At 35.6% G+C, this 133,695-nt stretch overlaps 27 protein-coding genes, 2 long non-coding RNA genes and 1 other non-coding gene across 40 annotated transcripts; 14 read left to right on the top strand and 16 right to left on the bottom strand.

The window, feature by feature from the left end:
- Positions 1–13,728: 13,728 nt before the first annotated feature.
- Positions 13,729–17,044, bottom strand: LOC111206216 (E3 ubiquitin-protein ligase IPI1-like). The gene is made up of 6 exons (XM_048780138.1): positions 16,610–17,044; positions 15,262–15,434; positions 15,085–15,140; positions 14,981–15,006; positions 14,506–14,899; positions 13,729–14,433 (listed from the first exon to the last, which is right to left on the bottom strand). The coding sequence occupies exons 1-6, from the start codon at positions 16,809–16,811 to the stop codon at positions 14,046–14,048; spliced, it is 1,239 nt and encodes a 412-aa protein (XP_048636095.1). The 5' UTR covers positions 16,812–17,044; the 3' UTR covers positions 13,729–14,045.
- A 1,681-nt stretch (positions 17,045–18,725) lies between these two features.
- On the bottom strand, positions 18,726–21,234 carry LOC125574885 (26S proteasome regulatory subunit 6A homolog). The gene is made up of 10 exons (XM_048780141.1): positions 20,993–21,234; positions 20,638–20,754; positions 20,450–20,557; positions 20,185–20,376; positions 19,917–20,108; positions 19,700–19,818; positions 19,541–19,628; positions 19,319–19,438; positions 19,105–19,245; positions 18,726–19,010 (listed from the first exon to the last, which is right to left on the bottom strand). Exons 1-10 carry the CDS (start codon positions 21,110–21,112, stop codon positions 18,933–18,935), a joined length of 1,275 nt encoding a protein of 424 aa, XP_048636098.1. The 5' UTR covers positions 21,113–21,234; the 3' UTR covers positions 18,726–18,932.
- A 229-nt stretch (positions 21,235–21,463) lies between these two features.
- LOC125609136 (acidic leucine-rich nuclear phosphoprotein 32 family member B-like) lies at positions 21,464–23,007 on the bottom strand. The gene is made up of 2 exons (XM_048780144.1): positions 22,165–23,007; positions 21,464–22,061 (listed from the first exon to the last, which is right to left on the bottom strand). Exons 1-2 carry the CDS (start codon positions 22,264–22,266, stop codon positions 21,909–21,911), a joined length of 255 nt encoding a protein of 84 aa, XP_048636101.1. The 5' UTR covers positions 22,267–23,007; the 3' UTR covers positions 21,464–21,908.
- Positions 23,008–23,256: 249 nt separating this feature from the next.
- Positions 23,257–24,801, bottom strand: LOC125609134 (REF/SRPP-like protein At3g05500). The gene is made up of 3 exons (XM_048780142.1): positions 24,641–24,801; positions 24,227–24,451; positions 23,257–23,921 (listed from the first exon to the last, which is right to left on the bottom strand). The coding sequence occupies exons 1-3, from the start codon at positions 24,677–24,679 to the stop codon at positions 23,448–23,450; spliced, it is 738 nt and encodes a 245-aa protein (XP_048636099.1). The 5' UTR covers positions 24,680–24,801; the 3' UTR covers positions 23,257–23,447.
- A 1,788-nt stretch (positions 24,802–26,589) lies between these two features.
- On the bottom strand, positions 26,590–27,296 carry LOC125609135 (protein RALF-like 22). Its single transcript, XM_048780143.1, has one exon. It carries the CDS (start codon positions 27,146–27,148, stop codon positions 26,789–26,791), a length of 360 nt encoding a protein of 119 aa, XP_048636100.1. The 5' UTR covers positions 27,149–27,296; the 3' UTR covers positions 26,590–26,788.
- A 249-nt stretch (positions 27,297–27,545) lies between these two features.
- Positions 27,546–31,646, bottom strand: LOC125609133 (cell cycle checkpoint control protein RAD9A-like). 2 transcript variants are annotated; one of them, XM_048780140.1, is made up of 11 exons: positions 31,417–31,646; positions 30,822–30,941; positions 30,631–30,739; positions 30,193–30,444; positions 30,006–30,118; positions 29,855–29,919; positions 29,472–29,719; positions 29,242–29,386; positions 29,003–29,043; positions 28,767–28,918; positions 27,546–27,859 (listed from the first exon to the last, which is right to left on the bottom strand). In XM_048780140.1, the coding sequence occupies exons 1-10, from the start codon at positions 31,519–31,521 to the stop codon at positions 28,791–28,793; spliced, it is 1,326 nt and encodes a 441-aa protein (XP_048636097.1). In that variant the 5' UTR covers positions 31,522–31,646; the 3' UTR covers positions 27,546–27,859; positions 28,767–28,790. The 2 variants fall into 2 exon arrangements, with proteins under 2 accessions (XP_048636097.1, XP_048636096.1); XM_048780139.1 differs by lacking the exon at positions 27,546–27,859 and having other exon boundaries at positions 28,554–28,918.
- Positions 31,647–35,804: 4,158 nt separating this feature from the next.
- Positions 35,805–39,085, top strand: LOC106453050 (formin-like protein 11). Its single transcript, XM_013895272.3, has 4 exons — positions 35,805–37,307; positions 37,389–37,579; positions 37,898–38,133; positions 38,213–39,085. Exons 1-4 carry the CDS (start codon positions 35,989–35,991, stop codon positions 38,930–38,932), a joined length of 2,466 nt encoding a protein of 821 aa, XP_013750726.2. The 5' UTR covers positions 35,805–35,988; the 3' UTR covers positions 38,933–39,085.
- A 1,017-nt stretch (positions 39,086–40,102) lies between these two features.
- LOC125609141 lies at positions 40,103–41,888 on the bottom strand. The gene is made up of 2 exons (XR_007339600.1): positions 40,792–41,888; positions 40,103–40,517 (listed from the first exon to the last, which is right to left on the bottom strand). It is a non-coding gene; the product is annotated as an uncharacterized LOC125609141 (long non-coding RNA).
- A 244-nt stretch (positions 41,889–42,132) lies between these two features.
- On the top strand, positions 42,133–43,406 carry LOC125609140. 3 transcript variants are annotated; one of them, XR_007339599.1, is made up of 3 exons: positions 42,133–42,512; positions 42,610–43,095; positions 43,192–43,406. XR_007339599.1 is itself a non-coding variant. In XM_048780153.1 (3 exons), the coding sequence occupies exons 1-2, from the start codon at positions 42,210–42,212 to the stop codon at positions 42,964–42,966; spliced, it is 660 nt and encodes a 219-aa protein (XP_048636110.1). In that variant the 5' UTR covers positions 42,133–42,209; the 3' UTR covers positions 42,967–42,980; positions 43,192–43,406. The 3 variants fall into 3 exon arrangements, 2 of the variants coding, with proteins under 2 accessions (XP_048636110.1, XP_048636109.1); XM_048780153.1 differs by having other exon boundaries at positions 42,610–42,980; XM_048780152.1 differs by lacking the exon at positions 43,192–43,406 and having other exon boundaries at positions 42,610–43,133.
- A 1,175-nt stretch (positions 43,407–44,581) lies between these two features.
- Positions 44,582–49,545, bottom strand: LOC106453048 (acyl-CoA-binding domain-containing protein 4). Of its 2 annotated transcripts, none has more exons than XM_048778924.1 (18): positions 49,232–49,545; positions 48,815–48,885; positions 48,401–48,464; positions 48,234–48,305; positions 47,925–48,116; positions 47,746–47,823; positions 47,510–47,617; positions 47,272–47,338; positions 47,118–47,179; positions 46,702–46,841; positions 46,435–46,561; positions 46,235–46,349; positions 46,039–46,127; positions 45,784–45,867; positions 45,516–45,698; positions 45,238–45,384; positions 45,086–45,145; positions 44,582–45,013 (listed from the first exon to the last, which is right to left on the bottom strand). In XM_048778924.1, exons 1-18 carry the CDS (start codon positions 49,388–49,390, stop codon positions 44,831–44,833), a joined length of 2,001 nt encoding a protein of 666 aa, XP_048634881.1. In that variant the 5' UTR covers positions 49,391–49,545; the 3' UTR covers positions 44,582–44,830.
- Positions 49,546–49,964: 419 nt separating this feature from the next.
- On the bottom strand, positions 49,965–51,574 carry LOC125609139 (psbP domain-containing protein 7, chloroplastic-like). The gene is made up of 3 exons (XM_048780151.1): positions 51,228–51,574; positions 50,921–51,131; positions 49,965–50,428 (listed from the first exon to the last, which is right to left on the bottom strand). The coding sequence occupies exons 1-3, from the start codon at positions 51,544–51,546 to the stop codon at positions 50,116–50,118; spliced, it is 843 nt and encodes a 280-aa protein (XP_048636108.1). The 5' UTR covers positions 51,547–51,574; the 3' UTR covers positions 49,965–50,115.
- Positions 51,575–51,609: 35 nt separating this feature from the next.
- LOC125574947 (sugar transporter ERD6-like 12) lies at positions 51,610–56,906 on the bottom strand. Of its 2 annotated transcripts, none has more exons than XM_048780150.1 (17): positions 56,456–56,906; positions 54,740–54,802; positions 54,448–54,537; positions 54,276–54,335; positions 54,113–54,178; positions 53,934–53,999; positions 53,782–53,857; positions 53,602–53,666; positions 53,444–53,536; positions 53,248–53,328; positions 53,055–53,139; positions 52,939–52,982; positions 52,803–52,865; positions 52,504–52,617; positions 52,239–52,298; positions 52,018–52,132; positions 51,610–51,847 (listed from the first exon to the last, which is right to left on the bottom strand). In XM_048780150.1, exons 1-17 carry the CDS (start codon positions 56,582–56,584, stop codon positions 51,795–51,797), a joined length of 1,323 nt encoding a protein of 440 aa, XP_048636107.1. In that variant the 5' UTR covers positions 56,585–56,906; the 3' UTR covers positions 51,610–51,794. The 2 variants fall into 2 exon arrangements, with proteins under 2 accessions (XP_048636107.1, XP_048636106.1); XM_048780149.1 differs by having other exon boundaries at positions 51,610–51,913.
- Positions 56,907–57,142: 236 nt separating this feature from the next.
- On the top strand, positions 57,143–60,074 carry LOC106407842 (probable methyltransferase At1g29790). The gene is made up of 2 exons (XM_048780148.1): positions 57,143–58,396; positions 58,512–60,074. Exon 2 carries the CDS (start codon positions 58,553–58,555, stop codon positions 59,945–59,947), a length of 1,395 nt encoding a protein of 464 aa, XP_048636105.1. The 5' UTR covers positions 57,143–58,396; positions 58,512–58,552; the 3' UTR covers positions 59,948–60,074.
- An 18-nt stretch (positions 60,075–60,092) lies between these two features.
- LOC125609137 (protein ALWAYS EARLY 2-like) lies at positions 60,093–65,825 on the bottom strand. Of its 2 annotated transcripts, none has more exons than XM_048780145.1 (18): positions 65,567–65,825; positions 64,968–65,083; positions 64,786–64,884; positions 64,646–64,711; positions 64,492–64,569; positions 64,095–64,269; positions 63,760–64,016; positions 63,381–63,666; positions 63,198–63,269; positions 62,815–63,077; positions 62,667–62,723; positions 61,980–62,500; positions 61,619–61,895; positions 61,363–61,536; positions 61,129–61,284; positions 60,969–61,046; positions 60,610–60,891; positions 60,093–60,462 (listed from the first exon to the last, which is right to left on the bottom strand). In XM_048780145.1, exons 1-18 carry the CDS (start codon positions 65,808–65,810, stop codon positions 60,298–60,300), a joined length of 3,366 nt encoding a protein of 1,121 aa, XP_048636102.1. In that variant the 5' UTR covers positions 65,811–65,825; the 3' UTR covers positions 60,093–60,297. The 2 variants fall into 2 exon arrangements, with proteins under 2 accessions (XP_048636102.1, XP_048636103.1); XM_048780146.1 differs by having other exon boundaries at positions 61,980–62,497; positions 65,567–65,775.
- Positions 65,826–66,879: 1,054 nt separating this feature from the next.
- On the top strand, positions 66,880–71,087 carry LOC125609138 (aminopeptidase P2). The gene is made up of 13 exons (XM_048780147.1): positions 66,880–67,259; positions 68,065–68,190; positions 68,277–68,396; positions 68,597–68,872; positions 68,981–69,153; positions 69,242–69,475; positions 69,567–69,718; positions 69,810–70,000; positions 70,066–70,174; positions 70,252–70,406; positions 70,491–70,583; positions 70,663–70,743; positions 70,857–71,087. Exons 1-13 carry the CDS (start codon positions 66,951–66,953, stop codon positions 70,926–70,928), a joined length of 2,091 nt encoding a protein of 696 aa, XP_048636104.1. The 5' UTR covers positions 66,880–66,950; the 3' UTR covers positions 70,929–71,087.
- A 178-nt stretch (positions 71,088–71,265) lies between these two features.
- LOC106453044 (pentatricopeptide repeat-containing protein At3g05340) lies at positions 71,266–73,580 on the top strand. Its single transcript, XM_013895261.3, has one exon. The coding sequence runs from the start codon at positions 71,266–71,268 to the stop codon at positions 73,207–73,209; it is 1,944 nt and encodes a 647-aa protein (XP_013750715.2). The 3' UTR covers positions 73,210–73,580.
- Positions 73,581–74,406: 826 nt separating this feature from the next.
- LOC106453042 (microtubule-binding protein TANGLED) lies at positions 74,407–76,720 on the top strand. Its single transcript, XM_013895259.3, has 4 exons — positions 74,407–74,697; positions 75,072–75,214; positions 75,314–75,372; positions 75,461–76,720. Exons 1-4 carry the CDS (start codon positions 74,605–74,607, stop codon positions 76,522–76,524), a joined length of 1,359 nt encoding a protein of 452 aa, XP_013750713.2. The 5' UTR covers positions 74,407–74,604; the 3' UTR covers positions 76,525–76,720.
- A 56-nt stretch (positions 76,721–76,776) lies between these two features.
- Positions 76,777–77,999, top strand: LOC125609143 (cyclin-P3-1-like). The gene is made up of 3 exons (XM_048780160.1): positions 76,777–77,143; positions 77,235–77,477; positions 77,599–77,999. The coding sequence occupies exons 1-3, from the start codon at positions 76,971–76,973 to the stop codon at positions 77,819–77,821; spliced, it is 639 nt and encodes a 212-aa protein (XP_048636117.1). The 5' UTR covers positions 76,777–76,970; the 3' UTR covers positions 77,822–77,999.
- Positions 78,000–79,517: 1,518 nt separating this feature from the next.
- LOC125609142 (O-fucosyltransferase 23-like) lies at positions 79,518–81,890 on the top strand. 3 transcript variants are annotated; one of them, XM_048780158.1, is made up of 3 exons: positions 79,733–79,912; positions 80,027–80,135; positions 80,314–81,890. In XM_048780158.1, exon 3 carries the CDS (start codon positions 80,346–80,348, stop codon positions 81,630–81,632), a length of 1,287 nt encoding a protein of 428 aa, XP_048636115.1. In that variant the 5' UTR covers positions 79,733–79,912; positions 80,027–80,135; positions 80,314–80,345; the 3' UTR covers positions 81,633–81,890. The 3 variants fall into 3 exon arrangements, with proteins under 3 accessions (XP_048636116.1, XP_048636114.1, XP_048636115.1); XM_048780159.1 differs by lacking the exons at positions 79,733–79,912; positions 80,027–80,135 and adding an exon at positions 79,518–79,671; XM_048780157.1 differs by lacking the exon at positions 80,027–80,135 and having other exon boundaries at positions 79,701–79,912.
- Positions 81,891–82,383: 493 nt separating this feature from the next.
- Positions 82,384–84,158, top strand: LOC106453039 (protein YIPF1 homolog). Its single transcript, XM_013895254.3, has 6 exons — positions 82,384–82,572; positions 82,675–82,714; positions 82,970–83,050; positions 83,124–83,313; positions 83,394–83,661; positions 83,760–84,158. The coding sequence occupies exons 1-6, from the start codon at positions 82,510–82,512 to the stop codon at positions 83,964–83,966; spliced, it is 849 nt and encodes a 282-aa protein (XP_013750708.2). The 5' UTR covers positions 82,384–82,509; the 3' UTR covers positions 83,967–84,158.
- Positions 84,159–84,623: 465 nt separating this feature from the next.
- LOC125574950 (filament-like plant protein 3) lies at positions 84,624–87,802 on the top strand. Of its 3 annotated transcripts, none has more exons than XM_048780155.1 (4): positions 84,624–84,732; positions 84,990–85,140; positions 85,527–87,236; positions 87,336–87,802. In XM_048780155.1, the coding sequence occupies exons 2-4, from the start codon at positions 85,030–85,032 to the stop codon at positions 87,450–87,452; spliced, it is 1,938 nt and encodes a 645-aa protein (XP_048636112.1). In that variant the 5' UTR covers positions 84,624–84,732; positions 84,990–85,029; the 3' UTR covers positions 87,453–87,802. The 3 variants fall into 3 exon arrangements, with proteins under 3 accessions (XP_048636112.1, XP_048636111.1, XP_048636113.1); XM_048780154.1 differs by having other exon boundaries at positions 84,696–84,753; XM_048780156.1 differs by having other exon boundaries at positions 84,721–84,909.
- A 507-nt stretch (positions 87,803–88,309) lies between these two features.
- LOC125609146 (glucose and ribitol dehydrogenase homolog 2-like) lies at positions 88,310–90,605 on the top strand. The gene is made up of 4 exons (XM_048780163.1): positions 88,310–88,570; positions 88,785–89,158; positions 89,583–89,941; positions 90,420–90,605. Exons 1-4 carry the CDS (start codon positions 88,457–88,459, stop codon positions 90,440–90,442), a joined length of 870 nt encoding a protein of 289 aa, XP_048636120.1. The 5' UTR covers positions 88,310–88,456; the 3' UTR covers positions 90,443–90,605.
- A 1,475-nt stretch (positions 90,606–92,080) lies between these two features.
- On the bottom strand, positions 92,081–93,772 carry LOC125609147. Its single transcript, XM_048780164.1, has 7 exons — positions 93,593–93,772; positions 93,342–93,436; positions 93,171–93,250; positions 93,027–93,082; positions 92,765–92,877; positions 92,602–92,663; positions 92,081–92,438 (listed from the first exon to the last, which is right to left on the bottom strand). Exons 1-7 carry the CDS (start codon positions 93,699–93,701, stop codon positions 92,138–92,140), a joined length of 816 nt encoding a protein of 271 aa, XP_048636121.1. The 5' UTR covers positions 93,702–93,772; the 3' UTR covers positions 92,081–92,137.
- Positions 93,773–93,947: 175 nt separating this feature from the next.
- Positions 93,948–96,370, top strand: LOC125609145 (putative pentatricopeptide repeat-containing protein At3g05240). The gene has a single exon (XM_048780162.1). The coding sequence runs from the start codon at positions 94,423–94,425 to the stop codon at positions 96,106–96,108; it is 1,686 nt and encodes a 561-aa protein (XP_048636119.1). The 5' UTR covers positions 93,948–94,422; the 3' UTR covers positions 96,109–96,370.
- On the bottom strand, positions 96,054–97,451 carry LOC106453034 (signal peptidase complex subunit 3A). Its single transcript, XM_013895248.3, has 6 exons — positions 97,194–97,451; positions 97,026–97,073; positions 96,808–96,870; positions 96,639–96,692; positions 96,454–96,540; positions 96,054–96,362 (listed from the first exon to the last, which is right to left on the bottom strand). Exons 1-6 carry the CDS (start codon positions 97,317–97,319, stop codon positions 96,237–96,239), a joined length of 504 nt encoding a protein of 167 aa, XP_013750702.2. The 5' UTR covers positions 97,320–97,451; the 3' UTR covers positions 96,054–96,236.
- A 935-nt stretch (positions 97,452–98,386) lies between these two features.
- LOC125609144 (heavy metal-associated isoprenylated plant protein 34-like) lies at positions 98,387–101,127 on the bottom strand. Its single transcript, XM_048780161.1, has 3 exons — positions 100,866–101,127; positions 100,694–100,769; positions 98,387–100,264 (listed from the first exon to the last, which is right to left on the bottom strand). The coding sequence occupies exons 1-3, from the start codon at positions 100,893–100,895 to the stop codon at positions 98,553–98,555; spliced, it is 1,818 nt and encodes a 605-aa protein (XP_048636118.1). The 5' UTR covers positions 100,896–101,127; the 3' UTR covers positions 98,387–98,552.
- On the top strand, positions 100,970–101,637 carry LOC125609148. Its single transcript, XR_007339601.1, has 2 exons — positions 100,970–101,207; positions 101,329–101,637. It is a non-coding gene; the product is annotated as an uncharacterized LOC125609148 (long non-coding RNA).
- A 6,421-nt stretch (positions 101,638–108,058) lies between these two features.
- LOC106453031 (DNA excision repair protein ERCC-1) lies at positions 108,059–110,330 on the bottom strand. Its single transcript, XM_013895245.3, has 9 exons — positions 110,024–110,330; positions 109,523–109,634; positions 109,344–109,447; positions 109,178–109,277; positions 109,039–109,115; positions 108,861–108,960; positions 108,713–108,784; positions 108,569–108,637; positions 108,059–108,501 (listed from the first exon to the last, which is right to left on the bottom strand). The coding sequence occupies exons 1-9, from the start codon at positions 110,293–110,295 to the stop codon at positions 108,202–108,204; spliced, it is 1,206 nt and encodes a 401-aa protein (XP_013750699.2). The 5' UTR covers positions 110,296–110,330; the 3' UTR covers positions 108,059–108,201.
- Positions 110,331–111,783: 1,453 nt separating this feature from the next.
- On the bottom strand, positions 111,784–113,284 carry LOC106345641 (E3 ubiquitin-protein ligase ATL6). Its single transcript, XM_013784814.3, has one exon. It carries the CDS (start codon positions 113,095–113,097, stop codon positions 111,937–111,939), a length of 1,161 nt encoding a protein of 386 aa, XP_013640268.2. The 5' UTR covers positions 113,098–113,284; the 3' UTR covers positions 111,784–111,936.
- A 17,992-nt stretch (positions 113,285–131,276) lies between these two features.
- On the top strand, positions 131,277–131,383 carry LOC125609780. Its single transcript, XR_007339925.1, has one exon. It is a non-coding gene; the product is annotated as a small nucleolar RNA R71 (small nucleolar RNA).
- Positions 131,384–133,695: the final 2,312 nt, after the last annotated feature.

Here is a 133,695-nt window from a genome sequence, read left to right on the forward strand (position 1 = left end):
TCTCCGTGTTTCTAGAGAAAAACTTTTATAGTGGTTAGTCCACCAATTTAGGGAGTATTATGAAGTTTTACTAAATTAATTGACAAAAAATTAAAACGATGCCCATGTACCATGAAAATGAGTTTAATATACATTAATAAAAATGTAGAATGTGTTTAGAAATTTTAAAACAACCCCAAAGATCATATGCTTCATTATTAGAGCATTTACCGAAAAATTCAGTATTTTCGTAGGGGCCCATAGATTTTGAGAAAAATTCAAAAATATGAAAATTCAGTTTTAATGCATAGTTGCATCCTTCACTAACATATGATGGAGGTCAAAGAGGTTTGGAACTTTTGTTGTCTCCATTTCCTAGAAAATAGCGATTTTATAGTGGTTAGTCCACCAATTTAGGGAGTATTATGAAGTTTTACTAATTAATTGACAAAAAATTAAAACGATGCCCATGTACCATGAAAATGAGTTTAATATACATTAATAAAAATGTAGAATGTGTTTAGAAATTTTAAAACAACCCCAAAGATCATATGCTTCATTATTAGAGCATTTACCGAAAAATTCAGTATTTTCGTAGGGGTTAGCCCATAGATTTTGAGAAAAATTCAAAAATATGAAAATTTTTTTAATGCATAGTTGCATCCTTCACTAACATATGATGAAGGTCAAAGAGGTTTGGGAACTTTTTGTGTCTCCGTTTCTAGAGAATAGCGATTTTATAGTGGTTAGTCCACCAATTTAGGGAGTATTATGAAGTTTTACTAAATTAATTGACAAAAAATTAAAACGATGCCCATGTACCATGAAAATGAGTTTAATATACATTAATAAAAATGTAGAATGTGTTTAGAAATTTTAAAACAACCCAAAGATCATATGCTTCATTATTAGAGCATTTACCGAAAAATTCAGTATTTTCGTAGGGGTTAGCCCATAGATTTTAAGAAAAATTTAAAAATTCAAAAATTCTTTTTTATTGCATAGTTGCATCCTTCACTAACATATGATGAAGGTCAAAGAGGTTTGGAACTTTTGTTGTCTCCATTTCCCTAGAAAATAGCGATTTTATTGTGGTTAGTCCACCAATTTAATTTAGGAAGTATTATGAAGTTTTACTAATTAATTGACAAAAAATTAAAACGATGCCCATGTACCATGAAATGAGTTTAATATACATTAATAAAAATGTAGAATGTGTTTAGAAATTTTAAAACAACCCAAAGATCATATGCTTCATTATTAGAGCATTTACCGAAAAATTCAGTATTTTCGTAGGGGTTAGCCCATAGATTTTGAGAAAAATTCAAAAATATGAAAAATTGTTTTAATGCATAGTTGCATCCTTCACTAACATATGATGAAGGTCAAAGAGGTTTGGACCTTTTTGTCTCCGTTTTCTAGAGAATAGCGATTTTATAGTGGTTAGTCCACCAATTTAGGGAGTATTATGAAGTTTTACTAAATTAATTGACAAAAAATTAAAACGATGCCCATGTACCATGAAAATGAGTTTAATATACATTAATAAAAATGTAGAATGTGTTTAGAAATTTAAAAACAACCCCAAAGATCATATGCTTCATTATTATAGCATTTACCGAAAAATTCATTATTTTCGTAGGAGTTAGCCCATAGATTTTGAGAAAAATTCAAAAATATGAAAATGTTTTAATGCATAGTTGCATCCTTCACTAACATATGATGAAGGTCAAAGAGGTTTGGAACCTTTTTGTCTCCGTTGTTTCTAGAGAATAACGATTTTATAGTGGTTAGTCCACCAATTTAGGGAGTATTATGAAGTTTTACTAAATTAATTGACAAAAATTAAAACGATGCCCATGTACCATGAAAATGAGTTTAATATACATTAATAAAAATGTAGAATGTGTTTAGAAATTTTAAAACAACCCCAAGATCATATGCTTCATTATTATAGCATTTACCGAAAAATTCAGTATTTTCGTAGGGGTTAGCCCATAGATTTTGAGAAAAATTCAAAAATATGAAAAATCTGTTTTAATGCATAGTTGCATCCTTCACTAACATATGATGAAGGTCAAAGAGGTTTGGAACTTTTGTTGTCTCCATTTCCCTAGAAATAGATTTTATAGTGGTTAGTCCACCAATTTAGGAGTATTATGAAGTTTTACTAAATTAATTGACAAAAAATTAAAACGATGCCCATGTACCATGAAAATGAGTTTAATATACATTAATAAAAATGTAGAATGTGTTTAGAAATTTTAAAACAACCCCAAGATCATATGCTTCATTATTAGAGCATTTACCGAAAAATTCAGTATTTTCGTAGGGGTTAGCCCATAGATTTTGAGAAAAATTCAAAAATATGAAAATTTTGTTTTAATGCATAGTTGCATCCTTCACTAACATATGATGAAGGTCAAAGAGGTTTGGAACTTTTTTGTCTCCGTGTTTCTAGAGAATAACGATTTTATAGTGGTTAGTCCACCAATTTAGGAGTATTATGAAGTTTTACTAATTAATTGACAAAAAATTAAACCGATGCCCATGTACCATGAAAATGAGTTTAATATACATTAATAAAATGTAGAATGTGTTTAGAAATTTTAAAACAACCCCAAAGATCATATGCTTCATTATTATAGCATTTACCGAAAAATTCAGTATTTTCGTAGGGGTTAGCCCATAGATTTTGAGAAAATTCAAAAATATGAAAAATCTGTTTTAATGCATAGTTGCATCCTTCACTAACATATGATGAAGGTCAAAGAGGTTTGGAACTTTTGTTGTCTCCATTTCCTAGAAAATAGCGATTTTATAGTGGTTAGTCCACCAATTTAGGAAGTATTATGAAGTTTTACTAAATTAATTGACAAAAAATTAAAACGATGCCCATGTACCATGAAAATGAGTTTAATATACATTAATAAAAATGTAGAATGTGTTTAGAAATTTTAAAACAACCCCAAAGATCATATGCTTCATTATTAGAGCATTTACCGAAAAATTCAGTATTTTCGTAGGGGTTAGCCCATAGATTTTGAGAAAATTCAAAAATATGAAAATTTTGTTTTAATGCATATTGCATCCTTCACTAACATATGATGAAGGTCAAAGAGGTTTGGGAACTTTTTTGTCTCCGTTTTCTAGAGAATATATTTTATAGTGGTTAGTCCACCAATTTAGGGAGTATTATGAAGTTTTACTAAATTAATTGACAAAAAATTAAAACGATGCCCATGTACCATGAAAATGAGTTTAATATACATTAATAAAAATGTAGAATGTGTTTAGAAATTTTAAAACAACCCCAAAGATCATATGCTTCATTATTAGAGCATTTACCGAAAAATTCAGTATTTTCGTAGGGGTTAGCCCATAGATTTTGAGAAAAATTCAAAAATATGAAAATTTTGTTTTAATGCATAGTTGCATCCTTCACTAACATATGATGAAGGTCAAAGAGGTTTGGAACCTTTTTGTCTCCGTGTTTCTAGAGAATATAGATTTTATAGTGGTTAGTCCACCAATTTAGGGAGTATTATGAAGTTTTACTAAATTAATTGACAAAAAATTAAACCGATGCCCATGTACCATGAAAATGAGTTTAATATACATTAATACAAATGTAGAATGTGTTTAGAAATTTTAAAACAACCCCAAAGATCATATGCTTCATTATTAGAGCATTTACCGAAAAATTCAGTATTTTCGTAGGGGTTAGCCCATAGATTTTGAGAAAAATTCAAAAATATGAAAATTTGTTTTAATGCATAGTTGCATCCTTCACTAACATATGATGAAGGTCAAAGAGGTTTGGAACTTTTTGTCTCCGTGTTTCTAGAGAATAGCGATTTTATAGTGGTTAGTCCACCAATTTAGGGAGTATTATGAAGTTTTACTAAATTAATTGACAAAAAATTAAAACGATGCCCATGTACCATGAAAATGAGTTTAATATACATTAATAAAAATGTAGAATGTGTTTAGAAATTTTAAAACAACCCAAAGATCATATGCTTCATTATTAGAGCATTTACCGAAAAATTCAGTATTTTCGTAGGGGTTAGCCCATAGATTTTGAGAAAAATTCAAAAATATGAAAAATTTGTTTTAATGCATAGTTGCATCCTTCACTAACATATGATGAAGGTCAAAGAGGTTTGGAACTTTTTTGTCTCCGTTTTCTAGAGAATAGCGATTTTATAGTGGTTAGTCCACCAATTTAGGGAGTATTATGAAGTTTTACTAAATTAATTGACAAAAAATTAAACGATGCCCATGTACCATGAAAATGAGTTTAATATACATTAATAAAATGTAGAATGTGTTTAGAAATTTTAAAACAACCCCAAGATCATATGCTTCATTATTAGAGCATTTACCGAAAAAATCAGTATTTTCGTAGGGGTTAGCCCATAGATTTTGAGAAAAATTCAAAAATATGAAAAATCTGTTTTAATGCATAGTTGCATCCTTCACTAACATATGATGAAGGTCAAAGAGGTTTGGAACTTTTGTTGTCTCCATTTTCTAGAAAATAGCGATTTTATAGTGGTTAGTCCACCAATTTAGGGAGTATTATGAAGTTTTACTAAATTAATTGACAAAAAATTAAAACGATGCCCATGTACCATGAAAATGAGTTTAATATACATTAATAAAAATGTAGAATGTGTTTAGAAATTTTAAAACAACCCCAAGATCATATGCTTCATTATTAGAGCATTTACCGAAAAATTCAGTATTTTCGTAGGGGTTAGCCCATAGATTTTGAGAAAAATTCAAAAATATGAAAATTGTTTTAATGCATAGTTGCATCCTTCACTAACATATGATGAAGGTCAAAGAGGTTTGGGAACTTTTTTGTCTCCGTGTTTCTAGAGAATAACGATTTTATAGTGGTTAGTCCACCAATTTAGGGAGTATTATGAAGTTTTACTAAATTAATTGACAAAAAATTAAACCGATGCCCATGTACCATGAAAATGAGTTTAATATACATTAATAAAATGTAGAATGTGTTTAAAAATTTTAAAACAACCCCAAAGATCATATGCTTCATTATTAGAGCATTTACCGAAAAATTCAGTATTTTCGTAGGGGTTAGCCCATAGATTTTGAGAAAAATTCAAAAATATGAAAAATCTGTTTAAATGAATAATTGCATCCTTCACTAACATATGATGAAGGTCAAAGAGGTTTGGAACTTTTGTTGTCTCCGTTTCCCTAGAAAATAGCGATTTTATAGTGGTTAGTCCACCAATTTAGGAAGTATTATGAAGTTTTACTAATTAATTGACAAAAAATTAAAACGATGCCCATGTACCATGAAAATGAGTTTAATATACATTAATAAAATGTAGAATGTGTTTAGAAATTTTAAAACAACCCAAAGATCATATGCTTCATTATTAGAGCATTTACCGAAAAATTCAGTATTTTCGTAGGGGTTAGCCCATAGATTTTGAGAAAAATTCAAAAATATGAAAATTTGTTTTAATGCATAGTTGCATCCTTCACTAACATATGATGAAGGTCAAAGAGGTTTGGGACTTTTTTGTCTCCGTGTTTCTAGAGAATAACTATTTTATAGTGGTTAGTCCACCAATTTAGGAGTATTATGAAGTTTTACTAAATTAATTGACAAAAAATTAAAACGATGCCCATGTACCATGAAAATGAGTTTAATATACATTAATAAAAATGTAGAATGTGTTTAGAAATTTTAAAACAACCCAAAGATCATATGCTTCATTATTATAGCATTTACCGAAAAATTCAGTATTTTCGTAGGGGTTAGCCCATAGATTTTGAGAAAAATTCAAAAATATGAAAATCTGTTTTAATGCATAATTGCATCCTTCACTAACATATGATGAAGGTCAAAGAGGTTTGGAACTTTTGTTGTCTCCATTTCCTAGAAAATAGCGATTTTATAGTGGTTAGTCCACCAATTTAGGAAGTATTATGAAGTTTTACTAATTTAATTGACAAAAAATTAAAACGATGCCCATGTACCATGAAAATGAGTTTAATATACATTAATAAAATGTAGAATGTGTTTAGAAATTTTAAAACAACCCCAAAGATCATATGCTTCATTATTAGAGCATTTACCGAAAAATTCAGTATTTTCGTAGGGGTTAGCCCATAGATTTTGAGAAAAATTCAAAAATATGAAAATTTTGATTTAATGCATAGTTGCATCCTTCACTAACATATGATGAAGGTCAAAGAGGTTTGGAACTTTTTTGTCTCCGTGTTTCTAGAGAATAACTATTTTATAGTGGTTAGTCCACCAATTTAGGGAGTATTATGAAGTTTTACTAAATTAATTGACAAAAAATTAAAACGATGCCCATGTACCATGAAAATGAGTTTAATATACATTAATAAAAATGTAGAATGTGTTTAGAAATTTTAAAACAACCCCAAAGATCATATGCTTCATTATTATAGCATTTACCGAAAAATTCAGTATTTTCGTAGGGGTTAGCCCATAGATTTTGAGAAAAATTCAAAAATATGAAAAATCTGTTTTAATGCATAGTTGCATCCTTCACTAACATATGATGAAGGTCAAAGAGGTTTGGAACTTTTGTTGTCTCTTTTTCCCTAGAAAATAGCGATTTTATAGTGGTTAGTCCACCAATTTAGGAAGTATTATGAAGTTTTACTAATTTAATTGACAAAAAATTAAAACGATGCCCATGTACCATGAAAATGAGTTTAATATACATTAATAAAAATGTAGAATGTGTTTAGAAATTTTAAAACAACCCCAAAGATCATATGCTTCATTATTAGAGCATTTACCGAAAAATTCAGTATTTTCGTAGGGGTTAGCCCATAGATTTTGAGAAAAATTCAAAAATATGAAAATTTTGTTTTAATGCATAGTTGCATCCTTCACTAACATATGATGAAGGTCAAAGAGGTTTGGAACTTTTGTTGTCTCCATTTCCCTAGAAAATAGCGATTTTATAGTGGTTAGTCCACCAATTTAGGAAGTATTATGAAGTTTTACTAATTAATTGACAAAAAATTAAAACGATGCCCATGTACCATGAAAATGAGTTTAATATACATTAATACAAATGTAGAATGTGTTTAGAAATTTTAAAACAACCCCAAAGATCATATGCTTCATTATTAGAGCATTTACCGAAAAATTCAGTATTTTCGTAGGGGTTAGCCCATAGATTTTGAGAAAAATTCAAAAATATGAAAATTTTGTTTTAATGCATAGTTGCATCCTTCACTAACATATGATGAAGGTCAAAGAGGTTTGGAACCTTTTTGTCTCCGTGTTTCTAGAGAATAGCTATTTTATAGTGGTTAGTCCACCAATTTAGGGAGTATTATGAAGTTTTACTAATTTAATTGACAAAAAACTTAAAACGATGCCCATGTACCATGAAAATGAGTTTAATATACATTAATACAAATGTAGAATGTGTTTAGAAATTTTAAAACAACCCCAAAGATCATATGCTTCATTATTAGAGCATTTACCGAAAAATTCAGTATTTTCGTAGGGGTTAGCCCATAGATTTTGAGAAAAATTCAAAAATATGAAAAATCTGTTTTAATGCATAGTTGCATCCTTCACTAACATATGATGAAGGTCAAAGAGGTTTGGAACTTTTGTTGTCTCCATTTCCCTAGAAAATAGCGATTTTATAGTGGTTAGTCCACCAATTTAGGGAGTATTATGAAGTTTTACTAATTTAATTGACAAAAAACTTAAAACGATGCCCATGTACCATGAAAATGAGTTTAATATACATTAATACAAATGTAGAATGTGTTTAGAAATTTTAAAACAACCCCAAAGATCATATGCTTCATTATTAGAGCATTTACCGAAAAATCAGTATTTTCGTAGGGGTTAGCCCATAGATTTTGAGAAAAATTAAAAATATGAAAAATCTGTTTTAATGCATATTGCATCCTTCACTAACATATGATGAAGGTCAAAGAGGTTTGGAACTTTTGTTGTCTCCATTTCCCTAGAAATAGCGATTTTATAGTGGTTAGTCCACCAATTTAGGGAGTATTATGAAGTTTTACTAAATTAATTGACAAAAAATTAAAACGATGCCCATGTACCATGAAAATGAGTTTAATATACATTAATACAAATGTAGAATGTGTTTAGAAATTTTAAAACAACCCCAAAGATCATATGCTTCATTATTAGAGCATTTACCGAAAAATTCAGTATTTTCGTAGGGGTTAGCCCATAGATTTTGAGAAAAATTAAAAATATGAAAATTTTGTTTTAATGCATAGTTGCATCCTTCACTAACATATGATGAAGGTCAAAGAGGTTTGGGACCTTTTTTGTCTCCGTGTTTCTAGAGAATAACTATTTTATAGTGGTTAGTCCACCAATTTAGGGAGTATTATGAAGTTTTACTAAATTAATTGACAAAAAATTAAACCGATGCCCATGTACCATGAAAATGAGTTTAATATACATTAATAAAATTTAGAATGTGTTTAGAAATTTTAAAACAACCCCAAAGATCATATGCTTCATTATTAGAGCATTTACCGAAAAATTCAGTATTTTCGTAGGGTTAGCCCATAGATTTGAGAAAATTCAAAAATATGAAAATTCTGTTTTAATGCATATTTGCATCCTTCACTAACATATGATGAAGGTCAAAGAGGTTTGAAACTTTTGTTGTCTCCGTTTCCCTAGAAAATAGCGATTTTATAGTGGTTAGTCCACCAATTTAGGAGTATTATGAAGTTTTACTAATTTAATTGACAAAAAATTAAAACGATGCCCATGTACCATGAAAATGAGTTTAATATACATTAATACAAAAGTAGAATGTGTTTAGAAATTTTAAAACAACCCCAAAGATCATATGCTTTATTATTAGAGCATTTACCGAAAAATCAGTATTTTCGTAGGGGTTAGCCCATAGATTTTGAGAAAAATTCAAAAATATGAAAATTTTGTTTTAATGCATAGTTGCATCCTTCACTAACATATGATGAAGGTCAAAGAGGTTTGGAACCTTTTTTGTCTCCGTGTTTCTAGAGAATAGCTATTTTATAGTGGTTAGTCCACCAATTTAGAGAGTATTATGAAGTTTTACTAAATTAATTGACAAAAAATTAAAATGATGCCCATGTACCATGAAACTGAGTTTAATATACATTAATACAAATGTAGAATGTGTTTAGAAATTTTAAAACAACCCCAAAGATCATATGCTTCATTATTAGAGCATTTACCGAAAAATCAGTATTTTCGTAGGGGTTAGCCCATAGATTTTGAGAAAAATTCAAAAATATGAAAAATCTGTTTTAATGCATAGTTGCATCCTTCACTAACATATGATAAGGTCAAAGAGGTTTGAAACTTTTGTTGTCTCCATGTTTCTAGAGAATAACGATTTTATAGTGGTTAGTCCACCAATTTAGGGAGTATTATGAAGTTTTACTAATTTAATTGACAAAAAATTAAAATGATGCCCATGTACCATGAAAATGAGTTTAATATACATTAATACAAATGTAGAATGTGTTTAGAAATTTTAAAACAACCCCAAAGATCATATGCTTCATTATTAGAGCATTTACCGAAAAATTCAGTATTTTCGTAGGGGTTAGCCCATAGATTTTGAGAAAATTTTAAAAATATGAATTTTTTTTAATGCATAGTTGCATCCTTCACTAACATATGATGAAGGTCAAAGAGGTTTGGGACCTTTTTTGTCTCCGTGTTTCTAGAGAATAGCTATTTTATAGTGGTTAGTCCACCAATTTAGGGAGTATTATGAAGTTTTACTAAATTAATTGACAAAAAATTAAAACGATGCCCATGTACCATGAAAATGAGTTTAATATACATTAATACAAATGTAGAATGTGTTTATAAATTTTAAAACAACCCCAAAGATCATATGCTTCATTATTAGAGCATTTACCGAAAAATCAGTATTTTCGTAGGGGTTAGCCCATAGATTTTGAAAAAAATTTAAAAATATAAAAATCTGTTTTAATGCATATTTGCATCCTTCACTAACATATGATGAAGGTCAAAGAGGTTTAAAACTTTTGTTGTCTCAATTTCCCTAGAAAATAGAGATTTTATAAAGGTTAGTCCACCAATTTAGAGAGTATTATGAAGTTTTACTAATTTAATTGACAAAAAACTTAAACCGATGCCCATGTTTCATGAAACTGAGTTTAATATACATTAATACAAATGTAGAATGTGTTTAGAAATTTTAAAACAACACTAAAAATCATATGCTTCAGTATATAGAGCATTTAACGAAAAATTCAATATTTTCGTAGGGGTTAACACATAGATTTTGAAAAAAATTAAAAATATGAAAATATTGTTTTAATGCATAGTTGCATCTTTCACTAACATATGATGAAGGTCAAAGAGGTTTGGAACTTTTTTGTCTTCGTTTCTCTATAAATAGCGATTTTATAGTGATTAGTCTACCAATTTAGGGAGTATTATGAAGTTTTACTAAATTTATTGACAAAAAATTAAAACGATGCTCATGTACCATGAAAGAGAGTTTAATATACATTAATACAAATATATAATGTGTTTAGAAATTTTAAAACAACACTAAAGATCATATGCTTCAATATATAGAGCATTGACCGAAAAATTCAATATTTTCGTAGAGGTTAACACATAGATTTTGTGAAAAATCAAAAATATGAAAATTCTGTTTTAATGCATAGTTGCATCTTTCACAAACATATAATGAAGATCAAAGAGGTTTGGAACTTTTGTTGTCTCCGTTTCTTTAGAAAATAGCGAATTTATAGTGCTTTGTCCACCAATTTAGGAAATTTTGAAGATTTATTAAATTAATTGAAAAAATTAAAATGATGCTCATGAACCATGAAAGAGAGTTTAATATACATTAATACAAATGTAGAATGTGTTTAGAAATTTTAAAATAACCCTAAAGATCACATGCTTCAATATATAGAGCATTTACCGAAAAATTCAATATTTTCGTAGGGATTAACACATAGTTTTGAGAAAAAAATCAAAAAAATAAAAATAATGTTTTAATGCATAGTTGCATCTTTCACAAACATATAATGAATATCACAGAGGTTTAGAACTTTTGTTGTCTCCGTTTCTCTAGAAAATAACAATTTTATAATGGTTAATCCACTAATTTAGGGAATATTTTGAAGCTTTACTAAATTAATTGAAAAACATTAAAACGATGCCTATATACCAAAAAAAGAGAGTTTAATATACATTATAAATGTAGAATGTGTTTAGAAATTTTAAAACAACACTAAAATCATAGGCTTCATTATATAGAGTATTTACCGAAAAATTCAATATTTTCATAGGGGTTAACACATAGATTTTGAAAATATTCAAAAATATGAAAATACTGTTTTAATTTGTAGTTGCATCTTTCACTCACATATGATGAAGGTCAAAGAGGTTTGAAACTTTATTGTCTTCGTTTCTCTATAAAATAGCTATTTTATAGTGATTAGTCTACCAATTTAGGGAATATTATGAAGTTTTACTAAATTTATTGACAAAAAATTAAAACGATGCCCATGTACCATGAAAGAGAGTTTAATATACATTAATACAAATATATAATGTGTTTAAAAATTTTAAAACAACACTAAAGATCACATGCTTCAATATATAGAGCATTTACCGAAAAATTCTATATTTTCGTAGAGGTTAACACATAGATTTTGAGAAAAAATCAAAAATATGAAAATTCTGTTTTAATGCATAGTTGCATCTTTCACAAACATATAATGAAGATCAAAGAGGTTTAGAACTTTTGTTGTCTCCGTTTCTGTAGAAAATAGCGATTTTATAGTGCTTTGTCCACCAATTTAGGAAATATTTTGAAGATTTATTAATTAATTGAAAAAATTAAAATGATGCTCATGAACCATGAAAGAGAGTTTAAAATACATTAATACAAATGTAGAATGTGTTTAGAAATTTAAAAACAACACTAAAGATCACATGCTTCAATATATAGAGCATTTACCGGAAAATTCAATATTTTCATAGGGGTTAACACATAGTTTTTGAGAAAAAATTAAAAATATAAAAATACTGTTTTAATGCATAGTTGTATCTTCACAAACATATAATGAATATCACAGAGGTTTAGAACTTTTGTTGTCTCCGTTTCTCTAGAAAATAGCAATTTTATAGTGGTTAATCCACTAATTTAGGAAATATTTTGAAGCTTTACTAAATTAATTGAAAAACATTAAAACGATGCCTATATACCAAAAAGAGAGTTTAATATACATTAATACAAATGTAAAATGTGTTTAGAAATTTTAAACAACACTAAAAATCATAGGTTTCATTATATAGAGCATTTACCGAAAAATTCAATATTTTCGTAGGGGTTAACACATAGATTTTGAAAATAATTCAAAAATATGAAAATACTGTTTTAATGAGTAGTTGCATCTTTCACTAACATATGATGAAGGTCAAAGAGTTTGGAACTTTTTTGTCTTCGTTTCTCTATAAAATAGCGATTTTATAGTGATTAGTCTACCAATTTAGGGAGTATTATGAAGTTTTACTAAATTTATTGACAAAAAATTAAAACGATGCCCATCTACCATGACAGAGAGTTTAATATACATTAATACAAAAATATATTGTGTTTAGAAATTTTAAAACAACACTAAAGATCACATGCTTCAATATATAGAGCATTTACCGAAAAATTCAATATTTTCATTGGGGTTAACACATAGATTTTGAAAAAAAATCAAAAATATAAAAAATATTGTTTTAATACATAGTTGCATAATTCACTATCATATTATGAAGGTCAAAGCGGTTTAGAACATTTGTTGTCTCCGTTATTCTAGAGAATAGCGATTTTATAAAGGTTAATCCACCAATTTAAAGAGTATTATGAAGTTTTACTAAATTAATTAATAAAAAAAATTAAAACGATGTTCATGTACCATGAAAGAGAGTTTAATATATTAATATAAATATAGAATGTGTTTAGAAATTTTAAAATAACACTAAATATCATAGGCTTCAATACATAGAGCATTTATAAAAAAAAATCAATATTTTCGTAGGGGTTAACACATAGATTTTGAGAAAATTTTAAAATATGATAATATTGTTTTAATGTATAGTTGCATTTTTCACTAACCTTTGTTGTCTCCGTTTTCCTAAAAAATAACGATTTTATAGTAGTTAGTCCATCAATTTAGAAAGTATTATAAAGTTTTACTAAATTGATTGACAAAAAGTTAAAACGATGTCCATATACTATAAAAAAAAATTAATGTACATTAATACAAATGTAAAATGCGTTTAGATTGGCTATGCATGTCACCGAGCTGAGGAGACGAAAGCAAATGGCTAGGGTTTTTCTGCCCTAATTTATATTTTTTATAAATATATTTATCGTCCCCCAAGTTTTAATCATTGCCAAACGACCCCAAACTTTTGATATGTGAACTATAACTCCACCTTTCTCTTTTCATTGAGACTATAAGAACCAAAACTCCAAATTTGCATGCAACAAATAAGTATCTCGTGTGCAATAACACAGAACAATCCCAGTGAAAGTATTAGAAGAGTGAATTGCCATTTTCAAAACATGATTTTGTTTCTCTCTATTTTTTTGTTGTCACATTGACTATAGTATTGGTAACTTGTCCTTGTGATGGGCGAAAGTCAGAACTTAGATTGTAACTTGTCAATAAGAAAAAGTTATGTTCCATTAGGGTATTTCACATGGATACCCACATTGTAGCCACATAACAAAAGCAAAGATCAAAACCACCTTATGCTAACCCGGACCCAAACCGGCTCGAACCGCATGGTCACCACCAAACAAGGGAAGTAGCAGTCTCTCTCCAAACCCCATTACATACCAATTCTTTTGTGTTTTTAAGATTATCAATTCATCACATAACTTTGAGCATGCAGGTTTTTTCTCAAATATCAAATTCCCAATTGTTTTCTTTTTATGTTTTTAGGGTCCAACGTTCATGAGAATTGCCTCTCACCGGCTGGCTTACGATGATCCTCCTCCGCCGCCATGCCTCTGAAGGAAGCTTCCTGCTCCTTCATTATAAGAAGATGTCCAAATGGATGGTTCTCTGTCCATCTGGTTAACCGGGTACGCCTGTTGCAACGGCATATAAGGCTCCCTCTCCCATATGTTAAACCGGAGAAACCCGCTCCCCCCTGCCTGATCCGAAGAAGAAGAAGCTGATCCTCTACTGGGCCTCCGTCCAGAGGGGAATACAGGCCCACGAGAGACTACAGGCGAATCAGGTTGTTGGTGTGACTGTGCAGTGGACTGTTGGTAATAGGCTTGAAGAGCTTGCGTTCTGTCTCTTGTCCGAGCGTTGCTTCCCGGAAAAGGCGGTGCCACCGAGCTCCCTGCTCTACCACTAGAACTGCAAAGACCACCACCAATATAAGGCTTTTAATAATTCCACTTTGAAGTCAAGACAGAGAAGATATGTTACCTGTGAGTTTGACCATGATATGATGGACGCATGAACTGCGGCGGTCTTGGTCCGTTGGCTCGGGAAGTCCTTGCAGCAGCTGGTGGCGGAGTGGGCTGAGTTGGACTGCCCACGTTTGGGACAGAAAGGGAGAAGTGCTGTTGCGGTGGAGGTGGAGGGGAGGGATAATCCCAGCCGTGATAGTGTGGATCAACAGGGAAACCATAAGGAGCTGGGACTTCATTGGAAACCGATGAGCCGGTGTTCCAAGTGAAAGTTGAACTCTCTGAAACGCCTCCAGTGGAAGAGGAAGACGAATGAACCGGGCCAATGTAGGTTACGTATGGACATGGGTGACCTGCTGTTGGCGCTGCTGGTTCTGTAAAGTAGCCTTGCTGGCTGAAAAGATCGTGATCTGTACCATTGTGTCAAACTCAAATAGTCAATAAACCAAAATGCCAGAAACGATAAATAAACCAATATGACAATGTCTTACACGAACTCGGCGAAAATTCTCCATCACTACAAAGTTTTAAGAGAGATTCATTAGCAAACTAGTGTTAAATTACGCAATGATTATTTTGCAATTCGTGTACTTACTCGAAAGAAGGAAGACGCGCTGAACTTCCAAATGGGCACCAGTGAACTCCAAAAGCCTGCAAAGATACATAAACACAGGCATTTTCGACAAGGAACTTAAACAATTAAAAGAATTAATCCTCACCATGGAAGGCAGAGGAGTAAGAAGTAAGAACTTTGGGAGGGATATGGGTTTACCACTTCGGAGTAGCCTCCGATATCAAAAAACTCATCTTCATGAAACCAATCCTCGACATTAAATTCAGGGTGTGAACGGCAACCGTTTGCGTAAAGCCACTGGCCTTTCTCTATTTTCCGACAGTTTGGGCACTGCATCACGCCCTTTGCGTTGAAAGCTGAGCCAATACAATCTAGAAAAAGGCAAACGAAACAGATGTGAAGTTAAATAACTTTAGCTGGAAAATACAATCTATAAGGAAACTAGACAAACTTATAAATTTTAAACACACAGGGATACTCCTATCTAGACATCCTCGTCAAACAGTGAAACATAGACTGAAGAAGTAAAGCCTCATATCAACTTTCAAGTTAACCATTCCCTGGTGAGCTAATAGATGCATCAAACAAGGAGGAGAGTTCAATAAAACAAACTTGGCATTTCTAATGAAACAGCCCTACTCAATGCTATCTGCATAGCCTCACCAAAAAAAAAAATTTGACCAAATCATGATTTTACATAAACCATGAACAGAGTAGTTTCAAAGCTCACCAATGAACAGAGTAGTTTAAAACTTTATAACACACAGATAATCCTATCTATACATCCAAGATTGTCAAACAGTGAACAAAGACTACGAAGCAAAGAGACTCATATGAACTTTTCGAGTTAATCATTCCCTCGTAAAACAACACTAACGAAGAGAGCACATAATGCTAATTACGGCTGAAACACAATGTGGTGAGCTAGTAGATGCATCAAACAAGGAGGAGAGATCAATCACACAAACTTGGCATTAGTAATCAAAGAGTGATCATCAAGCCCTACTCGATGCTATATGCATAACCTCTCAACAAACAATTAGAGCAGGTAATGATTACATCAAGCATGAACCAATTAGTTTCAAAGCTCAATACCCACCAAAGCTCATAACAACCAAAAGGGTCAACATCTAGCCACAAACCAGAACGTAACAGAACAATAATTCACCAAACCGAATCAAACCAAATCATGATTACATAAACCATGAACAGAGTGGTTTCAAAGCTCAATATCCACCAAAGCTCATAACAACCAAAAGGGTCAACATCTAGCCACAAACCAGAACGTAACAGAACAATAATTCACCAAACCGAATCAAACCAAATCATGATTACATAAACCATGAACAGAGTGGTTTCAAAGCTCAATATCCACCAATGATCAACTACAACAAAAAGGGTCACATCACACAGACAATGGTAGCCACAAACCAGAACGTAACAGGATCATAATTCACCAAACCGAATCAAACCAAAAGGCAGATCTAGAAAATTCAAATTCAAAATTAAATGATTTTTTCAGACAAAACTCAAAACCGGAACATACCAAGATGAAACAGGTGGCCACATTGAAGATTAGCCCACGCTCGATCGCCGTCTTTAGCAACCGTATCGAGACAAATCGAACACGCAGCCGAGCCAAAGCCATCTCCTTCGTCGCGAGGATCTCCTCCATCAGCGGCACCACCTTCGTGGGCCAGATCAGTATCGCCGAAATTGAATTTGTTAAGCTTATTGCCTAAACCCATAACCAAAATCAAATCCAATCAAATCTCAAAACCTTTTTTTTTTCTCGAGAGCTCGAATCAATCACGACACAATTCAATTCACACCAAAAAAAAAAAAAAATTCTCCCTCCCCTCAATTCCTTAAGCTTTCAATTTGATTGATTTAAAACAGAATATGAATCTGTGAAGTCACAGCCAGAGACCCAGAAGAAGGAAAGCCAAAGAAAAAATTTGAAGTTTTTTTTCTCTCTCGGGTTATGTTTTGTGTGAGGAAAGATTGAACGCTGTCCAAATATTCGAAACTTTTGGACGGCTCAGATTTATTCTGACGGATTTGTCTACTTGACATCACCTTCTTATTACCTATTTCCTTTTTTTCTCTCTTTTCTAATACCACCTTGGTAATTTAACATTCTATTTTTGGTATCAAATTTTAATTTTCATCATTTTTGTGTCTTTTAAGTTTAAATATGAATAAAATAATCATATCTGGATTTGTTTCTTATTCTATTTTGTAAATTAAATTTATTTGATTAAATTTAAATTACAATGATCACACAATAAAAACATTGATACAAAATATAGATGAATTTAAAACGAGAGTTAAGACATTGTTATTTTCCTGAGGTTTTACATTTTTGTTGTCTTACTTAAATTTGATAACACTATTTTCCTAAAAAGTTCAATTAAATTAAAAGATAGATTTAATTAAGAAAAATAATGTGTTTTTTTTTAACATTGGATAATTATATTTTCTTAGGAAAACTTGTTTTCAGAGAAATGATAGGCATAAATTATTAAGGAAGTGTACTGTTTCAATCTAGTACAACTGAAATAAACCAATCTAGTGGGCCAATTTCTACGGCCATCAATGATGTGTAGGCCTGGGCTGGATTCAGATATCCGGAAAATTTAGGGTACAGGATCCAGATCCGTCGGTTTTGTTAATTTAATATTTAGATCCAGATTTATGGTTTCTGGATACTTGAAATTCGGATATCCATCATGTGGATATTTGGATCCGAATCTGTTAAAACAATTTAAAATAAATATATTTTTATAAATGACATTTTTTTAATAATACTTAAATCTAATATTTATTTAAGATTTATATATATATATATATGGATAATATTTTAAAAATTAAAATATAATATTATAAGACTAATTTATGTATACATATTAATATATCAAATATAAATATCAATGAAATTTAAAATTTTAATATATTTTAAAAATACGGATCTAGATCTAAAAGTTAAGATATTCAGATTCGGATTCGGTTTTGACGGATCCAATATTTTACTATCTGATTCAGACACCTCAAATATCATATTTTCGGAATGGATCTCAAATTGGATCCGGATCCCGGATAATAATCTCAGGCCTAATGATGTGCATTTTGCTAGTCAAATATAATCAAACCTTAAAAAATATCATCAAACCTTTTAGTCAAGTTGCTTTTTCTAACTGGCGATTGAATGTGACAGCTTTGTGGGAGAAGGCGAGCATCTCCATCTCCACTCCATAACTTACTATAAAATGGAGTGGAAAATGAAGTAGTGAAGAAACAAAAAAGTGAGTACTCCATAAATAGAGAGATTTTTTATTTTTTGTTCATACTCCATTTTTTTGTTCATACTCCATTTCTCACTCCATTTGTGGAGTAAATTATGGAGTGGGGATGGAGATGTCTTAAACGATGAAGGGAGCTTAGTGTGAGCTTAATAGAAGGAGGGAGCCACTAATCCTACTTTTCTCGAAGGAGATTAAGTGTTGGTTATTTCTCTCTTTTCTTTTGTTTACTCTGCAAAGCTACAATATTTTTCTCCCATGAATTTTAAGATCGTTTGCAACTTTGCATTATGTTTTAATTTTTAACACATTAAATACTTGCATAATATACATACGCTGACACAGATTGACACAAACTGATAAGAATGTAAAAGATTTTTTCTGACAAACACAATTCAACAATAAAAAAATGGTACACCATATAAAATTCATTTTCTTGTCTCAGAAGAAAAGAAGATGAACACAACAAAATGTATTTCGATAATACATATCCTGATTTGAAAATATGAAAATATCCAAATAGGAATGCAACACTAGTTGAAAGATGAGAGCAAACAAAAATAGAGATTAGGCGTAGTAGTTCAAACTTGCTTTCTTCTTGGCCTGGACTTGGATGATACCTTCATTGAAGTCCTCATGGTTCACCTGACAACACATACCACGATAACAGAGAACCCCATGTTTATAAACCAGACAAAACTTTCATCATAAAGAAACGTAAAACCATGTATATTCTTACCTCTGTGGCATCACGGCGAAGAGCTAACATGCCAGCCTCTACACATACTGCTTTCAGTTGAGCGCCATTGAAATCATCTGTCGATCTTGCAAGCTCCTCAAAGTTGACGTCTGGGTGTACATTCATCTTCCTCGAGTGGATCTGTATTCATTCAGTTCGGGTTAGTTGAGTAATGTGAGCTAAGAGTCATGTTCATAAAATTTGAGAGACAAACCTGCAAGATTCTGGCTCTTGCTTCTTCTGTTGGATGTGGGAACTCAATCTTCCTGTCTAATCGACCAGAACGCATGAGCGCTGGGTCCAGAATATCTGCACGGTTAGTGGCTGCAATCACCTGAAATTATTGAAAGGTTAGACTGTTACTGCTGCTTTGTGGGGCGCTATATAGACAGAGTATGACTAGTTCCTACTTCCTAGAATAAAGAAAGACTCTCACCTTAATACGCTCATCGCTACTGAATCCATCAAGCTGATTAAGTAGCTCCAACATAGTCCTCTGCACTTCCCTGTCTCCACTTACTTCACTGCACTCCCAGCCAAAGAATATAGTCAGTGAGCTTGTAGAAGAACTGAATCAGAAAAAAGATTTATATACCTGTCAAAACGCTTGGTACCAATGGCATCGATTTCATCAATGAAGATGATGCATGGAGCTTTCTCTTTCGCTAGTTGAAAGGCATCACGGACAAGTTTTGCTCCGTCTCCAATAAACATCTGCACACATCCAGACACAAACACAATTTTGAAGCTCTGTGGATGACAGGCAAAGTGTATTGATTGTCACACTACAATATATTATTACTCATATATACCTGGACCAATTGAGGACCTGCCAATTTTAGGAAGGTGGCATTGGTCTGTGCTGCACAGGCACGTGCCATTAAAGTTTTACCAGTCCCTGGAGGGCCATATAAAAGCACTCCCTTCGGTGGACGAACACCCAGCTTCTCGAAACGCTCCTTGTGCGTCATGGGGAGCACAATTGCCTCTACAAGCTCTTGGATCTGTTTCCCAAAATTAACTCACTAAGATTCAATACGCAACACACAGAAGCAATTCAAGCAAAGCGAATAAACAAACCTGCTTCTCTAGTCCTCCAATGTCATTGTAATCTTCGGTAGGTTTCTCATCAACCTCCATGGCTTTAACCCTAGAGTCATACTCTGATGGCAAGGTGTCCAAAATCAAGTAACTGTCTTTATTCACTCCAACCAAATCACCAGGCTTCAGGCTATCGGGGTCCACCAGGCCAACAACTGGTAGAAAGATTGTCTGCAATGCAAAAGTATTTCCTCAGAGAATCTATAAAGAACGCACATGAGAGAACGGGTATTAAAAGTCTCACCTGTCGTGTAGAGGTTTTCAACACAACACACTTCCCCTTCCGTTGCGAGTCAAGGTCAATATTAGCACCGTCTTCCTCAGCATCGTCTTCAGGATTCATCTCCAATATCTTAATAACATAACAGTTGTACTTAAAACTCCAAGATCCTAAAAGCAAAACCAAGGAAATGACGATGTTGAGAGTAGTACCTCGACAATGTTGCCAACCAAGTAAGGAAGCTGCTTGTTGAGTTTAATCTTCTCTTGATTCTCCTTTATCTTCTCCTTGTAAGAATCACATTCAAGATTTGTTCTTTGCGCGTCTTCCTACATACACAGATCAGCACATATCAATTACCAATGAGCTAAAAATGCAAACTTTCGAGCTAATACTAATAAACCCCCAAGCAATTCAAAAAAACGGATTACAAATCACTCAAAACCCTAAACCAGATAGTAGCAAGACCTTAATCGAATTCTTCTAAGGAACTGTTGAATTGAATCCAACATTCAGAAGCGCAATCAAGCGAAAGGTAGAGATCGATAGAGAGTGAAGGGATCGAACCTTGAGAATTCGAATCTCGTTGTCGAGGAGACGAGTAGCTCTAACGATGTCTTCGGTGGACATGGACGCGAGCTGATCCTCTTCGAAGCTTGACGTGTCTTCTACCATCGGAGTTGCCATCTCAATAGCCTTCTAATCGTCGGAGAGAGAGAGAGAGATCGCCGGAGGAGAGTTTGGGGAGGGGTTCTCAAGAGGCGATTATAGAGAAGAGAAGAGAAGACGAGAGAAAATAATTAAATATATTTTTTTTCTTTTAGGAAAACTTGTTTTTGAAGAAACGATAGGCGTAACCTTCTGAAGGAACCAGAGTGTTTTAATCTGGTACAACTGAAATAAACCAATTTTAACTGAATCGTCTGGTTTAGTTATACCGAATAATCTAGTACGATAAGAGTCCATGTACCCTTTCTCTGCAGCGTTCACCACCGCGTCAAAGAAAAGAACAGAGCTATTGTACTTCTCAGAGCAGAAAGCAGCTGTTGGTACAGCAACTTGACCAGCCTTGAGAACAAAGGAAGCTGGTTCAGCTTCTTAGAGTGAGTTATTATTAATAACCAAACATATATAATTAAATATCAGTTGCCAAACTCTCAGTTTACTAATGGCAGGGTATCCAACAAAAGAACAATCACATCATGAATCCCAAACGAAATTTATCAACTAGAAACAACCATACTTAAAAACTATAATAACTTGAAGGAAACTTAAGTTCCAAATATTCATCCTTAATATTAGCTTTAGCTTCAGCTTTTTTTTTTTTGAATGTAAGGATTTATTGAAACCAAAAAAACGTCTGTAACTTTATACAGTGACTGCCTCTTTGTTTTAGAGTGTTCTGTGTTTTCAGAGTTTTTAAGAAAAAAAAACTGAGCAACAATGAAAAAATCAGAGCTCAATCTCTATCTCAAAATTCTTCTCAAGCAGAACCACACCACCATGGCATTTCCATATCTTCTTCTACCTTCTTCCCTGAGAGTTCAGATTCATCTTCATCCTCATCCTCATCCTCATCCTCATCCTCATCCTCATCATCAGCTTCATCCTTTTCTTTACCGATGAGCCTGGATATCTGAAAAAAATGAGGAATCAAGGGATGCATAAGAAAATCTCAAAATGTATGTTGGGCACAAACCAATGCTAAAGTGACCAGAATAAAAGAATCTGAAGAATACCTCCTTGTATCCTTCAGAAACACGGGCGTTCCTCAGACAGGCTTCGTTGAGATATTCGGTACACTTCTTTGTAGGTTTTGTGATTCGAACATTCTCAACCATTTCTGAGAGATAAATAATGATTTTGACCCCAAATCAGTTAAGAAAGAACCACACAAACAAAAAACAATAAAAGTTATAGATCAATTTGAAATAAATAAACATTACGCCAGATCATGTAGCTAGTAAATCCAAAAAAGAGTGCTAGGCCAGGTGCGCTAAAGCCACGTATTACAACTGGGTTCTGCAATGTTCGGAACAGACATATTGATCAGAAACATAATAAAAACAAAAGAGAGTTCATGTCGGAATAATTAATTACCCCAGGAATAGGATTAGAAACATAATAAAAACAGAAGAGAGTTCATGTCGGAATAATTACATCAGGAGTACGATTCACCATTCCTTTAGCTCCTGGAGAAAAGGGACGCTTCAGCTTCTTTTGATTTGATCAACATACATTAAAAAAAAAAAAACCTCACTCCAGTAGATACATCTGAGGAAAGGAATAGATAACTACCATTGTTAAAACTATGTCGCCCAAATGGTTTTCCTCGGCGATAAGACTGCAAACCAAAAATTTATATGTTTTTTCACTGATTGAACAGTAGAATTCAAACGTAACAAAACAATAAAAGTTACAAATTGCCTAGACAGTTCTTTGTTAATGGTACACATACTCTTGCATTCCATCATTTTTCGATCATAGGATAAACTAAGCATAGACATTTCGGATATTGATTGGGTTCGGTTTATTTTGGTTTTCAATCTAGAAATATAGGTTTGATTTAGATGTTTAAGAAATTTGATTCAGTTTGGGTTCGGTTATTTTAGTTTTCGATTTAATTTAGGTGACAAAGTTAACTGTTAATATCCAAAATGATTTTAGGTATAATTCGGTTCCAGTTTTTTGATTAATTCATGTTAAAATGTTACAAAATTCAAGTTTCTGATTAAATATGAAAAATTAGATTTTCAGATAAAAGTATCAAATAATTTAGATAATTTTTGATATTTCGAATAAAAATATTTGAGTTAATTTGGTTTATCCTATAAACAAACACAATAAAGATTTTTATACGATACTCGAAACATAAAAGTATACATTTTTTTGGTATTATACTCGAACGAAATATTCAAAGAAAACATAAAAACGAAGAAACGAAAGAACCAGAACCAGGGACCAGTCGCTAACCAATATCCGGTTCACATCAAACCAAACAACACACTACAAACCACTCAAATCAATGAAGTGGATGAAACTCCAACGGCTTAGTCTCAGTCTTCTCGTCCCCAAAGATCTTTGAGATCCTCTCTGTTGGAACCAAAGGCATGTAGGATGAGACCCTGTACCCTTTCTCGGCAGCCATCACCACCGTATCATTGTACTTCTCAGAGCAGAAAGCAGCTGTCGGTACAGCGACCTGAGCCAGCCTCGGGAACAGAGGAAGCTGGTTCAGCTTCTTCCAAGCCGAAACTGCGCACTGCTCCGCTTTCGGCTCGTAGCTTGCGTACAACTCCTTAGCTGCAGGCTCGTACTTGGTGTATACGGATTTAGCCACCCCAGAAGCGGTTTCCACAACGCCAGCACGTCGAACCTCAGTGGCTAAAGCACGAGCCACGATGGGAGCTATCTGAGCAGCTGAGATGGCTTGTGCAGAGACTTGTTTGACCGCGGGTGGGACGCGGCGGTCAAGCTCACTCACGGACATGTCAACCTGCAAGGGCCGGTTCAACCTTGTTAGGCGTCATTGCGCAAACAATTTATTTTTACCTAATAATTATTATTTTTAAAAATAAATTTAACAAATTTATTTGATTTTTGTGGAGTATCGTAATTAAATATTTATATATTACATTTTATAAGACCATTTAAATTTAATATATATGTTTTTTAATAAAAACGACAATATGGAAGTGGGCCCCTATGCTCAGCTCAACGACTCTGCCACGTCATCATTCCTCTGTTTTCCGTATCAGAAGAATATATAAAAAACCAGCAAAATTTAAAACTAGGGGTTACCTTCTGGTCCATGTATTTAAGGACCTCGACGGGGACGTCGTGGTACTTGTGGTAGACAGGACCGACCACAGTCTTGACAGCTCCTTCAACGGATTCAACACCTGGTTTCAAAGGACCAGACTTGTCCTTGGCCTTTGCGTAAATGAGAGCAAAGCGAAGCAATGCTTCAACAGCAGCAGCTTGCACGAACTCCGAATACTTCAACCTCTCTTTCTCCTCCTTTGTCTGAAATTTTCACATAATGTAATTAACCAACAGAGATTAGGTTTCACAATTAAATTCGTTAATCCTAATCTTCTCCACATGCATGATAATTAATATGAACTACGATCCATAACAATCAAATCCTAGAAAAGATGAACCAGATATTTGAGACGAGAATCGATAATTAAGACGTTCAGATTAAATGATTACCATATCTAGTTTCGGCTGATTGATATCGGTTTGTGCCATGATCGTTCGTATGAAGAGACGACGATTCTTCTTAGAGAGATTTTTTTAAGTTGAATTTGACGAACAAAACAATGTGATGGTGATGAGGAATTAGCGTGCTTTTAGGTTTGTTTATATAACATGGTTTTGGCACGTGTGAATGCTGTAGACTACGCGTGCACGCGTTTGTTCGGTTTCGTAACCATCCATGTCCTATGGGCGGGCGTTGACGACGTGTGGGTTAAGTAAACATATAAGCTAAGAAAAGAAAAATTGTAAACTGTTTTTATATTTGCCGAAAATGGATTATATAAATCAAAACTTTATTAAAAGAAGAAGATTCTACATGTGTATAATAGATCATAAATTACATAATCGTAACGTGTAGGATTTTCTTGTTTCATAACCGCACATGTTTATAATGTGCATTAAAACAAAAGTTGTATTGCTTTCTCTACAATGACTAAGAAAAATGTTACTGAAGAGCATGCAAGTATACATGAAATGTTACTGAAGAGCATGTTAGTAGATACAAAAATAAACCACTAGATAAAATTATAAAACGAGGAATACATATATACTAAAAAAAAAAAAAAAAAGAATACATATATACTAAGCTTTGAAACCATCCGATCTTTAATGAGATTTTTGTGAATTTAAAATAGATATTATGTCTCAGTCAATTTAGAGAAACAGATCAGACTTTGTTTTGTAAACATATTGATGAACCATCAATCCTAAAAATATGGAAGCATCATTAAGATGTAGATAACAAATACATATATGAATGTGTTGAGCTACTTACTATAAGAAATGCGTTGTTCCATTTTTTCTGACCCGTCTCTCCGACATATGTATAGTAGTGTACTTGAGGTTTGGTTTGCATGATAGAGTAACGGGTCGCTTCACACAGGTTTACCTGCTTGTTTCTGTCGGGGGTGTGTGTATCTCAGTAATAACCTACCAGTCCAAAAAAAACTATATCATGCATGTTTCACTGTTCAGAAATGTTAATCTTCGTGATATTTAACTCTGTTTGTGATTGCGACAACAAGTAATAAAGTGAAAAAACGGATTTAGGACGTCACACGAACTCTTAAACACGAGATACCGACTTGATTAAGGGATCAACGAAGTCCATAATATGGATAAAAGGCCCAATAGAACATACAACCGATTATTTACGCATGTTCGTGAGTGGTTGTTATGTCACTTTTTTGTGTTGCTAGGAATGTATCAATCAAAAATAAAAATGTGTAGGTTTTACAAATTGTATTAACAAACTGTTTAACATATATACTTTGTCCTATGACAAAAAGATGAAAATATAGAAGCAACATCAATGGGTGATACGTATGCACCAAGCACCATAGGGGTTATTAACATCGCCAACGTAGAATATGAGCAAAAGACTAAAACATGACTCAAACAAAAACCCCAGTCCAACAAATATCTCGATAAATTTTTCTTAGAATGTATGTTTATTGTGTGTACTTGACATTTGCATGCCAAATTGCTAATTACGCATATTTTCATGTTTATGCATTCGTAATCTGGTTAATCTTTGCCTATGGAAAGCCTCAATGTTTATAAAAGTATCCAACTATCGATACTAATTGTAATGAAAATCCAAAGAACAATGAACTACAGAGAAACGAAGTTTCCAAGAAGATAAATAATACAATATGAATTGAGGAAAATGATTTGAATTCAGCGTGTTAGGCTGTGATGGTCCCATCATTACATTATTAGCAACATGCCACCAACAACTATTAAAGGAATTCATTTCTGTTTCCAGACTATACATAATTAATCATACAGTCGACATATAAATCCTCTATTCCAGAACTCAGATTCAAAATTTTAATTTTTAAATGTCACAACACAATACTACGCGCAGATCTCAATAACTTCTTGGACTAATAACTATCTTTAATCTAACCAACTTTGAATTATTTATTTATATGAACAAGAACAACCAAACAATAAGCATTTTGTTCCAAAACAAAGACTATAGTCTCCATTGTGTATAATCAAACTCATATTATATATATATCCCGGAAAATAAATTAAAAGAACAAATAAATCGAAACACAAACGGCAAAATAAGAATTTAAATTACTTTATTCTTCAACGTCTGCACCTTGTGATGGTGCTGCATCCACGGCGGTAAGGATTCGCCTGAGCGCCACGCTGGCAGTTGTAGTACGAAGCTCCACGGCGTGAGCAAGGCACACTGTTCTTCCTCATCGCACCGTAGCTAACGTACTTCTTCTGCGCTAAGATGCGCCGGCTGATATCGGAGTCGAACTCCATCTCCTCTTCCTCAGCTATACACTCGGCGATGGATCCTTTGCATCCTGAGAAGAGCGAAGAAGATCCTGTCCGTACGAAGTCAAGCGAGCCTCCGAAGTCGCCGACGCTTGCGTTGACGGCTGAGATTACGATCGCGAGGATGGCTATGACGGCGTAGATCGCCCGAGAGTTCATCGTCTTTCTTTAACTAAACCTTCTGGATAAATCAGAGGCTTTACAGAGTTCTTTAGTCGTCTGTTTTGTTTTCCTCTCTCTCTGTCTGAAACTTGATTCTGTGCTTAGCTGAAGACAACAAGTTAAGCATTGCTGTCTAGGTTCTTATAACATGAGAAATTTATTACAACAGGCTTCTGTGTGGGTATATTAACGAAAATGCCATTTATTTATTTATTTTTTAAGAACAGGTACGCGTTTTTTCTTTTGTTTATTACTCATGAAAATGATTTATACGCAATTGTCGCATATGCTTTGTATTAATAAAATCATAAATTACAGTCTCTCTAGGCTTTGAAATATTCGCTGGCTTAATCTCTTCATTAGATATGTTTTCGTGCACCCATGACTTGTCTAGTTAATTAGGACGGCTTCAACATTAAATCTGAAAATTACAATTTGGTTTCATTGCAACATTTAACATCATTCTTTTAACAAATAATATGCATTTAACAATAGAAACTTGGGTCTTGAATGGACAAATTATTTGTTATGCACAGTGTTATTACAAGTTTCAAGTAACCCTCACAAATGTTTAATTTATTTTGCATCAGAGAGCCGAAAAGCTAGATAATGCCTTTTACGTAATTATTAATGGGCATCGCTAGGCAGCAGATGGTTGACCGGTTTGTCCTTTTCATTATCGCTCTATCGGCCAAGATGCAACTTGGTCTTGCAAGTAAAAAAAGCCTATGTGAGTGAAGAAGACATGTAAACCACTCTTTAAAAAATATTGTCACAGATTATTTTTTATACACTTGGCCATTCATGTGTAGCACTATTTCTAGGTGATCATTTTTCTTATGAAATGAAAGGTAATCAATGTGTGTGAGTCAGAGACCGTTAAATGATCCAGAACTCTCACCCTTTCTGCAGAATGTATTATATAAACATTCTTATCACATAAATTTATGTAAGAACGTTAAAGAATGGTATGGAGAATCTTTACCCAATACCAAACTCATTTTTCAAATGAGCGAACAACGGCTAGCTTGTCTTTTTATTAGGCTACTATTATCTATCTTTTCCCCTCCACGTCGATGGCGCGTAACATGCGCCGAAACCGTTAACAAAAAGTGGGTCCAAGTCACAGATCACCAAGGCCGGCGCTTACGCGTTACCAAGTTATCCCAAGAGCCAACTGGCCCATTTTACCCAAATTTTATAATCTAATGCTGACAATAAACATTTTGCCTTTATTCGATTGCGTTTTCAAATATTTTTGATAGATTACTAACAAATCATATGGTTATTATTTTATTTTATTTCAAAATATGGTTGTTAAAACATTTATAAAGTAGTAATGATTAGAAATGACACGACACATTTTTATACTTTTTGTTTTGGAGAAACATAACACAGGATAGATAGAAACTTATCATACGTAATAATTGATGGAATCGACTAATTAAGCAAGGAGAAAATGTGATGCAGAGGTAATGCTCCTAAAACAAAGATTCCATGATTACATTTTGTTTTTTTTTGGATTTGTTGGCCATCTTTTACTTATCTAAGCGTCTAAAGAGAGAGAGATAGTGGTTGGTACATTTTGAAGAACATTTAAAATGAGATGACTTACAAGTTAGGGGAAGAGACTTTTGAGTTAGTAATCTTCGTTGTGAGGTGGCGTCGCCTCAACACCGTCCTCGTCGTCCTCGTCTTCATCCTCACTTGCGTCTACCCAATTACTAGGATGACGTTGGGAGAAGCTTTGGTTGTTCTCAGCTCGTACTGAGGAACAAGTGACAGAGAGATAAATACTTTTTTCGGATAAGTAACAAAGACAAGGCTGTAGAATTGTTTTTCTGAAGGTACCTCGAGATCCTTCCGCGTGATCCATCTGTGTGGGACGTTGGCTGACAAAAAGTCAAAGATAACAAAGCATATACTGAAAGAAGAACATCCACTCTAGATATGGCTAAGAAGTGCACCTTAGAAGTCAATTGCAACTACACAAATAGATATTAGATAAGCGGTTATGGACTATGACTTAATGGTTAACAGCTAAGCAGGCCAAGAAGTGTATTGTGATAGAGATGTAATGTGAAGGATACGAGTTAGAAGGTCCGGGAGCATTGTCTCCAGCTGGTGCTCCACCTTTTGATATGTCCATCTCTCTGATTCTTTGGATATTCACGTCTTGTTGTCCCTGAGCCTGTGGCCTCTCTTCAGAACCGCTAATGCTCTTAGTGCCAGTTCCTTAAGGCATCGATGTTACTAAGGTGTTAGTTATCAGACAAAACGACGAATACAAAATAATCACAGCCATTAGATTAATTACTACCTGAAAGTTCAGACCAAACTCGTGTGTGATCAGATGGTTGCTCAAATGCACTCTGTCTTGACCGTTCTTGAGGCTCTGATCCCACTTGCTCGGCAGCATTGCCGCCTGTGGAGTTCGCTGCTTCCGGAGGTCCTGGAGGAACCCCTTCCTGAAGCTGAGACACAAGCATCGTCGCGAGAACGAGTGTGGCATCAAAACTTGAGCTTGACCCATCACCCAACCCAAATTTTGGAGCCATCAGTATTGGCCTGGCAACAAATTACATGGCTCATTTAGCTAGCATGTTTGAGAAGCACATCCACTCGTTATATACCATAAACATTTTGAATTTAAAAGATATCAAGGTAACATAGAAAGATGGATTAATCAATGATGGTTCTTACTCGCCAGCTTTTTCGAAAAAGAGATGAATGTCAGCTTCACAGCCCTCACAGAATGAAAGAAAGGCCTGAAATTTATTGAAGACAATTCTTCATCAACACAAAGAAAGTTGGATAAAATTCAAACCAGGCTTCAGGTGGAGGAAGGTTATACCTTCAGTTCCTTCAAAGAAAATGTGATGTCAATAGGATCACCTGCGTGAGTATACTGCAAAAATTCTTCTGATGGATCTATCCATAGCTTAGTATGTAACAAAGAGTCACCATCTGCGTTTGAAAAAAGGAGAACTATTAGCAGCCTTACACTAGGAGCCTGAGTATTTCATAATCCTACTCCTAACCTTTGGTCGGATCCACATAGCTCTGGAACTCAACAGCTTTCCCACCAATTTCACTAGCAGCATCAGAGGGGAAAGAAGTTTGGTCTGTAGCGATTATTGTAATCTCTTGGAGGGATGACTGAAAGTTTCCAAGCAACTTGCTCAGATTCCGAGGATGCACAACTAAACTACTCGGAAACCTTCTCCTATCAAGCGACAGATGCTGTATATCTGGTTCCACATTGCAAGTAATCCAATATGTTTTCTTCATACCTGGACAGATAAATTCAAACTATACAAATTTAAACAAGGCTCCAAACGAATCAACATCATAGTCTACAAAGTAATCTGTAAACTGCTAAAACGTTACTTAACAAGTAGAGGTCCCAATAAACATTTACAAATTAGATAATGCTACTATTATCTAATAAACATGTGTAAATAAACTAAGGAATGTACCACTGTAACATTCCAATGCCCATTTGACTTTAGACGCGTCATGATCTGGCAACTGCACACTCATATGATCAATGCTAGCGACAGGGGTCCTAAGAACAGAACAAACAGCCTGTAGAAAAGTGATATCTTAGACCACCAGTGAACTCATTCGTCTCCATCCAAAAAACCTTCATGATAAATAAGCAAAGTACCTTCAAAAGGACGCTGAAATGAGCTTGAGGACCTTGAACAGCATAAGCATCAAAGAAACTCGACTCCAATGTGATGGACTGATACGCAGAACGCGAAGCGTTCAAAGTGTGCAATCCCAGCTGCATAATCAAAAGAAAATTAGTCTCAATCTGAGAATTTATAAACAATCAATATTAGCAGGTTTAGATTGGTTTACTGTACATGTAATTTTAATCATGGTTTAGTCCGGTTTAGTACTTTACTTTATATTCTTGTAAACGACTCATTTGGTAACTAACTAGATTGAATAATATCATCTTTTACATTTCTCTCCGATGATGTTCAAACTTGTAAAGTACTAAACCGGACTAAACCATGATTAAATTACATGTACACTAAACCAATTTAAACCGGCTAATAATCAAACCTATTCAGCTTAACTTTCTACCTCGACCTCACATTATCCCAATTGTAACCCTAACCGTTTGTACTAATTTACGAAATTGCAACTTCTAGTCAAATCAAATCGCAAGATCCTCTCACCGATTACTATCCAAATCGTCTAAAATTACGGTTACGATCGATCGAAAAGTGAATAGGTCCGGATCTGGGCACCTGTGTGGGGGAAGCTTGAACGACGAGCTCGTTGCCGACGCGTGCGAGGCAGATTATGGATCTAGCGAAAGACTTTAGCGCGTTGCCGCTTATACTGAACTCCATCTCCGATCTCTCTCTCTCTCTCTCTCTCTCCCCGTGAAGAAAATCAATTTTGGTTCAGTGATTTTATGGCGGGATTGCCATGGAAGTCTGAAAGCAGCGGCGAAGCGCGAAATGTAATTAACAACAAATCAACAGTTTTTCGAGTATTTATAATGGGCCTATGTTAATGGATATGGGCTTGTAACGGAAAACTTTAATTAGGCCCGTTTATGGATAGTGGCACCATTGTTGGGTGAGCATTCTTAACTAGCATTTATTAAAAGAAAAGGGACAGATTCTATCAGTTGCGTACGCGTGAGTCGTGACAGAGACAAATCTCGCAATTGTACTGTAAACCTTTACCCAATCACGTCTCCTAAAATCGGCAGTTATTTAATTTCAGTTTTTCTTCTGTAAAAACAAAAAGGTGATAAACTCATTATTTTATCATTGTTTTTTCTCTCAAATGGAATCTACAACCTCTATAGCAACCATGTGATACATCCGACAATTCATGGGTAGTATATTTGTATTTAAATTTTTGTTTGTTTCTTTGAAATGTTTCTTTACTTTATTCTCAAGACAAAGTAGGTACAAACAACTCTCTGTAAATATGGATTTCCTTTTATTTTATTATTACTAAATATAGATAGAACATAGATTGTGTGATAAACTCTTTTGAAATGACTCTGTTAAATGCTGACAAAAAGTTGTAACTTTCCGCTATCAACTTTTAATTATGACAAAAAAGATTAGATACTTTTTGCAAAAATCATCCCCAAATCATGGTTTCACAAGTCACACTGGTGTTCTCGATACGTTGACTTTAAAATCTTTTGACTTCTAAACTCGTTTAGTTTATTTGATTGATAAGTAACACCCACATTTTGAAAAAATTGCAATAATTCACGTTATCATTGCGTGATCTACGGTACCGTGACCGCGTAGGATGAATGTATCGTCGATTTAGTTCTTATGCTACATAACATAGATATATGTTTGTTAGAGAATCACGTAGTCGAATATACTTATGATACATATATATATAGCTGCTAATTATTATGACCAGGAATATTTTTTTTTTGATAAAATAAAAAAGTGTTTTCACCTCTTTGCCGGAAACCCAAGCATTGTAAATAGTCTCTCCTACCGTGAGTTGAATCCAAGTGGTGGAAGTTACAGCCGCAATTCATTTACCACTAGACCAACTCAACTATAGTCAGAATATATTTTCATTAAATTGATGTTATATTTCTGGTTTATACAATTATACTATAGTGTTTTCAGTTGTTGGTCCCATTCTCTTTTATATTATAATCTTGAATAAAATATACAGTTGCATTGTTTATCAGCGATCGACCGTCTCAAGTGATGTACTTTTATACCATGAAATACGGATCTAATAAAGGTTATTTTGACTTAATGCAAGTTCAATGTAAATATTTTTGTGATAAAATAATATATATATTTTTTGAGGTTTGTATATGTTGACGAAAGAGAACCGGGTTTGTATAATATTCGTCGGAAAGTCGGAAAAAAGTATGTATACTATTCCAATAATAACAAATTATTGTATATACGTTGAATATCATTCAAGACAAGTCCATCCAGCTTTTGGCCCCACGTAGGTCAAAGTTGCTGACACAAAGTAGTTAACTAAACCAAATAATAAAAGTGAAAACAATTGGTAACAAACATGGTGTAGAAATTGATCTCAGTTTCAATCTCAGGGTCCGAATGGTGACCGCGGAATTGATAAAATAAGCGGTACGGAATTAGAGTGCGGGACGGTTCAACTGCGGTTCGTACGTTTTGCGGAACAAGTGCGGTTTTGATAAATTAGTGGTGCGGAATTGTGTTTGATTGGTAAATATGTAGCTTGCGGATTTGGAAAATTATAAAAAAAATAATATAAACTAGATATACCAATATGAACAAAACTTAGGTTCACCTCCTTTGACCTCTCTTTCTTACCAATCAAAGTGCCACGTACATAATTAATTAAAAAATATTAAATTTATTTTAAAATAATTAAAAAAAAAATGATAATTTTAACAACGTTGATGCCGCCAGCTTAAACCGTAAACTCGAAATCTTAAATTCTCAACTCTAAACCGTAAATCTTAAACCCAAACCCTATATCCTAAACCCTAAACCAAACCGTATACTCTAAACCCAAATCCTAGACCTTAAACCCAAACCATAAACCTTAAATCTAAACTGTATACCCTAAACTAAATCTTAGACTCTAAATCGAACCGTATACCCTAAACCCAAATCTTAGACTTAAAATCCAAACCGTAAACTCTAAACCGAAACCCTAAACCTAAACGCTATAAGGTTTGGATTTAGGGTCTAGGATTTAAGTTTAGAGTATATGGTTTGGGTTTAGGATTTATGGTTTGGGTTTATGGTATACAGTTTGAGTTTAGGGTCTAGGGTTTAAGTTTAAGGTAGTAAATTAAGTTGGAAACGACGAACAAATATTACGTGTGTTAGTTCTTTCATCGTTTACCAAAAAGGTAATTTTCATTTATGCTAATTAGAAATTATGAACATATAAATTAATTTATTATTTACAAAGTTATTTATTGTCTACTGTATAGTGCGGTTTTGACTGAACCGCATCATTTTGCCTGATGTACGTATTTGGAGTGCGTTTTTCAATTTGCTGAGTAAAAAAAAACAACTGCGGTTTTACTTTTTGTCTTGGAAAAAACCGCACACTTTTGAAAGAAAATGTTGATTGGTGTTAAAGGCGTAACTTTCCCAAATACGCACACAATTCCGCACTTATGTAGTCTCCATTCATAACCTCAATAGTTAAATATTAGGATCTACTACGAATAATTATTTTCCCATGTTTAGACGTCTATCATTGAAGTGATGAGAGATTGGACTGAAACAGTTGCCCAAAAAAAAAAAAAGATTGGACTGAAACACAATTCTCAGAATCTTAACCTCTTAGCAGATAATTTTTTAAGAAAGTAAATACATTTTTCCAATGCTTATTTCCTAGGACACACATGTCATGCGATATGTTAGATACCAAGCAATCAGCTATCTTACTTTGATCATTATTTAGAACTATTCTTAAAAGCGCAATCAAAAGTTACCTTTCTAAAAGCCCTTCATTATGTTAAACTAATATTAGAACATCCCAAAGGAAATCAACATCATATCCTACCAAACAATCTTTCACACCTACATTGTGAAAGTGAAACTATGAAGTAACCATCTCACTTTGGGAAGCTTTAGAATGCGACTAGAGATAGAGAAGTTTGCATAGAATAATTGTTTCAACTATATTTCGTCACCACCCACCTATTGGTCTGTTATACCAGAACCAAATTAAAGTTCTTAGTTTTTTTATTCATCAGAAGCTTCGGAAACAGAAACCGTAAGAATAAATGTAAGATTATCATACATACGGGTGAATTGTTTATATTCTCTTACTGTCTCTGCAGTAAGATATCAATCTTTCATACAGGACTGAGAGAGCCAGAGAGGATGTGACCAAACGAGACACAGTAATATCTTATAATAGACTCTATGATAACTATCTTGTTTCTACACAGAAAATTATATTCTCATTTAAATATATTACATATTGTAACAATAATTTTCATCTCTTAAGTTTGACCTGGAAGGCCAAGTTACACATTCTGTCACACTAAACCATCACAACAAACAGGTTTCAAAGAGTTATTAAAAACCCCCTCAGATAACTAATGAGAAAAACATGTGAATGTAATTAGGTAAGTGTAAGAAAAACATATGAATGTAATTAGGTATGTGTAGTGTATACACATTCAGATTTTTTTAAGGAAAAAATATACACATTCATATACAACACGAGACTAAATTCTATACAATAAATACAAATAAATTTATATTGTATTTGCCTCATAAAACAATGGTGGGTTGAGAGGAACAAGGAAAGCTTGTACAGTAAATTACCAAATGTTTCTACAAGCCAACAATAGCAGGACCCACTTCACACCAACACCTCCACGCTTCTCTCTCCTTTGCTTATCAGATTGTCTCTTTATAAAACTGTTTTTAATCTCCTCCTTAAACAGAAGAGCAGTGTTCAACTTAAACTAAAAAGCTTCCAAATGTCACCACGTTAATACACTGCAAAATCTAATGATATTAAAACTGACATTAGTCCATTTATTCAATTTGTTTAATAACAAAAGTAGATATTTTTATATTTAAGAGATTATTAAACTGGTGGGTATAAATTGCAAAAATTAGCAAGTGTTACACTGCAAAGAGAGTTAATGGAGACCATTACCAGTACAACTACAGTTGCAGAGTTCAGGGGTTCCTTGGAGTAGCATTAAAGTCTGAAGCAAAGAACACCAAAGATTTTATAAATAAAAAGAGTGTAATAATAAATTGGTTTCCTTTTTGTGATTTATAGATGTGAAGATTTGTCCTTTTTATTGCATAAGAAAAGATCTGTAGACAGAAGCATAAAAGATGGTTTACTTTCGTCAGATCTTTCTCATGATCATTGTAGTGGCAATATCATTACAATGCTGTAGCATTTCTGCTGATGAGAGATACCGGACCCATATCGGAAAACTCGTCGGAGAAGACGGTGGCGAGAAGAAAAAACTCACTGTTTTGGAAAAGTTTCGAGCTTTACTCGATTTGATCAAACCCTCTACTCCCCGGAGAAGAAACCTCGCCGCGTCTCCTTGGCCGGCTCCCTCGCCGTCTCCGTTTCCAAACGGTGGTCCAGTGGAGTCTCCGGCGTACTCTCCAGCTCCCCAACGGCCAATACCTCCGCATCTCCGCCGTCCGCTGCCTCAACGGACGCATCCGCCGAGACAACACGAGATTCAGAGGCGAAAACACGAGAAAGGTGGAGTTTTTGTACCTCTGGTCGTTTCAACGGCTTGTGGGATAGGCTTCGTGGTTTGTGTAGTTGGAGTGTTCTGTTTATGCGCGAGGATCAGAAGGAAGAACAGTAAAACGCTGTCGTTTAGGCGGAAACAGAGGAAGTCTCAGAAGGTTAGTATAAACCCTACTCTCGACTTCTTGTATTTAAACTCGGTTGGTGTCGATTTGGAGAGACAGAGCTCTGTTCTCGTTAAAGAAACGGAGAATGATGATGAGTTGCGTGAAGAAGAGGTTAAGAGAAGCGTAGAAACGGAGATCTTATTAGATTCGGACAATGCTAGTAGTTACTCAACTAAAGAGATTGTGTCGGTGCAAGAAAAAACAGAGCACTCTGTTTCTGCTTCAGAGGATGATGAAGAGTCTTTTCATTCAGTTGGTGGTGGCTCTCAGTATTCAAATCCAAGACTCTCGAACGCTTCTTCTTCCTCTGTTTCTGGTATTGGATCCTCCTCTCAACGCTTCTCAGAACGGGAACTAGATATTCCTGAATGCTCAGGAATATCTCATCCCCCACCTCCACCTCCACCGCCGCCGCCACCACCACCGCAGCTTCCGCAGTTTTCAAACAGAGGACTTCTTCACACTCTGTCTTCGCCTGAAACGGCTAAACCGCAGACGTTTTCGTCGCAGTTATCAGCAAAAGTTTCTGCTTCTTCCTCTAAACCTCTGCCGCCACCTCCGCCACCTCCGCCGCTGCCACCGTCACTACAACAACAACCTCAAGTAATGAACAAAACGCCTCCTCCTCCTCTGTCTCTTGATTTTACTCAACGTACACCGTTAGGTAAAGATGGAGCTCCGTTGCCTAAGCTGAAACCACTTCATTGGGATAAAGTCAGGGCTACACCGGACAGAACCATGGTCTGGGATAAGATCAGAACAAGCTCTTTTGAGTAAGTTTTACAACTTTCTTTTGGTCGCTTAACCACAATCAACAATGTTTGATTGTGTATTTTGTCTTGTGGATGACACAGATTCGATGAAGAGATGATCGAGTCTCTATTTGGATACACAATGCAAACCTCCACTAAGAACGAAGAAGGGAAGTGCAAGACTCCATCACCAGGGAAACACCTTCTTGAACCTAAAAGACTTCAGAACTTCACCATTCTATTGAAAGCTCTCAACGCAACGGCTGATCAAATCTGCTCTGCCTTGGGGAAAGGTAAAGCAAGATCAGCTCGGAGCCTCCGATCTAATACTCTTTCGGTTTCATATTAATTGTCATTTTAAAATTTTAAATTTGTTATGTCTTCAATTCATTTTTGATAATTTTATTCATGTTTTGTTAGCTCATTAATTAACATAATCAAATAAAACAATATATTAATTAGGGGTAAAATATTAAATTTAGTAATTTTCTTAATTTTGCATGAAAAAGAACTAGAATGTACATATAATTATATGAAACGGAATGAGTACTATTTAGATATAGGACTTAGTGTGGACATGGTCTGATTGTCAACGGTTTTTCTTGTTTCAGGGGAAGGCTTGTGTCTACAGCAACTAGAAGCATTGGTGAAGATGGTACCTACTAAAGAAGAAGAGCTGAAGCTGTGTAGCTACAAAGGAGCAGTAGATGAGCTTGGCTCAGCTGAGAAATTTCTCAGGGCTCTTGTGGGAGTTCCATCTGCGTTCCAAAGAGCTGAAGCAATGCTTTATAGAGAAACTTTTGAAGACGAAGTGGTTCATCTCAGAAACTCCTTCTCAATGCTCGAGGTATTACTTCATTTATCTTCATTTGTTAATTGCTTGCGTTACAAGGTAGGGTGATTAATACTAAAGTTAACCTAATTAGGAAGCTTGCAAGGAGCTTAAGTCAAGCAGGTTATTCCTAAAGCTTTTAGAAGCTGTCCTCAAGACTGGTAACAGGATGAATGTAGGAACCATCCGCGGCGGCGCGAAAGCCTTCAAGCTTGACGCACTGCTCAAGCTATCTGACGTGAAGGGCACGGATGGGAAGACAACTCTGCTCCACTTCGTCGTGCAAGAGATATCTAGGTCTGAGGGAATCAGGGTTTCGGACAGCATCATGGGACGGATTATGAACCAGAGACCAAACAAAAATAAAACAGCCGAGGAGAAAGAGGAGGATTACAGAAGGATGGGGCTAGATCTTGTCTCGGGTCTTAACACTGAGCTACGTAACGTGAAGAAGACGGCAACGATTGATCTTGAAGGACTCGTCAGCTCGGTTTCAAACCTAAGAGACGGGTTAGAGCAGTTGAGGTGTCTAGCGAGCAAGGAAGAGAACAGAGCGTTTGTTAGTTCGATGAGCTCGTTCTTGAGATACGGAGAGAAGAGCTTGGAGGAGTTGAGGGAAGACGAGAAGAGGATAATGGAGAGGGTTGGAGAGATCGCTGAGTATTTTCATGGAGACGTAAGGGGAGATGACAAGAACCCGTTGAGGATCTTTGTGATTGTTAGGGACTTTCTTGGGATGTTGGATCAAGTTTGTAGAGAGTTGAGGTGTGTTAGGGTTCCTAACAGCCCTAGCCCTTTGGCTCCATTTCGATGAACAGAGGTTTGAATGTTTGGTTTCTGTAGGATTTTTTATTAATGAAGTTGTTTATGATGATGACAGAGTAATGTGAAGATCGTTATGCATGGATTTGTATATGTATCATATGGTTAAATCTTGATTAAAATAATATTTCTCCACTTTGGTATTTTTTTTACTTTGAATAAAAAGATTTTGTGTGTGTTTGAAACTATAATAATCTTTGATTACTCTTAAGTAATATCCCCTATATATTATTTGAGAAACATTACAACATTTTTTTGTAGCCATGTGTCACCAATAGAATGATTCTTAAAATCTTTAGAGAAATAGGTTGGTCCATTTAAAAATATAATAAGTTTTTTATTAAACCACAATAAATACATTATTAATGTACTTCATTATGACAATTAATGATTTTGAATAATAAAGATTTGATAAAAATAAGTGTGTATTATAATTATATTTGTTTAATTTTAAGCTATTAAAATAAATTAAACAATCATAGTAACCATATAATAAAAATTAAAAAAATTATTTATATATTATATTTTGAATTTTTAAAAACGAGTATAAATTACTAAAACTGTTAAAAGTTTCACATTCAAATTTTGTGATCTATGATTGAAACTTTTGTTATGACATGATACAAATAATTAAAAAAATAATATAAGTTTGAAAGTCTCATTTAATAACTATCAAAAATAAAAGATATATAAATATATGTATCATTTTAAATTAAACTATATGTCATATAAAAATACATAAATATCTTAATTTTGAAATTTACTTTGAATGTTTTTTTGACAAAAAATTTGAAAAAATATTGACAACTTATATTTTTAAAATATTATAAATTACTTAAACCATTAATCCCACAGTAAAAATTTTGTTATCACTAATTTAGACTTTTTGATATAACAGATACACATGATAAAAAACAATATTAGTAAAAAACATCATCTAATAAATATTAATATTAAAATATACCATATATATGTTATTTTCATTTAAATTTAATTATATATCCTATCAAATAGAAAAAATATTTTCGATTTATAAAATTTATTTATATGTTCCCACCAATTTAATTATATAAGTAGTAGATAATAAATTTTTAATTATTCAATATATATTTATTATTTCATAATATGTTATAAACATATTATATATAAAATAATTTATATATATAATGTTCATTCCGCGCAAGGCGCGGGTTTTAACCTAGTTATTATTATTATAAATATCATGTAACTGTTGATGCATAAGATAAGCCATACAAATCTGAGAATATACACGTTCACATTTATTCAATAAATAAGCTATATTAGACGTTATCCAATGCCTTGTTTCTATTAACAATTTGGGTTCTCTGGATTACAGGGTTTGACGCAATTTGGATCATAATACGGGTCACAAGGCGGGTCCTGATAGTTCCTGTCGGCTCTATTTGTATCCATGTCACCTTGTTTCATGGCGCAATTTGGATTCTCTGGATTACAAGGTTTGTTGCAACTGGGATCATCCGAGTTACAAACCGGGTCGTGATAATTCCCGCCGCCTCTATTTGGAACCAATGTCCTACCCTTCACTAGATCTTGTCCTACAAATGTGATAATATGTTAGTCAAGCAAAAAAAAATTATAAACAAGAAAATACAAAAAGACTAATTAATCTCCATCAGTAGATTTCACATGTAAAACTTCTTGATCGTAACCTATCACATGAATTTAAAAGGTAACATGGATTTTAATTGCATAGATTATCATTTCTTCTTTTTGTAAACATATATGATTCCATCGTTATGTGTTAAACTACAAAGTGCAGAATGTTTACGGAAATAGCTACAGACTGGGAAATAGATTTTATTTACTTACGAAAGACAAGAGAAAGAAGAGCAACCAAGAACACAAGTTTAAAGGAAACGTTCTTCATTCTCCAAAGAGAATATTATAATTTTGCTAACAGTTCTTCATCGTTCTTTATATAGTGCAATGGTACGTTATGGCTTGACCAGATATCTTGAAGAGTTAATATTAGATTTGATTTGATTAGAATATGGAAATGTTTGACCATGAATTTGACAACAGAAGTTTATTACATTTCAAAAATTTATAAGCTAATCCGTATAGATCTCATTGGCACATTTTTGGCAACAAAATCTCTTTGGTTTTAATAAGATAAACAAATATTCTCAACCTTTCCATAATATCAAAGCATATCAAGTTGTCACCATTTAATATAGAATTTCAAATATTATAGTGCATCTAAACTTTTTGGTCTTATCTTTGTACTAGATATATGTGACATTAGGTGAAGAAAACAAAACTGTAATACTATATATGTTTTGCACATATAATTAGCCTGCATTGCTGAGATTTTCAAATGTTTGATTTGGATTATTATTATTGATAATTTTATCTTACCATTGTGCTGGTTGGAAGCGATGGACGCTATCCTTTAAAAGAGGTAGCGAAGCTGTTGTATGATTGTAGTGTATCTACGATCTTGATTTGTACTGTGTTCTATGTCCAAGAAAGACTTGTGTACTACACTGATTTAAGTATCAAGTAACTAAGAATCCACACTGAGTTTAGATGGAATTTAAGTAATGAATACGATTTATTCACAGATTATGGTTTTCTTTCAAGCATATACATTTTTAAAAAAATTACTTCCGATCCCAGCATCACAATGTGGAGTATCTGGTTCACAGGGACTTACACAATTTAGATCACTTGGACTACTACTATAGATTTTTGGAGAAATTTACTTCAACTCATTTTTCATGCCTTGTCTTTTCTTCATGATAAACAAAAAAAACAAAACCAAATAAGTTCAAACTGAAGCAAGATTCCTATATCATGTAACACGTGTTTTGATTCCAAAAAATCATTCTATGTTGTGTGTTTCAAAATAGGTAATGGGATTTAATAAAGTATATTTGAGTATTCGTATTGTATACAGGCCTGATTGTATATGCCAACTGTTAAAAACTCGAACATTAGTTGCATGGTAGTCTACTAATCTGATAGATAGGGATCACATTAGTTGCATACTAAATAACGATTTTCGACCGCCAAAAAAAGTCACAATTGACGTTGGGCCGCTCAAATTGTATTATATTGTCAATATGCAAGAAAGGAAGGGACTATTATGTAAATAAGATAAAAACTAAAAAGTTTGTTTTATTACATAATAAACATGTGTCTTCTTCTGAGCTCAACTTAAAAAGACCAACAAAAAAAAAAAACAAATTGGGATCGTAAGGGGAAATTAGGGTTTGACAATCGACATGGCTACAAAATCAAGCGAGGAATCGTTGATCGAGACGGAGCCAATGGAAACTTCCACCGGCGTTGATACGTCCTTGCTAGGGAAGCGCAAGTTGGAGGAAACAGACGACCAGGAGGATTCCGACGAAGAGGAAGTCGACGGAGATGAAGAGGAGGAGGAAGAGGAGGAAGGTAGTGATTTATATTGGGAGAAGGATAGTTTCGATGGGCGGGAATATCATCCCTCTGACGACAGCGAGTACTCAGACGAGGATCTACAGGAAAAAGCACGTTATTACAATCGCACGGTCATCGAAACCAAGGTAGTAATAATATCATCATTTTTGTTATGTTTTTTTAAAAAAACCATGGGGATAAGAGCTAAAGATCACTGCCTTTTTTATTTTGGGTTTTTTTTAGGGTTTCTTTGAGTCATCGGGTAAACTCCCCTTGTACACTTGGTCTGGAATTGCTGTAGTCTCGCATCGGGATCTTGAAACGAAAATGTATGGAGGTATCACGGGTCGTGAGTTCGTCGGGGACATGGCATGTGAATGTGTTGAAAAACACAACCGAAGAAACAATAAGAATGTGAAATTCGAGCATGTATTGAGGGCTAATTTCGACCCAGGAGCGAAAACTAAGTACTACATCATCTTTGCTGCAAGAGAATCTGACTCTCCTGATGCGCCTCTCGTGGAATATCAAGCTAAGGTGGTTTGGTCTGCAGGCATCACTTATCCCATCTTTTGCAGACCCGCTCCACCACCTAATTAAACAGGGTTACAGGGGTGGTAATGTATAGCTCTCTTTGTTGGACTAGAAGAGAGAATCACATTTTAGTTGATTATTAAACATAGCATAATAATAACCTGCTATGGATTTCCTCTTATTTGTGATGCACATGTAAGTTCTACACTTGGTTAGAAGAGCATTTGATCGTATATAGTGGCAATTGGTACACAATTCACTTCTGATTTCCTTTTACTGTCAATGTGGTAGTTAAAAAGAGTAACTGAAGCGATGGAAGAGAGCATTTAAAAGAGATTCAACAATACTTCTTGTTTATGTTGTACATTTAAACTATTTGCATATTTCGTGGATTTAGAAATTATAATAATCTTTGTTTTTTTTTTTGAAAAGAAATTATAATAATCTTTGATTACTCTTGTATGTAATATTACTATTATAAATATCAAAATGTAACGTTTGATGCATAAGATAAGCCATACAAAGTTACAAACATAAGAATAATTTACGTTAATATTTATTCAATAAGCTCTGTTCAAACTTATCAACGCTTTATTTCTATTAACAGTTTGGATTCTCTGTATTACAAGGTTTATTGCATTTGGGATCATACGGGTTACAAACCACGTCGTGATAATTCCCGTCGGCTCTATTTGTATCCATGTCACGTTGTTCCATGACGCAATTTGGATTCTCTGGATTACAAGGTTTGACGCATTTTGGATCATACGGGTTACAAATTACGTCGTGATAATTCCCGTCCCCTCTATTTGAGACCATGATATCTATAAAAATATAAAATGTCAATTTGATGATCTCAAATGTTATAGATAATTTATGTAGAGTTAGTTGATAAAGATCATGATAAAGAGGGATTAGTGGGATCATGATGAGGAGGGGTTAGAAGGAGTAGAATTTATGTAGAGTTGGTTGATTGTAAGAATCAAGAGATTTGTTAAAATTTAAAGAGTTGTAAAGAGTTTTTCAAATTTAAATTTTTTTTCAAAATATGTTAATATAGTGATTTTAAGAATCTAGAGGTTATATGAAAGATTTGTGAAGTTTTGTTTTATAAGTAAAAATGTTAAGAATTCAAGTCCCAATAACACTAGATTTGATAGAATTATAGAATCATTAAAAATTAATAACTTTTTGAATAACAAATGATTTTGTAAGTCATTTAACAATCATCAGACCAATAACACTAGATTTGAGTAAAAATGTTAGAATCCATTAGACCAATAACACTAGAATTTAAGATTTTTAACAATCATTAGAAATTCACATCCCACTAATGTGTTTATTTCTGTCTCTCATTAGCATATTTAGTCATTATTACCATACATCTGGTTTATGTTGGTTCTACTCTAATAGATTTGAGGATTATTGATTTATTTCTAATCCAAAATAACAGCAAGATAGTAACCATTAACATTAGTAAGCCTACATTTACAAGTCATCCCAAAAACTGACTTTCTACTTGATTCATCCCTAGCTTTCTTCACAGCTTTTGCAAAGTCACTTGAAATTATTTCGCTGCGATTTATCTTGAGGTTCAAAAGGTATAAGCATCGAACCAACCAGAATATTTTACAGTTGGTGTCTATAAATCTGGTTTAATTGTTAATCACAAGCCATCATATATTCCAAAAAGAGAACGAATACTTTGTATTACAGAGAACTAACGCGAATCATAAGTAATACATAAAAAGGTAAAACATCGATTAGTACTTTAAAAGCTCAAAAAGGAAGGGTGCTGATATATTTATTGGAAGAAAAAACCATGCGTGAGACTCGGACAAAAAAAAATACATAGTAATATAGTGTATTTTTCTTTACTTGAAGTTGAAGGCAAATATGGAGCGAGTATACGGGAAGAAAAATAAAATAATCATGGCGAATCATCTTTCTCCTGAGGGCTTCCAGCGAGCCAGCCCCACACACCACCCGAGCTCTGTCGTTTAGCGTTCATTGCGGCTTGTTCAGAGGCAGCCTTTTGGCGCTGCAGGAGTTCCAGTTCCTTTTGTAGCGTTTCCAGTGTTTGAAGCTTTTGCCTTAGCTCCGCAACATCAACCTACAGATTCAAAGGGAAGGAGATCGAGTTAGGTTTTGCTTTAACTAGGTGATGGATCCAGTGGATTAATACCTCCAGTTTGAAGCATCTTGATTGTTCGGTTGCAAGTTGGCTACGGACAGAATGAAGTTCCTATAAAATGTCAGCACAAAGATATGTATCAGAGAAAAAAATCCTGAGAGACTTCCTGATGTTACTATGTGAAGTATTATTATTATTATTACCTTGTACAAATCTGCATTTCGTGATTCTCCATCTGCTAGCTCTTGCCTTAGTTGGAGAGTTTGCGTCTTCTCCTTGTTCAGTGATAACTCCAGTTCTTCCTTCTCGGCTTTAAGAGTCTCAATAATGCGTTCATTGTTTCCTTCAACCTGGGTTATTCATCACCCAAAAATCAAAATAAGAGAAAAGAGGTGGTGATGATCCCGATTCGGGTAACTATAATCACTCCCAGTACTACATCATTTACACAATAAAGAAGGACGTTCTGACAAGACAATACCTTTGATCCGGGGTTAACGTTGTCCATGACAATTTCCCGCACTCTGCTTTCTTGGCTCACCTCAACCTCTGACTCGATGTCTCTGGTCGTGGCGTTGTTAACAGCAGAGAGACTAACTGGCAAAGGGTCTTCTAGTGTCTTTGGTTGCAGTGTTGATTTGTGGCTTGGCTTAAGCAGATTAACCTAAAGCCGAGGAATAATTAGAAAAGCAGAACTGACTGCAAAATCAAGAGAATGATAACTTGTGGATTTACAACATAGTCTCTACCTCGTTGTTGTAACGTCCATTGTATCCACCAAAAGCAACTAGCACATCTTCACCATTGTATGAACTAACGACTAAACTTAATCCCTGTCATAAAAAAAATAAAGGAAGATAAGCCCTTAAGTTCTGCAAGATTAAAACGAAATAAGCAAAGACTCTTAAAATGGCTACTACCCTGTTTCAGAAATGATTAGGCTAAATTACTAGTTTTTAGTTATCTGGAAAATTGGTATGGATAATAAATGTTCATTGAAGTACCTCGCTAGCAAGAGGTACACGTCCTTGAACTGAAGCCACTACCGACCATGTAAGAGTTGACATGTTTAGTACAACACTTTCAGATGCCCCTACAGTTATTTACCAGGTTGCAGCACAATTAGTCAACACGAAATTGAAAAAGCCAAGCAAATATCATTTTTTTCACAATTCCCAAGGAAAAAATGCATAAACCTACCGCTCTTGTTATCACCGCCACCAACAATAAACCAGTTCTCCCCAATTGTCACGCCAGCATGTCCAGATCGAGGAGTCGGTACCTCACCTTGTTGTGCTGGTCTTGACCACTCCATCTATATGTAACAGTTTATATCAGGCGCTGACAAAGAACGTTTGAAAGACAGCTACACAATACTGTATATGCTTAGCTTAACTTACAGTCTGCAAATCAAGGACATGCAGATCATCGAAACATGTAGCATGTGAGCCCCCACCAAAGATAAGAAGGTAACGTTCTGCGTGCACTGCAGCAGCATGATCAGACCTCGGGGACGGAGACACACCGCTGCAAGTTGACAACAGTTTAAACCCGGATCGCAAATCTTTCACTAACAACAAGTGTCTTTCTAAATGTATCCTGGTTATATCTACTCTTAAATGGGTTACTTCTTCGGAAAAAAATGCAAAAACATCTTAAAATCTTACAGGGCATCTATCTCATCCCAGGTCATAGTTTCTAGGTCGAGTACATGCAAATCGTTCAGAAGTGATCTCTTCGCATCTTGGCCACCAAATATCACCAAAGTTTTACCAACGACTGTGACTGACTGGCCTCCACGTGAAACCTGAAAGCAAGAGATAAATGACAAACAAAGTCTCAGTTAAAGAAACCAAACTGCACATATAACTTCCGAATAAAAAACGAAATCAATAATTTTTGGATTCAGATGCAAATCAACCCTGAAGATATATTATGGAAGAGCAGAGGAAAAAAATGGCTTTCTTTCTTTTTTTTTTGCCTTTGATGGCGAGAAAATAAGTGTTTAGAAGACTGGAATATTTCCATGCAAAGGTGAGGTGACGAAAACAAATGAAATAACATGCGAGAAGTGAATATATACCGGTGGTTTTCCATATGTCTTCAACATTGACCATGTAGAGGTATGGGTATCAAAGACCTTCACTGCGATAGGAAACAGCAGATAATTGATTGTAAGAATAAAGTTCCAGAAAGCTCCTTCAAATAACTGTCTCCGAAGGTAAATAAACGCTTACCTTGCATAGATTCTGAGTGATCCTTAGTATGACCACCGATGGACAGCAATTTGTTGTCCCACGGTATCTACAAAATAACAAAAAAGGCATGGAAAACAAAAGTCTTGTTACAAACTAATATTGCAAGTGGATTTCACGAAGAGACTATTTTCTTAGCTGAACCGCTGTTCTGAATATTTCTAGTCCGGAAAGCCAAAAGGTAGAAACCAAAACAAAAGGCAAGAAGTTAAAAACTAACCAAAGAATGACCAGCACAAGGAGATAGTAAGGTTGGAGAGGTTTCCTCTGATTCAGTTGCAACCTTGGTTTCAACTCTTGACCAAGTCCAACTTTTTAAATCTAGAACCTGTATATTCAGCAGAAGACATGCTAAAGAATTGTTAGCGGAAGTGGTATGCCAACGTTAGGCTAAAATGAAACTGAATCCTTCAATTAATTATCAGCTTATGCTTCTGAATTATATGAGTTGCTTACATGAAGATCACCAAGGTAACGGCCATTGTGATTTCCACCATATATATACATCTTATCTTGAATAACTGCTGCTCCGTGCTGAAACAAATACAATAAACAAAAAGACTTAGAAATTAGAGATGATACATGAATGACACGACCTTTTACATTTCTTCCAAAAGAGAGAGAAGAAATATTACCTCATAACGGGCTTTTGGCCGCTGACCTGATGTTTGGGGTGCAGTCCACTGGTTATATACAGAAACAGTATTTGGGTCTTCCGAGACTACATCTTTGTCTTGAGTTTCTGCCAAACCTCCATTCTCAGCAGAAATTGTCTTTGTCTCGCTAAATGAGTTCCCATTCTCAACAACAGGCTCATCTTTTGTTGCCTGCTACAGAGAATAAATGCACTATAAGAGTCAAATACACCTCCTTCACGAAGCAAATTATATATTTTAATATCTCCCATGTTTTGAACACATAATCCCATGAGATACAAAACTCACATTGATTTGGACATCTACCACAGGATCTGGGATATCTTTAGACGCCCTCGAATACCAGGTAGGATCGTCTTCCTGATTTAAGTGAGCAATAAGGAAGAAATCAAGCCTACACCACCACTCTCCAGTAAAGTCTAAAAAAATTAGACATAGAAGTCTCTGTGGTTTACCTCCAGAATTTTCACAAAGAGACGCATTGCCTCCATGGAAGGCATGGTTCCGAGCCCCTGCCAACTAAGCAAAGATGATGGAAATGATTCAGAACATTAGACATATATTTCTCCCACGATAGTTCACAAAAACAAATGCTTATTTTTCACAAAAAAGATCCTAAGCAGTAACAATCACATTTAATCACTTTCCTCAACATGACGCACGATTTTCAAATGCATACCAAATCACATACAAATCCTGCATTTCTACCTTTTTTTTCCTAGCAGCTTACATCAAGAAGACTCAGTTTCTATGATTCATGAGACATCTAGATTTTTTCTTCTCTAATAACTGATGAAACCTAAGGCATCTCCTAATTACATCCACCACAAAGCTTCTTCCTAACACTCAAGGCAGACACCGAATCTAACCTTCTCCACTTGCTTTGCTCCACTGGTCTCCACGCGCTAGGTTTCGGAGTGTTGCATGGTCCTACGGTAGCCTGTATACATTGTTAAATCCAAAGAGATCATCAACACTGAGCCTAGTCACATATCAAGTTACAAAACCAAATTAAAGATCTAATTGAACGACGAACGATCCACGAGATCTGATTACTAAAACAGTATCACAATCACGTTTTCCATCAAATCGATAATCAAATCTCAGGCAACAAAGATCGAGAAGACGATCAAGCTAAGTCATACAGGCGAATTGCGTCATTTTGAAAAATCTGATAAAATCTCGACGAGAGGGATACGAATCGACGAATCAAACGAAGGAAACCACCAGATCTCGTGAAATCAACAATCGTGAGGTTAGCAATGGAAGAGAGAAAGAGCCTTGACCTGCTGGTAGAGCGCATAGAGAAGCAGTGCAGTGTCATTGGAGAATTTCGAGCTGACGTTTTTCGCCGACGATTCAGATCCGTCGAATCCGGCGTAAGACGCGGCGGCGTAGAACCTCTCCGGGTAGGCGGGGCCAGATGTTGCTCTAGCCATAGCCATTTTGTCACCTCTTCTCTGAGACTTGGACCGTCGGATTTGATTTGATCGGAGATGATGGAGAAAGCCGAAGAAGAGCAGCGATTGGTGTTTTCTAGTTTCCTTTTACAGATTCAAAGTTTATTTTTTACTATAATTTTAAAATATTTAATTTTAATTAATCGAAAACTATAAATGAGATGCAGTGTTTATATTAGCGGCACGATCAAGACGACATAATCATATTTTCTCACACGCTCTCTTTTTATTGTCACTTCGTTTTTTTTTTTATCTTAATCGTCCACAAATCATGTCATTAACCAAAAAAATCACGTTTTTTAAAACACATGACATGGTAAGTCACTATTCACTAGTTAAAATACTCTCTTCATTTCAAAATGATCTATTTAAACAAAAAAATTGGTTAAAATATATTTATATTTTCAATGCATATTTTTCAAAGTAATAAAGATAATTTTAACTTTGAAAGAAATTATTTGTGTTTAGTAAATTTTGATTAACTAAAATTTATAGAAATAGTTAATCATAAAATGTATTTATAATCAAAATTTAACATATATTTTAAATATGTGTGAAATCCCAAAACATACATTTTTTTTTGAAACGAATAGTGTATAATTTAGAACCTTTGAACATGTGTCTAAAAAATAGAAATCATGAGTTCCCAATGATGATAATGAAACAAACAAAATAAGCCTTCTTTCTAGTGTTTTGTTTTCTTTTCACATTTAAGAAATGATATTGAATGATTTAGCAATAGTATGAAACTCTTCTTTTAACTCTGACCAAGCAGACTCTGGAGCCTGAGCATTCAGAGTATAGAGCCGGCCACCATTAGCGCAACATACAGCCACGTTATGCCGCCGGAAAGTTGTTGATTCGACTTTGAATTCCAACTCATAGTACTTCAAGTTTCTCTCAGAATCTTGTCTGAGGTTTGCTTCCAGCAAAGTTCCTTTTAAATCTGTTCTTTGACCAGATCTTGTCACTGTTCTCACTATCGCTTCTCCTACTTCCTTTGGCCCTCCAAATGCTTCAATTCTATATATCGCAAACAATACAAAAACCTTCATAAGTCATAACCATAGCTTTCACTTCGTGAAATAGAATGCTAATTGTTTGTTTCATTGTCTTATACGACATGAAAACATGGATGCTCTAAAAATCGGCCTAGGTGCTGCTACATGATAGATCCTAACACTCGTACGTAGCTAATAGGGTGTCTAGACCAACTTATGTGACAGATAAAAAGTACTAGAGAATGTGTTCATATTTGATTATTTTCGAACATTTACTAGATTTACACATTTACAAAACTCTCTTGATCAAAACTAAAGATTACAACCTGAACCATGTGAAATGGAACTATAACTATTTTAGCTAGCTCAAAGTATTTATTTTAGCTCAAAGTTTAGTTAGCTAAATCTTTTATACCAATATTGTCACATACTAGTAACCATATAAACAATGAACGTAATTACCTACTCATGATGATGCTACCCGAAAATATCTAGGAATGATGTGTTTACTTACGAGAAAGTGGGTGAGACAGGGGAGACAATAACACTGACATTGAGCTCTCCGGTCGAACCGGGTGGTCCAAATGCAACAACCGGTTCATTGACGTTTTTCCGGCGAAGGTTTCTAGCCGGAGGAAGGTCTAGAGAAGTCTCCCGCTCTGACTTCTCCGCGGCTCTATATAAGAGTGTCTGGTCTCCAACCCACGTAGACGGATATATAAACTCTATGATTGTAACATAACAATTATCATTAAAATATAAAGATTATTAAATTTGATGAGGAGTAAATAAATAAGTGTTAAGAGAGAGGACTTGCTAACCGAACCCTTCAACCGTGTCCATACATCTTCTATAACCACTGATGGGATAAACTACGTCGAGTTTCAGGTTCCGGCCGAACTCCGGCGATAAACCGAGTACAAAGCTCGTGACTCCTCCGAAGTTCGCACCGATGGCGAGCACAGAGGACGAGCCTATACCAAGAAGTAGCCGCCGGTTGAACTTCTCAGCAAGGGGAGAGAACTCCTCGGCCGGGGAGGTTTTCCGGTCACCGGGGGATTGTTGAGCGATCAAAATGCTGGAGGGTTTGGCATTTTTGAGTGATGATGAGTGAAGAGAGAAGTAAAGTTTTAGAGACATTTCTTGTCCGTTCTTTTAAGGATGTCATCGAGTGTTGCAGACTTCTTATCACTTACGGAGCTAGTTGTTAAACGACAGCGTTTTACATTCGACAGTGATTTAAAACATAATATCATGTTTTGTTACAAAAAGAAGATAATAAATTCAATCAAACTCTAGGAAGTAGGAACTTTGCACTGAAATGAATGAATAGGTGTGGAGCAAGAAGTATAAATCAACATTTATACATATACTTACTATAATTCTAATTAAGTACTAGCAAATGATAGTTGGATTTCTTCTAAAGTTAATCCTTGAGTCTCTGGCACCAAACACCACGTGAATACAATTGTTACTCCACAAACTATTGCTGATATAATAAAAGTTCCTACAAGTTATTTAAACAAAGGTTAATAAATTTTAGCCATATTACTTCATTTAAATAACTAAATCGAAGAAAACCAAAAACATATATACGTTTAGGTTACTTACCGGCTGGGCTCCAAACCAACATAAAATTGAAACAATAGTTGGCAATCCAACCAGTGAACCAATTGGCTATGGTCACTAAACTCCCTGCTAACACCTTTATATCCATTGGAAATATCTGCCAACAAAATTAAAACAATTAGACATATAATAATTAAAAATATATGCCATTTATATTATTTGGATAAAATGAGAAATAATCTCCACAAAGAAAAAAGAATCACCTCAGACATTATAACCCATGGCAACGCTCCCATTCCAAATGCAAACATCATCGTGAATGACTGTAGAATATAAATGGTTATATCTTTACATTTTGACAAATTAACAATAATTGATTAAAAATCATAGAATACAGTTTGTGTAAGTATACTTTGATATAATACAAATTAAATGAATTTAAGTTTTCTTTTGACAAACTATATGATACAGTTAAATAGAATGTACCAACTATCAATTAAACCAAAAATCAAATTGTGAAGAACTTACCAATATTCCGATGAAAGTGAAAACTGGAGTAATGTTTTGAATCTCGGGAACATCTTTAACTCCAAAAGCTACCGCCAATGTAATACAGCTTAAGCATAATCCAAATGCTGAAGCCTGCAAATTCAATTCATTAAATCTATATTTAATTATTGCAGAAAATCGACTGGTTAGCCGTTTAGGCAGCTACGCGATCACTTGAGGTTAAGAAAAACTATAAGCACCATAACGCTGGGCATGCAAGATTATTAAACCAAAGCTCTAATATGAACAAACAAACAAAAAATCAAAAAGTTTCTAACCATAAGAAGTGGTCGTCTCCCCCAGCGATCCACGAGGATTAAACCCAGTAAAGATTTTGGTACCTATGCATGAACGTTGATAAGATATTAGGGTTACGGTGTGAGAAATACCCGAATTAAGATTTATTATACGTACGACGATAAGAGACAACACCGTCATCCCAATCCGAGCAGGAAATCCTGGAAAATAAAAGTGTTAAATTTAAAATATTATCTATTAAAATCTAAGAACATAATAGATTATATTTTTACCGCCAAGTTCAAAAAGAGTGCTTCCATAAGAGCCTATTCCTGACATTCCACATAATTGTTGCAGAAGCATCAAACCTATGCCGATCTGAACATATAATTAGACGAATCCAAACAAAATTTAATAATGTTTTACAGACGTTATATCCAAATATTTAATATATATTTTTGAACGAATGAAAACAAAATTTCTTACCGTAAGTTGATGAGCATATCTCTTTCTGAAAAGACTACGAATGCTGGTATTCGAATTTTGTTTTGAAACTTCTACGGAAATCTACAAAAGTTAATTCTGAAATATGTGAGAATATATATTTACGTGAAACAAAAAGAAACTTTGGTGTGGATGAATATAAAGTGATTCCAAAAGTAATGATTATATGTATGGATACCTTGATTGCGCGAGCTTCTAACATAATATCGTGTCCTTTCCCTCTTAATTTTTGAAGAACAACTTCAACTTCTTCATCGCGACCTTTTTTCGCCTATAAAAAATACTTCCATTAATGTTGTGTGCTTAAGTAGCATATGCTTAAGTTATATGACTAACCAGCCATCTTGGAGACTCAGGTATGAAGAACAAACCAATAACTTGTATCCCACATGGAATAATACCTGGTTGGAAAAAAAATTTAGTCAGATAAATAAATTTCTTATGATAAAATAATCATGGAAAAATGAAACTCGAAGGTGAATGAATAAAGATGAAACTCGAAGGTGAATAAATCACCGATTAAGGCTAGACTTCTCCATGACAAGAAATTTCCAAAGTAATATGCGATTGCTACTCCACAGTTTTGCAACAACTGAAAAGTATTGAAATTATAACTCAGATATAAAAATGATTATATCTAAACCTCGAGCTTTGAATTGGTACATTACCTGATTGCTAAATGTAAAAGCGCCTCTAATATGCTTGGGTGTTACCTCTGCAACATACACAGGAACCTATACAATTTTCAATTCAAGAAAATTAGAATATTTAATGGTCAGGGCTAGAGATTCTTTTCATTGCTTAGATAAGTGTTTTTTTTTTGTTAAGTCAGAGAAGTTTCTTTTACCACATAGCTAATGAGACCAACTCCAATTCCAACAAAAAATCTTCCTAAATCGAGCAAAACGATATCCTGTAGCCAAGCAAATAAAACGGTGATAAATGTATATATAAGTTTATTAAGCTTTCAAAAGTAGTAAGTAAGAATATTAGATGAGTTATGAGGAAACCTTGGCTAGTGCAATTGCAAGCCAACCAGTTATGCAGAATAAATCGGCAAGCCACAACGTCTAAGAAAATAAAACGATGGTGTTTTAGTATTTAAGTTATAATAGTTAAGAGGCATATATAACAAACATGTAAGAAATAAAAGGGTGATTTTCAGAATAGTAGATACTTAACCATTTTATTACCCAAGGCAGATGCAGCTTTGGCGCTGAATATGGCACCGATCATTCCTCCAAATGTCATGAGTGAACCAAACAGTGAAAACTGTACTTTTCAACAGATATATTAATAAGAGAGGTAAATGGATTTTTATGATCATTTTATTTTTATTTTTTTCTAAAAACATGATCGTTTTATATTTTGTCATGTAAGTATCAATTTCAATTTTCACCAAATATATGTAAATGTTATTTTTCGTTTATCCCAACTTTTTTTACTAGTTAGATATAATTAAACATGTACTCACTTGTGCTAGAGAAAGGTCCAAGTCTGTCATAATGGAGGACATTGTATCTGCAGTATATCCCACCTGTATACCATAAAATGAATCAAGTAAAGTATACGAATATAACAAGATACAAGCGTGACTCGTTTTATTTGCAAAACCACCACGAGTTGACCTATAGTTTACGTATGTTGAAAACCTTTTGTCACCTTGACAAAAAAAGAACTTTTGTCAAAAAAAAAAACCTATGTTGAATTCGGTAAAAAAGTCAATATTTAGGTTACTTCTGAAAAGTTAGTAATTTTAATGCATAACCAAAAACATAAATCGATGCAACACTCTAAACCTGTTAATTTTCACAAATGTAATTCTAGCACAAAGTTGGTGTATAAGCATATATATGTTGTTACCGTAAATACTAAATAGTATAGCTTCAATAATTTAATAGATTAGAATTGTGGTCTAGGATTGATCCTAATTATTCAGGAGGTTATAAGAAAAAATATTAATAAAATATTATATTTGAAAACTTATGTTTAAGCAAATTATTTTTTAGTTTTAGAGATTATAGATCAATGTTTAACTTGTCTATGCCCAATACTGGATTTGGTGGAACCACACATAAATAATAATGTTTGATTGGTTTATTTTGAAAATTCCTTCAACTCCAAAGACTATTAATGAACGAGACGATGGGAGCTGGCATTGGCAACCCAAGGTGTCGGTATATCCGTATAAGATAACAAGACAACCAAACACGTAAGATTTCTTTTTCTCTTTTTGGTTACTTAACAAGGGTTCTTACTATTTAAAATAAAAGAAAAATTAACAAAATTAGGAGAGAACATACAAAAGTTCCAATCTAAGAGATTTAAGAACACCATTATCGCTAAAACTGGTTTGTGTTTCTAAATTTTTTTTTCTGTTTTGTCTGATTCCTTAAAAAAAAAGAATCAATCACAGGCTACCACGTGTTAGTGGGATCCGCAAACAGTACAAGAAACAAGACAAAAAAGATTCTTATATTGCAACTTCTGTGACCGGTTTTAGTAAAATCCGCGGGACCCACTCTTTAAAAAACTGGTTTGGGGACGACGATAATCATGGCCTAAGAACCACTTACTAAGTTTATAAGACAACTGTCAATTAAACAATGTTTGAACCGGTTTTAAAAACCTAAAATAATTATAATTATATATTTTTTTTATTTTTTTTAGAAATTGTCACAGATTCTAACCGTTAATGATGCTCTTAGCAACGAGTGCTAGACTTTGTAAACTATATATATATTATATCTGTAGATGCAATATGATTTAGATTTCTAAACCCTTTTAATTAATTTATATATATATATATATGCATGTTGACAAGAAAAAAAAAACATATTTCTTTTTTTATTCTTTCTATCTTGTTTTCAATTTTACTATATGAATTCACTAATCGATCCAAGTAGAAATATTGTTCCCTATCCTACACGGCTGATATAGACACAAGTAGAATAAGTCACGGCTCTGATTGAAACTCGGATTTTTATAACCAAAGTTTGGGGAATGTTTGGTTTTAGTTCTTTTTGCATTAACGAATCCAAAAAATATACGTACGTACATCCACTAACTACGCTAACAGTTGAAAAAGTGACCACGCGGCTAACGCTTTGGTTCTAATAAGAGCTTGCATACATACATATATAGAAAGATAGATAGATATAGAGAGAAATAAAGAGAGATGGGAACATACGGAAACGCCAAAGGTGAAAGAGGCGCAGACAATGATGAAGGTGGAGAAGACAAGAAGCAGAGTTGTTCTTGCCGTCTCTTCCTTATTTGCCAGTAGTAATCCTTTCTCCATATTATTATCTCCCGCCATTTTCTTCAACTCAAAACCCTAGGAACCAGAACAACAGACAAAAATTTCGTGCGGGAGAGAAAAAAAAGAGAGAAAATTTTGAGGAGATGAATGTGTTCTTTCCTTATCTATATATTGATAAAAACTAACTAGTATTGGTTAACCATGGACCAAGATGAAAACAAATAGAAATATCATGCTATGTTGTGATGTAGACGTATCTACCTAATATTGTGTCTAGGTTCATGTTCATTGTTTGTATCAACCAATAACGAGCATACATTCTGACACATTCTTGGGTTATTTTCTGGTCTACGGCTTTAGTTTGTTTTGGCTACAATAACTATTAGCTCATCTAAATATTTGAATAACGTTGTTTTTTGGTGCAAGTAAATAACGTTGTTCCATAATAGATTGTATCAAGTTGCTAATTTATTGACTACAAGACGAGAAGATATCAACTTGAGACACCGTAAGAGTCGAATAAATCAAATGTTAACAGTTTCGTGAAGAGTAACGTAAAGGAAGAGAAAACCATCGAGTCACTCAATCTATATATAGAGTTTGAGATATTCACGTAACAAGTATATATATGTGACTTTTAATTAGAGTCTTGGATTGAACTTAGCATTTATGGCGTACGTCGCTCCGATCGGTTGGATAGAAGTTAACGCAATTCAATCTTAGTTTTCATCAGTAAAACTTTGACCCTCATATGTTGAAACGCCAAGTTTTTTTTTTTGGGTGAAAGTGTTAAGAGAACGCCAACACCAAGTTTTCAATAGCTTGATTCATTGAACCAAGACGCAACACACAACAAGTCTATCAAGAAATGCAATTGAAATCCCACCTAATTATTAAATATTCTCTCTGTTTCAAAAAAAGTACATTTTAAAATTTTAAAATATATTAAAATATATTAATTTTGACTATCAATGTATTTTTTTGCAATTAAATATTTCATATTATTTTTAACCAACATAATTTCAGTTAAACACAATTATTGTTTTTAAAATTCAAAATTTACCATTAGCTAATATATTGAAAATGTTAAAATATATCTTCTTGAAATGACTTTTTTTCTTCTAAAACATGATATTTTTTCGAAACAGAGAGAATGTTAATTTGGTTCGGTTTCACCAGATTCCGGTCAGTTGTTAATACCAAAATTTGTAAATATTAATTCATCTATTTCCAAAAGTAAAATTTTCTAGAGATTATTCTTGTTCTACAAAAATAGATTTTCTAAAGTATTTTTGTATACTTTTGAGAAACATTAACTATGAATTTGATTAAAATTTTATTAGTGTATAGTTATTAGAAAATGTATTGAAAAATAAATTGTAAATTAAATTGTAAACATTTATTATATTTTTAAAAAATGTGAAAACTCCAAAAAAATTTAGAACGGAGAGAGTATATTTTTATCAGTTAATTAAAAATTTGACGAAATTTTCTTCCAAGAAAATATTAAAAGTGCATACATGTATACATACATTAGGCACGTGGGTACACTGTATACGTATGGTTGACTTTTGCACACCGGAGATTAAGGGATTAGGCACGTTGGTGCAAGAGAAGTCACTTAGTGGATCTTGTCCTAAAAAGAGCTAGCAGTCAACATTAGGCTTCAGCTTAAAGTATCTCCAGCTCTTTACTTCTCCAAGCAGACACAATAACACTCTTTTCCCCCGCAGCTCTCGGATCTCAAATAGCGTTTTTAACTTTAGAGGTTGCAAAAGCAAACTCATGAACATCTTCAACTTTTCTTGGAGAAACCAAAGAGGAAAGGTTTCCATCAAAACATCAAGGACGAACATCTCTTCTTATCTGGTAATAATGTTTCTCTTTACCTCTCACTTCTGTCCACATTCTTTCCAATGTTCTTAGATAGGACTCTTGGACTTAACTTATGTCTTAGATTTACATTTTCCTCTGTTTTACTCAGGTTAAGATTAGAGCCAATCACTGAAAGAACTTAGTTTTCTTATGGGGAGATCTTGTTTGCCGAGATGGAGATTAGGAAGGTTAATGGCAGGATTACAACTGATCCTAGGGTTAGTAGTGATCACTGTGAGCCTCTCATGTCTCTATAGATTCCATTCCGCTGGCTACTTCTTGCACAATGAAGACATTTGCCGCACCATCTACACAATCAAACAAGTCAACAACAACGAAGGATTCGACCTAAAGGCGCTGCACGATCGCGTCGATGAAGTCCTCGAAAAGATGGATAACTTGTACGACAAGCTAGAGAAGACGGTAAAGGAAATGGAGAAGAGCAAAGAGGGAAGCAAAAAAGAGATGAAGAAGTTTCTTGAGGAAGAAGTAATGAAGCCGTTTTATCACGCTCACATAGGGTTAAGGCAAATCCGCTTACCAAACCCTCAAGGAATCAGAAACTCAACGGAGAAAGAAGATCCCTTGATCAACAAGTTTCTAATAGAGGAGATAAGGAAGTACATAACCCCAAAGGAGAATCATGTTGGGAAGATGAACATGTTTGGAACTGAGAGAGTTTACAACACAATAGGTCATGCTTGTGTGTTGATGAAGACGGAGCTAGAGAAGTACATGGACTATGACGTTGGAGCGTATTGTGATGATGATTGGAGCTTAGCACAGAAGCTTATGGTTAACGGGTGTGACCCCTTGCCTAGGAGACGGTGCTTGACAAGAGCATCAATGACTTACCAGAAGCCTTATCCCATCAACGAGTCGTTATGGAAGCTTCCTGATGATAGAAACGTGAGGTGGGGGAATTACCAGTGCAGGAACTTTGCGTGCTTGTCAAGTAAAAACCCTAAAAGGGGTTACACAAAATGCACTGGATGTTTTGAGATGGAGAAAGAGAGTACTAAATGGGTCAAGAACAGCACTCTGTTAGCTGATTTCAAGATTGATGATGTTCTGCGAGTGAAGCCAGGTGAGATTAGGATTGGTTTGGATGTTGGTGTTGGGACAGGAACATTTGCAGCGAGAATGAGAGAGAAGAATGTGACTATTGTCACTACTGCTCTCAACTTGGGAGCTCCTTTCAGTGAGATGATTGCGCTGCGAGGTTTGGTCCCTTTGTACATCTCTTTGAACCAGAGGCTGCCGTTTTTCGACAACACTATGGATATGATTCATACTGCTGGGTTAATGGACGGTTGGATCGATCTTCTTCTGATGGATTTCGTGTTGTATGATTGGGATAGAGTGCTGAGACCGGGTGGGTTGCTGTGGATTGATAGATTCTTCTGTAAGAAGAAGGATCTTGATGACTATATGTACATGTTTTTGCAGTTTAGGTACAAGAAACACAAGTGGGCTATTTCGCCTAAGTCAAAGGATGAGGTTTATCTCTCTGCATTGCTTGAGAAACCTCCTCGTGCAATCTAACTACACAAGTTTAAGCTTATATGTTTGTATCAGACATTCTAATTCATTTGATTGTCTAATCTTTGTTTTAATTTGAAAACAATTATAATATTCCCAGCTCTGTTTGATTTTTACTAGTTGAGGATTATCTGACTGAACTTGAAACTGGCGAAAAAGACTTTTATGGAAAATTATAATAAAAACCATAAACATCAGCTGAAGTTACAGAACCAATGGTTCACTACTTAATATACCTCTGGTCAAGCTGTTATCATGCTCCCATGAACTCTTAACACCCTATCATAATCTACTCTAAGTTAAAAGGAGAATGGATTTTTCTAAAAAGACACTAACCCCCATGAGTTGGCGTTTCAACTTGGTACTAGAGAGAGGATTTGAGTCTTGATTCGTCCCATACACATTTGGATTTCTCTGTAGATCGGTAGGTTCTGGGGGCATCGAGGCTGCAAGCTTGTAACTGCTGTGTCTATAAGCTGTGCCACTTCAGCTGGAGGGTACTGCCTCTCTGTGCACATCTGCAAGTCACGAGAAAGTAAAGTTCAATGAAGTACTATGATGATGATGCAGTTTGATCACAGTTTTTGTTATGAGTGATGAACCCAACGCTGTCGAAGGTCAAAAGGCATCTGGGCACAACTTAAGCCAAGCAATTATCTGATTACCTGAATCATGAGCCAAGAGGCAACACACGATGTGATTAGCTCTGCAGGCATTTGAACCTCGTTTTTCTCTGATGAACCATCTTGCGAGATGAAATCGTTGTTAGCCATAGGCTTTGATGCGTCTGAGGAGAGAGATGGGTTTTGATGATGCTCTACGCCGCCGTTTGCATGCTCTTCATGTTTGACCACAGAGCTGCGCAACGGCTGATGTTTGCCAACCATGTCCAAGGCTTCTTGAATCATTTTGATGGCATCTTCTCCTTCCTTCACAGATGATGCAGCCTAGAACCGTAGAGTGACTACAACTTAGCAAAACATATGTATACAAGAGAATACAGGAAAGCGGCTGAATCAAATACCTTGATAGCTGCATCCACCATTGCTTGTGCTCTTGTTTTTGAACCCTTGACAATCTCTACCATCTCAGGCTCCATTTCCTGTCAGACAGTACACTTATTAAGCTAGCTCAAGTTAATCAGAAGGCAGAATATTAACCAACACTATAAGTTAGTCCATTACCTTTTCATCTAAAGCATGCTGTAGTGCAAGTACTCGTTGAATCTCAGCTTCTCGCCCTTTGCTATAATTTATGATATGTGACTGATTGGTCTGATGTGGGCTACTACTAGTGTTTGTTAACACTTTACCATGTAGAATGGGAGCAATCATATCACCCTGTCGAGAATCAATGTGTTATCCATAAGATACACAGAGCATGTGTGACAAGAACTAGTCAATTCCATCTTCCTTTACCTGGTTCAGAGATTGATTCATGGAGAAGTCGATATTCTCAAGTCCGCATGGAGGGAATATAACAGACACACCACTTAGCTGTGCTTCTTTCTTTATGGACAAGCACTTATCAACTTGCCTCCTCAGACCCTCTGGCATGTATTCCAACGGATTTAAAGGCATACAATCAATGTCCTGTTAAAAAAAAAGGTGACGTTCAAACGACCTGAGACTTTATTTATCTATAAATCAAAATATTTTGGAAAGTGTGAATTACTTTAACTAACTCAACGCCCACGTCGTCGAACAGAACGTTGCATTGGCTATGGTCAACAGTGAGGATCTTCCCATCATGAATCTCTCGTGTTTTGGGATGGATGGCAATGACTCTATTCCCAACTGCTAATGGCCGAGCCAAATCTGTAGGAAGCCCTTCCCTTGCACCTGTTCGAAGCTCTGTGTAATGCTTTCTCACAGACTCACGGTACTGTTTGAGTTTCTCCCTCTCCTCCTGTAAAAATCTCTCGGAGAATCTTCGCGGTCTACCAAGAGAGCTGCAAGAAAGATAGAAAGAGCAACCTTTTTTAAAATCTACCTATATTCTCTGGGGGCATTTCTATCTACAAACTTGAGCAAACCTTTTAATGACGCTCCACTCAAGACGAGTAAGTCTAGGAATGTGACCAAGTCCTACGTGATTTAGGTAATCGACAAACTCCATCTTTGCAAACCAGGGATGGTCGATGGCACTATAAAACCATTCGAACATGCACCTTCGACGTGCCAAGGGATGCGATAGGGAAGTAGAAAGCTTATCCTTTAATAGCAACTCATGTTCTGAAAGAGATCTTGAGCTACGAGAAGCTTTATGAATGGTTTCAGAAGATTTATTATCCCTTTCCTGTAAGCTTTTCTTCAGACTCATCTTACGCCTGTTAGGAGGCTTCTGCGGTAAACTGGCTGGACCCGAATCAGAAACTTCTTTAGTTGTTGCCACTTCTACTACATCCATCGCAGATCTTTTCTTATCGCTCGTTGTAGTAGCTTCCTCCAACTCCTTAGCAACTTTCAACTGTTTTGACTGTGGGGGGAGGACTTGACCAGAGCGTTTAGTTCTAAGCGAAGACTTCATATTAACGTCTTCTTGAGCCAATTCCTTCTAACACAATAAACCAAATTATATGAGTTAGTGTTTTCTTCAGAAGCACAAACTTGAATATCTCGAACTTGATTAAAAGGATAGTAATCACAAGATCAGAGATTTAACTAGGATTAAAAGCTAATGCACAAATATGGCAATTTAGAAGTCAAGACATAGATAATACCTGCTTGTTTGTGGATTTCTTCCGAGTAGATTCATGTGGAGTTTCATCCCATAGCTTCTGAAAATTAAAAACACAATTCATATATTTAGAGCTAAGGATGCCTAGAAGAAAGTGAATAGGAAACTGATAGAACTATCTTCTTGCTAACCTTTGGTTTCCGTTTTCTTTTTGAACTGCCACTAGTAGGCTCCGGTTCAGGCTTCTCCGTGGGAACAGCGTTACAATCAGTGGATAGTTGCCTTGAAGATTTTGGTTTTCTACTGTAAGCAACGTTCCCAATAGCAGAAATTGCATGAAGGAGACTATCATCTGGTTCTGAATCTGCTTTTTCCCCATGACTATCATCTGGTGAGCTAGATTTCTCGTCCATGTCGTTTTCTATTCTCTCTTCCTTCAACTGAGCAGAAGATTCTGGACCCAATGTAATATAGTACAATATTAGGTGAGCCAATCCGCATACTCATTGAGAAAAAAAAAAGATAAATTTTCAGTTAAAATTGGGTGCAATGGTTAAAATTGCATAAAGCTCACCTGATTCCATCAAAGCTCCCGGAAGCAATGAAGCTGACAAATCAGCTAAGGCTTGCAGAGCATCAAATTCATCTACACAGGAAAAATACATCCCATTATATGTATAGCACTTAGTTTAAATGAACAATGCAGAAAACATAATCAATCAAATCTCACAACAGTAAGATTAATGTTTTTTTATACCTCCGGAAGTAAATTTGTTGTCCTTTTCTTTTGGGCTGCGCGGTGAATATGTCCCTCTTGAGGCACCAACACCTGCCTTTCGTCTCTTTGATTTAATCCTGCTCCCCTCAGTGGCACTGCATGCCCCACCGTTGTCATCAGAATCATTACACTCGGCTTCTTCGACTTTGACTCTTTTCTTGTAGACCCTTTTAACCTTCCGTGGAGCCTCCATTTCGCCAACTCCTTCCACATCCTCTCTATCAGATTCAAGCTTCTTTTCTCGGCTAGCTTTCCTCGTTCGCGACTGGTCAAAGGACAAAGTTGAGAAGTGTTTTTTTCAGTAAATAAATAAATAAAAGGATAACTGCTTTAAGGTTTCTAGGGCTCGAGAGTTCACCATTTTCCCCCAGCTCTTTATTGGCGAGTTGTCGCTGGGTTCTGTTCTTTTATTAGGTGATTCAGACACTTGTGGAGACCCTTCCCTTCTGGATGCGTCTGTTAACGTCAATCCTAAAAAATGTGCAGCAACATCATCATTGGCATCAAGTTGCTTTCTGGCTCTTTTATTTCGTGGAGTAGCGCCTTCCCCATCATCCCGTGAAGTCTGTACAGGAACCCGAGGTGTACGTTTGCCAGTGGCACGTCGATGAGTTCCTACATGATCTTAATAATCAAATTTACACATTCTTGAACATATACTAGTGATGAGTTAATACAGCGTAGGCGCTTTACCATTAGCTCGTGCTTGTTTCAAAAACTTGAGACATCCATCAGTTGAAGCAACGGGATGTTGCGTATCATCTTCCTCTCGAGAATCACTAAGCTGAGGTTTTGGGCGTTTGCGCTTTTGCTGTTTCCTCGGTGCTTCTGGTACATCATGGCCTTCTCCTTCACTGCCACTCCCTTCCTAGAATAAGACCATAAGAATGTGATACACACCAGTCTACATAACTTTTATTAAATACAAAAACTGACCCAACAGATTGCTACATAGGGTAACACAAAACTCAGAGTTTGATAGTTTTCACTGTCTACTCACACATTTTCAACCACAAAATTTCATTTCTCATCTACTGTCATTTCAACGAATGTCATTGTTGTGCCAGCCGTAGTTAAATAGAATGCTCACCATGACAGTGTAATGATCGGTCATCATAGCAATAAGGCCAGCTACAGAGGCAGTTCCTTCCGGAAGAGATAAATAAGCCTGTAAGAGGAAGCTAATCTTATGAATGCAAAGCTATCTAACTCCAACTGAGATAAAAAGAAGTATTGACTCGTACCTTATTCATGTTAAAAAGAGCTTCCACCATGTCAACAGACCTGCTATTCCGAATAGCAGCAGCCACCTAGACAAAAAAAAGTCTTCAAAACTCTGAGACCAACTCAAATAAAGGAATGTGCGTGAAGGAGATAACTTTACCTTTCTCCAGTCCTGTCCGTACTTTCGGTAGTAGTCATAGAAACGCTCAAGCTCTGCTTTAGTCCACTGAGGTCCCAGTTTATCAGAAAATTTCGTCTTCTACAATGAGCAAAAGCAAAACCATAGTTAAATAACACATCTGAGTAAATAACATGTCATTCAACATTCAAGAACACACTCACACGCTGCTTATTTTTTCTGGAGCTCCCAGCATCCTTTCTCGGCGAGGGTTCGTTGGTGAAACGCTTGTTCACACTCCTCGACTTCCTAACCGCCGGTGCCATCTGCAGGTGTTTCTCTGACCAAAGTATTTTAATTAGTTAGAAACTAATAAGAGTCAATATGCAATTGTTTAAAAAAAAGACAACTTTAAACTGATAAACAAACTTGTCTTCCTCTAAAGCATAAGCCATTTTACCCAAAAATATAAAAAAAAAATCAAAATTTTAGTTTAAATTAAAAAAAAAAAAATTCAACAACTAAATTCTTGGATCATGCGATAAGCACTGTTGGGGGAAAAGACGAAAATCAGAATCAGATTCAACATTGGGTGTTCAAAAACCTAAAAGTAACCAACTTCAAGTAATTAAAAAAAATAAAATCATTCACAAAGGAGCAAACTTTCGATGAAAATATGTTAAAGAGATGAAATGGAACTAGATTCAAACCCCCCCACGCGGCTATACAACGAAGAGCTTAGTAGAGAATCGATTGAAGGAGAAAAAGGAAAACACTTTGAAAATCCCTAATCGAAAACAGATCCATAGACGATTTCACTCACCAGTTACGTGACTTGGAGAAGGACTAAACGCATAGAAAGCGAAACGCAGTAGTCCGGAAAGCAGGAGCCTTTTACTTTCAAAAAGAGAGAGAGAGAGATCGATTGAGAAATTTGAAACCAAGGGTTTTAGAGAGAGAAGAAAAAAAAAAGATAAGAGAAAGATAGAATTAGGGAAAGAAAATGTGAAGAGATGTTGCCGCGAAACTTGAATAGAAATACCTCTTTCGCCAATAGAAATCCCCATTTGTCATTTTTTCCAATTTTTCTATTTATTTTCTTCGTTTATTCTGCAACCGGCAATTCTACTATCTACGTCACTCCAAACCATTTTATAAAATCGATATTCGATAATACGCCATGTTAAAGATCTTTTGTAATATTTTTCTTCGTTATCTGCAAAATTTGTATTTTTGGAGTTCGAACCGCATATTTCATGGTATAGAAACATTAATGAACTAATAATCAAATAGTTAGACTAAAGGGACTTTCACATTTTCTACCTTTATTTTGTTTCACTCTTTTGAACAATTTTGTTTTTGGTTTCACTCTAAATATCAGATGTTAGTACAAGTGTGATCATGAACGTCCACGTAGACTATACGATTTATACACCGTTCATCTTAGTTTCACTTGGAGTGGGTTGTGGTATCGGAAGCAGAGGATCATATTTAAAAATACGATAATTTTGTTCTGAACGTTTTGAATAATTACGATATTACGGCTACGAAAAATATTACGTAAACGATTTTATAGTCGATAATTTTATCACCATATGAAAATACATGTCTTACTGTGCCACTCCAAAATCGATGCATGAAATACATGTTCGGTGGTACACCTTGCACCACTGAAGATTTTTTGTAGCTATTTTTCTTTTTAATATATATAATTTACATTTTCTGAGATTTAAACCCTAAACTTGCCGATCTAAAAGCATCAATGAATCAGTCGAACCAGTGGATTAAGGCACTTGCATAAATTAAGAGAATTCAGAAATTAATAAAAATTTATGTCAGAATTATTTAGTATCTCTACAGTTTATGAAATTAGGGTAATTGACTACTCAATTAATTATGCTTTTTTCATGCATATAGGCCCCAATTTCCCAAGATATAATATCAACTTGGTGGACATGAATTTTAGCAATTAGTTATGGTATACAGTTTACTGTATACTGTCGTTTTATACGGGCTCAAATTTTTGTTCTTGGTTAGTTGCTATAAACAGTGAAATATAAATGGGCCGGGCCTTTCAATTTGTATGCTATTAATAATAATTTACACAAGATTTATAAATGTAAGGGTTGGTTTGCAATTTGTCACTAGTTAGTTCATTATCATCTCCTCTTCCAAGTCGTTGTGTGATTCTCCTGCCATCGCCGGCGATGACTCCTCTAACCCTTTCCTCGCCGTCCCTGAACCGCCTCCTTTTCCTCACCTCCCGCTACTCTCGCTCTCTTTTTCTCCGAAATTTCAGTTCCCTCCCTTTGATCCACCGTAAACTACCGCGCAACCATCTCCTCGGCGCGAGGTGCGAAGCTAGTAGCAGCTTCACCGCGAAGTCTTCCAAAGAGATTCGGAAGGCTCGAGCCGAAGCAGTTGTGGACGAGAAGCTCACCGCGCTCCGGCAGCAGTTTTCTAAGCCGGGCGTTGGAATCGATGCTTACATCATCCCTTCACAAGATGCTCATCAGGTTTGATTTTTCTTTAAACCAATTCTTGATTCAAACGAGAACTTGAAACTAGGTTTCCTGCTGCTTCTGCACGTTATTACAGTTAGCTCAATGTATTTCATGAACGTATGTCTTTGTTTCTCTGGACATTAGTGTGTTGTTTCTTCTGCGGTTAATGTTGTTGTTTGAGATGTCTCCGTGAAAGGTTAGATCTTTAGGAGCTTATGATCTTCTATGTGTGTATTTTCTGTGAAATTAAGTTTAGGGATGTGAGTTTTGATTAACTGATGATTCAAACGTGGACGTTCTGGAAGATTTGAAATTAAGTTTCCTGCGTTTTTTCTTGCGCGTTATTACATTTAGCTCAATGTGTTTCAAGAACTTATTATGTCTTTGTTTCTCTAGACATTTATGTGTTATTCTTCTGCGGTTGATGTTGTTGTTTGAGATGTCTCGGTGAAAGTTTAGATTTCTAGGAGCTTAAGATCTTCTTTGTATGTATTTTCTGTGAAATCATTGATTAGCTTGAGATTAGACATTGTGATGTGATTACTGATGATTCAAACGAGGACGTTCTGGTAGATTTTGAAATTAAGTTCCTTGCGCTTTGTTGCTCGTTATTACAGTTAGCTCATGTGTTTCATGAACATATGTCACTGTTTCTTGACATTCTGCTATGAGTAATGTGCTGTTATTTGAGATGTATGTGTAAAGTTTAGATCTTTAGGATCAAAAATTTGTTCTGCTTCTAAGTTGGATCCATAAAATTCGTGGGTGTGTTTCATTTAACGGCTTGACTGTGATTTTGTCTTCGTATTGGTGCTAGAGCGAGTTTATCGCAGAATGCTATGCGAGGAGGGCTTTTATATCAGGGTTTACTGGAAGTGCTGGTACTGCTGTTGTCACTAAGGATAAGGCTGCTCTGTGGACAGATGGCCGCTATTTTCTTCAGGTTTTTAATCATAATCCATTTGAAAATCTCTTGATTGCCGTCTTCTACAGACATTTGAAAAGGATAATGTTTTTCTTTGTTTAAAGGCGGAGAAGCAATTAAACTCTAGTTGGACTCTCATGCGTGCTGGTAATCCGGGAGTCCCTACTGCAAGTGAATGGGTAGCTGATGTTTTGGCTTCTGGTGGAAGAGTTGGTATTGATCCTGTAAGCTACTTCGAATCTTCTTAAGGCTTTTCTTTTTCCCTTGCGTCCTTGTTTGCTTATTAATTGACATAGAGCGTGTGATAAAGTACCAACCAGTGAATTTAGAAAACATTAATACAAATGAATTATTTTTAAGAAAATTTGGTGTTATTTGTTTGTAATTTGTATTTACAATACTTTGTGATTCATGAAGGGAGCAGTTCCTTTTTTCTGCCGATGCAGCTGAGGAACTGAAGGAGGCTATAGCAAAGAAGAACCATGAATTGGTTTACCTCTACAATGTAAACCTTGTGGATGAAATATGGAAGGACTCGAGGCCAAAGCCTCCAAGCAAACAAATAAGGGTACATGACTTGAAGTATGCTGGTGTAGACGTGGCATCGAAATTGTTATCTCTGAGAAATGCTATTATGGATGCTGGCGCATCTGCCATAGTGATATCCATGCTTGATGAGATTGCATGGGTGCTTAATCTGGTAATACTCCTGATCTATATAGTACCGTGGTCACTGTACTAATTGCAGTTTTTTATCCACTTAGTAACCAAAGCATTGATATTGTATTGTGCCTCTTTTTATTTCCAGAGAGGGAGCGATGTTCCACATTCACCTGTTATGTACTCATATCTGATTGTAGAGGTTGACCAAGCCCAGCTCTTTGTAGATGATTCCAAAGTAAATGAGGAGGTGAAAGATCATTTGAAGAACGCAGGAATTGAACTTAGACCTTATGATTCCATTCTTCAAGAAATAGATAGGTAAGGATTTGATTATACCTTTCAGTGAAATAAAAATTCTTCCTGCTCTATTCAGAATGGTACTTTGACTCACTTTGAGTTTTATCAGTCTGGCAGCACGAGGAGCTCAGCTCTTGATGGATCCATCAACCCTCAACGTAGCTATCATTAGTACCTACAAATCTGCGTGTGAGAATTATTCGAGTAAGCCCGAAAGCAAAGAAAAATTTACTGATGGCTCCAGCACGAAACCCTCTGGCATTTACATGCAGTCTCCTATCTCCTGGTCAAAAGCCATTAAAAATGATGCCGAGCTACAGGGAATGAAGAACTCTCACTTGAGGTAAAAAGGGACTCGTTGCAATACCATGTTCCCTAATTCAACTGCGTTTAGAGGATTTCAATGATCTATATTCTAAGCACATATTATGCAGGGATGCTGCTGCTCTAGCTCATTTCTGGGCCTGGCTGGAAGAAGAAGTGCACAAGAATGAGAACCTTACGGAGGTAGATGTCGCTGACAGGCTCCTGGAGTTCCGTTCAGTGCAGGATGGGTTTATGGATACAAGCTTCGATACGATAAGTGGTATGGTTATTGTCATCCTTACTACTGGAGCAAATGGAGAATATATATTCAGTGACTGATGTGTACTCCTTTCCCCAAATTATTCCTGCAGGTTCCGGTGCAAATGGAGCTATTATACATTATAAACCAGAGCCAGAGAGCTGCAGTCGTGTAGACCCTCAAAAACTTTTCTTACTCGATAGTGGAGCTCAGTATGTCGATGGAACAACAGATATCACCAGAACGGCACATTTTAGTGAACCTTCTGCCCGAGAAAAAGAATGTTTCACCCGAGTTTTGCAGGTGTGAGATTTGAACAGACAGAGCTTTGCTGGATGCCTTTGTCTGATTATTTTTTTGGGTTGTAGGGTCATATAGCTCTTGATCAAGCCGTGTTCCCAGAAGGTACTCCTGGTTTTGTACTGGATGGGTTTGCACGCTCCTCTCTATGGAAAATCGGACTTGATTACCGCCATGGTAAACTCTATTCTGCCTTTTGAACTGTCTTCGCAGGAAGGAACTCATGTTGATCTGATATTTTGTCTGCCTAACAGGGACAGGACACGGTGTAGGTGCTGCACTCAACGTGCATGAAGGTCCTCAAAGTATTAGCTTTCGGTATGGAAACATGACTCCTATTCAGAGTGGTATGATAGTAAGCAATGAACCAGGATATTATGAAGACCATGCTTTTGGAATCAGAATTGAGGTGCGACTTGATTACTAGACCATGATTGTCGTTATAAGATGTATCAGATTAGTTAGTTAACAATTGTATGGCTTGCTTTTGCAGAATCTCCTTCATGTGAAAGATGCTGAAACACCAAACCGCTTTGGTGGTGCTACGTACCTTGGATTTGAGAAGCTTACATTCTTCCCCATTCAGGTACATAGTGAATTATAAATCATTCTAGCTTTTCTTTGTATCTTTATCTCACGCAATTCTCGCTCACTATATGATGCAGACAAAGATGGTTGATGTTTCATTACTATCTCATGCTGAGATCGACTGGCTTAATAGCTACCACGCTGAAGTCTGGGAAAAGGTTAGTCCACACAGAGAACCTACATGTGCCTAGCAAGCCAAGATCATATCAACGCATGGCTTTACTTTTACTTACAGCATCAGTTGTTTAACCCGTCGATGTATCCTTGGCAGGTTTCACCTTTGTTAGAAGGTCCTACTCAACAATGGCTCTGGAACAACACTCGTCCCTTAGCCAAACCATGATCGAACCAAACCAAGTGTTATTCCCACTTGCAAGCTCAGTAGACTTGATCCTTTATTAGGATTAAAACCAAAATCTACATCTTCCCCATGTGGTTTGTGTAAAATTACAAAATGTAATACTATTCATGTAAGTTTACAAAAAAAGTCCCGCTTTTATTAGTAATCTCTAATTAACACAATAACTCTTCCAAATGCTCAATTTAAACCCAAAAACCTCTCTTGACATAGTACTCGACTCTGCTCGTAGTCAATCTCTGCTTCTTCATGGAGATATAGAGAGTAAATTCTATCGAAAAACAGAGCAAATCAGTGTTTTTGAATTACTCTGTTTTGGTGAATGAATTCGAGATGGGTGATTCAGAAACTCACCCCTCACATTCCCTCTTGCCTCTCTACCATCTTATGCACTTCGAAAATCCTAATCCAGCAGAGCCCAAGTCACAAAGTCTCCACCTTTCTCCTCAACCACGTCGACATCAGCCTCCTCTTATCCATCTGCGGCAGAGAAGGCTGGTTTCCTCATCTGGGTCCTTCCCTCCACGCCTCTGTTGTCAAAAGCCCCGAGTTTTTCGAGCCCGTTGATGCTGACGTCCATCGAAACGCTCTCGTTGTTTGGAACTCTCTTCTCGCTCTGTACGTTAGAAACGGAGAGTTAATTGATGCGCGCAAGTTGTTCGACGAAATGCCCATGAGAGATAATGTTTCTCGGAACACGGTGTTTAATGGGTTTATGAAGAACAGAGAGATAGAGTCTGGTTTTGTGTTGCTTAAGAGAATGCTTACACCCGGTGGGTTTGATCAAGCGACCTTGACGATTGCTTTATCGGTTTGTGATACTCCAGAGCTCTGTTTTGTTACCAAGATGATTCATGCTTTAGCTGTTTTAAGCGGTTTTGACAATGTAATCCCCATGGGGAACAGTTTGATCACGTCTTATTACAAATGTGGGTGTTCTGTTTCTGGGAAACGGGTTTTTGATGAGATGGTGCAAAGAAATGTTATAACTTGGACGGCTGTGATTACTGGTTTGGTGCAGAATGAGTTGCATGAAGATGGTTTAAGATTGTTTTGTTTGATGCGTAGAGGAGTGGTTCAGCCGAACTCAGTAACTTATCTGAGTGCTCTATCTGCTTGTTCAGGCTCGCAGAGAGTTATGGAAGGGAGACAGATTCATGCTCTTTTGTGGAAAGTTGGGATTGAATCAGAGCTACGCGTTGAGAGTATGCTAATGGATATGTACTCCAAATGTGGAAGCATTGAAGACGCCTGGAATGTTTTTGAGTCGGCTGAAGAAACTGATGAAGTTTCGATGACTGTGATGTTAGCTGGTTTAGCACAAAACGGGTCAGAGGAAGAAGCTATACACTTCTTCATTAGAATGCTTCAAGACGGTGTAGAAATCGATGCAAATGTGGTTTCGGCAGTTCTTGGAGTCTCGTTTGTGGATAACTCTTTGGGTCTAGGCAAGCAGCTTCACTCTTTGGTTATAAAACGAAGATTCTCCGGTAACACCTTTGTTAGCAACGGACTCATCAACATGTACTCAAAATGCGGAGATCTGGATGATTCACTCAATGTCTTTAGACGAATGTCGGAAAGGAACTACGTTTCATGGAACTCGATGATTGCATCGTTTGCACGCCATGGACACGGATTAGCTGCCTTGAAACTATACGAAGAGATGATAAGGCAAGACGTGAAGCCAACAGATGTTACCTTTTTGTCACTGCTCCATGCTTGTAGCCATGTAAAGCTGATCAACAAAGGGCAAGAGCTCTTGAAACAGATGCTAGATGTCCATGGAATCGAGCCTAGGACAGCGCATTATGCGTGTATCGTTGACATGTTGGGGCGAGCTGGTCGGTTAGAAGAAGCAAAGAGCTTTATAGACTCAATGCCAATGAAACCGGACTCTCTGGTTTGGCAGGCGTTGCTTGGTGCTTGTAGTTTCTATGGTGACACTCAGATAGGGAGATATGCAGCTGAGCAGTTGTTTCTCTCTGCACCTGATAGCTCAGCCCCTCATATTCTGATGGCCAACATATACTCATCGAGAGGACAGTGGAAAGAAAGAGAGAAGACGATCAAGAGAATGAAAGCAATGGGAGTGAGTAAAGAAACAGGAGTAAGTTGGATTGAAATCGAGAATCAAACACATAGATTTGTTGCCGACGACAAGTTGCATCCACAAGCAGAGTCTATACATGATGTTCTCTCTGAACTGTTTGTTGTTATGATAGATGAAGGTTACATACATGATAAGAGGTTACTCTCTACATGAATACATAAACAAAGATTCCAATTTCATGAGGTCTCCAAAAAAAAAATTGTGGTTGGAGACCCTCTAGATGAAGAGGCTGATCATTGTCTTATCTTGTCTTTATGGTCCCCGGTAGGGGTGGGCGTTCGGGTACCCGTTCGGGTTCGGATCGGGTATTTCGGATTTTCGGGTATTTCGGTATAGAGGTCTAGAACCCGTTCGGGTATTTCTGTACTTCGGGTCGGGTTCGGGTATTTTTAGTTCGGATTCGGTTATTTCGGATCGGGTTCGGATATTTAGATTTTGAAAAAAAAAATTAAAATTTTCATTTCTCAAGTTTATTGTATTTAAAAATATAACTTTTAGTTAACTAATTTTTTATTTTTAATAGATTGAATGGTTAATAGATTTGGACATAACATTTTAAAACTAAAAAAACACTAATTTAGTTATTTTTTTTAATTTTGGATATAACTTTTTGTTAATTTTTGAAATAAAAAACTTGACATGCATTTTAAGTGAGTAGCAAATCATTTTTCCGTAATTGTATGTATATCATATGAACTTAAATTATGTGTAGTATCAATATAAATATTTTATATAAAATGAGAGATATAAACTAGAAACATAAGGTTAATTATACATATGTTCGGTTATATTCGGATATCCATTCGGGTTCGGGTATTATCCGTTCGGGTTCGGGTATCCAATCTCTCCTTATTCAATACCCGTTCGGGTATTTTGCTACTTCGGTTCGGATTTCGGTTCGGTTTTTTCGGATCGGGTTCGGGTGCCACTTCGGATATCGGGTAAAGTGCCCACCCCTAGTCCCCGGGTGATATCTGGACATTTTTGTCTGGTCATTAACTAGAGGCAACATAAGCCAATCTTTTTTATTAGAATATGATGCTGAATCCACAAATTATGACAAATGATATAAAAATATTGAGATCTTATTACATATGCTTTTTGATATTAATTGAAATAAATTCACAAATTAAAACACTTTTTGATATACAAAAATTAAACACTTTTGTAGCCTAATTAAAGACTAAATAAACGGCTGATAGTGTATTTGTAACCCCACATGCCACTAAATTCCTCTGAGTTTTTGAAGATTAAAAAGTAGAATTGGCACACAAACAAAAGGTAGCCGTTATGTAAAAAAAATAGACCGTTGTGGACCAACGAATACAAATTAAATTAAATAATAATAAACGAAAGATCCGTTACGAAAAGAAGAACCTTTATCCTCTCTCAAACTCTCTCATTCAGACAACCAAAAATAAGACGGAAGCCCTGTCCGAAGCTCGGAAAGATTCATCTTGTTTCGAGTTTATATCCTTGTCTGAATTTTTTTTTATTTAAGTCTAGAGAAATAGAGAGATCTGGAATTCTAGAAGCTGTTTTGTGAGAATGGTTGCAAGAACCCCACAAAAGCAGAGGAAAGTGGCGATGGTGGTGGCGCCTCCTCTCAACTCAGATCTTCTCAGAGAAACAATCAACAAGGTTGGTCTCTTTAAATTACATCATTAGCATAAAGCTTACAACTTTTTTTATTTTTAATCCACGTCTCACCAGAATCTGCAAACGCTCCAGGCTCCAGCTCTCTCAGGCTCCTTCCCATTATGTTTGAAACTTTACTTAATTAGTACAATACTTGAACCCACTGTAATGAAATTGTCTGTCTTCTGGCCCCAAGTTATTAAAAAGCTCTTTCTTTTAATGGATTATAAGTAATCTCTTGTTAGTTTCCACCACTGATGAGATCTTCTTGATACCTGAGGAACATATATAGTCTATGAATTAGACTTTTAGGAACCTAATATTTGAGTTTTAGCTGATTTTTTTTTGTCAATGTTTGGTTTGTGATATGGTGAAAGGTTGATAAATGTATGGAGAGACTGCAAGAGCTGCAATACACAATAGCAGGAGGAACCAAAGTTGTCTCTGGTGTGAACCTTAGCCCTAGAAGCACTAGAACTTACTTGAAGACTAGCCTTAGATGCAAACAAGAAACTTTAAGGTAAAATCCAGAAGTAACAAAACTCAAACCTTTTTACTTATACGGAATCATTCATTTTCTGGTTTAAATTTCTCGCTTATTATTATTCACTTGTTGTAGGATCAAGAATGCTAATAACAAGAAATCTCCAATAGGAAAGTTTCCAGCTTCTTCACCAGGTTAATTTCTATTTCTGTTTCAGCAAGTTTGGTCTTAGTTTCTGCAGATTGTGCAATGTATATAATCTTTTTTTTTTTGCCAATGCAGGAGACTGGAGGAAAATGTCACTACCAGCAATGCTATTAGGAGAGACGGTAAACGAAATCTTACAAGCCTCACAGGTCACCAAAGACATTGTAGACGCACTAGCACCAAAGAAGAGTAGAAAGTTAAGAAGATCAATAATGCCAGAAGAAGATGAAGATGGCCCTAAAACACCTGAGACCCATCAGAAATCCAAAGAGCAGAACCATGAAACTGTCAGCAGCAATATCAAAGCGAGAAGGAAGAAAGAGAAGCAGAACAAACGGTCAGAACCAACTTCACCTAGGGCTCGTTCAAGAATCGTGTTCAAGATCGTCTCTCCACAGACAAAAGCAGAGAAGGTTCAAGTAAAGGCTAATAGGGTTTCACCAAAGCATAAGCCTTGGGGGAAAAAAACGGTTCTGTTCCCAAACCCTTTGTTTATTTCTGGTTCCTCCACGCAACAAGCCAAGTTCAGTAGAACAATGTCACCGGTGATAGCTAGAAGTGACCTAACAACCAGCAGCAAGAACACTAAGAAAGAGACGCCACACAAGTTCTTGGTCAAGTCTCCTACCAAATCACCGTCCAAGTTTCAGGTCAGGATCAAGAGCCCGCCTAAAGTATCGGTTTCTCCCAACAGAAACGGAAGTAACTTGGCTCGCAAGTCACCGATAAGAAGCGCTTCCTTGGGAAAGAAGTCTCCGCCAAAGCTATCAGCTGCTGGGAAGCTCAGAAGATCATTTACTCCAACGAGAAACGGGAGTAACGTGGCCCGCAAGTCGTCCGTTTCTCCCAAAAGAGTCACCCTTCGAGCATTTATATCTCCGGCAAGAAACTGTGACTTAGGAAAGAAGTCACCTAAAGCCTCCATTTCTCCGAGCAAGAAGACGCAGAAGCTATCAACTGCAGCAAAGCTGAGGAGGTCGTTTTCGCCATCAAGGCTAGCAATGAGGCTGGTGTCTCCAATGAAGAGCAGGAAAAGTGTTGGGAGGTGTGATGATGATGAGAAGGGCATGATGGTGAGTGGCTTGAGACAGCGTCCGGTTATAGTTCCTAAGAGATTCTCGATGGGGAGAATCTCATAAGAGAGAGAGTTTGAAATGAAACAATAGTGCAAAGCTCATAAGATAATGTATTATTACTCCTATTGAGTATGGTCTTCATTGTGTTTATCTTATACTAATTGAATGTGTTATCTTCGATTGTGTAGTGTTGTTTACATATCTATGTTTAAAAGACAAAAATAATGAATGGCTAAATGATTTAAAATGGCAATTACTACCTCAGGTTCTCACTTCTTTGTTTGTCTCTTGCCTTTTCATGACATATAAAAGCATTTTAAAGATGAAACTTGACTAATACTTTTTTTCCTTGTTATTTTCACTCAAAGCAAAGAATCTAAAGTTGCAAAAGCTTTAACAAAAAACTTTTACTTTGCTTCTCCACTTCCATTTACACTCAATGTGCTAACTCAAGCCAAGAACAACCAGAGAGATTATTAAAGTCCTCTCAATTTGGCTTCAAGGTAGAGATGGAAACTTCTGTAAACTCTACCAACTCATCTCTCTACCAATGGTTAGGTCTTATAGAAGATTATGATCAGCCTTCTACTTCTACCCTTCCTAGAGTCATCACCCTTCTCGCTTTAATTCTTGGGAAGATGATCCAAAAGAATGAAAAGTCACTCCACACAAGACACAACAAGTTATGTTTTGTCAATATATAAAACTGAGATTTATCATATATAGTTTCTCTGTATTCTGACATCATTTTGGAATATCGTGGTGATTGACAGGGAGGGAGAGATCACTATGTTCCATGGATCAAGAGCACCATCGATGAACATTCATCGCTACACAGAGAGAGTCTATAGGTACGCTCGCTGTAGCCCTGCGTGCTTCGTGGCAGCATTTGCTTACATCCTGAGGTATCTAGAAACACCAGTGGCTACAAGCATGACTCCTCGTCTCACATCACTCAACGTTCATCGCCTTCTCATCACCAGTCTCTTGGTAGCAGCCAAATTCTTGGACCGCAAGTTAGTATCTTCTTACTTAAAACCTAAAATATCTCCTACTCTATTTGATTGTAACAAAAGTTTCTTATCTTATTTGGCAAAAAAAAAATTTATGATCTTTGTTTTTTTTTCTGGAGTTTAGGTGTTATAACAATGCGTATTATGCAAAAATCGGAGGAGTGAGCACGGAGGAGATGAATAGGCTGGAGAGAACGTTCTTGTTCGATGTTGATTTTAGACTAAATATTACAGCAGAGATGTTTGAGAGACACTGTCTAATGTTGCAGAGAGAAACGGTGGCTTGTGAGCCAAGGAAACTTAGGACAGTTCTTGGAGAGGTAACTTGTAGCTGCCAAGCGATCTAATAAAAGAAAGCCCATAAGATTGGCTTAGATCTTCTTTTCTTCACTAACTAATGTGTCTCTCATGACTATTTGAAGAAACAGATAAATGAAAAGAAACCAACAAGAAGTAAACCTAGTTAAGATTGGAATAAAAACTTTTTGTTTTTTTTTTTTCTAATTGAACAATGCACTTGAAACATCTATTCGTTTGAAAAAATCAAAAAGTTTATTTTCTTAATTAGAAATGGTCCAATCAGAGCTAAATTTGAGCTTATATATATTCTTCTTCACATGGTGGTGCTTCCCAAACGAATGGAAGCTTCACGAGTATGATGGAGGGCAATTTGTGAGATCAAAGTCAAAATGGTTACTTCATATATCTCCAAATTTAGATGATTATAAACTTAATTTATAATTAATACTTTTTATTAACCCTTGTATGCAGTTTATAGTTCGAGCGTGCTTAGACTGCTTGTTGTCTAAAAAGAATTTTTTTGTTTTTACTGGACAGAATCAGAACTATCAAAGCTTTACTCCTTAAATATTGTAACTTATAAGGTCAGACCTACTCGCCTAAGCATGTACCCATAATGCGTGAAGAATCTATGTACCACATGGATGTATGATGAATATTGAAATTAACAACAATTTGCATACTTGGTTAATTTATGGCGTCTGAAGATTTTTATTTATAATCCTAAAGTAGCTTGTAACGGTGACGTACGGCTACGGGCAACCGGTGGGAGGCTACGTACGCGGTACGGTACGCGCATGAAAATGGTGGACAATGAACGTATATTATGTGTTTTCTTTACTCCAAATAAATTTCTCACTGTTGACTTTCTATATGCATATAAAACTCTTTTAGCTACTGTTTAAAATCGACTTCCTTTAGGACTGTGTGCCCGATCTCACACCGATTTTCTCATGATTAGTCTATATACGCACGTTACAGAGCATGATTAACTATAATAAGTATATGTTTGAGTTGTAGAAGTTGACTTTTGAAGTTTAGAGTTTCCTCGTTGGTGCCTGTTGCTACGCATTGATGAAAAGAGAGAGATACATGCAGATTCTCTTTGTCCCCGCTATTTAAAAATTGTAAAATATACTTGTAACTTGCATGTACACCGTATTCAACTCTCTTTTGTTTAGCTGCACATGGTACTTCATTTTCAACTCCCTTAGTGGCGCTCAATATGAATCTATACATACTAATAACTGAAATCGACATTAATGCAAAATAAAAATAAAAATTAAGCATCCTTGTTGACCTTAGCCGATGTAATATCTGATTTTTTTTAAAAGATATATATGAATTAGAAATTACAATAAAATATTGGTTTATTTGTGTGGCTACGAAGTAAGAACACACACAAAGTTGGTTAAACTATAAAAAAATCAATGGAGAAACGAATATAGCGACTTGTTGTTCGAGGCCATTGTCAACTAAGAAAGAAACTAGTGATATTTTTATTTCCTACAATGATGGAAACACTTCTAAAATTTAATGATAGTTTCAATATTCATACGTTCATTGTTAGCAAAAGAAAAATCATACGTCCAGAACTCATAATTAGACTGAACGCGTGAAGCTTAAAAAATATAGAGTCCACCAAACCCTTACCAAAAATTCTTAAATATTAAATTCAGTCTTCACCTAAATTTAATTATTTATTATATATTCACAAGAAGCTTCATCATCACCGTTCAAATCTTTCACCCCTTTGCACTTTTCTCCGTGATTATGTTCTGTTTATGTTCAAGAAGCTTCATTATCCCCCATTTTACAAATATTTTATTCCTTAAAAAAAATCCATGGAAACCTCAGTTTGTATATTCTTGCGGGTTCTTAGTTGTCAGTGAGTCAGGTGACTACGATTGGCTCGATTATATTAATCAGATAATATTTTTCTTATTATTAGGCTTTTCGATTCCAGCTTTGCTTTGCTTTAAAGCTTTCTCCAAAAGAGAAAAATAAAAACTCATAATCCGTGATTCGAGCTATTTCTCGTCCATTTTTCTTCTTCTATTCTTGTTATTATTTGTCTTATTTGTCTCTCAAATTCATCACCATATTTGATAGAACAATATCAGAAAATAAATAAAAGGGTAAGGCATTATAACTTCCTCTTTTAGGTTTTATTCCTTTGTAATGTTCGCCTGCAACTTATATACCTAACAAAAAAAAGATGTGATTTTGATTACATCCCCATCTCTTAACAGACTCGAATCTCTCTGGGTTTCTTCTTATTCTATAATCCATCTGCATGTAACGTTCTAAGACCGATTCATCATCTGACTCCAGATTTTGCATAAAGTCTCAAACTTTAAGGTTTCTTATCTCTGCAATTGCATGCATGTCACTCTCTTGGGGTGTGATTACTGTTAAAGCTCTGTTCTTTCGATTCATCGGAGCCCGGATTTTGAATAAAGTTTCAATTTTTAGGGCTCTTAACTCTGCAATTGCATGCATGAATAGTATTAAAGCTCTGTTTTTTCGATTCATGCAGGTCTCTTTCATTGGTGAATCTGAAGCTATCGGATGAATTCGCCGTCGAGTTACAAGAATCTGAGACTCTTTTCAAAACCCATCGCTTTCAAATGTCTTGTTCTCGTTGGTATTGCTCTGTTCTACAAAGCTCTGTTTCTCTCTTCCTCTCCCAGAAACCTTCTCTCGATCCGAGCCTCAGATTCCTCCTCTACCTATGGAGTCAGGACCGATAAGTTTCTGGAGGCTCCTCAGATCGTGTGGGGACTGAACAACCAGAAGATAGCTTTCGCCAGAGCTTGCTTGACGGCGAGAACCATGAACAGAACGCTTCTCATGCCTAGCTTGAGCGCTTCCTTGTTCTACAAGGAAGTAGACAAGCTTCTTCCCATCCCTTTTGATAAAGTGTTTCAGTTCGAAAGGTTCAACTCTCTGTGTAATGGGTTTGTGCGTCTCGCTCGGTTCTCTGACGTTAGAAACAGAACGCAAGTCTTTGATTTGGAGAAAGGCAGTGGGAGAAGATGGACGGTGGAGAGAGATTTGGATCAGCTGAAACAGTCTGTGTCCGTTGATGAGTTTGAAGTGATCAATGTGAAAGGGAAGAACCCTTTCTTGTGGCATGATCACTGGCCGGTTAAGGATTATGCTAAGGTCTTTGAGTGTATGGTTGTGGTTGATGAGATCTCGAGAGAAGCGGATAAAGTGGTGACGAGAATCAGACAAGCAGGGGGAGATAGAATCATCATGGAGGGTCTTGTCCCTTTTGTTGCGGTTCACATGAGGATAGAGATAGATTGGATGATACATTGCAAGAAGCTGGAGCAGAGGCAGAAAGTGTCAGAGATTTGTAGTAGTAAAAGAGAGATTATGGAGAGAGTAGGGAACATTTCAGGTTTAAAGACTCCCACGGTTCTGTACCTAGCGGTAGCTGATAGTCTCTTGGAAGAGAAAGAAGGAGAATCATCGGTGTTAGCGGGTTGGAGAGAAGGGTTGATACCTTTTGAGAAGAAGAAGCTTGGGGTTAAAGAGGAGGTTTATGGAAAGTACTCGTATTTGATTCAGTCTGCTATAGATTACGAGGTGTGTTTAAGAGCGGATGTTTTTGTTGGTAATAGCTTTTCGACTTTCTCTAGTCTCATTGTTCTTGGGAGGACTCAGAAGTTGAGAAGGTTAGGGGTTGTGAGTTCTTGTGATGATGGTGGAAACGTGTGGAGATCTTATGCTTATAATCTGGCTGGAGAATCAGAGGGAGTTCCAAGGAGATGGATGACTAATATGACTCATTCAAGCTTGGAAGCTATTAGCTATGGCTCAAACACTGTTTCTTGTTCAAGTGAGTGAAGTTGAGACATTTTAGAATTAGTTTTTTTGGTCTTTTTTTTTATACAATTCGTTTATTTGTGGGGTACAAAGTTGTGTAGATTTTAGATCTCTTGTTCTTCAATTTGGTCTTCTGATGGTAATTATTGTGAGACAAAAAGAGAGTAAGAAGTGGAATCTATAGAAACCAATTCTTTATTTGTCAGAGAAGACATTCATGTACAAACAATCTCTTAATTCAAATTTCAAGAATTACAAATTATTTGATTTTGATTTCAAGAATTTCAAGAATTACTTTCATGCACAACAGAAAATTGTTTCATATTTTGATTTGCATACTAGTCTTTACAATTACACATCACATTTATGATTTTTACATATTTTATCGTTTATTGTTTTAATATTTAAATTTTTTATATCCTAGAAAATTCAGATTTCAAAAAAAAAAAAAATTATAGCTGATCATATATATGAAAGTCAACTTCTACTTCGAAATACACTAGTTAATTATACATATGAGCATTACATAAATAGTTTTATGGAATAATGTGTTATTCTGCTTGTAATTTAATATTTAATTATGTACTTCTATGTAAAACTTTATATTTTATTGTAATATTCTATTAATTAATATTTCTGTAATGTTTTTTTATACAATTGCTAGTTATCTATAAAAGTTTTATTCAAAATAAACATCTAATGGGAGAAAGCTTCTTAGTGAGACAGAAGGTTGCGCTCTGGTTCCCGTAAAAACCCATTGGGCCGGGAAGTATCAAATTCAAAGGCCCAAATTTCGATTTGAGAGAGCCAGAGAGAGAGAGAGAGAGAGAGAGAGAGAGAGAGAGAGAGAGAGAGAGAGAGAGAGAGACGGAAGATCGGGAAGGAGGAGGAGAGAAAGATGATGACCGGCGGGAACTACACGACTATCGACGACAGCCAAAAAGTCTCTGGCTCTGTACCTGTAAGCTCCTCTCTCGATTTACCGCTTTCTCACGATCTCGATTGTGTTATACATTAGTCATTCTTCTTAGCTGATCTAGTTTCCATGTGTGTTTAATCGTAGTCTGTTCCAGATCCAGGTCACACCACCGTCAAATTCGCAGGTAACATTGTCGTATTCTCTGATGATTGAGCGTTTTAGGAAATGACGAATTGATTTTGGAATTAGTCATTAGATTAGCTGCATTAGAGTGTTAGGTTATATCTTAGAACATTATGAATTTTGAAAGGATCTCTAGTTTAAACAGATAAGGCCTTAGTGAATAGAATATGAATGAATCCTTTTTTTTTTTCTAAACGGAGTGTTATGTTCATGTTGAGCTCTGACGTTGAAGGATGATGCATTGTTTGTGTTGCAGAATCAAATCTTCAAACCTTTCCTCCATCTGCTACTCAGGGCAAGATCTCTGGTGGTAGTAATCCCCCTCGTGATGCTGACGGTATTAATGATTATTCTCTCTTAGTTTCTTTATTCTACTATACTAGTTAGCTTAAGTTGGAACACTGGTGCAGATACATTTTCTGGGCCTGGTAGAAGTAGTACAGATGAACCTCACTCTGGTGGTTGGCTCCATAAGTTCACTGTTGGTGCTTACAAGCCCTTCTTTGATGTCGACACTTCGGATGTTGTGGACAGGCTCAAAGAATCTCTCTTCCCATTCCGTGGAACTTTTACAGAGAAGACTGCCGATAAGCCTGACTTGTAAGAGTTCTAGTCTTTTTTTCTTTTCTTGACTTCTCTCCTATGTAAATCAAATGCGATGGTTGGATTTGTATTGATAGGTATGGTCCATTCTGGATATGCACGACTTTGATATTCGTGGCAGCATCCATCGGCACATTTGTCACGTACGTAGCACACAAATGGAAGAAACAAGAGTGGAACTACGATATTAATCTGGTGACTTGGTCTGCAGGAGTGTTCTATGGCTATGTCACGATTATTCCTCTCGCTTTATATGTCGTTCTCAAATACTTCTCTGCACCTTCAGGCCTAGTTCAGCTCTTCTGTCTCTACGGCTATTCCCTGTTCATCTTCATCCCTGCATTGGTTTGTCTCCTTCTAATATAGAAATGATTCATATTGAGACATCTGAATATGATGAATAAGACTTTGACATCTCGTTTACTTGTTTGTCTCTCTGGCAGTGTCTCTCGGTCGTGCCAGTGGAGATCTTCAGATGGGTTATAGCAGGTGTGGCAGGGTTCATGTCTGCGACTTTTGTGGCTTTGAACCTCAAAGCGCATATCAATTCCGCTGGGGAGAGATCGATCCTGATCATCGCAAGCATCTTTCTATTGCAGCTGGGGCTTGCGGTTGTGCTGAAGCTCTATCTCTTCACTGTCACCGTATGATTCATACAAAGTTGTAGACCATTGTTCTTTATATAAACTTAAAAGGTAATTATGTTTTCTGATAATCTGTAGATTCATTCATAAGCGTTTTCTCCTCCTTGGAGATTTATCCAAAATTTTCTATCCAGGATTCCATTTCATTTATTTACTTTGTAGAAAACAGTGTAAGAATAATAAAATCGATTTGTGACTCGGAACAATGTGAAAAGAAGAATAAAAGACGAGCCTACAACTCTCTGACACGAGCAAAACATGTTTGTTTACTTCAACCAATCGTAAGATCTGTACGGATACGGCGATCTCCACTGGAAAACACTGACATATTCTTCTTCTACATTACGTCAATAACAATATTCGATTTTACTATCCTATTTTTGGTAATTGAAATAAAAATTACAGATAATAATGATTCTTCTCTCCAATAGGCTTTTTTTCTTTGTTGTTTTCAAGTGTTTGGCTGTAATAGTAATGGAGAATTTTCTCTACGGATAATTCTAAAAAAAATTAAAAATTAAAAATTAAAAAGACAAGTATTTTAGCTACTTGGCGTTTATTCAGATTTCCTCCTCTCCACATTATTACCATCATGTGGTGGGTCTCAATCATCGAGACTTCCACTTTTTTTTAAAAAAATTCATTTCTTTTTTAATTTTAATTAATCTGTTTTTTTTTTTAGGTGAACATGGACGTTGAATATGATAGCCAGATTCACACACTAATCTCCTTTCCCTCAATTATTTCTCCTCCTCTTGGCGTGAGATTTGAGGTAATGTTCTGGTGGTGTTAGGTACCTTGTTACGTTTCTGAGTTTGTTCATCTTTTACATCTCAAGCAATCAATATCACCTGCTCCTACGCTTTCTCCAAAAAAAATTAAAATTAGACATTTGGTGATTTTCTAGTTGGGGGAAAATTGATTTTATTTTTTTGTCAGAGAGTGAATTGTAAGTGAGAGCTCCAACAGAAATTTTCTTTCGTTTATTTATTGCAAAGTTAAAAGCTTTGTCTTTTTTATTTGTGGCAGATGAATTGTGTTTGAATGTTTGGTGGTGGGTGTGGAGGAGATGGACCGGAGAAGCTGGTTATGGCGGAGAAAGTCTTCTGAGAAAAGTCCTGGCGAGACAGAGAGTACAGGCTCACTCTCTTCTCATTCTGAAAGATTCTCAGACGATCAGGTAACACTTTCTTGGTCTGCTTTGGTCTCCCTAAATCTAAAGTTTTGAGCTTTATGTAGCAAATGCATCTTTCTGATGAACTTGATAGATTTTGTTATGGTAGAATGTTATTGAAACTACAAGAAGATTAGTTGTTGACTTGTTCTTTATGTTCACATCTCCTGAAACCTTTGGTATTGTGTTGCCATTTTGATATGTTTCTAGAAGTGCCTTTGTTTGAGTTTATGTAAGAGTGTCTTTGTTTGATTGTTGATTCCATCTATCAATGGAGTTAATGTGAGCATGTGATTTAAGAGAGACTCTTGTGGAGAATTTAATATGATTTGTTATGGTTTCTTCTTGTTTTGTGTTGTGGTTTTGATGTTTTTGGGCATGTGAAAACACAGAGATCTCACTCACCGGAATTAATATCTAAACCTGTAACAAGAGAAGAAGAAGAGGTAGAAGAAGAGGCAACGGCGGATATCAAGATTCTAACGGAGAGGCTCTCTGCAGCTCTTTTAAACGTCAGTTTAAAAGACGACCTTGCCAAGCAGCATGCCAAAGTCGCAGAGGAAGCTGTCGCAGGTTGGGAGAAGGCAGAGAACGAAGCTGCGGCTCTGAAGCAACAGCTTGATGCTTCTGTAAGCAAAGTCTCGGCTCTCGAGGATCGAAACACTCATCTTGATAGTGCACTCAAGGAATGTGTGAGACAACTCTGGCAAGGAAGAGAAGAGCAAAACCAAAAGATCGAAGAAGCTATAAACAAGAAATGCTCAGAGTGGGAAGCTACAAAAGATGAACTTGAATCCCGAATCGAGGAGCTCCAAGCCAGACTTCAAACTGGAAAACAAGAAGATGCTACTGCTTTAGAGAAAGAGAACTCAGCTTTGAAGCTAGAGCTACTCTCAAAAGCTGAAGAGGTTCAGATATTAACTCTTGAGAGGGACTTGAGCACTCAAGCCGCTGAATCCGCTAGTAAACAGCACTTGGAAGGGATTAAAAAGTTGACTAAACTCGAAGTAGAATGCAGGAAACTGAGAGTCATGGTTCAGAGATCTGTCAAGTCAAATGAGCTCAAGTCTTCTATAGATAACCAATCAGACTACTCAGGGAGATTCTCATTTAGTGATAACGAAGTGCAGAGTCCTACTACTCAGAGGGCTAGTGGGAAGGCTCCTTCAGTAGATATCGGTTTAATGGATGATTTTCTCGAGATGGAGAAGCTAGCTTCTATGCCGCGTTCTGAACCGGGAAGAAAACATTCAGAGAGTAAACCTGATGCACAATCAAAGCAGCTAAAACATGAACTTGAAACCTCACTTCACAGAATTTCTGAGTTAGAGGAAAAAGTAGAGATGGTAGAGGTGGAGAAACTACAGTTGGAGATGGCTTTGAATGAATCCAAAGAGGAAGTGGAGACACTGCAGAGTCGACTGATGGAGACAGAGGAGAAGTTGAAGAAACTGGAACCAAAAGCTCAAGATCTAGAGTTGGCTTTGAGTGAATCTAGAAAGCAGATACAGGATCTTCAAAGACAGCTAAACAGAACACAAGCGGATAAGTCAAAACTAGAGACTACAAGAGCAGAAAACAATGATCTAGAGCTGTTGCTGAGTGAATCCGGAAGTCAAATTCAAGATCTTCAAAAGCAGCTAAACAAAGCACAAGTGAATCTGTCAGAGCTAGAGACTATAAGAGCAGAGAAGCTGGAACTGACCATATGTTTAAACGGGACAAAGAAGGAGCTAGAGACATCTCAAAGCCGGCTAAAGGAAACAGAGAGGAAGCTAACAGAGGTTCAGACTCTGCTGCGACTAACAAAAGATGCAAAAGAAGCGGCTGAGGATGGTGTAAAAGCTGCAAACGCTAAAGCAGAAGCGGTTGAGTCAAGACTCAGAGATGTGGAAGCAGAAGCCGAATCTCTGATCTTGAAGATCGAATCTTTGGAAGAGAGTGTAGAGAAGGAACGTGTGTTATCAGCAAAACACAGTTCAAAGTGTGAAGAACTACAAGATGAGATCTCAAAGCTAAAACATAAACTTGAGCATCATGGAGAAGGAGAGCATGAGCCTAACCATTTGAGAGCTTTTGATGATGATTATAAACTGAAACAGGTCAGACTCTCTTGTCTTGTCATCTATATGCAATAGTACATAACACCTTCTATGTACCATATGTTATGAAACTCTTTTGTGACAATGTGGCAATTGCAGGAGAAGGAACTAGCAGTGGCTGCCTCAAAATTTGCAGAGTGCCAGAGAACTATTGCTTCACTGGGTCAGAGATTACAGTCGCTTGCTACACTTGAAGATTTCTTGATTGAACCTTGAGGAGAAGCCCTATGATCAGAATCTTGATCATTCCCATGAATAGACAATATGAAGTCTGAATGATGAGAAGTTGAATCTCTCTGCTAAGGAAACTTGGAACCATATCCATGAATACAAGTGTAGAGGACACATGACCAACGGGGAAGGCTAAGCCAAAAGAGGGTTTGAGATACATATGTCAATAGAACACTAAGGGAAAGAAAATGGATATAGTTTTTTATTTCTTTCATTTTATTTTTATAAATTATCCATTCAATCTCTATTGTTTAAGATCATATCAAATAACAACAGAACTATGTGCAAATTACAAGCTAATACGTAAAGTAAAATATAGTGAGCAGTGAAAAATATCTCATCCTTTTGTATGTATCCTCTTACTTGAATCCATTCCAATTTTTTCCGTGTTATCAAAATATAAAAAATTGATCCTGAATATAGTGTTATTTTAAACAAAAGATAATATAATAATGGAGCAATCTTTATAATTAAGCTGTATTCATATGCTTTGAATAAAACTACTTACGATTTTTATGCAAGTATGAATATTTTTTCCAACTAGTAAGTTCCAAATAAGCATTTTGTGTTTTTTTTTCTGATGACAGGCTAAGAGTTTCATGCGCTTTAAATAAAGATTACTAACGATTTTATGCAACTATGAATATTTTTCCAACAAATAAGTTCCAAATAAGCATTTTGTGTTTTTCTTGTGACAGGCTAGCTTTCATGCAACTTTGTATATATCGTTAAATGGGACTAATAGTTATCCAAATAAGCTCATCTTAACCACGTGGACTCATCTGTGGCTGCACCGTTGAAGTAGCTTCCGCATGTCAACCAATCTAAGATGCAACGTGGTACACCATTCAAAATGCTTCATGGCTTTAACTCGTTCTTTTGCTTATTTGTTTGGATCCATTTTCTCGTTCACCATCAAATTTCTGTCACCAAAACACAAAAACACTTTCCCTCAAATTTTTCAGTGAAAAAGAAAAGAACAAGAAGAAATGGCTAGTGGGTTTCCGCCGCAAAAGCAAGAGACACAACCAGGGGTACAGCATGCTATGGATCCATCTCCTCAGTTCTCTAGTCCTAACTACAAACCCTCCAACAAACTCCATGTAATTAGTTAGCCTTGTGTCTATATTTACATTATTTAAAATAAAACCTTGTTTTGTGTTTCAGTCAATGTTCTAAAACTTAGAAAAACAAAATATATACAAAAACTTACGTTTACATTTTTTTGTCTAGAAATCTATATCTGATAAAAAAAAGAAAAGAATTAGAAGCGTTTTGAAAACTTGTATGACAAGGTACCTTTGAAATTTCCGGCAGGGAAAAGTGGCGCTAGTGACAGGAGGAGACTCAGGGATAGGTCGAGCAGTGTGTCACTGCTACGTGCTTGAAGGAGCGAGCGTGGCTTTCACTTACGTGAAAGGCCGAGAGGACAAAGACGCAGACGAAACTCTGCGTTTGCTTCACGAGGCTAAGACAAAGGATGCTAAAGATCCCATCATGATCGCCACAGATTTAGGGTTCGAAGAGAACTGCAAGAGGACCGTTGATGAAGTTGTCAACGCCTTTGGACGCATCGATGTGCTCGTTAACTGTGCAGCTGAGCAGCACGAGGTTTCCATTGATGAGATCGAGGAGGCTAGGCTTGAGAGAGTGTTCCGTACCAATATCTTCTCACAGTTTTTCTTGGCCAAGTAAGTAATTACATGAAACAATGTAAATGGTTCGGTAATGATCCGACCAAAGTGACTGATGAATACTCCCTCTCCACAAATATAAAAATTTGAATTGTTCACACCTATCAAAAACAAATTAATTTTGTATGGTAAATGCATTATTTTTTTCCAATATCATTTTTCAATAAGGATGGTGTTAAAGGTTACACTAATAATAACTCAATAAATTCTGACAAAAAAAAACTCAATAAATTCAATTATTTTTAAAAAATTATAATTTAGTATTTTTTAAACAATTTACTATAATTAAATAATAGAGAATTTATAAAACACATAAAAACAATTCTTTTTCCAAAAAAATTATAAAAATAAATAAAAATAAATAATTTATTTTTCTAAAACTTTATCTAAAACTGAGAGAGCATATTTCATGTGTATATAGGTATGCATTGAAGCACATGAAGGAAGGAAGTAGTATCATCAACACGACGTCGGTTGTTGCATACGCAGGAAGCTCTAGTTTGCTAGAGTACGCGTCTACAAAAGGAGCTATTGTTTCCTTCACACGTGCGTTAGCTCTTCAGCTAGCATCAAAGGGGATACGTGTCAACGGAGTAGCTCCAGGTCCGGTGTGGACTCCACTGATAACGGCTTCCTTCTCTGAAGAAGCGATCAAACAGTTTGGGTCGGAGACACCGATGAAAAGAGCGGCTCAGCCTGTGGAAGTTGCTCCTTCTTACGTCTTCTTGGCTTGTGAACATTGCTCTTCTTACTATACCGGCCAGATCCTTCATCCAAACGGTAAGTTTCTAATTATTACAGGTGTGTTGGAGCTTCAGCTAGTTTCTCAAATTGGATTTCTTAATATTAAAATATATATATTTTTGGTTAATTAAAATTTAGTGATGGAAAAAAATATTATAGTGGCATAAGGACATCTCCAACCTCACTCCATATTTAACTCCAAAATGAAAAAAATAGAGTGAGAAATGGAGTGATGAACAAAAAATAAAAGCATTACTCTGTTCATTACTCCATTTCTCACTCCATTTTCTCAATTTTGGAGTAAAATATGGAGTGGGGTTGGAGATGCCCTAAGAATCTTTCACCACTTTTTAGCTCTCAAATGAGACTTTAACTTTTTATTTTTCCTACTTTTTATTTGTTTTTTATTAATTTTGGTGAGATATTATTTACTTATTAATTATTATTAATTTTAGTGAGAGACTACCAAAGTCTTTGTCATGGCTACTGTTAAACCAAACGTGATTTTATGCAGGTGGTTCTATCGTGAACGCTTGAGCTTGTCTAAGAGGTTCTCTCTGTTAGTGTGGAAGGTATATGCATCTAGGAAGTTTGGTACAAAGAAACAGTACGGTTTGTATGTAATAATATAGTGAAATGTCATGTGTGTTGTATGTTGAATAATGTAATAAATATCTGAATAAATGTTATGTTGTGTGTTTGGTTTTACGAGGGCAAAAAACGTTAACTTTAGAGAAGTAATCAGTACAGAACACTTGAAGCCCTATGAGTTGTCTTTTTTTTTTTTTTTTTTTTTTTTTTTGGTAAAATGTTAAATATTATACCAATTTTTAAATTGTGACAGCGATTACAGAGAAAAACTAGTAGCGGAATGCAAAATCAAAAACTAAACAAAAAGATAAACAATGAGATGCAACCAAAGAAGATCGACCATCCTATTTACTAGCTAAACAACGAGACGAGCTAAGACCAAACAAGGTCGGAAGGCCGGAAATAAAGTAGCCGGTTACCGCGAGCTACCGAGAGATAGGCGCCCTCAAACCTAGAAGCTACGGCTCCTACAGCTTCCAACAACCCATCCCAACACAAACCGACTTGGAGAATCAAAGCACGAGCGTACTACCAAACCAGACAGACGCACCACCGACGGCACGAGAGAAAACCTCTACGCGACGATGCCGTCGTTCGAAAAGCAGACCTGGAGATTGCCGTCTCCAAACCTGACCTTCCGTGACCGTATACACCCCTTGAACCGAGAACTCATATAGAGAAAGCGGACCGCGAAGAAGCTAACCCTCCGGAAATGAACCTACAAGAGAAGCAGCAAACCCGAGTGCCCTACTGCCGCACAGATACTAGTACTAGCCAAAACAACCAAAGGAAACAAGACAATGTCATCACTTATTTGGGAAGAACGAGCGAGACGAATGGCCTCACCGCCGAGAGCTCCAAGGTAGAGGCGTGGAAACCACCGAATACATCGGAAACCGCTTACAAACGGAGAAAATGAAGCACTATCCGACAGAACGCGCCACCACTGTCGGTCCATCACGCGCCGCCACCACACGCCGCCGCTAAACCTGCGCGCTGCCACTGGAGAACACCGGTAGATCGAGATAGATCTGACCTCCGACGAACCCCACGCGCCTCCACTACAGACCATCAGTGGAGCAAACAGAGACAGACCCTAGACTCGCGAAATCTTGGATCTGAACCAAACACCGAAGCTGAGAGCAACTCCACCGCACTTTCACGCCGGAAGAGAAACAAAAGCTCCAGGAAAGCCTCATCAACGCAACACCCATCATCGCTCGCACTGAAACCGGATCCAAAGCAAGAGAAAATCGCCGGTCAGAAAACCCTAGAACTAACCTTCGCCAGACACAGGAAGGAGCAGCCGTCGTCCTCAAGCGGTACCACCTCCTACCATCTGACTAGATAAGCTCCGGAGCCACCGGATCTGAACCGGATCTAAGCCAAGATCGAGTTATTCCCGCCGCAGAGAGGAGAACACAGAGGGAGACGACAGAGAAAGGAGAGAACACGAAGTCCGGCGGTCGCGCTAAGGACGCGGCAACGACCGCCGGAGAGGAAGAGCTCCGGTGACTTTCGAGAGTAGGGAAAGGGAGAGAGCAGTCGTGAGGAGAGAGAGAGAGTTTTTGCTCGGTTTCTATCTAGTGGTCTATGAGTTGTCTTTCTTTACATAGTACAAGTGATGAGTACTTTTATTCCTCAATCCGAGTCTTCTTCAAAAAGGAACAAGTTAGGAGTCGCTCTTGTTCTCCTGTTTTCTTCTTCTATTGCTTCATTAGATACACCGACCTCTCTTGAGTTGTTCCAATCTAACCGCTGCTTATAAACTGCGTCGTAAGCTTCCATGTTTAGACCTGATGCTAGGAAGAGTTCTAACTCGTCCACAAACCGGTCTGTTCTCGCCATTAAGAAAGGACGACCCGCCTCTGCTATGACTGACTTGAATTGTTCTTGAAAGGCCTCTGCGCTTCTTGTTTCTTGCTTGTGTCGCTGTTCGGTTCTGAAAGAGACAAAAGATTAGTAGTGATGATAACAAGAGATAACACTTGCACTTAACCAATTGAGCCTTGAGAAAATCAAAAGACACTTGATCCAGGAGATAAAAGTTTTTGCGCTCGACTTAAAATATGATTTTTTTTATTGAATTCTGTAAAAAGTTTTACCTTTTGCAGAAGGAATCCATTACACCAACCAGATGATGCAGAACAATGTCAACATCTTCCTCCTATAATAAAATGCAAGCAAAAAACAAATGATTGTTATTAAACAAGAAGGTAACAACAGCACAAAGAAAGTAAAGATCTATAAAAGGAACTGCAAGCGTACCTGCATCAGAGCTTGAAGCTCCCTTCTCAACCAGGATTCAAGCCACCGATTTCGCTGGAGTAACTTCTTCAGTTTCCAGAACCGAGGAACGTCAAACACATCCGCCAAGAAACCTGGTTCAGTAGTATCAAAAAAAGAAACATAAAACTTTAGCATTCTCTATGGATCAACTGAACACATCGTCAGTGTGTTATATCAGTCATATAACATAACATGAATAAAGCTTAATCAGTTACATTGTTAGAGGAATGAAGCTACAAACCTAACTCGATGTAGTAACATTGCAATCTATATCTATGTTCCTTTGTTAGGACAAAGCTGCACAAAGCAAAGGTAGATAAGCTCTTTGTTTTTTTTTTCGTAAATGAGATTAAGCTTGATATCAAAAACACACACAAGAACCTACCCATCTGTAATACTCGGGTCAACATAATGCCGGTCAAAAGAGTGTCCGTCGAAGTTGTATATGATTGAGATGTTATCCCTCTGCACACACATTGTCATAGTCACTCCTATAAACAAGTGTTTGAAGTTATAATACTCAGAAGAAAAAAAAAGCGTTTTCAAGAAAGCAAACCTTACAGAGAGGACACTTAACAGAAGACAAAGGCTTAGAGACTTTGCTGGAAACAACTTTGATCCATTGTTTGATGCATCTGAAGCAAAACTTGTCTGCAAAAAAAGAAAAAGGAACAAACTTTTCAATCTATTTTCATAGTCACACTTGCAACAAGCTATCAGCTATTCTCTAAACCATAAACCTATGTCTTAATCTCAGATACACAAGAGCTTAACCAGACTAAGAGAAAGAGAGAGAGAGAAGCGTACGGAAGCAAGTATCAAGATAGGATTCTTGGAGAATGGGTCCGAGGCAAATTGGACATGGATCTCCGCCGGAGAAGGAACTGCTCCCCACGGCGATCTCCTTCGCCGCCATACCCTCAGGCCAGTGTTCGCCGACTTCGTGTAACCGAACACCTTTTATTAATATTTTTTGGTTTAAATTGCAAATGTAACCTTAACTCTTTTATAATCGAAAACTAAACCTGTAACTATTGAAGTTTCCAATTGTACCCAATTTATAAAGGAAATAAGCCTTTTTGTTAATAGATTTTGGAGAAAATTGCAAATGCAACCATAAACTCTTCTAAAACCGGAAAAATAAACATGTAACTATTTACTTTTACAATTTTACCCCAGTTTATAAAGGAAATAAGCCGTTTAATTAATAGGTTTTGGGGTAAATTGCAAATATAACCTTAAAACTCTTTTAAAATCGAAAAATAACGTATAACTATTTTTTTAACACCACTTATAACTACTTAAGTTTACAATTGTACCCAATTTATAAAGAAAATAAATCTTCTAATTAATAGATTTTGGGGTAAATTACAAATATAACTTTAAACTCTTTTAAAATCGAAAAATAATGTACAACTATTTTTTTTGAACACCCACCTATAACCATTTATGTTTACAATCGTACCCAATTTATAAAGGAAATAAGCTTTTTTGTTAATAGATTTTGGGATAAATTGCAAATGCAACCCTAAACTCTTTTAAAATCAGAAACTAAACCTGCAACTATCAAAACTTCACAATTACACCCAATTTTATAAAGGTGTAAGCTTTGATGAGTTTGTGTAACATTAACACTGATGAAGAAGCACTACAAACAAATTCTCTCCCAACTGGAGAACTGCAGAACAATGACGGAACTAAACCAACTCCACGCCCTCATGATCAAATCCTCTGTCATCAAAAACATCATCCCCTTAAGCCGCCTCATAGACTTCTGCACCACCTCCCTAGAGACCACGAACCTCACCTACGCGTCCTCAGTTTTCGAAACCATCGATTCCCCGAGCGTGTACATATGGAACTCCATGATCAGAGGCTACTCAAACAGTCCCAAACAAGATAAAGCACTGACCTTTTACCGAGAAATGGTTCGTAAAGGGTACTCTCCGGATCACTTCACGTTTCCTTACGTCCTTAAAGCGTGTTCTGTGGTGAGGGATGTTTGGTTGGGGAGGTGTTCTCATGGGTTTGTTGTGAAGACAGGGTTTGTTGTGAACATGTATGTTTCCACTTGTTTGCTTCATATGTACATGTGCTGTGGCGAAGTGGAGTGTGGTTTGAAGGTTTTTGAGGGTGTGCCGAAGTGGAACGTTGTGGGTTGGGGGAGTTTGGTGTCTGGGTTTGTGAGTAATAATCGGTTTAGGGAGGCTATTGAGGTGTTTAGTGAGATGGAGAGGTATGGTGTGAAGGTGAATGAGACTGTAATGGTGGATCTTTTTGTTGCTTGTGGGAGATGTAAAGATGTTGAGAGAGGGAAATGGTTTCATGGGCTTGTTAAAGAGTTAGGCTTTGATCCGTATTGTAAGTCAGAAGATGGTTTTAATGTGATCTTGGCGACGAGTTTGGTTGATATGTATGGGAAATGCGGAGAGTTGAGAACCGCGAGGTATCTGTTCGACGAAATGCCTAAGAGAAGCTTGGTTTCTTGGAATTCTATTATTACAGGGTATAGTCAGAGCGGTGATGGAGAGGAAGCCATGCGTTTGTTTTTGGATATGATTGGTTTGGGTTTCTCTCCTGATAAGGTAACGTTTTTGAGTGTCATAAGAGCTTCCGTGGTTCAAGGATCGGGACGAATGCTTCACGGTTTTGTATTGAAAACCGGCTTTGTGAATGATGCTGCTGTGGTTTGTGCGCTTGTGAATATGTACGCTAAAAGGGGTGATGCAGAGAGCGCGAAGAGAGCGTTTGAAGATCTTGAGAAGAAAGATACGATAGCTTGGACTGTGGTGATCATTGGGTTAGCGAGTCATGGGCATGGGAAGGAAGCGTTGAGTGTGTTCCAGAGGATGCGAGAGGAAGGTAATGCTAAACCTGATGGGATCACATTTGTTGGGGTGTTGTATGCGTGCAGCCATGTGGGGTTGGTGGAGGAAGGGCGGAGATACTTTAAGGAAATGAGAGATGTTTACGGCATAGAGCCTACGGTTGAGCACTATGGATGTATGGTTGATATCTTGAGCCGTGCTGGTTGTTTTGAAGAGGCGGAGAGATTGGTAAAGACTATGCCGGTACAAGCAAGTGCTAATGTATGGGGTGCGTTGTTGAATGGCTGTGAGATTCATGAGAACTTCGATCTGGCTGATCGAATAAGATCTGTGGTGAGTGAATCAGAAGAACTTGGTAGCGGAATCTATGTTCTGCTTTCTAATATCTACGCTAGAGCTGGACGGTGGAGTGATGTGAAGGTGGTTAGAGAATCAATGAATAGCAGAAGAATAGCTAAAGTTTTAGGTCATAGTTCTGTTGAAACAACGTTCTAAATTCTCATGGTCATGCATTTATTCTTTCTATTTAGAAAAGTTCTAATAGATTAATAGTACTTTTAACAGAATCTTTTCCAGGAAAAACGAAATTCAAAAACTCTTTGATGCTTTCTTCACAGCCTTCATCATTTGTATGCATCTGGTAAGCTGTAACCAGGCATGACGATCTTGTCAGCAAGCATCTTTCCGGTCTTGGGCATGACATGCCAGTGTAACGTCAAGTTGAACTCTTTCCCACGAAGATTATGTCCCTGAAGGATCCCAAATGATGATCAGTTCAATCTTCTGGTTCTGTACAAGTAAAGAAGCAGAAGACTTGGTGTGGGGTTTGTTTTAGTGTACCTGATCAATGAAACGGTACTTGTTTGAGGTTTGAATCCTAAACTTGGCATGCTCCTTATCAGGGATAATCACATCCCATAGAGAAACCTGCAAAAGAAATGCCAATATCATCTCAAGTCAATCCACAACTTGTCCCTAGACTTTATAAGGCTTTGCATTGAAACAAAGTGTGGACTATAGTATACCTGATTCAGGGAGTTCATTGGGGATTCGTATTCCGCTGCCACGAAAGCGAAAACCTGCAAGCAATTTTTCATAAAACAAATATCCAGCAAGAGCAATGCCAACTTCTACAAGTAATAGTAAAAAAAAAAGACAAGGACTCTTTTAAGTGTTTTGACATGTTATTAAAACCTGTTTGGTGTTCCAAGTAAACAGTGACTGCAAGTCTGCCGATATGTCCAGTGTCAAGCTGACCTGCATGACAATGTAAATCACTCAGCAATTAAAAGAATGTAAGCAATAGATAAGAAGGAAAGGTTAAAGATTCATGAACTACTACTACTACTTGGAAGTAACTTGAGCAATTTCATAAACAGAGGTGAGCCCTCATGTAAAGATCGAAACTTTACCTCATCATTGCCATAAGACTGCTTCTTAAGACGATTGATGTTAAGTATCTGCAATCACATCACCAAACCACAAACAACTTCAGACGTTTTCATTTTAAGTTACTCACATCAAAGCATTCATAAGCAGATCCATCACATAGGGAGACGATCAATACAATTAAAACATACCTGGATCTCAGCAGAGGGATTCTGGTTGCTGAATTTGTCAGAGAAGGACGCGATCGCGCAGATGAAAGCCAGCGCCGTGACGGAGAACGTGAGCAGAGCATTTGCTCTGTATCCAAATGAATGCATCTCTAAGCCTTTTTTTCTCCTTGGGATTACTTCTTCGTGGTGTTCGATCACCGGAGTGCGGAGGAAGACGACGACGACGAGCGTTTTATTTTATTTATTTCATATAAATTTCCAATTTAATTCTCCTGTTGCTGTAATCTGATTGGCCAAGACACGTATGATCTACTTCGCAAACCGGAATTTGCAAACCGAAATTTCGGTCTGAATACATTTTTATTCCGGTTCAAACTCGGTCTAATAATATTCATTCAATGAATTTGACTATTCACTATTCAGTCTTTATCACACAAAATTCTACGTTTGACAATATACAAGGAAACGTTTCCTTACATAATACTTCCTCCGCTGAAAAAAAAAAAATTTGTTTCAAAAAAATACATTTTTTACCTTTTCAATGTATAATTTTATGAAAAATTGTAAGTTTCAAAAAAGTTAATAGTGTTTATTGAATTTCTATTAGCTAAAAATTATGAAAAATTGTTATTCACAAAAAATAATGCATATTTAATGAGTTTTCTTTTAATATATGTGAAAAATCTAGAATATGTATTTTTTTAAAACAGAGAAAGTAATTACTAGTAATAATCATCGAATTATTATGGTTGACTGCAGATAAGTTGACTGATTAAACCGGGATTTAGTTTATTAGGCCCAATGGGTAAGCAAAATATTGATGATTCATTTAAAAGCCCGTTTTTGTGAGAAACTCAGCACAAGTTTAAGATAAGGATTAAGGACCCAAGGTTTCCTGCTGCCAAACTATTTGAAGTGGTTTCTCAGTTAACATACTAGTTTCACTTTTGGAGAACACTATTTGATAGAAACACCAGACTTAATTCTGAAAGATTTTGTCCACACTTCCTTATTATTGAATAAACATCATAATCAACTCAAAAATCTCTCACGGATTTGGTACTCTATGGGTCAAAATTGATATGTGGTGTGTACATAAAGTTAGTGGCACACTATAATAGAAGTTAGTGCTCTTGTACCCTACTATAGAGGGCGGCTGCACAATCCTTTTCACACAGAAAAATAAAGATCTTAGTTTGTAACCATCTTCGAGATATTATAAACATCATTCCACTAACAAAATTAAAGCACATTTTGTTTCCAATCCCTCAAGAGAGTTTTAAAAGAAAAAAGACATCCCAAAAAAAAATACATAATAAAGAGTTCTACTACAAACATATTCATATCCGTTTTTTTTTCTAATTAAAACATTACAAAAGATCACATTATACTACAGCTACCTGGATTCTCATCACTGAACATATGAGTATAAGAATCCGAATGTGGAGGCGGCATTGGCGGTGGATGAGCATAGTTCACTGACGGATAAGGTCGAGCATACATCATTGGATGGTACATGTCTCCACCGTGACCACCACCATATCCTCCATGAGCTGCAGCTTGTTGTTGTTGTTGCTGTTGCTGATGCATCATCATTTGCATGTACTGTTGTTGGTTCATTTGATGACTTGCCTGAGGTGGTGGTTGGTAATATCCTCCACCTCCACTCATTGGTAAGCCTTGAACCGCCGGGTAAGAGCCGCCTTGATGTCCCATAGGACCCATCTGACCACCTTGGTGTCCCATCATACCCATCTGACCACCTTGACCCATCATGCCCATTGGACCTCCTTGACCCATCATACCCATCGGACCGCCTTGACCCATTGGGCCACCCATCCCCTTAGCACTATGATTACCCTTGTTACCTCCTCCTCCTCCGCCTGCTTTGTGGTGTTTCATGAGCTCATCAATATCATGGGACCCATGGCCTCCTCCTTTTGACCCACCACCTCCACCTTTTTTAGGCCCACTGTCATAATGATGAACTCCTCCTCCCCCACCACCGGAGGATTTGACCTTATCACCCCCACCACCACCTTCTTTCTTACCACCACCTCCCTTCTTCTCATCTCCTTTTCCACTTTTACCATTTTTGAAAAACCCTAGCAGGCCACCACCACCACCACCACTTTTAGCATCTGTTTTTCCATTTTTGCCCCCACCTCCTTTACTCTTTTTCCCTTCTTTATCACCTTTCTCTCCTCCTCCTTTCTTGCCTTCTTTCCCCACTTTACCCTCACTCATCCCCTTCATTTGCACCGGAATCTCAAACCCGCCACCACCTTTCTTCCCCTCTCCGCCGCCACCACCACCACCGGCTTTGAAACCATTCATCATCATCATCATCTCGTTAGGTCCCTTAGCTCCACCACCACCACCCATCTTGTTAGGCATCATCATCATCTTATTAGGAGGCATGTGATGATTACCACCACCTCCTCCTCCATGACCATGACCATGTCCTCCTCCCATATCATCATCCTCATCCTCATCATCGAACTCATCATCATCATAATCATCCTCACTGAACTCATCATCGTAATCATCGTCGCTAAACTCATCGTCCTCCTCTTCAGCAAACTTAACAGACTTCTTCTGATCCTTAGACGCCATAGGAGGCATCATCATCTTCATATCCTTCCCGCCACCACCACCACCACCACCACCTTGAGCTTGAGCCGCCTTCATCATCATCATCTGTTGCATCTGCTGAGGTGTCAACTGCATTGGTTGACCTCCCCCACCACCACCACCACCTTGAGCTTGAGCAGCTTTCATCATCATCATCTGTTGAATCTGCTGAGGAGTCAATTGCATTGGTTGACCTCCACCACCACCACCACCACCATTAGGTTTCCCTTTGCTCTCTTTTCCACCTTTCCCGTTCATACTGAGATTACCAAACTGCCCATTCAGATTAGGAAACCCTTTTCCTCCTCCTCCACCTCCACCTCCGCCACCGCCTCCTCCGCCTATGATCTCGGCGTGTTTCCCTGATTTGCTAAGTTTCTTAACGAGAATAGCTGGGTCAACGTTTCCTGTGACAGTGACTTTCCCTTGTTCCACATCTGCTTTAACAGAGTACACCCCTGTTGTCAAAACAAGAAACCAAACCATGTCAGAATCTTCCCAACACATTGACATAACCACGGTAAAAATCTCAAAGCTTTGAACTTTATGGTTAAATTTAGGAACTTTTTATGTGTTGATGTAATTTTTTAAAACATTAACATTAGAAGAAAAAAAATAGCCCAGTGGGTAAATCTTAAGACTTTGGACTTAATTGTTTTAGAAAATTAGTACTTTTTTGATGTGAGAGATGAGAGAATATTTTACACATACAGGAAAACAATTTCAAAACTTTTATATGTTTGAGCTGAAAACTTCAAAATTTAACAGATCCATGGCTTCTGAGAGAGAAACTCACTTCATATATATATATCTCTGAGAGCTATATTTAATTAAGACTAGCTTCAACAGAGTAACAATTCAAATGAGCAAGAAGAACACACACACACCTTCGATTTTCTGCAACTGTTTCCTCACTTTATGCTTACATCCTTCACAGTGTACGTTCACTTTCAGAACACATGTCTGCCAAAAATTTAAATCCCAGTAAATACAGAGTTAGCACGGTAATATAATCCAATCTTGGAGGGAGAGAGACATAGAAGAGAAGGAGACGTATACCTGAAGCTTCATAACATCTTGTTTATTCATAGTTTCTCTTAAGATTATTTGTGTGGGTTTTTTCACAGACAAAACTTTGTGTAGAGAGAGAGAGAGTTTCTGTCTCAGCTCTTCTTTTCTCCTATGTGAAGAGAAGAGATGGTAGTAGATAGAGATGATAAGGAAGAGAGGGGTATTATAATGTAATAAAGTCGGTTGTTGCTGTGTGTTTTAAGGACAGAGAAAGAGAGGGACACTAATAAAACACGCTCAATACTTGTGTTTTGTTTTTTTATCTCTGTTTCAGGGTTTTCTTATTTATTTATGTCTGTAAAACTTAAGAGAGAGAGGGCGGTGGCACAGGTAGCAAGGATATCTTTCATTTTGATTTGCAAAATATCTTTTTTCTATTTTTTTTTTAATTTAACATTTTAGTATTGTTTTGATTTTAAAATTTTAAAGTGTCATACTTTTTCTGGTACAGAGTAGAGAGGGGAAAGAAGCAGAAGAAGAAGCTTAAAGGCAGCTTCTTTCACTTTGGCAAGTACAGCCTCGCTTCTTCTGGTATTCCATCTTCAGGAATACGATTGATTAACTCACAAATTCGAATATCTTAAGGTTCTTTAACTACATTACTTAGCTGTATTCGTTTTTTTTTCCTGATTAAGTTTGCTTTCGTATATCTAATGTGTGGTTTTGATGTAAACCGACTTTATTAAGTCAATAATCTAGGTGTCATGTTGTTATCATGCAGTTGTTTTATCTACTATTCTAAAAATCTGCTATTAATTCACATTTTGCCAATATGCTTCGTTTCTATTAATATTAATGTTTTTTCATAAATCAGGCGTATACGTGTTAAGATATTACGAGTTTTAGACCTTAAAATGTTTGTTAATGGTCATAGCATTATCATTGGCTAGAAATTTATTGTGACCGCAATAATTTAGATATGACACTGATAAACAAGAAATTTTCAGGATCGTAATAATGGTTTGTGATCAATGATTTTAATGATCGTTGACGAGAGGGATTAGGATCCAATCGCAAGCAAGAATAGCGTCTTTGTCAACAAAATGGCCTTGTTTAACAACATCACACACGCAAACAATGCAACCATTGAATTGAAACATTATTTTATGACTCCTATATTGGTAAGTTATGCGATCTAGATCTTACGTTCTATACTAAAATACCTCATACAGAAATGTTTCTCATAAACCTTTAGATTGTCAAAAAAAAAACTTTGTTGAGACAACCATTTAAAAATCACATACTCAGTATAATTCAGTAGTACCAAAAGATTGAAAACTTAATTATAAAATGAGAGAAAACAAACAATAAATGTATTCGACTCTAATTTCAACTTACAACTCTAACACTTTGAATTTATTTTTGGTTTCTAAAACATTTATATTAGAAAATTTTCAACTTAAAAATAGAAATAAGATTAAGAAATTAAGGGAAAATATAAGTTATTGAACAGCTGTCTCAAAATACTCTGGAATTTCATTCATAAATATTTTGATACTATAAAATACTTTTGAAATATTGAATCATTCAATACAGTAATGTTGAATCTTTGTAAAGATATCCAAGTTGATAATCCATGGTACTCTTCCACAAAAAGAAAGTAGAAAATGAAAACTAAACACTTGATTTGAGTGACACCTTTGGTTGTTGTGGATGCTCATAAGTTTATAGAATTAGAGAAATATACATACAATATATTTGTTATTTGATCAAAAAAAATATAATAAGAAGGAGAAGGGAGAAGGGACAATAATGTTGATGAGTTTTAATGGGTCATGAAGACAGGTATGTCGCTTCCACTCTTTGCTGTGGATAGAGTTCTCTAGAGCCAGCTTTCAACCACCAATTAGTTCGGAATTAATAAAATTGATCTATTTTATCGTCTAGTTGAAATATATTGACTTTCTGAGTTAGAAAAAAAATACTTCACTTAATTGCTAATGCATGTTACGCATGTGCACCACTTCAGTGAGAGTATCATAATGTATAGTAAGCGAATTTTTTTCAAACATATCTCTATAACAGACGTGTACATAAACATGAAGGGAAAACACTATTACTAGTTTTGCGTCTGTTATTCTAAATCACATCGTGCAGCTTTACATTTCGCATAACTCTTGACTATTTTTAATTAAATTTATCGCTATGCTAGCTTACTAAGCATAGACATTAGACAATAGCTTTGGTAACACGTGTAGGTCCGTGATAAGTAATCTTAAAAGGGAAAAACTGAAAAGGATTAAAAGTCACCAGATTTAAGTAAATGAAAGTTTAAAATGATTCATGGTTCGACCTTAACTAACGTTTAGATGTGACAATACTCTGCTATGGACCTAGCGGTTAGACACACTAAAGCTTATATAGATCGAACCGTGCGCGTCGTTGGTCGGTCCATGGCAACCTAGAAGTCAATGATTTTTCTCCGACCTAAGAAGTCAAACTAAAACACAGAAAAGCTGTAAGAAAAATCGAAGATGAGATAGAATTGTTTAAAGAGGGGGGTTTTGAGCAATCATTTTCAGTGGTACATTAGACCCTTCTTTTTTTAGATAAAACTATTATTAAATTTCTTTGTTTTTTTTTTTGGCGACTTATTAAATTTCTTTGTTATTTTATCGTCTTCTATATACTACCAAAAATAAAACCAACCTCGTGAAGAACATTGCTGTCAGCTTAATTTATCTTTGTCAGTTTGCCTATTTTTTTACACGCTTTTGATCAATAGTTTTTACTCTGGTGATTAAATTCGGTGCTCTCAAAAGAAAAAAATTAGAATTCGTTAAGCAGATTGTAGAGGTAATTTAACTTTGCATGTAAGACTCTCCGTTTAAAAAGAGAAACAAACTCCAGCATGTAGTATGCATGAAAACTCCAGCATGTAGTATGCATAAACAAAAAAAATATTAACAGGAAACGAAGACAAAAATGATCAGAATAATGCCATCGTCATGTTATAAGAAAAGATATGATCATAGCACTGTTCCTACAAGATTTCTACAGTTGAATTTCTTTATGTAAGGAGAAACTAGGCTTTACTTTACCTTTATATTTTGCATTAAATTATCATTAAAATATTTTTTTATTTGCTTTTAATTAGTGTCCCTTTTAGTACCACTACTATACACATTTGACTAATCAATAAAATCGGAAATTGTTTGGACTCATTATAAGATGTGGGGTATTTTTGAAGCACATGCCATTATGCCAATGAGTATCCAAATCAAACTGTTGTTGTTTTTTGGCTTTTTGGACGCTGGACGGTATCCAAGTTCTCATCTCTACTAAATTCAAATCCATTGTCGTAAATATTTATTCTCTTGATTTACTTTTGAATAAATTGCTATAACTTGAAACTATATGTGTCATCATGGCCTGTGTATATATCCATTGCTCATAAGTTTAGCTTCTACCAAAAGTGAGAGTATCCCACCCAGCGTGTGTGTGACAAAAGCCAAACAAAAACACACTCACAGCTTATCTTGATTGGTAACTAACATAGATACATCAATGAAAACATATTCGTTCCGTTTAAAAAGATCTTTATTCAAACCTTTCACGAATCACGACTTTATAGGAAAAAACATTAACAGTTGAAAACAACGTTAAACAAAATTCCCAAGCATGTCACGTTAGGAGGCAAAATTCAACTGAACATGTGTGCAGAGTAACTGGCCTAAGAAATGACCATATAAATTACTGAAGAGTTTTCTTACTGCAAACCCCAAAGTACCTGAATTTGAAAGGAAAAGAAAAAAAATGTTTTCAGAATAGCTTTAAACTATTTGGCAGCAATTTGATTTCCTTGCCATCAGCTTTTATCTTATCTTGTACGAGCCATGCTTACATATCAACTGTCTGCAGGTTTTAAATCTTCTGACTACTAATCGAAGTAGAATATCAATTTTATTTGTGTATAGTTTTGGTTTTTTAATGTTCTGCCGTTCTATAATATTACCAGCTAGAGCTGTAACTCTGATGACAACTGACATCCAAAACAATTACGTAACTTTACGTATCTTTTTTTTTTCTAATGAATGTTAAATTTATTCACCAAAAACCTTTTGTACATCAAAGTGTGACTTTGAGTTTGAGAAATTAAAAAAAATGAAAACAAATTCTATCACTCTAAGAAATTCATCTTGTACCAAACCAAATGGTATTCTAAGATATAGTTTTGAATATGCTCGTGTTTGAATTGGAGTAGCTCATATTAGTCGACCCTAACCAGACACAAAACAATCTAATAAAAATTGATATGAACATTATATGAAAACATTCCCACGAAAATAGGGAATTGTATACTGACCAACAAAAAGACCAAACATAAGAACTAAAAGTATCACGTGTTAGGTTTGATTTTGAAGGTCAAGTGACGAATCCGAAGATACGTGTGTGAGGATGCAGACGAAGTTTGTTAGTAGTCGAAGTCTCGGAACAAGTTATAAAAAGCAAGTTTGTCAACACCTTTGACTTCATTTTTTCAAAACTCTCTCTCAGAAGTAAGTTGCAAAATGAAACTACGTGAAACACATGTAACCTCTTAAAACATTTTCGTCTCACGTTTAGAAATTATATGTTCTTGCAGATAAAATAAAAATCATAATAGATGTGTAAAAGTTTTTGTAAATTAATTACTCCACAGTACAATAGTCAATAGATTAATGGAGATCAACATCACCTAAGAATTACCGGTCATGTGTGTATTGAAAAAGACTAAAGATATTATATTTTGATGAAACCATCTATAAATTTACATCATCAGTTTGTAACAGATCAACAATTAACATCTATGGTACACGAAAAGAAAGAGCGAGAGAGATAGTCAATAGACGAAGATGTATTGTAAGGATGTCCACAGCTGGAGTCTTTGGACTTCATATCCAGAATTGGGTCACAAACTTATGTACATGAATCATGACATCTATCAATGTGTCTATATATTATTTAAAGAAAGCTTTGTAGTGTTTGGTTAGGTACAATTGCAATCAACTTTATATGCATGTACATATATGTGCAATAGACATATATACCCTTGTTTGCAAAGACACCTACCCTTACATACACATAAATGACAAATCACTAAAATATATACAGCATATGATCCATTATTGTTGATGATAAGATTGTGATGTTAGTGGTTCTTGTTGGTTTTATTTATTTTCTTTTTTCATCTTGCGTTTGTCTTGATAGTTTCTATTTCACGTAGTAAATTCACATGAACGTAACTGCAATATAAAATAACAATTTTATAAAAAGAAAAGGTATTGTGCAAATTATATATATTATCAACCTAAAAGAGTTAAAACCATAAAAATGGTTGGCAACGAGCAATAGCATGAAAGTTAGGTGATACCAAAAGTTAGTACGTATGTCACTTCAATTAAAACGTCATAAAATTTATTCTTCTTAATCAAGTTCACAGAGCTTTAAATAATTCTGTGGACGTTAAAACAAACTGGTTAAACACACGAATCAAAGCCCCGTGTTTCATCGAGCTTTGAGTAAAAATCTCGATTTTTTATGGGTCAATTCCCTTGTTCGGAAACTCGCTAGGCGCTACGCGTGCGGCACATGTGGGCCTAGCGATTTATTGAAAAAGCGGAAAAAAATCGGGGAGTACACGGGGAGGAATTTTTTGTATTTTATACGTATAATACTACATTTTATACATATAAATTAGAAACCACCATCTCATAATTTATTTTTAATGTTTGTTCTACTGACTTAAGTCGATAAAATCTGTGAAAATGTTAAAAAAATTCATTCCAAGTTTGATCCAGTCTAGGCCCAATAAAATTTACGACTAAATGAAATACAAAAAGTAAAAAACTTGAAATTCTAACATCCCACATCGTCTAATAATAACAAAAGTAACATCTAACATCACCTATAAATAAACGTAGAAGCAAAATATTTAGTTTGCAAGATGGGCTTCGTATCAAGCCCAATATCTTGTCAAAAAGTTCAAAAATACGGCCAATTACTCGCTGAGAAACCGGTTTTGAACCGATTAAATCAGTTAGGCGGCCGACTATATGTGGTCCGATTAATGTGACCGAATTGGTCTTAATCGAGTCGGTTCATTGACGTGGAGCGACTACTCGGCCGACTATACGGCTAGGCGGCCGCCTTTTAGAACAAGGGTCAATTCCATAAGAAAAAGAGAGAATTGGGGCATGCTCGGTAGTAGTGAAAAGAGAGCAAATCCCAAGGATCAAGAAAAGAAAAAGAAAAGTTAGAGGAAAATGCTTTATTGGGTTTGCTTAAGAAGACATGAAGCAGATTGAAAACATCTGCTTTCGTCCCAAAAAGAGGAAAGCCAAATTCCAAAAACTGCATCTACATTGTTTACATACCACACACATTCATGTATCCACTGTTATGTAGAAATTATAACTTGTAAATAGTTTCATGTTTTTAATATAACTTTCGCTTTTGTCCCCCTCATGTTCTAACATCCTCAGTAACTTGATTTACTTTTCATATATACCACTATACAAGTTACACCTATCCCATATATAAAATATATATGCACACACACATAAAGATCATAAGATGTTTCTTTGGTTGGAAGAAAATTCAACTTTTACTTTTTTTTTCAGGTTAATTTATTTACCTGTTTACCCAAAATGTCTCTCATGACCAGTTTACTTACACTTCAAATATTCTCTGCCTTTTTCTTTTACCAGTCCTTTGCAACTTTACTTTATTTGTTGATTGCAATCTAAAACCATTTACACCGAAAGAGTTTATTTTGTGTTCAGAGAAAGAACTAAAGGGAAGAGTGGTGCACAAAGTCCAAGTGTTTGTGTCTCTGATCGACAAGACATCGCCTAAATCATTTCCAACATATGTCAACAAAACTACAATTTATAAAATATCTAATTGCAAAAAGCTGTTTAAACGGTCGAATTAAATTAAACACGAAAGTCGCGCCCTCCATGTCTCTAAACCAAACGGAACTCAACAAACCCATATTCTTGTCCGAATCCAAACTCAAAACCAAACTAATAACAAACCTATCGTATTATTATTAATGAAAATATTAATTCACGAGTGAAAGTAGAGTGTTACCACATCTAATCATTTCAAGCTAGTTCTTATCTAGTTGACAAAAAAGCTAGTTCTTATCTTTCAATTTTAAAATATATTTCTGTGTGCTTTATATAATAAGACTTTAGTGGTCCAGAAAATTAATACTACTGGTAGTAAGAAATTAATACAGAGGTTTCAGTAACTAACATACTCAACACTACAGAGATCAGCAGTCGCACCCAACAAACAAACACAAAGCTAACATTATAATTACATTTCTAGACTTGTGTTAATCTTGGTGGGTTTCAGCATCTGAGTCTGTTCTTGTATCTTTCTCCTTTTTCTTGCAGAGCTTATCAGAGTATCTAGCAAAAACAGTCGAGAGCGCAGTCTTCACACTTTTCTCAGGCTCCTTCTTCTTGCGTTTCCTCGAGTCCTCCACAAAATCCTCGTCTTCTTCAACAACAGGTTCCTCTGAGTTCACATCCTTCTGAACTTCAGTCTCCGTAACTGTCGGTTCTACAACAGACGGGTAGCTCGAAGCTGCACGCTTGAAAGGTTCGTGGAACGTATCGTACAACCGCTTCACCTGAGGTTATAAAGTGATTCTCAGTTCAAGACCCGCACAGGAAGCATGAAGTTTCAAGAAAATGTACCTTGCGTTCGCCAATACCAGGGCAACGAGCTAGATCTTCCATGGATGCATCCATTATATGAGCAAGTGACTGCATAAAAATCATGTTTTTGAGTTTTCCAGCTTAAGTTGAATCATATAAAACATAGAGTTTCTGAAGCTCTACCCCAAATGTAGAACCAAGTGTGACTACATCGCTCTTGTTCACATGTCTGATGCTTGTAAGAGAATGATTTAGCTGCAAACCAACACTTACTCCATGAGATGAGAATCTATAAAACTAAAAAAAAGAAAGCTTAACAGAGTTTCCATACACGTGAGAGATAGTCTGTATCCATCTGGCCTTGTATGAGATCCGCAGGTTTGTTCTCATAGACTTTAATCGTCTCCAAGTAACGAGCACATTCCGTCAAGCTGCAAGAGATTTCACACAGAACGTTTGACGTAGCGTACAAACGAGAAGCAAGGTTGATATGTAGATAGAGATACTACCTCCAGGCGCACAATAGGGTGCAGTCATGGAGAAGAGCGGTTTTGGTGACTTCAAGCAACGGTTTCACCGAATCTTCCTGTCCAAAAAACCATAAGAACAGCATACACAATGTTTTAAGAGCAGTGATTTTAAACTTACAACGTCGACGTGGCAAAGAACAACACGGAGCTTGAAGTTCTTCTGTAGTTCCCTGATGCGGAAGTAGAGATAATCCGGGTGGAGGAGATGATACCGCAAGCTGCAGGGGAGAGAATCAGCTAGCGTTGACACTTAGAACGCGAGATAAGTTAAAGAGCTTCTTCACCTTAGATACAAAGCGCAAGTGGTTTGACCAAGTAAGTAGTCAGGGATGATCTCTGAGAAAACCCATTTCACGTTCCTGATATGTTTAAGAAGAGGATTCCCTTTCTGCAAATACAATTAGATAAACATAAAACTCAGATGATGACAAAGAACATGGAGGTTGGTTTGAAGTCAGCTCACCTGTCTATTGCTAACGAGAATCGCGTTACGTGGTTGAGTAGTGTTCGTAGATAGAGAGCCAGTAGCTACAGGAGGAGTAGAAGATGAAGCTACATCTGTTTGAGGCGTTTGGCTATGGTGAAAGCAACATACATCAAAAACACACATGGAAACTTAAGTATGCGTGAAACAATGCAATCATTATAATGATTGATGGCAATAAACATTCAAAGGTTTCAACTTTACAACGAACAATCAATCTTCAGAACAGTTTGATCAAAGAAACAGAGGATGGCTGATGGCAATAAACATTCAAAGGTTTCGACTTTTCAACGGTAATCAATCTTCAGAACACTTTGATCAGAAAAAAAGAGGATGGTCGATTGAAATAAACATTCAAAGGTTTTGACTTTACAACAGCAATCAAACTTAAGAACACTTTGATCAAAGCTACAGAATCTACAATATCCACATTTTGTTCTTTCCTGAGGTAATACTCATTCATCAAAATACTCAAATTACCTTGTACTGGGCACATGAGAAGCGCCGGAAGAAGAAGTCAGAGGAGGAGGAGGAGGAGGAGCAGAGTAGACGTCGGAGGATTTGACGAAAGCGAATGCTTGAGAGAAAGTCTGGGAAGGCTTGAAGAGAGATGGTGGCGTGGACTTAGTCTGTGAGCTTTCCACGACTTCCTGGTACGATGGAACACCAATTACGATCTGGGTTTTGGGTTTGTTACCAATCTGTTGTGGCGTCCCTCGTGATTTCTCTACTTCGTCGTCCTCGTTCGCCATGAGTGATTGAATTTTTTATTTTTTATTTTCCTTTCTCCTTCTCAACTTCTCATGGAAGAAGATAGGCTTTGTTGGGCTTTGATTGTACAAGCCCAAAGCCCACTAGATTGTAAACTATAAATAATGTTACTCAAATGTTAATGCGCGACTCTTTCAACATCAGTTTTTCAATCAGAGGCGTAAACTAGACATGGTCGATTTCATTGTATTAAAATCAGTTGCATATGCCTAACTATTACGATCAAGGATCCGAGGGGGATTATGAGCTGAGCTAGTAGAAGCTCTTGTTCGAGTCTATGCGAAACCATCGGAGATGACGATCAGCTCGTAAGATGATAGGAAATGATGAGATCCGGCAAAGAATCAAACGGAAGAAAGAGTTCGATGGCTCTGATACCATATTACGATCAAGGATTGATTGAGAGGATGATGAAGATAGAGTTTGTTAGAAATGAAGATATTTCTCATTAATCTCAACGGTCAACTATACAAGTATATATACAAGTATTCTTACTAAACCAAACTAAATTAATTCTCAATAAATAAAGTAAACCAGCGAAGCGAAAGGAAACCGGTTTAACATGTATCCATCTCCAATATATACGTGATCAGTTTTTTATGACTTCTGGAAGTTAATACTTAACACAACTCCTAATTCTCAAGTCTTACTAAATGAAAGAAGAAAAAACAAGAGGATGGATAATTGGTTTGCTCGAGTTAAATAACAAATTACACAAATTTGGTCGTGATAGTGTTCAATCAAACATTAATTGTGTTTGTTTGTCGTCTATAACTATGTCGAGTTTACACCTAAGCAATGGATTATGGGAGGTGGAGGCAGCAGACACGGCAGATTATTTATCATATATACATGCATCATTTGGAGGGTTGTGATATATGCATGTCTTGCGCATGGGTTATACATCTGAAAAATAGCATTGTGCACTAACTACGAATATTTTATTGTGTTCTTAATTAGTGTCACTCATGATTATTCTTACGCGGATTAGATCTGTCATCCGACCGGATACATAGTGTTGGTCATATATATCAAAAGTTGTGTAGGATTATCTGTAATAGTATATCATTTCTTCTATAAATGACACTTATTCCATATCGTACAAGAAAATGATCAATCTCATTCAAAAATGAATGGTAATTGACATTGTACTTCAAAACCAAGTCCGTGTTATGTTAGCTCATGTAGTCTTCTGTACAAACTACAAACCATGACGACAGTACAAGAAAATTAAGAGAGCTATATTCTACTGAAAGCAAAACAACCGACAAACTATATTCCATTCGCTTATTTATTTTATCTTACAGATAGCTATATTCTTTGTCGACGAATAACCTTTTTCTATTTTTTAACAACCCTGAAAGGCTGAAACCAACTTGCACTACATCAAAGCCGCACCACCGTTCTATTATTCTCTTCCTCCTTTTCTAAAGCTATTTTATACATTATTTTTAAAATGTAGATCTTTTCTGGATTTGACTTTGATTAATATACACGTTACAAAAAATTTAATTCTAATAAAATTTAGGGAAATGTACTTCGTTTTTTATCAAAAATTTCCATACAACACACAAAATGGAAAAGATGTGAAAATAGTACTTACGGCTACAAATAAAAGTCAACTAAACCGGTAATCTCTCCGAACCGCTAGTTGAGCCACCTGTACCAGGAGGTTTAACTGAAGTTCCTTCCTTGTCCTTTCTTCCCTGAACCGAAGAGTTCCTCCATAAAAATGACGCGTTTCTAAGAATAGCCCACCGGTCTGATCGTACCGAATCACCGGTTGAATTCGATACAGCATTGGTTCGAACGCTGCCGGTTCCACCTAGCTTAATCGAACCATCATCTCGACTCCTCCACAGAAACGACGACGTTTTACGGTATAACCATCGATCAGACCGAGCTCTTGACCGGTCGATCGGTTTACCTCTCCTCGAGCTCCCTCCCCTAGGAAGAACAAGAAGACTATTCGACCGGTTTAGCTTCCAATTCGCCATCATCCTCTTCCTCGCATCTTCCGGTAACCGGAGAGTAAACCGTTCGGTACATTCTCCCGGTTGAACCACCAAATGTCCCGTCGTATGCGATCTCGAGAACTTGGCTCGTTTAAGATCCACCGGTACTCCAGGCAATCTCCTCGAATCAATCTCACTCGTAACCGATTGTTCCTGTACCGGAGCAATAACCACCGGTTCGGGACTCACCACCACCTGCTGTAACTCAACATCCGGTTCGACCGATTCGTCTTTAGCCACTTGCTCAGCGAGATTCGCTCTGCAAACCGGACAAGTCACGTGAGCCTCGAGCCATGCACCGATGCAGTGAGGGTGAAACACGTGATCGCATTTGGGAACCAAACGCAGCGTTTCGTCGTCTTCGAACTCGTTCAGACAAATGGCACACTCCAACTCACCTTTCCCCAGCTTCTGCGTCTTCACCTCGGAGTACACGAACGTCGGGAAAGTCTCCACCACGGAGACGTCGAGTCCACGTGCCACCGCCGCGTTGAAGACTCCTCTGGGTCTAGCTCCGCCGGCTGGGGAAACGGCGGCGTCGGGTAAGGCGGAGTAGTGGCGGAAGTAGATGGAGAAGAAGCCCATGAAGAAGAGAGCAGCGATGAGGATCACGACGATCACTGCCATGGCTGGACTTATCTTGCCGTAGCTATACACTTCATTTCTCTGGTCGGGCTGTCCTTGACCCGCTACTAGCTCCGCCGCTGATAATATACACAAGAAAACAACCGGTAAAACACCGGAGAAAGCGTGATCAGATCTTCTCATGTTTTGCTATTTGGTTTCTGAGTTTGTTGTTTGGTTAGAGAAGAAGAGAGTGAGTTTATTATTATAGCGTAAAAAAAGAGCTTTGAAGCAGCGATGAAGGGATGGGTTATAGTGATGTCAGCAACTGGTTCATCCCTGAGTTCCACGTGGCATTAAGAAGCTTCGTCCATTCAATGAATTACATTTCTTTAGTTAAGTGTAATTCGTATAATCAATCAGATATTGATGTGAAACAGCAATACAACATGCAACATATATATAGATAGCCAGTGTATTTATGATTTGTGAGAGCCTGAAGCTTTCTTTAGTTTCTTATTTTCCTTTAACTAGCACATTTTCGGGATTATGTAAAATAAATTACTGTTGATGCTTAACATAACATTTTAACCTACATCTAATGATTTTAATCATTTGAAGAATTAACTATATTCTTTTCATTTTATTGGATGTCGCGGAATGAATTTTTTGTTTAGTGTGAAAAGTTTCAACTTTCAACATATAGAATCTCTTTTATATAGAGATGCCAGAATAAGGACTCGTTTTCATAAATTATTGGGTGTTCCCTTATAGAAAAGCTTTTTCCATTTAGATTTCTTGACGCGTATCTTGTAATTTTGAAAGAGCCAGGAATCTATTTGCCACTCAAGTAAAAGAAATGAAAAGAGACTTTAAGAGACGACAAAGCTACTGATGAATCGGGTTCCACGGTTAAATAGAATAGACACGAAAATTTATAGGCCATTAGCAAGTTATGCCTTCACAAAATAGTATTTTTGTTTTTTTTCAACAAAAGAAATAGATTATACCACAAAAGCTCGATGTGGTTGGTGTTGGCTTTATTTATGGTCATACTTCTCATGATGGGTCGAACAAGAAGCGCTGACTTGAAATTTAAACTAAATTATTTTAGACTGAGTCGCCAACAGGGACTTTCAGGAAGTAAAGACAGAATGCATCTCTTACTACCAGTCGAGAAACTTAACTACATACGTGTTTGTGACAATCTTGATATCCTCTGAAAAAAAAAGAAACCTTTTTCCTTGAAAATCAAATGAGTTATGTGAAGCTGAATGCTTTAATTGACTATGTCCCTCGTGTTCAAACCCTAAAAAAGAATGTTTGATGTAATATTAATACGCTGAGATAGACGCATATTTAGCAACTTCATTTTTTTGCTTGGTGCATGTTGGCATTATATACCAAAGTCTATAATCTTTAGTGTTGTTTAAATTTTTTAACCACATTCTACATTTGTATTAATGTATGCTAAACTCTCTTATATGCTACATAAGCATCGTTCAAAATTTTTTTTATAAATTAATATACTCCCTAAATTATCGGACTAACATTATAAAATCGCTATTCTCTAAAGAAATGGAGAAAACAAAAGTTCCAAACTTCTTTAAACATCATCATATATTATTACATATATATTTTTGAATTTTTTGAAGTTCATCAGTATATTGAGTTTTACGTTAAACGTTCTATATACTGAAGCTTATACTTTTTAATGTTGTTTTAAAATTTCTAACCATATTCTATATTTGTATTAATATATGTTAAACTCTCTTTCGTGGTACATGCGAATCGTTAAATTTTTTTTTATCAATTAATTTAGTAAACTTTTATAATACTCGCTAAATCAGTGGAATAACCACTATAAAATCGTTAATTTCTTGAAAAGCGGAGACAACGAAGGCTCCAAACATATTCGAACATCATCATATGTTAGTGAATGATGCAACTATGCATTAAAACAACATTGTCATATTTTTTGAAATTTTCTCAAAATCTATGTGTTAACCAACCCCCTATGAATATATTGAGTTTTTGGAAAATGCTTTATATACTGAAACCTATAATATTTAGTATTGTTTTAAAAAATTTAACCACATTCTATATTTGTATTAATGTATGCTAAAATCTCTTTCATGGTACATGACCATCGTTCAATTTTCTTTATAATTTAATTTAGCAAAATTTCATATACTCACTAAATTAGTGGACTAACCAATATAAAATCGATATTCTCTAGAGAAATGGAGACAACAAAGGTTCCAAACCTCTTTGACCATCATCATATATTGGTAGAAGAGACAATTATGCATTAAAGCAATATTGTCATATTTTTTGAATTTTTCTCAAAATCTATGTGTTAACTAACCCATACGAAAATATTGAGTTTTACGTTAAACGCTCAATATACTGAAGCTTATACTTTTTAGTGTTGTTTTAAAATTTCTAACCACATTCTATATTTGCATTAATGTATGTTAAACTCTCTTTCGTGGTATGTGGAAATCGTTATAATTTTTATCAATTAATTTAGTAAAACTGTATAATACTCCTTAAATCGATGAAATAACCACTATAAAATAGTTAATTTCTTTAAAAACAGAGACAACGAAGGCTTCAAACCTATTTGAACATCATCATATGTTATTGCAGGATGCAACTATACATCAAAACAATATTGTTATATTTTTTGGAATTTTTTTCAAAATCTATGTGTTAAGAAGACCATACGGAAATATTGAGTTTTTGGTAAATGCTTGATATACTGAAACATATAATATTTAGTGTTGTTTTAAAATTTATAATCACATTCTACATTTGTATTAATGTATGCTAAACTCTATTTAATGGTACATGAGCATCGTTCAATTTAAAAAAAAAATAATTTAGTAAAACTTCATATACTCCCTAAATTAGTGGACGAACCATTATAAAATCGCTATTCTCTAGAGAAATGGAGACAACAAAGGTTCCAAACCTCTTTGATCATCATCATATATTAGTACAAGAGGAAACTATGCATTAAAGCAATATTGCTATATTTTTGAATTTTTCTCAAAATCTATGTGTTAACCCCTACGGAAATATTGAGTTTTACGTTAAACGCTCTATATACTAAAGCTTATACTTTTTAGTGTTGTTTTAAATTTTATAACCACATTATACATTTGTATTAATGTATGTTAAACTCTATTTTGTGGTATATGAGAATCATTATAATTTTTTTATCAATTAATATAGTAAAACTTTATAATACTCTCTAAAATGGTGGAATAACCACTATAAAATCGCTAATTTCTTGAAAAATGGAGACAGTGAAGGTTTCAAACCTATTTGAACATCATCATATGTTAGTGCATGATGCAACTATACATTAAAAAATTTTTCCACATTTTTTGAAATTTTCTCAAAATCTTTGTGTTAAAACCCCCTATAAATATATTGAGTTTTTGGTAAATACTTTATATACTGAAGCCTATAATACAAAGTTGTTTTAATTTTTTTATCCGCATTCTACATTTGTATTAATGTACGATAAATTCTATTTCATGTTACATGAGCATCGTTCAATTTTTTTATAAATTAATTTAGTAAAACTTCATATACTCCCTAAATTAGTGGACTAACCATTATAAAATAGCTATTCTCTAGAGAAATAGAGACAACAAAGGTTACAAACCTCTTTGAACATCATCATATATAAGTACATGAGGCAACTATGCATTAAAGAAATATTGTTATATTTTTTGAATTTATCTCAAAATCTATGTGTACCCCTACGAAAATATTGAGTTTTACGTTAAACGCTCTATATACCGAAGCTTATACTTTTTAGTGTAGTTTTAAATTTTCTAACCACATTCTCCATTTGTATTGATGTATGCTAAACTCTCTTTCGTGGTATATGGGAATCATTATAATTTTTTTATCAATTAATTTAGTAAATATTTATAATACTCCCTAAATCGAAGGAATAACCACTATAAAATCACTAATTTCTTGAAAAATGGAGACATCGAATGCTCCAAACCTCTTTGAACATCATCATATATTAGTACAGGGGGGCAAATATGCTGTAAAGCAATATTGTTATATTTTTTGAATTTTTCACGAAATCTATGTGTTAGTTACCCTACGAAAATATTGATTTTTACGTTAAACACTCTATATATTGAAGCTTATACTTTTTAGTATTGTTTTAAAAATTTTAACCACATTGTACATTTGTATTAAATGTTTGTTAAACTCTCTTTCGTGGTATATGAGAATGGTTATAATTTTTTTTATCAATTAAGTAAGTAAAACTTTATATTATTCCCAAAATACATGGAATAACCATTATAAAATCGCTAATTTGTTAAAAAACGGAGACAGCGAAGGCTCCAAAAATATTTCAACATCATCATATGTTAGTGCAGGATGCAACTATGCATTAAAAAAATATTATCGTATTTTTCAAAATTTTCTCAAAATCTATATGTTTAACCCCCTACGAAAATATTGAGTTTTTGGTAAATGCTTGATATACTGAAACATATAATCTTTAGTGTTGTTTTAAAATTTCTAACTACATTTTACATTTGTATTAATGTATGTTAAACTCTCTTTCATGGTACATGAGAATCGTTCAATTTGTTTTTGTAAATTAATTATGTAAAACTCCATATACTCTCTAAATCGGTCGAATAACCATTATAAAATCGCTAATTTCTTGAAAAATGGAGACATCGAAGGCTCCAAACCACTTTGAACATCATCATATATTAGTACATAAGGCAAATATGCTGTAAAGCAATATTGTTATATTTTTTGAATTTTTCACGAAATCTATGTGTTAGTTACCCTATGAAAATATTGATTTTTACGTTAAACACTCTATATATTGAAGCTTATACTTTTTAGTATTGTTTTAAAAATTTTAACCACATTGTACATTTGTATTAAATGTTTGTTAAACTCTCTTTCGTGGTATATGAGAATGGTTATAATTTTTTTATCAATTAAGTAAGTAAAACTTTATATTATTCCCAAAATACATGGAATAACCATTATAAAATCGCTAATTTGTTAAAAAACGGAGACAGCGAAGGCTCCAAAAATATTTCAACATCATCATATGTTAGTGCAGGATGCAACTATGCATTAAAAAAATATTATCGTATTTTTCAAAATTTTCTCAAAATCTATATGTTTAACCCCCTACGAAAATATTGAGTTTTTGGTAAATGCTTGATATACTGAAACATATAATCTTTAGTGTTGTTTTAAAATTTCTAACTACATTTTACATTTGTATTAATGTATGTTAAACTCTCTTTCATGGTACATGAGAATCGTTCAATTTGTTTTTGTAAATTAATTATGTAAAACTCCATATACTCTCTAAATCGGTCGAATAACCATTATAAAATCGCTAATTTCTTGAAAAATGGAGACATCGAAGGCTCCAAACCACTTTGAACATCATCATATATTAGTACATAAGGCAAATATGCTGTAAAGCAATATTGTTATATTTTTTGAATTTCACGAAATCTATGTGTTAGTTACCCTATGAAAATATTGATTTTTACGTTAAACACTCTATATATTGAAGCTTATACTTTTTAGTATTGTTTTAAAAATTTTAACCACATTGTACATTTGTATTAAATGTTTGTTAAACTCTCTTTCGTGGTATATGAGAATGGTTATAATTTTTTTATCAATTAAGTAAGTAAAACTTTATATTATTCCCAAAATACATGGAATAACCATTATAAAATCGCTAATTTGTTAAAAAACGGAGACAGCGAAGGCTCCAAAAATATTTCAACATCATCATATGTTAGTGCAGGATGCAACTATGCATTAAAAAAATATTATCGTATTTTTCAAAATTTTCTCAAAATCTATATGTTTAACCCCCTACGAAAATATTGAGTTTTTGGTAAATGCTTGATATACTGAAACATATAATCTTTAGTGTTGTTTTAAAATTTCTAACTACATTTTACATTTGTATTAATGTATGTTAAACTCTCTTTCATGGTACATGAGAATCGTTCAATTTGTTTTTGTAAATTAATTATGTAAAACTCCATATACTCTCTAAATCGGTCGAATAACCATTATAAAATCGCTAATTTCTTGAAAAATGGAGACATCGAAGGCTCCAAACCACTTTGAACATCATCATATATTAGTACATAAGGCAACTATGCATTAAAGCAATATTGTTATATTTTTTGAATTTTTCTCAAAATCTATGTGTTAACCCCCCCCCCCCCCCCCCCCCCCCCCCCCCCACGAAAATATTAAGTTTTTGGTAAACACTCTATATACTGAAATTTAAACTCTTTAGTGTTGTTTTAAAATTCCTAACCACATTCTAGATTTGTATTAATGTATGTTAAATTCTCTTTCGTGGTATATGAGAATTGTTATAAACTCGCTAATTTCTTGAAAAACAGAGACATCAAAGGCTCCAAACCTATTTTAACATCATCATATGTTAGTGCAGGATGCAACTATGCATTAAAACAATATTGTCATATTTTTCAAAATTTTCTCAAAATCTATGTGTTTAACCTCCTTCAAAAATATTGAGTTTTTGGTAATTGCTTGATATACTGAAACATATAATCTTTAGTGTTGTTTTAAAATTTCTAACTATATTTTAAATTTGTATTAATGTATGCTCAATTCTCTTTCATGGTACATGAGCATCGTTCAATTTTGTTTTATAAATTAATTCTTTAAGACTTCATATACTCCCTAAATTAGTGGACTAACCATTATAAAATTGACATTTTCTAGAGAAATTAAGACAACAAAGGTTCCAAACCTCTTTGATCATCATCATAAATTAGTACATGAGCCAACTATGCATTAAAGCAATATTGTTATATTTTTTTAATTTTTCTCAAAATCTATGTGTAAACTCCTACGAAAATATTGAGTTTTTGGTAAACACTCTATATACTTAAGTTTATATTCTTTAGTGTTGTTTTGAAATTTATAAAAACATTCTACATTTGTATTAATGTATGCTAAACTCTCTTTCACGGTACATGAGAATCGTTCAATTTTTTTTATAAATTAATTCTGTAAAACTTCATATACTCCCTAACTTAGTGGACTAACCATTATAAAATCGGTGGTTTTCTAAAGAAATGGAGACAACAAAGGTTCCAAACCTCTTTGATCATCATCATATATTAGTAAAGGAGGCACCTATGCATTAAAGCAATATTGTTATATTTTTTGAAATTTTCTCAAAATCTATGTGTTAACCCCTACGAAAATATTGAATTTTTGGTAAACGCTCTATATACTAAAGTTTATACTCTTTAGTGTTGTTTTAAATTTTTTAACCAAATTCTACATTTTATTAATGTATGTTAAACTCTCTTTTGTGGTATATGGAAATTGTTATAATTTTTTTATCAATTAATTTAGTAAAACCTTATATTTATCCCTAAAACGGTGGAATAACCACTATAAAATCGCTAATTTCTTGAAAAACAGAGACATCAAAGGCTCCAAACATATTTGAACATCATCATATGTTAGTGAAGGATGCAACTATGCATTAAAACAATATTGTCACATTTTTTGAAATTTTCTCAAAATCTATGTGTTAACCCCTACGAAAATATTGAGTTTTTGGTAATTGCTTGATATACTGAAACATATAATCTTTAGAGTTGTTTTAAAATTTCTACTACATTTTAAAAATTTGTATTAATGTATGCTAAATTCTCTTTCATGGTACATGAGCATCGTTCAATTTTGTTTTATAAATTAATTATGTAAAACTTCATATACTTCCTAAATTAGTGGACTAATCATTATAAAATTGACATTTTCTAGAGAAATGAAGACAACAAAGATTCCAAATCTCTTTGATCATCATCATATATTAGTAAAGGAGGCAACTATGCATTTAAGCAATATTGTTATATTTTTTGATTTTTTCTCAAAATCTATGGGTTAATCCCTACGAAAATATTGAGTTTTTGGTAAACGCTCTATTTACTTAAGTTTATACTCTTTAGTGTTGCTTTAAAATTTCTAAAAACATTCTACATTTGTATTAATGTATGTTAAACTCTCTTTCACGGTACATGAGAATCGTTCAATTCTTTTTTTTATAAATTAATTCTGTAAAACTTCATATACTCCCTAACTTAGTGGACTAATCATTATAAAATCGTTATTCTCTAGAGAAATGGAGACAATAAATGTTCCAAACCTCTTTGATCATCATCATATATTAGTAAAGGAGGCACCTATGCATTAAAGCAATATTGTTATATTTTTTGAAATTTTCTCAAAATCTATGTGTTAACCCCTACGAAAATATTGAGTTTTTTTGGTAAACACTCTATATACTAAAGTTTATACTCTTTAGTGTTGTTTTAAAATTTCTAACCACATTCTACATTTTCTTAATGTATGTTAAACTCTCTGTCGTGGTATATGGAAATTTTTATAATTATTTTATCAATTAATTTAGTAAAACCTTATATTTCTCCCTAAATCGGTGGAATAACCACTATAAAATCGCTAATTTCTTGAAAAACGGGGACAGCGAAGGCTCCAAACATATTTGAACATCATCATATGTTAGTGCATGATGCAACTATGCATTAAAACAATATTATCATATTTTTGAAATTTTCTCAAAATCTATGTGTTAACCCCTAGGAAAATATTGAATTTTTGGTAATTGCTTGATATACTGAAACATATAATCTTTAGTGTTATTTTAAAATTTCTAACTACATTCTAATTTTTTATTAATGTATGTTAAACTCTCTTTCATGGTACATGAGCATCGTTCAATTTTGTTTTATAAATTAATTATGTAAAACTTCATATACTTCCTAAATTAGTCAACTAACCATTATAAAATCGCTATTATATAGAGAAATAGAGACAACGAAGGTTCCAAACCTCTTTGATCATCATTATAAATTAGTACAGGAGGCAACTATGCATTAAAGCAATATTGTCATATTTTTTTAATTTTTCTCAAAATCTATGTGTTAACGCATATGATAATTGGTGTTTTTTTAAAAATTTCTAAACACATTCTACATTTTTATTAATGTATATTAAACTCATTTTCATGGTATATGGGCATCGGTTTAATTTTTTGTCAATGAAATTAGTAAAACTTCATAATACTCCCTAAATTGGCGGACTAACCACTATAAAATAGTTATTCTCAAGAAACACGGAGACAAAAAAGGTCCCAAACCTCTTTGACCTTCATCATATGTTAGTGAAGGATGCAACTATGCATTAAAACAAAATTTTCTTTTTTTTGAATTTTTCTCAAAATCTATGGGCTAACCCTTACGAAAATACTAAAATTTTCGGTAAATGCTCTAATAATGAAGCATATGATCTTTGGGGTTGTTTTAAAATTTCTAAACACATTCTACAATTTTATTAATGTATATTAAACTCATTTTCATGGTACATGGGCATCGTTTTAAGTTTTTTGTCAATTAAATTAGTAAAACTTCATAATACTTCCTAAATTAGTGGACTAACCACTATAAAATCGCTATTTTCTAGGGAATTGGAGACAACAAAAGTTCCAAACCTCTTTGACCTTCATCATATGTTAGTGAAGGATGCAATTATGCATTAAAACATATTTTTCATATTTTTGAATTTTTCTCAAAATCTACGGGCTAACACTTAGGAAAATACTGAATTTTTTGGTAAATGCTATAATAATGAAGCATATGATAATTGGTGTTGTTTTAAAATTTCTAAACACATTCTACATTTGTATTAACGTATATTAAACTCATTTTCATGGTACATGGGCATCGTTTTAAGTTTTTTGTCAATTAAATTAGTAAAACTTCATAATACTTCCTAAATTGGTGGACTAACCACTATAAAATTGCTATTTTCTAGGGAAATGGAGACAACAAAAGTTCCAAACCTCTTTGACCTTCATCATATGTTAGTGAAGGATGCAATTATGCATTAAAACAGATTTTTCATATTTTTGAATTTTTCTCAAAATCTATGGGTACGAAAATACTGATTTTTTTGGTAAATGCTATAATAATGAAGCATATGATAATTGGTGTTGTTTTAAAATTTCTAAACACATTCTACATTTTTATTAATGTATATTAAACTCATTTTCATGGTACATGGGCATCGGTTTAATTTTTTGTCAATTAATTTAGTAAAACTTCATAATACTCCCTAAATTGGCTGACTAACCACTATAAAATAGTTATTCTCAAGAAACACGGAGACAACAAAAGTTCCAAACCTCTTTGGCCTTTATCATATGTTAGTGAATGATGTAAATATGCATTAAAACAGATTTTTTCTAATTTTAAATTTTTCTCAAAATCAATGGGCTACCCCAACGAAAATACCGATTTTTCGGTAAATGATCTAATAATGAAGCATATAATCTTTGGGGTTGTTTTAAAATTTCTAAGCACATTCTACATTTTTATTAATGTATATTAAACTCATTTTCATGCTACATGGGCATCGGTTTAATTTTTTGTCAAATAATTTAGTAAAACTTCATAATACTCTCTAAAATTGTGGACTAACCACTATAAAATAGTTATTCTCTAGAAACACGGAGACAAAAAAGATCCCAAACCTTTTTGACCTTCATCATATGTTAGTGAAGGATGCAACTATGCATTAAAACAAAATTTTCATATTTTTAAAATTTTCTCAAAATCTATGGGCATATGATCTAATAATGAAGCATATGATCTTTGGGGTTGTTTTAAAATTTCTAAACACATTCTACATTTTTATTAATGTATATTAAACTCATTTTCATGGTACATGGGCATCGTTTTAAGTTTTTTGTCAATTAAATTAGTAAAACTTCATAATACTTCCTAAATTGGTGGACTAAACACTTTAAAATCGCTATTTTCTAAAGAATTGGAGACAACAAAAGTGCCAAACCTCTTTGACCTTCATCATATGTTAGTGAAGGATGCAATTATGCATTAAAACAGATTTTTCATATTTTTGAATTTTTCTCAAAATCTATGGGCTAACCCCTACGAAAATACTGAATTTTTTGGTAAATGCTATAATAATGAAGCATATGATAATTGGTGTTGTTTTAAAATTTCTAAACACAATCTACATTTTTATTAATGTATATTAAACTCATTTTCATGCTACATGGGCATCGGTTTAATTTTTTGTCAATTAATTTAGTAAAACTTCATAATACTCCCTAAATTGGCGGACTAACCACTATAAAATAGTTATTCTCAAGAAACACGGAGACAAAAAAGGTCCCAAACCTCTTTGACCTTCATCATATGTTAGTGAAGGATGCAACTATGCACTAAAACAAAATTTTCATATTTTTAAAATTTTCTAAAAATCTATGGGCTAATAACCCCTAAGAAACTACTGATTTTTTCGGTAAATGCTATAATAATGAAGCATATGATAATTGGGGTTGTTTTAAAATTTCTAAACACATTCTACATTTTTATTAATGTATATTAAACTCATTTTCATGGTACATGGGCATCGGTTTAATTTTTTGTCATTTAATTTAGTAAAACTTCATAATACTCCCTAAATTGGTGGACTAACCTTTATAAAATCTCTATTTTCTAGGGAAATGGAGACAACAAAAGTTCCAAAACTCTTTGGCCTTTATCATATGTTAGTGAATGATGTAAATATGCATTAAAACAGATTTTTTCTATTTTTAAATTTTTCTCAAAATCAATGGGCTACCCCCTACGAAAATACTGATTTTTCGGTAAATGATCTAATAATGAAGCATATAATCTTTGGGGTTGTTTTAAAATTTATAAACACATTCTACATTTTTATTCATGTATATTAAACTCATTTTAATGGTACATGGGCATCGTTTTAAGTTTTTTGTCAATTAAATTAGTAAAACTTCATAATACTTCCTAAATTGGTGGACTAACCACTATAAAATCGCTATTTTCTAGGGAAATGGAGACAACAAAAGTTCCAAACCTCTTTGACCTACATCATATGTTAGTGAAGGATGCAATTATGCATTAAAACAGATTTTTCATATTTTTGAATTTTTTTCAAAATCTATGGGCTCCCTACGAAAATACTGAATTTTTTGGTAAATGCTATAATAATGAAGCATATGATAATTGGTGTTGTTTTAAAATTTCTAAACACATTCTACATTTTTATTAATGTATATTAAACTCATTTTCATGGTACATGGGCATCGGTTTAATTTTTTGTCAATTAATTTAGTAAAACTTCATAATACTCCCTAAACTGGGGAACTAACCACTATAAAATAGTTATTCTCAAGAAACACGGAGACAAAAAAGGTCTCAAACCTCTTTGACCTTCATCATATGTTAGTGAAGGATGCAACTATGCATTAAAACAAAATTTTCATATTTTTGAATTTTTCTCAAAATCTATGGGCTAACCCCTACGAAAATACAGATTTTTCGGTAAATAATCTAATAATGAAGCATATAATCTTTGGGGTTGTTTTAAAATTTCTAAACACATTCTACATTTTTATTAATGTATATTAAACTCATTTTCATGGTACATGGGCATCGGTTTAATTTTTTGTCAATTAATTTAGTAAAATTTCATAATACTCCTTAAATTGGTGGACTAACCACTATAAAATAGCTATTCTCTAGAAATACGGAGACAAAAAAGGTCCCAAACATCTTTGACCTTCATCATATGTTAGTGAAGGATGCAACTATGCGTTAAAACAAAATTTTCATATTTTTAAATTTTTCTCAAAATCTATGGGCTAACCCCTACGAAAATACTGAATTTTTCGGTAAATGCTCTAATAATGAAGCATATGATTTTTAGGGTGGTTTTAAAATTTCTAAACACATTCTACATTTGTATTAATGTATATTAAACTCATTTTCATGGTACATGGGCATCGTTTTAAGTTTTTTGTCAATTAAATTAGTAAAACTTCATAATACTTCCTAAATTGGTGGACTAACCACTATAAAATAGTTATTCTCTAGAAACACGGAGACAAAAAAGGTCCCAAACCTCTTTGACCTTTATCATATGTTAGTGAAGGATGCAATTATGCATTAAAACAGATTTTTTCATATTTTTGAATTTTTCTCAAAATCTATGGGCTAACCCCTACGAAAATACTGAATTTTTCGGTAAATGCTATAATAATGAAGCATATGATAATTGGTGTTGTTTTAAAATTTCTAAACACATTCTACATTTTTATTAATGTATATTAAACTCATTTTCATGGTACATGGGCATCACTTTAATTTTTTGTCAATTAATTTAGTAAAACTTCATAATACTCCCTAAACTGGGGAACTAACCACTATAAAATAGTTATTCTCAAGAAACACGGAGACAAAAAAGGTCCCAAACCTCTTTGACCTTCATCATATGTTAGTGAAGGATGCAACTATGCATTAAAACAAAATTTTCATATTTTTGAATTTTTCTCAAAATCTATGGGCTAACAACCCCTACGAAAATACTGATTTTTTGGTAAATAATCTAATAATGAAGCATATAATCTTTGGGGTTGTTTTAAAATTTCTAAACACATTCTACATTTTTATTAATGTATATTAAACTGATGTTAGGAGTTTTCAAGGCTCCTAAGACAAATGTTGTAGTATAGAAGATTGTCGAACCAGTTCTGAGGGATATCAAAGCACTGAGAATGCAAGTACTCACTTAATCTAAGTGCAACCAATGATTTAGATGGGTTTTAAACTACTACTAAACTAGAATGCAATAACAGAATGATACTTTCTTAACTAAGGGAAAAGAGAACTCATGGGCATAGGGATTAGACCTTGGGTGATCAAGTATCGAATTAAGGATGGCAAATGATCAATCAAACTATCAACCTTAAGCCTAGACACAATTCTAAGCAAGCTCTATGTCTAGATGAATGCTCATTTGCTAACATATCTCAAACATCAAATGTCTTTGGTTGAATAATATGAAAGCAATCATTAATAACAAGTCTATTAGCTATCTTAGCATCTTTAACAACAAATGTCTTTGGCAAAGTATACTAAAAGCCTAGGAGAGTTGTCTCGGGCATTTCATCGAACACCTTTCGGGTGAGAAATGCCTAAGGATCAACTTTTGAGTGGCCAACTCAGAAGATGCATTATGATTACTCTACTAGCAAGGAAATATGAATGATCTACACTAAAACATCCTAGCTCTAACCTAATCACCCTTAATCTCCCTAACCCATGAATTCAAAAGATGATTACTCACTAATCTCCATGATTCCTCTTAAACCCATATTGGATTTCAGATTAATCATGTAGAGAAACACAGGAAATAGATAAGAACACAGAATTCTCAATAATAAACTGATCAATTCATTCCAAGAGATCCCTTTCCAAAGGTTTTTTGGTGGTTTTTCTAAAAACAAAGATGATGTGCCTCCTGGTGCTTACAGAGTAATAAAACATAGGTTTAGAAAATAAAAACGTGCATAATGAAATGACCAAAATGCCCTTGAGAAATCACAAGTTCGAGCAGAAACAAAACACGGAGCGACCTCAGCCCGTCGCTCCGACAAGTCGCTCCAGGCTTCGGGAGCGACCTCGCTGTGTCGCTGCGAGAGGTCGCTCCGGGCTCGTTCTCGCGTCTCCGGGTGATGAAAACGCGAGCGACTTCTCCCTGTCGCTCTGGTATGGTCGCTCTGAGCTTCGGGAGCGACTTCAGCACGTCGCTCTGGAAGGTCGCTCCGAGGTGTAAATGTGTGTCTCCAGACGTGAAAACGCGAGCGACCTTGTGCAGTCGCTCTGGATGAGTCGCTCCGGGATGTGGTGCACAGCGACCTCATGCCGTCGCTCCGAGAGGTCGCTCCGGCTGTGCTCGTCCAAAGATCACTCTTTTCACCTCTTTTGAGCTCCAAATAACCTCATGTGGTACTCCAGTACCTAATAGAGACTCATGTATGCAAAATGCAACCTAAACATGTCTGAATCCTAATCTATATGATGAAAATGCTCATGGATGAATGGATAAAACAATGCAAATATGCAAGATATCAACTCCCCCAAACTTGTTCTTTTACTTGTCCACAAGTGAACTTTCTAGAACTCATAGGAAGAGAGGTTGAAGGTGGGAGCACATAGCCAAAAGAAACACAACTAGCACACTCTCTTATTACACTCTAGCTTCTCTAGGCCTATCTTAACTCTTTTTGTTCTTACACTCATCATCAAGCATCCACACATTCAAATCAACCAACTCTCACATTCATTAAGCACAAAACATCAGGTGAATTCTTGCAAATGGTCAGTTGGTCCAAGTCATTTGGTTGGGTAAGGGAAGGCTTTTATTCAAGTGATTCAAGAGGTTCAAAACATATGATCTTTAAGGTGGTTTACTCTCAAAACAAGTAGCCTTGACATTGCACATAATATATCTAAGAAAGGGACCAACTCATGCATACAATGCTCAATCTCCATTGTTCTACCCTTTTCCCAAACATATCATTACACAATCATTCCCAAATGTCAAACCCAACTCACATCTCTCACCAAAAGATCTTAAGAACTTTAACTCTTTCTTTTTGAAATCTACAAGGGATTTTTCTACAACCTCAAAACATTTCTTAGCTCCTAACAACTTTGCTAGCCCCCTTTTCTTTCTTTTCCTTTTTTTTTTTTTCGATTTCTTTTTTTTTTTTTTTATATATTTTTTTTTTTAGGTTGGGGGCCAAGACTTTTCAAAACTAGAGCTAGAGGTTCTCTACTTATCCCAGAAAATCAATTCACTTAAGCACAAAGAGTCTATCCTTTTTATTTTTCATTTCTCCCAAATCATGATCACAACACTCACCCTCCCACCTATAGCTAGACAAAAGAGTGTCCAATCTAGCAAAAATGAAGATCAAGCATTGTCGTTCCCGATACTCTCAACATTATGCGCATGTAAGACTTTCCGAAGAAGGCCTCACTCATCAAACAATGAAAGCTTAAAAGGAAGGAAAGGTTTTGGGAGTGGTCTACCACTAGAGTTTGTCAAAAAGATTGGCATAAAAGATGTGACAACTCCAGTGTGTATAGCCATGACTCAGTACACAAGGGACCCTAAGCAAGAAGCATTAAGTTCATTCATTTCTAATAAGGTTGTAGTTGGCTTCAAAGACTGAGTTTCAGCAATCAACAAGTTTCAGGAAGAGTTTTCAAGGCTCGAAACATACAAGTCTTTTTGAGAGGTGCAAAAGCTAGTCAAGTGCAACGTAGTGTTCTTTACAAGGCATTCAAATCATTGCTCCCAATGCAAGTGAATGCAACCTATATGCTCTAGACTCTCCTAAAAATGCAAATGATGCAAACTAAATGATTGATTTTTTTTTTTTATCTATGCAAATAGGTATGCCATGCATGACTCAATGAAACAACATCAAAGCAAACATGATCAAATACTTGGTACCTCCCCCAAACTTGAGTGACACAGTCTCTGTGTCGTCAAGTAGAGAGAGAGATACCGAAAAGAAGACTAATATGCAAAAATGAAATGGTATATACAAGGGAGTGTGGTGGGTTACCTTCTATAGGGAATGAGTAGAGGGAGATGCTCCCTCCTCGTCGTCCTCAGGTGGTAACTCTTCAAGGTGCTCATCAGCAGGGGTGTCCATCTCTTCAATGTAGAAGGCTTGCCCGAACACAGTTGGTTTCCTCATTTTCCTCTTGATGTCAAAGTGGAGGATGTTCTCTTTACCCAAATGGAGATCAATCGTGCCTTCCTTCACATTAACAATAGCTCCTGCTGTAGCTAAGAATGGCCTTCCTAGAATCAATGGGTCTTGAGCCTCCTCACCCATCTCAAGCACCACAAAATCTGTAGGGATCTCATACCTTCCAATCTTCACAGGGAGGTCCTCTAAGATGCCCACAGGATACTTCACTGAACGATCAGCTAACACCAGAGAGAGTCTACACTTCTTGTACTGAGTGAATCCAAGCTTCTTTGCAACAGACAAAGGCATCAAGCTGACACTAGCTCCCAAATCGCAGAGACTTTTCTCAAATACCATAGGTCCAAGAGCACAAGGTAGTGTGAAGCTTCCTGGATCCTCTAATTTCTCTGGAACATCAAGCCTCTGGATGATGGCATTGCACTCATGGGTAAGAGTCATCATGCTTTCCATCTCCTTCTTCTTTGCAGCTACAACATCTTTCAGGAAATTGTTGTATTGAGGAATCAACATGAAAGCATCGATGATGGGCATTGCAACCTGAGCTTCACTCATTTGCTTCTCAAACAGAGCTTTGTATTTCTCTAGCAGCTGCTTCTTGAATCTACCAGGGAATGGAAGTTTGGGTTCATAGGGAGGAGGAACAAAAGAACTTTCACTTGCTGGAGTAACAACTTCACCATCCTTTACTGTCTTCTTCTCCTCTCCAACCTTTCCTTTACCTTTGGCTTCCACTATCTTCTCCAAGATCTCGTCATTGATCTTCTCATCAACAATCACCACTTCATCATCTATGTTGATGGCAACCCCCTCACCTAATTTCTCAGCATCCTTGGTGAGGGTTCTAGGAGGTAACTGCTTACCACTCCTAAGGGTGATAGCTTTGGCCTCCTTGGGATTTTGGTCAGACTTTCCAGGTAGAGATCCTTGCTGGCGATTCTGGTGAGTGTTCATGGAAGCAAATTGATTCTCTAAATTCCTGACTGTAGAAGCAAGGTGTGAGAATTTGTTGTTGAGCTCATTGTAGCTCCCATCAATCTTGGAATGAAGGTTCTTCAACTCATAACCAACTTGCTTCTCACTTCTAGTCTGAGACTCCAAGATTTGCTTCAGTAAGGTATCAGTGCTGCTCTCTTGAGGAGCAGAGGAACCAGACGAGGGGTTTTGCTGAGGCTGATAGCTGCCTTGCTGGTTGTTTCTTGGCGGATAGCCACTCTGCTGGTTGTTGGAATAGGACTTCTGTTGGTAGTTGTTGTACTGAAAGTTGGGTTCTTTCTTGTACCAGCTACCATTGTTGTTGATGAAACACAGCTCTTCCTGACCTTCCAAACCCTCAACTTCATGGACAATAGCTGGTGTCTCTTGGCTTGGGTTGCCGACAAAGTGCAGCTGCTCTTGGGTAGCTTTATCAGCAAGGAGGATGTCTATCTTATCCTGTAGAGCTTTCAACTCCTTCCTCGTTTGCTTATCCTCAGTTCTACTGCTTCTGTCGTGGTCTCCACTGTAGACTGCATCACTCTTTACCATGTTGTCAACCAGTTCTTCTGCATCCTCCTCAGTTCTCCCCAAGAAGAACCCATTGCTAGCTGTATCCAGTCTGGCTCTGTACTTAGGAAGAGCACCACGGTAGAATGTGCTCAGCAAGCTCTCCTTAGAAAAGCCATGGTGTGGGCATTGAGCTTGGTAGCCCTTGAATCTCTCCCAGGCTTCACTGAAGCCTTCCAAGTTCTTCTGTTGAAAGCTGGAAATCTCGTTTCTCAGCTTAGCAGTTCTTGAAGTAGAGAAGAACTTCTCCAAGAATGCTTTCTTGCAGTCATCCCAAGTAGTGATGGAGTCACTGGGTAGAGACTTCTCCCACTGACGTGCCTTATCCCCCAAAGAGAAAGGGAATAGCTTGAGCTTTAAGGCATCTTCGGACACACCATTGGTTTTTGACAACCCACAGTAGCTGTCGAACCTGTCCAAGTGATCAAATGGATCCTCTAGAGCCAAGCCATGATACTTGTTGTTCTCGATCACGTTGAGGAGTCCTGATTTGATCTCAAAGTTGTTGGCTGCCACAGCGGGTGCTCGGATTCCCAATCTATGACCATGAATGTTGGGGCGGTCGTAAGTGCCAATGGGTCGAGCTGCTCGCTGTTGGTTTTGAGGTATGTCTCCCATATCAGTACTCAATCTCTGCAAGTGAGCCTGTTGCTCTTCTTCTCTTCTATTTCTAGCACACTCTCTCTCTAAAGCTCTGATGTCTGCAGCTATTGGAACTAGGTTTGATGGACCCCTGCTCCTCAAGTTCATACACCTGTAGATTAAAGGGAGGTGAAGAAAGAGAATCAGTAACAAAAGAAAATAAAAATGACTTAGTCTCAAGCAAGTGACTAAATCTCAATGTTCAAATCTACTCAGAATTTGGCAACGGCGCCAATTTGATGTTAGGAGTTTTCAAGGCTCCTAAGACAAATGTTGTAGTATAGAAGATTGTCGAACCAGTTCTGAGGGATATCAAAGCACTGAGAATGCAAGTACTCACTTAATCTAAGTGCAACCAATGATTTAGATGGGTTTTAAACTATACTAAACTAGAAAGCAATAACAGAATGATACTTTCTTGACTAAGGGAAAAGAGAACTCATGGGCATAGGGATTAGACCTTGGGTGATCAAGTATCGAACTAAGGATGGCAAATGATCAATCAAACTATCAACCTTAAGCCTAGACACAATTCTAAGCAAGCTCTATGTCTAGATGAATGCTCATTTGCTAACATATCTCAAACATCAAATGTCTTTGGTTGAATAATATGAAAGCAATCATTACTAACAAGTCTATTAGCTATCTTAGCATCTTTAACAACAAATGTCTTTGGCAAAGTATACTAAAAGCCTAGGAGAGTTGTCTCGGGCATTTCATCGAACACCTTTCGGGTGAGAAATGCCTAAGGATCAACTTTTGAGTGGCCAACTCAGAAGATGCATTATGATTACTCTACTAGCAAGGAAATATGAATGATCTACACTAAAACATCCTAGCTCTAACCTAATCACCCTTAATCTCCCTAACCCATGAATTCAAAAGGTGATTACTCACTAATCTCCATGATTCCTCTTAAACCCATATTGGATTTCAGATTAATCATGTAGAGAAACACAGGAAATAGATAAGAACACAGAATTCTCAATAATAAACTGATCAATTCATTCCAAGAGATCCCTTTCCAAAGGTTTTTTGGTGGTTTTTCTAAAAACAAAGATGATGTGCCTCCTGGTGCTTACAGAGTAATAAAACATAGGTTTAGAAAATAAAAACGTGCATAATGAAATGACCAAAATGCCCTTGAGAAATCACAAGTTCGAGCAGAAACAAAACACGGAGCGACCTCAGCCCGTCGCTCCGACAAGTCGCTCCAGGCTTCGGGAGCGACCTCGCTGTGTCGCTGCGAGAGGTCGCTCCGGGCTCGTTCTCGCGTCTCCGGGTGATGAAAACGCGAGCGACTTCTCCCTGTCGCTCTGGTATGGTCGCTCTGAGCTTCGGGAGCGACTTCAGCACGTCGCTCTGGAAGGTCGCTCCGAGGTGTAAATGTGTGTCTCCAGACGTGAAAACGCGAGCGACCTTGTGCAGTCGCTCTGGATGAGTCGCTCCGGGATGTGGTGCACAGCGACCTCATGCCGTCGCTCCGAGAGGTCGCTCCGGCTGTGCTCGTCCAAAGATCACTCTTTTCACCTCTTTTGAGCTCCAAATAACCTCATGTGGTACTCCAGTACCTAATAGAGACTCATGTATGCAAAATGCAACCTAAACATGTCTGAATCCTAATCTATATGATGAAAATGCTCATGGATGAATGGATAAAACAATGCAAATATGCAAGATATCATAAACTCATTTTCATGGTACATGGGCATCGGTTTAATTTTTTGTCAATTAATTTAATAAAACTTCATAATACTTCCTAAATTGGTGGACTAACCACTATAAAATCGCTATTTTCTAGGGAAATGGAGACAACAAAAGTTCCAAACCTCTTTGACCTTCACCATATGTTAGTGAATGATGCAACTATGCGTTAAAACAAAATTTTC

Source organism: Brassica napus, chromosome A5, assembly GCF_020379485.1.
Source record: "Brassica napus cultivar Da-Ae chromosome A5, Da-Ae, whole genome shotgun sequence".
Taxonomy (NCBI): Eukaryota; Viridiplantae; Streptophyta; class Magnoliopsida; order Brassicales; family Brassicaceae; genus Brassica; species Brassica napus.

Excerpts from the sequence above, each read along its gene's own strand:
- LOC111206216 (XM_048780138.1), bottom strand. The coding sequence starts at position 16,811 with ATGGGTTTAGGCAATAAGCTTAACAAATTCAATTTCGGCGATACTGAT. Across the intron at positions 15,435-16,609 it reads TGGCCACCTGTTTCATCTTG|ATTGTATTGGCTCAGCTTTC; the intron begins GTATGTTCCGGT and ends GCCTTTTTCTAG. Across the intron at positions 14,900-14,980 it reads AGAATTTTCGCCGAGTTCGT|ATCACGATCTTTTCAGCCAG; the intron begins GTAAGACATTGT and ends ACAATGGTACAG.
- LOC125574885 (XM_048780141.1), bottom strand. The coding sequence starts at position 21,112 with ATGGCAACTCCGATGGTAGAAGACACGTCAAGCTTCGAAGAGGATCAG. Across the intron at positions 20,755-20,992 it reads ACGAGATTCGAATTCTCAAG|GAAGACGCGCAAAGAACAAA; the intron begins GTTCGATCCCTT and ends CTGTGTATGTAG. Across the intron at positions 19,819-19,916 it reads CAGGTCCTCAATTGGTCCAG|ATGTTTATTGGAGACGGAGC; the intron begins GTATATATGAGT and ends GGATGTGTGCAG.
- LOC125609136 (XM_048780144.1), bottom strand. The coding sequence starts at position 22,266 with ATGGTTGAGAATGTTCGAATCACAAAACCTACAAAGAAGTGTACCGAA. Across the intron at positions 22,062-22,164 it reads TTTCTGAAGGATACAAGGAG|ATATCCAGGCTCATCGGTAA; the intron begins GTATTCTTCAGA and ends CATTTTTTTCAG.
- LOC125609134 (XM_048780142.1), bottom strand. The coding sequence starts at position 24,679 with ATGGCACAAACCGATATCAATCAGCCGAAACTAGATATG. Across the intron at positions 24,452-24,640 it reads ATCAGCCGAAACTAGATATG|ACAAAGGAGGAGAAAGAGAG; the intron begins GTAATCATTTAA and ends TGAAAATTTCAG. Across the intron at positions 23,922-24,226 it reads TTAAATACATGGACCAGAAG|GTTGACATGTCCGTGAGTGA; the intron begins GTAACCCCTAGT and ends CGGCCCTTGCAG.
- LOC125609135 (XM_048780143.1), bottom strand. The coding sequence starts at position 27,148 with ATGAACTCTCGGGCGATCTACGCCGTCATAGCCATCCTCGCGATCGTA.
- LOC125609133 (XM_048780140.1), bottom strand. The coding sequence starts at position 31,521 with ATGGAGTTCAGTATAAGCGGCAACGCGCTAAAGTCTTTCGCTAGATCC. Across the intron at positions 29,720-29,854 it reads TTTTTCGAAAAAGCTGGCGA|GCCAATACTGATGGCTCCAA; the intron begins GTAAGAACCATC and ends ATTTGTTGCCAG. Across the intron at positions 28,919-29,002 it reads TCACGCGGAAGGATCTCGAG|TACGAGCTGAGAACAACCAA; the intron begins GTACCTTCAGAA and ends CTTGTTCCTCAG.
- LOC106453050 (XM_013895272.3), top strand. The coding sequence starts at position 35,989 with ATGGTTTACTTTCGTCAGATCTTTCTCATGATCATTGTAGTGGCAATA. Across the intron at positions 37,580-37,897 it reads CTGCTCTGCCTTGGGGAAAG|GGGAAGGCTTGTGTCTACAG; the intron begins GTAAAGCAAGAT and ends TTCTTGTTTCAG. Across the intron at positions 38,134-38,212 it reads ACTCCTTCTCAATGCTCGAG|GAAGCTTGCAAGGAGCTTAA; the intron begins GTATTACTTCAT and ends TAACCTAATTAG.
- LOC125609140 (XM_048780153.1), top strand. The coding sequence starts at position 42,210 with ATGGCTACAAAATCAAGCGAGGAATCGTTGATCGAGACGGAGCCAATG. Across the intron at positions 42,513-42,609 it reads GCACGGTCATCGAAACCAAG|GGTTTCTTTGAGTCATCGGG; the intron begins GTAGTAATAATA and ends GGTTTTTTTTAG.
- LOC106453048 (XM_048778924.1), bottom strand. The coding sequence starts at position 49,390 with ATGGCTATGGCTAGAGCAACATCTGGCCCCGCCTACCCGGAGAGGTTC. Across the intron at positions 48,117-48,233 it reads TGGTAGATGTCCAAATCAAT|GCAACAAAAGATGAGCCTGT; the intron begins GTGAGTTTTGTA and ends TCTCTGTAGCAG. Across the intron at positions 47,618-47,745 it reads GTTACCTTGGTGATCTTCAT|GTTCTAGATTTAAAAAGTTG; the intron begins GTAAGCAACTCA and ends CTGAATATACAG.
- LOC125609139 (XM_048780151.1), bottom strand. The coding sequence starts at position 51,546 with ATGTCTCTAAAACTTTACTTCTCTCTTCACTCATCATCACTCAAAAAT. Across the intron at positions 51,132-51,227 it reads GGACACGGTTGAAGGGTTCG|AGTTTATATATCCGTCTACG; the intron begins GTTAGCAAGTCC and ends TTACAATCATAG. Across the intron at positions 50,429-50,920 it reads CCTGTCTCACCCACTTTCTC|AATTGAAGCATTTGGAGGGC; the intron begins GTAAGTAAACAC and ends TGCGATATATAG.
- LOC125574947 (XM_048780149.1), bottom strand. The coding sequence starts at position 56,584 with ATGGCGGGAGATAATAATATGGAGAAAGGATTACTACTGGCAAATAAG. Across the intron at positions 54,538-54,739 it reads TGGACCTTTCTCTAGCACAA|TTTTCACTGTTTGGTTCACT; the intron begins GTGAGTACATGT and ends TGAAAAGTACAG. Across the intron at positions 52,133-52,238 it reads CATGGGTTATAATGTCTGAG|ATATTTCCAATGGATATAAA; the intron begins GTGATTCTTTTT and ends TTTTGTTGGCAG.
- LOC106407842 (XM_048780148.1), top strand. The coding sequence starts at position 58,553 with ATGGGGAGATCTTGTTTGCCGAGATGGAGATTAGGAAGGTTAATGGCA.
- LOC125609137 (XM_048780145.1), bottom strand. The coding sequence starts at position 65,810 with ATGGGGATTTCTATTGGCGAAAGAGGTATTTCTATTCAAGTTTCGCGG. Across the intron at positions 64,885-64,967 it reads CCAGAAAAAATAAGCAGCGT|AAGACGAAATTTTCTGATAA; the intron begins GTGAGTGTGTTC and ends TGCTCATTGTAG. Across the intron at positions 64,017-64,094 it reads GAAACAAGCACGAGCTAATG|GAACTCATCGACGTGCCACT; the intron begins GTAAAGCGCCTA and ends AAGATCATGTAG.
- LOC125609138 (XM_048780147.1), top strand. The coding sequence starts at position 66,951 with ATGACTCCTCTAACCCTTTCCTCGCCGTCCCTGAACCGCCTCCTTTTC. Across the intron at positions 68,191-68,276 it reads ATGGCCGCTATTTTCTTCAG|GCGGAGAAGCAATTAAACTC; the intron begins GTTTTTAATCAT and ends CTTTGTTTAAAG. Across the intron at positions 69,154-69,241 it reads ATTCTTCAAGAAATAGATAG|TCTGGCAGCACGAGGAGCTC; the intron begins GTAAGGATTTGA and ends GAGTTTTATCAG.
- LOC106453044 (XM_013895261.3), top strand. The coding sequence starts at position 71,266 with ATGAATTCGAGATGGGTGATTCAGAAACTCACCCCTCACATTCCCTCT.
- LOC106453042 (XM_013895259.3), top strand. The coding sequence starts at position 74,605 with ATGGTTGCAAGAACCCCACAAAAGCAGAGGAAAGTGGCGATGGTGGTG. Across the intron at positions 74,698-75,071 it reads TCAGAGAAACAATCAACAAG|GTTGATAAATGTATGGAGAG; the intron begins GTTGGTCTCTTT and ends ATATGGTGAAAG. Across the intron at positions 75,373-75,460 it reads GTTTCCAGCTTCTTCACCAG|GAGACTGGAGGAAAATGTCA; the intron begins GTTAATTTCTAT and ends TTGCCAATGCAG.
- LOC125609143 (XM_048780160.1), top strand. The coding sequence starts at position 76,971 with ATGGAAACTTCTGTAAACTCTACCAACTCATCTCTCTACCAATGGTTA. Across the intron at positions 77,144-77,234 it reads CTCCACACAAGACACAACAA|GGAGGGAGAGATCACTATGT; the intron begins GTTATGTTTTGT and ends GGTGATTGACAG. Across the intron at positions 77,478-77,598 it reads GCCAAATTCTTGGACCGCAA|GTGTTATAACAATGCGTATT; the intron begins GTTAGTATCTTC and ends TCTGGAGTTTAG.
- LOC125609142 (XM_048780159.1), top strand. The coding sequence starts at position 80,346 with ATGAATTCGCCGTCGAGTTACAAGAATCTGAGACTCTTTTCAAAACCC.
- LOC106453039 (XM_013895254.3), top strand. The coding sequence starts at position 82,510 with ATGATGACCGGCGGGAACTACACGACTATCGACGACAGCCAAAAAGTC. Across the intron at positions 82,573-82,674 it reads AAGTCTCTGGCTCTGTACCT|TCTGTTCCAGATCCAGGTCA; the intron begins GTAAGCTCCTCT and ends GTTTAATCGTAG. Across the intron at positions 82,715-82,969 it reads CACCACCGTCAAATTCGCAG|AATCAAATCTTCAAACCTTT; the intron begins GTAACATTGTCG and ends TTTGTGTTGCAG.
- LOC125574950 (XM_048780155.1), top strand. The coding sequence starts at position 85,030 with ATGGACCGGAGAAGCTGGTTATGGCGGAGAAAGTCTTCTGAGAAAAGT. Across the intron at positions 85,141-85,526 it reads AAAGATTCTCAGACGATCAG|AGATCTCACTCACCGGAATT; the intron begins GTAACACTTTCT and ends GTGAAAACACAG. Across the intron at positions 87,237-87,335 it reads ATGATTATAAACTGAAACAG|GAGAAGGAACTAGCAGTGGC; the intron begins GTCAGACTCTCT and ends TGGCAATTGCAG.
- LOC125609146 (XM_048780163.1), top strand. The coding sequence starts at position 88,457 with ATGGCTAGTGGGTTTCCGCCGCAAAAGCAAGAGACACAACCAGGGGTA. Across the intron at positions 89,159-89,582 it reads TCACAGTTTTTCTTGGCCAA|GTATGCATTGAAGCACATGA; the intron begins GTAAGTAATTAC and ends ATGTGTATATAG. Across the intron at positions 89,942-90,419 it reads CCAGATCCTTCATCCAAACG|GTGGTTCTATCGTGAACGCT; the intron begins GTAAGTTTCTAA and ends GATTTTATGCAG.
- LOC125609147 (XM_048780164.1), bottom strand. The coding sequence starts at position 93,701 with ATGGCGGCGAAGGAGATCGCCGTGGGGAGCAGTTCCTTCTCCGGCGGA. Across the intron at positions 93,251-93,341 it reads TTAAGTGTCCTCTCTGTAAG|AGGGATAACATCTCAATCAT; the intron begins GTTTGCTTTCTT and ends ATGTGTGTGCAG. Across the intron at positions 93,083-93,170 it reads GACCCGAGTATTACAGATGG|CTTTGTCCTAACAAAGGAAC; the intron begins GTAGGTTCTTGT and ends TGCTTTGTGCAG.
- LOC125609145 (XM_048780162.1), top strand. The coding sequence starts at position 94,423 with ATGAAGAAGCACTACAAACAAATTCTCTCCCAACTGGAGAACTGCAGA.
- LOC106453034 (XM_013895248.3), bottom strand. The coding sequence starts at position 97,319 with ATGCATTCATTTGGATACAGAGCAAATGCTCTGCTCACGTTCTCCGTC. Across the intron at positions 97,074-97,193 it reads ATCCCTCTGCTGAGATCCAG|ATACTTAACATCAATCGTCT; the intron begins GTATGTTTTAAT and ends ATGTGATTGCAG. Across the intron at positions 96,541-96,638 it reads CAATGAACTCCCTGAATCAG|GTTTCTCTATGGGATGTGAT; the intron begins GTATACTATAGT and ends TTTCTTTTGCAG.
- LOC125609144 (XM_048780161.1), bottom strand. The coding sequence starts at position 100,895 with ATGAATAAACAAGATGTTATGAAGCTTCAG. Across the intron at positions 100,770-100,865 it reads AAGATGTTATGAAGCTTCAG|ACATGTGTTCTGAAAGTGAA; the intron begins GTATACGTCTCC and ends AATTTTTGGCAG. Across the intron at positions 100,265-100,693 it reads ACAGTTGCAGAAAATCGAAG|GGGTGTACTCTGTTAAAGCA; the intron begins GTGTGTGTGTGT and ends TTTTGACAACAG.
- LOC106453031 (XM_013895245.3), bottom strand. The coding sequence starts at position 110,295 with ATGGCGAACGAGGACGACGAAGTAGAGAAATCACGAGGGACGCCACAA. Across the intron at positions 109,448-109,522 it reads TTCTCGTTAGCAATAGACAG|AAAGGGAATCCTCTTCTTAA; the intron begins GTGAGCTGACTT and ends TTGTATTTGCAG. Across the intron at positions 109,116-109,177 it reads TTCTTTGCCACGTCGACGTT|GAAGATTCGGTGAAACCGTT; the intron begins GTAAGTTTAAAA and ends TTTTTTGGACAG.
- LOC106345641 (XM_013784814.3), bottom strand. The coding sequence starts at position 113,097 with ATGAGAAGATCTGATCACGCTTTCTCCGGTGTTTTACCGGTTGTTTTC.